Source organism: Medicago sativa, chromosome 7, assembly GCF_051527215.1.
Source record: "Medicago sativa cultivar Bolivia chromosome 7, Bolivia_mono, whole genome shotgun sequence".
Taxonomy (NCBI): Eukaryota; Viridiplantae; Streptophyta; class Magnoliopsida; order Fabales; family Fabaceae; genus Medicago; species Medicago sativa.
The window spans coordinates 103,348,890-103,491,981 of record NC_140755.1 but is presented as its reverse complement, the minus strand read 5'-3'; the positions used below and the strand labels follow the sequence as shown (position 1 = coordinate 103,491,981).

The 143,092-nt window shown below is 33.4% G+C and overlaps 12 protein-coding genes, 3 long non-coding RNA genes, 2 other non-coding genes and 1 pseudogene across 22 annotated transcripts; 13 read left to right on the top strand and 5 right to left on the bottom strand.

Moving 5' to 3' along the window:
* Positions 1–4,715: 4,715 nt before the first annotated feature.
* LOC146911596 (uncharacterized) lies at positions 4,716–6,357 on the bottom strand. Of its 2 annotated transcripts, XR_015020488.1 has the most exons (4): positions 5,814–6,357; positions 5,515–5,670; positions 5,301–5,400; positions 4,716–4,981 (listed from the first exon to the last, which is right to left on the bottom strand). It is a non-coding gene; the product is annotated as an uncharacterized LOC146911596 (long non-coding RNA). The 2 variants fall into 2 exon arrangements; XR_015020486.1 differs by having other exon boundaries at positions 5,515–6,357.
* A 1,040-nt stretch (positions 6,358–7,397) lies between these two features.
* ILA (putative protein kinase regulator ILITHYIA) lies at positions 7,398–38,091 on the top strand. The gene is made up of 60 exons (XM_085730226.1): positions 7,398–7,739; positions 8,346–8,725; positions 8,850–8,981; positions 9,077–9,458; positions 9,549–9,695; positions 11,184–11,368; positions 11,466–11,592; positions 11,700–11,773; positions 11,851–11,927; positions 12,022–12,058; positions 12,132–12,298; positions 13,356–13,539; positions 15,270–15,347; positions 15,841–15,960; positions 16,089–16,148; positions 17,089–17,214; positions 17,292–17,391; positions 17,489–17,658; positions 17,864–18,166; positions 18,243–18,359; positions 18,447–18,548; positions 18,647–18,796; positions 19,368–19,532; positions 19,600–19,776; positions 21,465–21,587; positions 21,756–21,836; positions 21,962–22,078; positions 22,657–22,829; positions 23,011–23,088; positions 23,184–23,331; positions 24,539–24,661; positions 24,748–24,804; positions 24,879–24,989; positions 25,064–25,255; positions 25,336–25,509; positions 26,622–26,732; positions 26,827–26,896; positions 27,000–27,078; positions 27,308–27,410; positions 27,485–27,655; positions 27,749–27,871; positions 27,953–28,066; positions 28,175–28,281; positions 28,367–28,418; positions 28,509–28,615; positions 28,721–28,780; positions 28,863–28,977; positions 29,121–29,231; positions 29,350–29,487; positions 29,570–29,692; positions 29,810–29,881; positions 31,519–31,631; positions 32,468–32,626; positions 33,106–33,202; positions 33,298–33,480; positions 33,993–34,187; positions 34,261–34,440; positions 34,522–34,654; positions 35,255–35,333; positions 37,757–38,091. Exons 1-60 carry the CDS (start codon positions 7,616–7,618, stop codon positions 37,797–37,799), a joined length of 7,899 nt encoding a protein of 2,632 aa, XP_085586352.1. The 5' UTR covers positions 7,398–7,615; the 3' UTR covers positions 37,800–38,091.
* Positions 38,092–39,906: 1,815 nt separating this feature from the next.
* Positions 39,907–43,412, top strand: LOC146911594 (protein neprosin-like). Its single transcript, XM_085725856.1, has 7 exons — positions 39,907–40,330; positions 40,498–40,584; positions 41,107–41,382; positions 41,706–41,876; positions 42,290–42,343; positions 42,505–42,651; positions 42,772–43,412. Exons 1-7 carry the CDS (start codon positions 40,121–40,123, stop codon positions 43,147–43,149), a joined length of 1,323 nt encoding a protein of 440 aa, XP_085581982.1. The 5' UTR covers positions 39,907–40,120; the 3' UTR covers positions 43,150–43,412.
* Positions 43,413–47,656: 4,244 nt separating this feature from the next.
* On the top strand, positions 47,657–50,795 carry LOC146911593 (uncharacterized). The gene is made up of 5 exons (XR_015018724.1): positions 47,657–47,952; positions 48,098–48,246; positions 48,664–48,846; positions 50,122–50,230; positions 50,433–50,795. It is a non-coding gene; the product is annotated as an uncharacterized LOC146911593 (long non-coding RNA).
* Positions 50,796–59,165: 8,370 nt separating this feature from the next.
* On the top strand, positions 59,166–66,479 carry LOC146911592 (cellulose synthase-like protein D3). Its single transcript, XM_085725855.1, has 3 exons — positions 59,166–59,882; positions 60,326–61,130; positions 61,548–66,479. Exons 1-3 carry the CDS (start codon positions 59,197–59,199, stop codon positions 63,294–63,296), a joined length of 3,240 nt encoding a protein of 1,079 aa, XP_085581981.1. The 5' UTR covers positions 59,166–59,196; the 3' UTR covers positions 63,297–66,479.
* Positions 66,480–75,017: 8,538 nt separating this feature from the next.
* On the bottom strand, positions 75,018–78,420 carry ATWHY2 (WHIRLY 2). Its single transcript, XM_085725854.1, has 8 exons — positions 78,310–78,420; positions 78,151–78,221; positions 77,971–78,068; positions 77,613–77,705; positions 76,769–76,863; positions 76,522–76,589; positions 76,325–76,413; positions 75,018–75,463 (listed from the first exon to the last, which is right to left on the bottom strand). Exons 1-8 carry the CDS (start codon positions 78,345–78,347, stop codon positions 75,347–75,349), a joined length of 669 nt encoding a protein of 222 aa, XP_085581980.1. The 5' UTR covers positions 78,348–78,420; the 3' UTR covers positions 75,018–75,346.
* Positions 78,421–80,298: 1,878 nt separating this feature from the next.
* Positions 80,299–84,424, top strand: LOC146911590 (c-Myc-binding protein). Of its 4 annotated transcripts, none has more exons than XM_085725852.1 (6): positions 80,299–80,315; positions 81,552–81,713; positions 81,804–81,876; positions 81,983–82,031; positions 82,109–82,232; positions 83,603–84,005. In XM_085725852.1, exons 2-6 carry the CDS (start codon positions 81,696–81,698, stop codon positions 83,690–83,692), a joined length of 354 nt encoding a protein of 117 aa, XP_085581978.1. In that variant the 5' UTR covers positions 80,299–80,315; positions 81,552–81,695; the 3' UTR covers positions 83,693–84,005. The 4 variants fall into 4 exon arrangements, with proteins under 4 accessions (XP_085581978.1, XP_085581979.1, XP_085581977.1 ...); XM_085725853.1 differs by lacking the exon at positions 80,299–80,315 and adding an exon at positions 84,047–84,424 and having other exon boundaries at positions 81,501–81,713; positions 83,603–83,694; XM_085725849.1 differs by lacking the exon at positions 80,299–80,315 and adding an exon at positions 84,047–84,175 and having other exon boundaries at positions 81,509–81,713; positions 81,804–81,879; positions 83,603–83,694.
* A 750-nt stretch (positions 84,425–85,174) lies between these two features.
* Positions 85,175–85,255, bottom strand: TRNAL-AAG (transfer RNA leucine (anticodon AAG)). Its single transcript has one exon. It is a non-coding gene; the product is annotated as a tRNA-Leu (tRNA).
* Positions 85,256–90,388: 5,133 nt separating this feature from the next.
* On the top strand, positions 90,389–94,596 carry LOC146911588 (AT-hook motif nuclear-localized protein 14-like). The gene is made up of 6 exons (XM_085725848.1): positions 90,389–90,809; positions 91,012–91,064; positions 92,243–92,374; positions 93,224–93,376; positions 93,802–94,093; positions 94,182–94,596. Exons 1-6 carry the CDS (start codon positions 90,422–90,424, stop codon positions 94,244–94,246), a joined length of 1,083 nt encoding a protein of 360 aa, XP_085581974.1. The 5' UTR covers positions 90,389–90,421; the 3' UTR covers positions 94,247–94,596.
* Positions 94,597–100,161: 5,565 nt separating this feature from the next.
* LOC146911587 (protein EIN4-like) lies at positions 100,162–103,956 on the top strand. The gene is made up of 2 exons (XM_085730220.1): positions 100,162–102,383; positions 103,184–103,956. Exons 1-2 carry the CDS (start codon positions 100,614–100,616, stop codon positions 103,709–103,711), a joined length of 2,298 nt encoding a protein of 765 aa, XP_085586346.1. The 5' UTR covers positions 100,162–100,613; the 3' UTR covers positions 103,712–103,956.
* An 866-nt stretch (positions 103,957–104,822) lies between these two features.
* LOC146911586 (equilibrative nucleotide transporter 1-like) lies at positions 104,823–106,544 on the bottom strand. The gene is made up of 2 exons (XM_085730223.1): positions 106,004–106,544; positions 104,823–105,760 (listed from the first exon to the last, which is right to left on the bottom strand). The coding sequence occupies exons 1-2, from the start codon at positions 106,521–106,523 to the stop codon at positions 105,033–105,035; spliced, it is 1,248 nt and encodes a 415-aa protein (XP_085586349.1). The 5' UTR covers positions 106,524–106,544; the 3' UTR covers positions 104,823–105,032.
* Positions 106,545–108,892: 2,348 nt separating this feature from the next.
* Positions 108,893–113,651, top strand: LOC146911584 (peptidyl-prolyl cis-trans isomerase CYP19-3-like). Its single transcript, XM_085730225.1, has 2 exons — positions 108,893–108,919; positions 112,940–113,651. Exon 2 carries the CDS (start codon positions 112,969–112,971, stop codon positions 113,485–113,487), a length of 519 nt encoding a protein of 172 aa, XP_085586351.1. The 5' UTR covers positions 108,893–108,919; positions 112,940–112,968; the 3' UTR covers positions 113,488–113,651.
* LOC146911585 (uncharacterized) lies at positions 109,644–112,813 on the bottom strand. Its single transcript, XM_085730222.1, has 3 exons — positions 112,391–112,813; positions 110,471–111,995; positions 109,644–110,375 (listed from the first exon to the last, which is right to left on the bottom strand). The coding sequence occupies exons 2-3, from the start codon at positions 111,991–111,993 to the stop codon at positions 109,790–109,792; spliced, it is 2,109 nt and encodes a 702-aa protein (XP_085586348.1). The 5' UTR covers positions 111,994–111,995; positions 112,391–112,813; the 3' UTR covers positions 109,644–109,789.
* A 132-nt stretch (positions 113,652–113,783) lies between the features above and the next one.
* On the top strand, positions 113,784–113,909 carry LOC146911583 (small nucleolar RNA U19). The gene has a single exon (XR_015020743.1). It is a non-coding gene; the product is annotated as a small nucleolar RNA U19 (small nucleolar RNA).
* A 1,251-nt stretch (positions 113,910–115,160) lies between these two features.
* On the top strand, positions 115,161–116,280 carry LOC146911582 (acidic endochitinase-like). The gene has a single exon (XM_085730224.1). The coding sequence runs from the start codon at positions 115,238–115,240 to the stop codon at positions 116,132–116,134; it is 897 nt and encodes a 298-aa protein (XP_085586350.1). The 5' UTR covers positions 115,161–115,237; the 3' UTR covers positions 116,135–116,280.
* A 689-nt stretch (positions 116,281–116,969) lies between these two features.
* LOC146911580 (MACPF domain-containing protein NSL1-like) lies at positions 116,970–120,605 on the top strand (annotated as a pseudogene). Its single transcript, XR_015020269.1, has 6 exons — positions 116,970–116,999; positions 117,088–117,228; positions 119,205–119,443; positions 119,779–119,976; positions 120,082–120,171; positions 120,278–120,605. The product of XR_015020269.1 is annotated as an MACPF domain-containing protein NSL1-like (transcript).
* LOC146911581 (uncharacterized) lies at positions 117,371–118,329 on the top strand. The gene is made up of 2 exons (XR_015020485.1): positions 117,371–117,474; positions 117,571–118,329. It is a non-coding gene; the product is annotated as an uncharacterized LOC146911581 (long non-coding RNA).
* A 19,597-nt stretch (positions 120,606–140,202) lies between the features above and the next one.
* On the top strand, positions 140,203–142,569 carry LOC146911579 (polyubiquitin). Its single transcript, XM_085730218.1, has 2 exons — positions 140,203–140,282; positions 141,220–142,569. The coding sequence occupies exon 2, from the start codon at positions 141,220–141,222 to the stop codon at positions 142,363–142,365; it is 1,146 nt and encodes a 381-aa protein (XP_085586344.1). The 5' UTR covers positions 140,203–140,282; the 3' UTR covers positions 142,366–142,569.
* The last annotated feature ends 523 nt before the right edge of the window (positions 142,570–143,092 follow it).

Below are 143,092 nucleotides of genomic sequence, written 5' to 3'. Positions count from 1 at the left end.
GAGACGGAAGTTGGGGAGAGGGTGATTGACGTGAATGGGGAGCAAAGAGGGAGAAAAAATTGTTACAAAGGGTGTTCTTGGAGAAAATCTGTTGGGACAGTGTAACAGGGAGAAAAAATTATGAGGGAGGGAGGGATTGAGGTTTGATACTGGTGGTAGGGAGGAGCAGCGGAGGAGAAAGAAACTGATAACTTTAGGGAAACATGTGGTGGAGACGCATGGAGTGGTTGCGAAGGTGGGGGGTGTGGATTCTCGAGTTCGAAAGGTTGGGGGGTGTGTTGGTTTCAAACAAGGATGCAAGTACAACTCGGTTAAAGAGGATTACAATTGGCCACGTAATGGTATGATTGCTACCTTAGTTAATGGGGACCTATTCAATGTATTCAACAATATGTATTGTGGACACATGTTTTTGTGACTTTGTTGTTATTTCTATGAGCAGTGATAAGGTATTTTTACGTTGTACAGGTAAAGAGAATGTGTTGTATGTTTTCAATGAAGTGAAGGATTTTTCAGTACTTTTTTCGAAGCTTGTATAAGTGGAATTCGAATCCACATTATTATGAGAGAGGGGCTTGGCTTTGTTTATATTGCGTACTGTGCATGTTTGGAATGAAAGTTTATTTAAATTGTGTTTTTCAGTTAGCGGGATTTTTTGAAAACAAATTCTTTGAAAAGGGATAAACAAAGGTTAGATTATGCACGCATTTTAATTTCTACAAAATCTTTGGAGGTCATAAATTTGTTTGAAAATGTCATGGTTGATGGGAAGGTCTTTACATTTAATTTTGTTGAAGACTGAGGGTTGGGTCTTGGCAACGATGCTTGCTTGTTAGATGAAAACTTGAATTCAAATTCAGTTAGTTCCAAACAAACACATGTGAATGATGTTTTTGATGAACAACGTGTGAATGATGTTCTTAATGAGCAGCGTGGAGTTAATGTTTTGATTGACAACTTGAATGAAGAGTGGGTTGCCCAAGAAAAGATTGTGAAGGAGATTTATGTTGAAACGTTAAAGAATCAAGTTGATGTTGACGGTAAGTGATAACCAGCAAAATCGTAGGTTATTAGATTGCACTTATCTCCCATAATCTATGAGAAATTAAGTGATTACATGACATGTAGCATCTAATAATAACAATTTAGGAATTTATAGTTTTTAGTATTTTTGAACTAGTACGGCTTGTTGTGGATGTTTTGTGGAATATGTTAAGGATTTGATCTGGAGATTCAAGAAAATACAGTGTGGAAAAAAGTTTGGCGATGTATGTAGATGCAACGTTAGGAAGGATGTTTGGGAATGCATCACTTTGCATTGCCTGTACGGCCGTACAATTGTACAAACTTCTAGGGCCCTTGTTATCATTGCTTAAGGACTAAGTCATGTGAGCTGGAGCCAATGATTGCAGTATGAGGAATAAAAGATACAATATACGATAAGGACACCTCCTATGGGAAATGACCAGATGGTATAACTTGTAGTGGTTGAACTTGTACTACAGAAGGATAACCACATGTTAATGTCAAATGTTCGAAATTTGCTATGTTAAATTGAGCGGCCAAGTTCCAGCTAGGGTTAGCAGCCACTAAAGCGTTGGTTCTTAGTGAATCAGAGAGGATTACTAAGGTGATGCTTATGCTCACCTCTTTCCTCGTTGTAGTGTAATATATTCATACTTGTCTTTATCTAATTAATCTAACTTTTTCATGGTATTATTTATGTTTTCATTCATCTTTATTTTTATGGTTAAGCTCATCACCAGCTACACCCCTTTTATGGGTTAAACAAGATGAAGTTGTGATATTATTTGCTTAAGATTTAAATGTAGGTTTCTTCTAAACAAATTGTTTTAACGCCAAATTATTGAAAGTAAAACTTGATCACTTTTATTTTTATTGACAAAATCCCTGAGACCTGGAGGGGATGGGGACGTGAATGTTTGTTTAATACAAGTTACGTCTCTGAGTACCGAAAGAAAACATGAACAAGAAAGATCTTGAAAACGCTAAGAGATGCGCCAAGATCTATCTAGGATTCTTGTCATAGGCCACGACTCAGCCTCTCACTAGATGTAGAACTACTGATGATCTAACCAGGTAATGCTGCATGTTAAGTATTGTAATTGTACCTCGGAAGGTGTGTATTCACATGCTTGACATAGCGGTTGAGTTGGAAAACTCTCCAAGGTCACCGGGTTGCCAAGAAGCCATAGAAAACTACAACTCTCTATATCGTAGCAAAACTCTGTCATAACAGATTCATTGTTTAAACCACGATTTCACATTTGAGAACCTCTTAGTCATTTTCACTGCTCTCCTCAACTATTACTGTTTTAATATTTACTTTTAGTGTTGTGACACCAAATAATTTATTTTATTTCTCGCAAACAAGTTTACCATTGAAAAGCTACAAGAAGCTATAATGCCCTCAATCCTTGTGTGTTTGATCTTTATATACTATTACTTGAGACAATGTATACTTGCAATAGTAAGACTTGTGAAAATGCTTAGTATTTTCATATCTACCAGTAAGATTAAGGATGTTAATCATGTTGAATCCATTTCCACATTGACGCAGTTATTAATGTTGATCAAAATACGGTAAGCTCCGCTCCAATAAGTACACGTGGTATTGGTGACAACGTGTGTTCAACCAATGAGGTGGAACCATGTTTGGTTCCTTACTCAAGAGGTGGTAATGAAGTTATTTCTCCTTTGGTCTCGACATGTTTTGTGGAGGACCAAACTAGTCACGGTGAACGTCGTGTGAGCTTGTGTCCTCTTACTGACAATAGTCTATAGTTTTCGGACTTTGGAGCTTCAGTAAGTTGCAAGATCTCAATCTCGTTGACGTAAGTGTGGTTTTTTTCTCCAAAGGCGAAGCCTAAGTATTTTGCCTCCACAAGCAAATTAAGGCGTAAATCAAAGAGGAAATCCGGTTGCTTACTTAAGCATTTTGTTCATAGTTTAAAAAAGGTGGCTCATCTCTCAAGGAGGGACATGTTAACGGTTTTAAAAATTTTGACGAAAAATGACATCAACACAAAGGAAACGTCAATCTTCTTATGTTAATAAGGACTGGAACCCGAGTTTTGCACACCCGAGTGTTCATGTGCCATTAATTAGAACAACCTTTATTTTTTTTTAAGGGAGCATGACCTTTATTTTTTTTACACCGACATACATTTCATACATATAAAAAAAATGGTACTCATATGATACTTAATTTGTTTTTGTTGCTTTGATTTTCGTGTTAATACTTTACTAGACCTTGCACCCGTGCTGACGCACGGGCATTTATAGTTTGGATTAAAATTTAGTAGAATATAACACATAATATATGTACATGTTGGTAAAATAGTTGCAAGACAGTCTTATATAGTAACAAAATAAAATTAAGCATAATATGAGAATACAATGAATGAAAATGTTATATAAAGAGTGAATTACAAAATGAGCTCAATGATTCTTATACTGCATAGAAGTTCAAACATTCTGAAATACTTCCTTGGAACAAAAATGTATACAGAACCATACCTTAAATGGTATTAGATATAATAACAGTACATATAGCATAATATGTAACTAATATCTAGCATTTTTCAATATGGAATATGCCTATTAAACTTTAACATGCCAGTAACCTCAAATTCCTTTAACTACACCAACATTATGAGCAGCATGATAAATTGCTTCACATTAAGGATCTAAAATTATTACAAATAGGGGAAGACTTCTTTGTACACCACATTTGGTGTAGTATTGATGCAATTACCATCTTCATCTGGCTCAACACTGTTTTGGTTGAGTCACCACACTCAATCAATCAACCCTGTAATTTGGGAAATCATAAATAAACTTTCAGTATCAGTTGTCAACATTATCTCATAAAACAATTTACCAATAATAAGGTGGTTCAATTTCACCTCCAACGAATCTGCATCAATTTGTGTTAAAGCCACATTATTACAGAAGTTTTCAACCTCTTCATTGATAATCTGCAATGCATATACACATAGTACTGTTTAGTTGGTTATTTCTACCTTAATATAAACCATACCAGACAGGCAGACACTTCATCTGTCAAGTTCAAGATTAACACATATTGCAACGTATAATTATGTGATCAATACCTTAATATTGTCACGCTACATAAACTGTTTGATCAGGTCAGTGTTAGCAGAAGTCCTCTTGACACCATAATCCTCCAGTTATGACGCAAATTTCCATCTGTTATTTCAACCTTGAACAACATCAGTTTTCAAACTAAAACATCAAGATTCGACAGACATCCAAGAGCATTGTTAGTCTGTCATATCCGGGTAAACAATCAGTCATGATGCATAACATTAGATACTCTAATCAATTCTAGAAAAAAAATTATCATCAACTTATAAGTTAACCTGTCCATGTGCATCAGATACTCTAAATATTGTGTTACAGGCTGCATGTGACGATTTTTCACAATGTTCACATACTTTTATAGTGTCATTTGCAGAGCTATATTTGGTTGGATGTTTTAAACCATGTCTTGGAGCAATTGTTTGAAAACATTCATGAGCGAAAGAGGCAAACCTGGAAAATGAAATAACGAAGATATGAAATCTATACTGACCATCATGAATTTCCAGTAAGAATCCTAAAGTTCAATGAAGCATCCTAAATTAATTTTCAACCTTTAAGACATAACGAAATAAAAAAAAAATCTCGTGAGATAATAATAACTATCTATAATATTCAATAAAAGAAATTAATTTTAAAATCGCTAAAAAATCACATAAATACCAACAAAAAAACATATGAGGAAAATGCTATAGTGCAACAAAGTAAACAACCATTGTTCACCTTAGGTTTCTAGTTTCTCCTAGAACATAATCGTCAAGCCTTTGTTGTTTGTTGCAGTAGAAACTCATGCGCCCTTACAACAGTTACATTACCAAAACCAACTTCTTCAATTACATAAACCTTCCTTTATCCCCTTTAAGAACAAATATAGAAAAAATTGATGTTATGAGTGGAAGAAGAAAACAACAACCACCATTGGTAAAAACAAATTAAAGAAAACGAAAACACAACCAACAATGAATTGAATTGGAGAAGAAAATTAGAGGTGGAAAATGATGAGACTCAAAATTCAATCAATTCATAGAAAGGATGTCAAAGATGTCATCACCATCGCCTAAACCTCACATTATTTTGTTCTACGGCTCTAAAAACTTAAACAACAAATAAGAACTTTTTCAGCATATATGATTGGTAAATTAACAACACATGAAATATTGTCGGAAGAGCCTTACTGGCCTTAATATGCTCCATTTGTTACGTTGCAAAAATTTAGAGAGATATGAAGTAATTAGTGAAAGAATGAGCAGCATGAGGAATTGCCTCCAATCAAAGCTGCAAATCAAGAATAATGAAACAAAGCAACAATTACAGTTTCAATCAAATTTTCATGATATATTAATTCTTTTCAAAAACTCAAAAGCAATTTTCAAGGAAATTGATTCATACCGTTTGCCCAAAGAGTATATGTATCAGGTTGGAGTTGCTGTCAAGGATTGAAGTGGAGGCAAAGGGGGTGAAAAGAATGGCAGGTTAGTTTATTAAATTGCATACAGCGCAGTCTCATCCTAGCAGATACTCTCTTTCACTTCGGTCAAACAACACCTAAACAAACAATCAAACTACGAAATCAACATTTATATGAGATTATTTTCCAATGTCAAAACCAAACAAAATTAACGATTGAATTAAGCTCAATCACATAGTGAATAATCTGATATCATAAGAGAAGCAGATCTAAGCATCACCTCAACGTTTGAAATTGAATCGTCGCCGTAATGCTATCTCGAGGCATGGAAGAATTCAGATGCTCCGCGATTACCTCCTCCATTGGAGAAGAACAAACCACATTGACTGCATCTGACTGCAACACATTGACTGCATCTGACTGCAACACTAACGATTGTGACACAACCACGACATTTAAACAAATAATATAGAGACATTTGATAAAATGGGCCGCAGTTTCAAATCCACAATTCCCAACTTCTTAGCACTTAGTTTCTCTGAGTTTCGCCGCAAGGTTCTTTGGAAATAATAATAATAATCAGTAGACTTAAACATGGTCATTAGTGAACCATAAACATTGCCATCAAACCAACTACACAATATACTACCCAGTACCCATAAAACACATAATTCATACACTCTTATAATCACCCAAATTCAACTTAATTTACTTACCCATAAAAAAACACTAAAACACATAATTCAACCAAATTGGAACAGACCCAATCTACTATATTGATAATGATGATTGATTGAATACCTGATCGTTCTCAATTAACTATTTAGTACACCTCCGGTGCTGATAAGGTCGGGACCGTGGTCATCCGTCTCATGTTTGCCGGAACGGAAGAGAAGAAAGGTGATGCTTTTTTAGGGATTTGAATTTGATTTATCGGGAACAAAGTTCAAAGAAATACCTTGTCTCAAGAAAAGGAAAAACGACGGCGGTCTGTTGAGGCTGAGGAGGACGACAATGGGCGGTCGAGTCGACGACGGCGAGGGATGAGAGGAGAAATACGACTGTGAAAGTAGAGAGAAAATCGAAAATGATCAGCGATTGAGAGAGGAGAAGAGCAGAGAGAAAATTGAAAATGAAAGAGAATAGCAGAGGTAGAGGAAGAAGCTTGTTCCGAGAGAGAGAGAAAGAGAGGGAGAGAGAGAAAGTGAAGGCTGTAAATGACATAGGAAATGGAACAACATTTATTATTTGCATTTGAAATTGAACCGATGTTGTGATGTGTGCAAAATTCAAATAAGATCAAAGGCTGATATGATATTAGCGCCCAAAAATAGAGATCCAACGGCCAGAACAGTTTGGAGCCAAAACCATCAAAATTAGGGTTGGCACAATTTGTTAGTAATGTTATTCATATTAGAAATAAGTATGATATATATATATATATTTTATATTTTCTTAGTTGTTTCATATGTTGTTAAAAAAATTGTTGTTCTCTCTCATAGATTCCTGTGAGCTTAGCTCAGTTGATAGGAACATTGCATAATTTATGTAGGGCAGAGGTTCGAACCCCTGACATCTCACTTCTCCATATTTAAAATGTGTGAGCTTCAACCACTAAGTTACTTGACAACAAAAAATTGCTGATCAAATAATAAATACCTCAAAAACACAAATGACATTCCATTTGATATTACAATTTTGATGTCAAAATTTGATTTGTATAAATATCTGAAAAACACAAATGACATTCCATTTGATATCACAATTTTGATGTCAAAATTTGATTTAAGTCATAATAAAATATCTAAAAATAAAATTAATTAAAATAAAAAATAGAAAAACAAAAACATGCCCCCCATGGTTTAATTTTCGTCACGATGAAATCCCGAATTTGATTGGGACAGTCACAGCACAGGATATAGCAGAAAGCCAAAACCCTAGCAAGCCAATCTCAAACCCTGCCGTGCGTGCGTGTATTTGCTGAAGACGAAGCTCGAAGCTATTTATTATATTAATAATTATTAATTATTATTAATCTGATTCTCAGCTCCACAGCTTCGTTCAGATCTCGCCATTTCAACAATGGCGGAATCTCTGCAATCTCTCGTTTCTCTCTCCGAATTGGTTTCTACTTCTTCCACTAACCAACGTCTTCGAATTTTCCAACGCGAAGTTCCTGCGTTCTTGAATTCATCATCCACTTCAGGTCACGATCATACTACCATTTCACTTCCCTCCACTCAATGTTAAATTTTCGATTTAGTTTTCAGATTGCGATTAATTACTTAATTTAATCGCTAATTAGAAAAAATTTCACTGTCTGAACAATGCATATATGCTTTGGTTACTACAGTTAGTGTTTCGATTTATTTTTATTTTTTTTTTATATTAAAGTTTCAGTTCGATTTAGCTATCATATTGCGATTAACCACTCAATTTCATTGCTAATTAGAAAAAAATGCAATGCATCTATGTTTTGGCACTTTACCTAGTGTTTCGTTGCAATGAATTACTCTATTTGATTGCTAGTTAGAAAAAACTGCACTGTCTTAATGCATCTATGTTTTGGTCACTTCACTTGGTGTTTCATTGTTGATGTCGAGTTTGTTATCTGATTGCAATTAATTACTTAATTTGATTGTTAATTAGGAAAAAAATGCTCGCTCTGAATGCATCTATGTTTTGGTTACTTCACTTAGTTCTCGTTTCAATTAAGTTATCAATTTGCAATTAATTACTGCATTTTATTGCTAATTAGAAAAAAATTGCACTGTCTGAATAAAGCGTTTCTGTTTTGTTTTGTTTTTTGTAGATGAAATGTCAACAGAGCTAGCTTTGTTATTGACTGATATAATATTTAGAACGGTTGCGATTTACGATGATCGTAGATCGAGAAAAGCCGTGGATGATGTGATTGTCAAGTCTTTAAGTGGAACGGTTTTCATGAAGACATTTGCAGCAGCACTTGTTCAGAGTATGGAAAAGCAGTTGAAGTCTCAATCTCATGTTGGCTGCTATAGACTTCTCAGTTGGTCTTGTTTGCTTTTGAGCAAAAGCAAGTTTTCCACTGTTTCGAAGAATGCTTTGTGTAGAGTAGCTTCGGGGCAAGCTTCTTTGCTTAATCTTGTTTGGCGAAGATCTTTTCGTGAGAGAAGGGCTTGCAAGAAAAAGATTTTTCATTTATTCAAAGAGGTTTAGTTAAATTCAGCCAAAGTTATTTTTATAACAATAAATTGCTAATGTTGTGTTGGTTATTTAGTTTTATATATTAAAGAAATTATTCTAATTTAAATGTATATGCTTGTTTTGCTTTCAGTTACCGGATATTTATAAAGTCTACGTACAAGAAGTGAAAAATGGCTCAATTCCTTATAAGGATAGTCCAGAATTATTGTTGTTGTTGTTGGAATTTTCAACCAGATCATCATCTTTATTTGGAGAATTCAAGGTGAGTTCGTAGTATTGTAAAACTTTCTGTAATTTTGTTTTCATGGGATTAATTTCCGTCTTCTAGGTTCTAATGCAATTCTCTGCACTTTTCAGTCAGCATTTCTTGATATATATGTTAATGCAATATTGAGTGCAAAAGCAAAGCCAGGAAAGAGTCTCATTGAAGCATTTCATCCACTGTATTTGCAAATGTCACACGAAGATTTTGGAACTATTGTTTTGCCGGCTGCTGTTAAAATGCTTAAGCGCAACCCGGAGATTGTGTTGGAGTCTGTTGGAATTCTTCTGAAGTCGGTTATGCTTGATTTGAGTAAGTATGCTGCAGAAATTCTTTCGGTAGTGCTAGTACAGGCTCGTCATGCTGATGAAGGGAGAAGGGATGTGGCATTAGATATAGTCAAGAATCTGAGCCAAAAATCTAGCAATCCAGATGCATTGGACATAATGTTCAATGCTATCAAATCTGTTATTAAAGGTATGAAGTAACCCTATGCTTGTGTTTTTAACTTGTTGTGATGTTATCTTGGTTCTTGTAATATATTTTGATATGTTTCATTCTAAACAGGTTCAGAAGGAAGGCTGGCTTTTCCATACCAGAGAGTTGGAATGGTGAATGCGATACAAGAATTATCTAATGCACCTGATGGGAAATACCTCATCAATCTGTCTCAAACAATATGTGATTTCCTTTTATCATGCTACAAGGATGATGGTAAGCACGATCATGCACTAATTAATATTTATATTCCTCTTAATTGCTCCATTTTTCTTTTTTTGCCTTTTTAACTCAAAGGACAATGGGACACCCCTGAAAATACGAGCATTCCTCTCCAAACATCTTCACAAAAGATCTTTTAAAGCCACTGACTTCCACATAATCTTGGCATTGAAAATCTTAGAAATATATCATAATAATGTAAGAAACTTTTCTTAGGTGACAGGACCACATTCAATATTCACTAGGACACCCAAACAAATATTCACACGAGTCATGGAAATGCAAAGTTGAATACTTTCTTTTTAGATCTGTATGTATTACACAAAATTAGCCGAAAGAGTTGTTTACGGTCTGGGACTATGCGTCTTATTATTTGCAATGCTGTCAAATGACTATTTTCAAACTGAAGACTTGAGCCTAGAAAGATTATCGTTTGATATTTATCAATGTTCTTGATGTAAATCAATGTACAGATGTGGCAATGTGACAACATCATTGGTCAAAGTTTATTCTTTATGCCCTGTTTGGGAGTTTTGAGGGGAGGGGAGGGCTTGTAAAAAAAGGAAGGAAGAAGTGGAAAGAATGGAGAGTTTTGGGAGGGGAGGGCTTTGGGGGGTTTAATTTTCTTCATAATACAGAACCCCCCCTCCGAATTTGAGGGAACTAAAAAATTGTATTGGAGGAGGAGTTTGGAGGGTTTGGGTAAATTTTCCAAATTCTCTATGTTGTTATAATACTTTCAAAATTAAAAATACATTACTCATAAGTGTTAATTTATCATGCTCTACAAAAATACAATCTCAATTTTTTTGAATGATTTCTCTATTTTTTCCCTCTACTCTCATCCCTCCAAAACCCTCCCCTCCCTTCCCCTCCTAACTCCCAAACAGAGCCTTATGGTCAGCTCTCCGTCTATATGTACCTGTGGTTGGTATTTAGGGTGCATTTGGATATGCTTCGGAAAAACTGCATTTTTATGATATACCTTTTTATTTTAAATTTTTAAACTTCATCTTTTAACACCCGTGAAGACAATAATTGTATTCTTACTGTTTTGTACTCCTTCCGTTTTTTATCTTTTGATGTTTTAGCTCGACACAAGTCTTAAGGAGTAATCAAAGTATAGAAATATTTGTATGTTTTGGACTAAAATGTCCTTATTTATGATTAAATTTACATGTGATAAGCCAAAGGTCACAACTCCTTTAATAGTTTTCTAGTGTGTTTTTCAACAAGGGTAAACTTTGGAAAAAATATTACATATACTAAAACATCAAATATTTTGGAATATAGTTGAAGTCCTAAAACATCAACATAAAAAAAACAGAGGGAGTAATTGTATTCTTTTTGTCAAAAGCTTATTTGATTATCTTCAATATTTTTTAATTGAGAAGAACTTTATATTTGAAATAAATCCAAAACAAACTTGTCCTCATATGGATCATATATTCTGCTGGTTCATGTTCCTCTTTGGATTGGCAGGAAATGAAGAGGTTAAAATTGCGACTTTGTCAGCTATAGCTTCTTGGGCGGTTAAATCTACAAATATTATTCAAGAGAGTTTAGTTTCCTTTTTTGCTTCTGGTCTCAAAGAGAAGGAAATTTTAAGAAGGGGTTTTCTGCGTAGTCTACGTGCTATATGCAAAAATGCAGATGCTGTCTTAAAGGTGCCTTGTCATGTTAATTAATTATTCTTTGCTGTCAATTTATTGCATGTATACCATGTCAACTTCATCCCCTTACATTCCAGCTAAATATTTTCAGATGTCACCATTGCTTGTCCCTCTTGTCCAACTTGTAAAAACTGGCTTTACCAAAGCAGTTCAACGTTTAGATGGCATATATGCATTGTTATTAGTTGGGAAGATAGCTGCTGTTGATATTAAAGCTGGTCAGTATTAGTGCATTCAATGTAATTGAACTTATAGCTGTTGCTTAGTCTTGTTTGATTTCTTTTGCCAAGATTTTCATTTGTTCATTTGTGTTTTATTTCCGTAGAGGAAATATTGGTAAAGGAAAAAATATGGGCTACGATATCACAAAATGAACCTTCACTCATTCCCATTTCCATGGTAATTACTCTACCATATTTTTTATTAGCATTACCTGTGCTATATTCTACATTTCTATAAGTGTGCTCGACATACAGGCATCAAAGCTTGCAGTTGAAGATAGCATTGCATGTATTGATCTTCTTGAAGTGCTTCTTCTCGAACATTTACAGCGGTAAAATTGCGTATATAGTGCCAAAACACCATACCATAATTTATGCCTTATGATTTGTATGTTTGATAATGTTTTGTTCTGTGACTTTGCGCAGTACATTATCCAACTTCTCAGTCACATCGCTCTTTCAGGTAAGTCAATTTGCATTTAATCAGATCCTGTGTTGGTGTCTATATTGACTCAGTTATTGTCAACTTCATGCAGTTAGTGATATTTTTTATATGTCATCCGAGGTGGGATATTCGAAGTATAGCTTGTAATGTTGCTAAGAGGATTATTACTTCTGTCCCACAATTATCTGAAGACATTTTATCTGAATTTTCAAAGTATCTTAATTTGGTTGAAGAGAAAGTTTCAGCTTTAAGAATAAGGTAAATTGCTTATTGTACATAGATCTTAATATTTATCATTTGAATTTGTTTAGGCTTGTTGAAGATAATGAATAAAGACCTTATGATTATGATTGGATATGGTAAATTGGCGATAGTAATGACTGACCCTCATTTATACTAATAACTAAGAAATATAACTGATCCTAAGAGATAATTCAAGACACTCAGATATGAAACTACATTCCCTGATTGGTTTGAGAGAGTTACAGAAGAGTGAGTTAGAGAAGAGACAGTTAAAAGAGAAGTGGTAAAGTCACCCTGACTGGGTTACAAAGAAACAGAGCAGAGAGAAGTAAATAATGTAGGCCCCACCTACTTTTCATTTCTGGCGAGAAAGAGGGAAGAGATGCAAGCTTTTATTTTGCTTTCCAACAATACCCTTTTCTTGTGAGCACATTTTGTGGCTTTGTTTTGAATTTTTTTTCTGGTATTGTTTTGAACTTCCCAGGATATATTACATTTGATTCATGGAAAAAAAAACCGATGAAGCTTGATCGTAATATATTTTGATTTTGAAGAGATCATGATATTATTTTAATTTGATGGGATATTGCATTTTTTTTTTAATATTTTTTTGTTTGAATATTGCACTTTTTTAAGACAACAAGATATAAAGCGGAGACATTTTTAAATATATTATTATTAATTTCAAATCTTAAAATTATTAAATTAAAATATTAATTAAATTCATCAATTAATTTAATTAAAATAAAAAATAAATGATCTACATGCAATACAAATTTGTATACAGCTTTTTAATTTAAGGGTTATAATGTCTATACAAAAATAATTAAGTCACTCTCTTCTCACAACATACTTTTACTTCTCTCTCTCTCTCTCTCTCTCTCTCTCTCTCTCTCTCTCGTACCAACCAATACATCAAATCTACTCCATTTCTTCTTTCTTTCTTCCCACACTCTCTCTTACCTCTTTCTTTCTTTACAACTTCTCCCCAAAGATAAAACTTACAACATTTTAATCTTATTAAACTGACAACATACTTTTGTTTTCTGAGCTTTGATGTTTGAATTTGCAGTGACACTGATATTTCTTTGGACCCTCAAGTTCCATTCATTCCATCCGTTGAGGTTTTGGTGAAGGCTCTACTGATTATGTCACCTGCAGCTATGAAAGTTGCTCCAGATTCATTTGTTAGAATAATACTCTGTTCACATCACCCATGTGTAGTTGGTAGTGCAAAAAGAGATGCAGTGTGGAAGGTACTACTTATGCGTTGTCTTGTTTTGCTACATGATACTCTTTTTTACTTATTGTTCTGTTTCCATTTTCTAATTGAATTCTGATCAACATATGATATCTTCGAGGTCATCTGAAAAGACAAGAAGTCTGATACCTTGTGCATGTAATCTTGTTATAGCCTAATTAATTAGGAATGGGTTGCAGTAGTGTTTAAATCTTTGTATTATTGATTATAGGGTTAAATATGTTTTTAGTCCTTACATTTTGCGTCCCTTTGAAGAATAGTCCCTACATTTCATTAAATATTTTTAAAATCCTCACATTTTATCTCCGTTATCAAAATTAGTCCCTGCTGTTAATTCTCTAATGGAATGCTGATGTGGCAGTTTGTGGGTCCCAATTATTTTAAGGTTAAATATGTTTTTGGTCCCTACATTTTGCGTGACTTTGAAATATAGTCCTTGCATTTCAATAAATGTTTTTAAAATCCCTGCGTGACTTTGAAATATAGTCCTTGCATTTCAATAAATGTTTTTAAAATCCCTAAAATAATAAGGACTATTCTTCAAAGTCACGCAAAATGTAGAGACCAAAAATATATTTAACCCTAAAATAATTGGAACCCACTAACTGCCACATCAACATTCCGTTAAAGAATTAACAGTAAGGACTAATTTTGATAACAGAGATAAAATGTGAGGATTTTAAAAACATTTAATGTAATGTAGGGACTATTCTTCAAAGGGGTGCAAAATGTAAGGACTAAAAACATATTAATATTTCCTACGGCCGGATCATTTTGCTGTTTGCATTATAATATGGATAGTTATTTCCATATTGGTTTCTTAATCTGTTTTTTATCTCTATTTTTTTAGTCTCCGGGTCCATTTTACATTTTACATTTTATCTTTCATAGACCATTCTGCCTTAGTTTTCCGTAACAAAAGAATTGACAAACTTGCTATTTATTTGGGATTTGATCTATCCTATCATTTTGAAGGATGTTTAGGCATTAAGGGGCCACCCACATACTAGTTTCTTCTTATATCAAAATAATAGTAATATTTAACCATTTTAATGTAGATTGAAATTTTACATGTCTGCAGCACACTGTTTTTGATCCAAAAAGAAAACATATCAATAAACAGATAAAAGAAAGTAATATTACAGAGGAAGACAGGGCATGGCCATATTTGGGAAGCCAATTAAGCCAAGGACCTTCACAGACAGCACATCCCCATTAATAAATTTTAGCCCCTCTTTTAGAAAAAGCCCTTTAAGTCTTATGAAAGGAGTTTGTGCCTTAATGGGTGGAAACATGTTTTGTTTTCATATACTAAAAGCAATAAACATTTACTCCAGATGGTGTTAATTGTAGGAAAGTATAAAAGTAAATAAGCAGCCACTACATAGTTAAAGCTGTCAAAAAACACCTCAGGAGAGAGGACTAAGTATGTCTTAACTCTTTAGCCTATCATAAATACCATACTCTGTTTTTTTTTTTTTTTTTTTTTTTTTCTGTATAAAGTATAAATAATTCAACAAGGTATTTTTTTAATTTTTTCGTTCACGTGTCTTGAATGAGTAAACTACTCCAGCTTTTGTTTTGAGATATTGATCATTGTTTTTACACACATGTCTGTGCATGTCTAATAATATACACAGTGAGTAGATCTTTTGTCACCGCCTTTAGCGTCTTGTAACTTAAAGTTTGTTTTTGGTTGGTTGACTTGTTTCATTATTTTTCCAGAGGCTCTGCAAGTGTCTACAAACACATGGCTTTGATGTAATTGATATTGTTGCTGCCAATGTGATAAACTTTGTACAGGTAATGAACTGCAAATCTCTGGTGCATTTGTTTATGTAGATAGAGTAGCTGATTTTTTATTTGAATTTTCTGAAGGGATTATTATATTAAATATCTAAATTTTCTTTTCCCTTGTACTCTGGCAAAGCCTATTAACCTGCTTTAGTTGGTTGCATACTTGCATAAGTACTGCAGCTCATATGATTATTTTTGGTTCGCTTGATTGAATCTGATATGTAATTGCATCATTCAAAATTTCCACCTATTGTTTGGGATGGTACAGTAGTTGCACTATAGAATTGGCTACACACTATTTTTTCATTACGTGCATTTGATAAACTGACATTCTAGCTTATGGAAACTTCATTTTTCTCTCTTTTTTTCGTCTATTTATTTGTCTTGCTGTGTATATTGTTTACTTTTGTCCTTTTGGTTTGATCACATACAACTGTATCTCTTTTGAGAAAGGTTAATTTTGTATTGCTAACTGGTCGGATGGTATGTTGTGTTGCAGGTCTTACTTGGACCAATGGGTTTGAGGAGTGCTAATCCACTAGAACAAGAAGCAGCAATATCATCACTGTCCAACTTGATGTCTATAATCCCTGGTGATACGTATACAGAGTTTGAGAAGGTTGGCATGTTATTCTATATTTTTAGTTTGTTTATTGTTCATTTGGAGACTAAACTTTGAAGCCCGTGATTGATCTGTAAATGTGAATTCTTATCGCTGACTACCATACTGCATATTCCTGATGCCAGCATTTGCTAAATCTTCCCGAGCGGTTTTCTCATAATGCACTTTCAGAGAATGACATCCAGGTAATTCACCTGATGCCTATAGCACAGTCAACTGATATTATAATTGTGAATTTTTTTCTACACTTTGTCTTAGGTTTTAAGCCCTAAGTCAATTCTCAAAACTGACTTGTAAGATAATGCCTTATAACTCTCTGTTTTGGCCTTATCTGTAGCCAATGTAAGACCCAATAGGGTTTTTCTCAGGACACCCCCTCAAGCCGAACACTATAAAACTTGATGTGTAGATAATGTGGTTGGCCCTTAGACGGATTTAAGATAGACTTTAATTAATATACCACCTTAGGTTTTGGGGTATGGTTAAGCTTTATAAGCTCTTTTTAGGCCTTATCTCTAGATAATGTGGAACTTAAGTTTTTCGAATATCTGTGAGTATGACTCTTTTCAATTTCATTTACTCTGTAAGTAATATTTGTGTTTTGAGTGAGAAAGTGAAGCAGAGTAAAAGAAATTTAGAAAACGTAAACAGGGGATAGTTTTTTTCTTTTCTTTGCAATTCAATTTCTGAAATGAACTCAGGATGGGGTTTTGATATTTTTACAGTCAATCAAGAAGCTGAGTTGCAGGATAGTTGTCACTTGTCACTCTGTTGTAACAAACTCTTAACAACAAAAATATTTATCTGATTCTGTTTATGTATACTGTACAATGGGCATATCAATATCTTTTTTTTTTTTTTTTTTGTTTTTTTTTGTGTAAAAGAAATTTAAAAAAAGTAAATGGGGGCATTCTTTATTCTTCGTAATTCTATTTCTGAAATGAACTCAGGAGGGAGTTTTCATATATATATATATATATATATATATATATATATAGTCAACTGAGACTTGTCAGCTGTTGCAGTAACAAAGTCTTAACAACAAACATAGTTACCTGATCTGTTTATGTAGAGTGTACAATGGGCATACCAATATCAGTTTGCTTTTTTATTTGTCACTTGCAGATATTTCATACGCCTGAAGGAATGCTTTCCACCGAGCAAGGCATTTATGTTGCTGAATCTGTTGCTTTTAAGAACACAAAACAAGCAAAGGGCCGATTCCGGATGTATGATGACGAAGATGGCTTGGTACGTTTAATTTTTTCTGTTTTCTCTGCTCCATTCGTCGTGAGTTTTGCATAGTTATGTTCTATTCTTCTGACCAGGATCATGCCCAATCTAATCATTCAATGAAGAGAGATCAACCTAGTAGAGAAGCTGCTGGTGCAGGGAAAAAGGATTTTGGGAAGACAACAAAGAAGGCTGGCAAGTTTTCCACTTCCATTGGCCTGAATTTTGTATTTTTTGAACTTGAAATTTGCATCGCATAGTTTTGATTGACGACTTATTGTGATTCATTTAGACAAAGGGAAGACTGCAAAAGAAGAGGCAAGAGAATTGCTACTTAAGGAGGAGGCTTCCATACGCGATAGAGTCCGTGAAATACAGAAAAATTTGTCTTTGATGCTAAGAACTCTTGGAAATATGGCCATTGCGAACTCAATATTTGCACATAGTAGACTTCCTTCAATGGTATTGGAATGCTTCCTGCTAATATTTGCTGATTTGTTGCCATATATATGTGATGCCTCTTGAACTACTATCCTTCCGAGATTCAAAACTATTGTTGTGTTTTTTTCGTTAAATTTTTAGTGCATTTATTTATTTCCCGATGTATATTAATTTTTATATGAATGTAATAAGTATTAGTATGATTCTGAGTTTAACTATTTGTCAGGTCAAATTTGTTGAACCTTTATTGCGATCTCCTATTGTAAGTGACGAGGCCTTTGAAGCCCTGGTGATGTTATCAAGATGCACGGCTTCTCCTCTATGTGATTGGGCCCTTGACATTTCCACTGCCTTACGTCTAGTTGTGACGGATGAAGTTCATCTTCTCTTGGATCTTGTTCCATCAGTTGCTGAGGAACAGGTCAACCAAAAGCCATCCCATGGCCTTTTCGAGCGAATTATAGATGGCTTATCCACTTCGTGTAAATCAGGAGCACTTCCTGTTGATTCTTTTACTTTTGTATTCCCTGTAAGAAATTATACTTTCAAACACAATTCAATCAATTTAGCAATGCTTCTGTGTTTCTAATTCTGTTTCTGAATAGATAATGGAGAGAATTCTTCTGTGCTCAAAGAAAACCAAATTTCATGATGATGTCCTTCGGTTAATTTACCTACACATGGATGCTCATCTACCACTTCCTAGGGTTCGAATGCTATCGGTAATTTTTCCAACATTGCATGCTTTATTAAGTCATCTGTTTTGTTTTTCCAATTGATTTGCATCGTATTAAAACTATTTTATGTAGGTTCTTTACCACGTCCTTAGTGTTGTTCCAGCTTATAAAGCATCAATAGGACCTGCTCTAAATGAGCTGAGTCTTGGTTTCCAGCCCGATGAAGTTGCTTCTGTACGTATGCTTTACTCTATTTGAATTGCTCTCTCTTTGTCTGAGTAATGTATCTCTGTAAAAATGCTTATATTAGTTCTCAATTTGCGATTTTAAAGGCACTTTATGGGGTTTATGCAAAGGATGTTCACGTGAGAATGGCATGCTTAAATGCTGTCAAGTGTATCCCTGCTGTTTCTAGTCGTTCTCTACCCCAGAATACTGAGGTTGCAACAAGTATTTGGATAGCATTACATGATCCTGAGAAGGTTTGCCCCCCCTTTTTCTCTCGAAATTTACATGGTCCATTCTTGCTCTTTAAATTTTTCATGTCCCCGTGGAATAAACCGAGGCCTTTTGCAAAATGTTTGATATGATGTATTGGCTTATTTAATTATAATTCTATTTCTCTTTTGAGTAGAAGAACAACCTTCTATTATGAAAGTCTTGTATGACAGGGCCAAATATGCGGTCTGAGGCTTATCTAATTCCATTATTCAAAGTTCTTACTTCCTCGTCACATGAAATTTTCTTTTAAGAGTATTTCTCTGTTGTAGTGCATTGATTAATAATTTTGCTTTTACTTTGCAGTTTACAATTATTCTTTCATCTAATTGCTCCGTGTCCCTAACTAAACAAATGCTGTTGCGTACTACAACAGCATTTATGTTGTGCACATGGAGTCTTAGCAGTTAACAATTTTTTCTGTATATATCTCTACAGAAGCTCTTATTTCTTGCACTTGGAGAGTTTGGTTGGATGTTTACTGTATAATTTTCATACAATGCCTTTAATTCCAACTATATTATGACAACTAATTTACTATGTTTGGCATTTCAGTCAGTTGCTGAAGTGGCGGAAGACATATGGGATCATTATGGGTTTGACTTTGGAACAGACTTTTCGGGAATTTTCAAAGCACTTTCTCATGTTAACTACAACGTTCGCTTAGCAGCTGCAGAAGCTTTAGCTGCTGCCTTGGATGAGCACCCAGATTTGATACAAGTATGCTTGCTTATTACTTTCAACCCTTCGTTGGTCATTTTATCTCATAACTACTAATATTTTTCAGGAGTCCCTTTCCACTTTATTTTCACTGTATATTCGTGACATGGGAATTGGAAATGACAATGTTGATGCTGGTTGGCTGGGTAGGCAAGGTGTAGCACTAGCACTACATTCTGCTGCTGATGTGTTGAGAACAAAAGACCTACCTGTTGTAATGACATTTCTAATATCGAGAGCTCTGGTAATTTTTACTTGCATTTTTGAAAAATTTCATCACATTTTTCAAACTGAAACCTACTTTCCTGCTGAGTTGCTGATATTTGGGATCTGTTAAAGTTATATAATTAGGAATACTCATGATTGTAAAATTATGTATATAAATGTGAATGCCATGTTTGATGTTATCATAGAAGACAAAGCTCTAATTCTTATTTATAGTGATACTACACTCGTAATCCTCCTAATCAAGGAGGCATGTAATGCTATATAAAGATGGTTTTAAAACCCAAAATATAAGAAGATAGTCTTTGGTTACTCTAAATTAATTAGGATACAAACAAGATTTTTTAAAGAAAAAGTCAACATGTTCAAACAGAGTCATCACCTTGATGAGGGTAAATATTAGTTTTGTCCAAGTAAAAAATGAAATATTTTTTCAGTGAGATAAATAGGATTCATTATCCTCTTAATATCTTATTGAAGCCATTTTCTGTACATCGTGTATGTTTGAGCTTATGTCAAGTGAATAGCAATATTTTTGGATTGAACTTTCAATTTTTGCTTTACAAGGTTCATTGTATTAATATATTCAAGTGAAGTCAAATCAATGCCTTTTTGAATCTTGCCTGATGATTATTGAAGAAGTCTGACCTTGACTGTTAATAATCTTACTAAAGAAGTGTGGAAATTCCAAATAAAAACGAAAAATAGTTTTGTTGCATCATGATAGAAGATGAGAATCATAAGTGATGAGATTGAGAAAGCTTGAAACAGAAAACAGTTAGAGGAGAGAGAAAGAGTGAGAGAATATCGGAATTGTAATTGAGTTTATTATTGTTCACTGAATCTGAAGTGGCTACAAGTATTTATAGATGCCAAGAGTTATGACAGGTGTAACAATCTAACAGCTGTCGCTAAATCTAATAGAAGCTTGCTAAGCAAGGTTTTAGCTGCCAACTATTACATGCTTAAACTATACTCTTAACACATCACATTTGAGGAACACAAATGCCCCCCATAGCAGTGAAGATTGACAGACCATAAACATAAACAATACTCCCTATATGATAAATGAAAGAAAGAGAATGATATAAATTTATAATTATTAACTATTGGTGTATTCAATCCACTTATATACCATATATACCATATGCCATATGCCATATGCCTATGCCCAAATCCATTAGAATTGAAATATAGTGTACCAAACTCTGATGAGAAAATTGAATTATTAAAAATGATTATAATGCTTGCTACTTTCTATAATGGAAGTATACTACCATAACAAAAGAATCAGCCTAAACTTAAAAGGAAATATGTTAAGGCTCTCTGATCTTCACGGTTATACTTTGTTGATGTAGTGTGTGTCAATTATGCTAATGAACTTTTATCATGTTCTAGAGGTTAATTTTGTAAAGCAAGTATTTATCTGATGAGAAAATTGAATTATTAAAAAGGATTCTAATGCTTGTTACTTTCTATAATGGAAGTATATTACTAATTACCATAACAAAAGAATCTGCTTAAATTTAAAAGTAAATATGTTAAGGCTCTCTGATCTTCACGGTTATGCTTTGTTGATGGTAGTGTTTGTGTCAATTATGCTAATGAACTTTTATCATGTTCCAGAGGGTAATTTTTGTAAAGCAAGTATTTATTCAACATTAAATGGCTAATACCTTTTGACTGTGGGGTTGATTTCATATGCAGGCTGATCTGAATGCTGATGTTAGAGGCAGAATGATTAATTCTGGTATATTGATCATTGATAAAAATGGAAAAGACAATGTCTCGCTGTTATTCCCCATATTTGAGAACTACTTGAACAAAACGGTGAGTTCCATGTCATATTGGAGATACATGATTGTGAATAATCCTCCTGTTGTTTTTCCTTCTCTGTAATCAGACACTTTTTTTTTGAAAAAGCTGTAATCAGACACTTAATTCGTTTATAAGAGTTATAGGTGGTCTTTTGTTAATAGTTTCTCCCAAATTTCTTAGGCACCAGACGAAGAACAGTATGACTTGGTTCGTGAGGGCGTGGTTATCTTCACTGGAGCTCTGGCAAAACACTTGGCAAAGGTTATTACTAATGTTCCACTCTGTTATTACTTATTACTGAAGTCCCATTTTAATGGATTGTTTTTGGGTTTAATAGCAAGTTTAATTTGAACTGTTTTATAATATTTATACTCCTGTTTGAGCAGGATGATCCCAAGGTTCATGCTGTTGTGGACAAATTATTGGATGTTTTGAACACTCCTTCAGAGTCTGTTCAACGGGCCGTCTCTGCGTGTCTATCTCCCCTAATGCAGTCAAAACAGGTATGCAATAGCAGTCTTATTGTGTTATTATTCAATGCATTTACTTCTGTCTCCTTTGGAAGATTATTAGATACATTTTGAAAAGAGCTCCTTTTGCCATTATATAAAAATGTAATTTCCACTTTGCTTAAGCCATAGCAAAAGAGTCTTACAGGAAGATGGATTCCGGTGGGTGAGGGGGATCCAGAGCAACTTGGAGGGCGGGGGAGGGAGGGAGGGAGGGAGGAGGGGGGGATGAAGAGGCGCGCCTTACCCATTTTCTGTTGATTACGTGGATCGTATGTTATACTGCCAGCAATAAGTTTAACGTTAATGGGTCATGATGTTTGGTCTTTTGATACATTTATATACTTGTCAAGCAGTCTTTTGCTGAAAGTTATACTTGAACAAGTTGGCAGATTCTTGCAGTATCCATCTCCTTGTTGATAGCAATTTCATTTTGTCAAGAGTTTAAGTTTGTTGGTTATTCAGTGCACACCATTATCAACATAATTACATACTTAACATATGATTAAATTTGCCATATGTTTACTGAATTGTAATGTTTCGTTATTTGATTTGATATCTTCTACCATTAGGATGAAGCAGAAACTCTTGTTACAAGATTGTTGGATCAGATGATGAAAAGTGAAAAATACGGAGAGCGCCGCGGGGCTGCTTTTGGACTCGCAGGAGTGGTTAAAGGATTTGGCCTTTCTTGCTTGAAAAAGTATAAGATTGTGATTATTCTTCAAGAGTGTCTTGCTGAAAGGTTGGAGTGTTCTTTATTATACTTTTTTCTGTATTTTTAAACGAGCAACGATTTTCAAAATTCCCAGCATTGTATGGAATTTTAAGAAAAGATGCAGTTTGTGTTTTTTTAGATTCTTGACCATTGATGTATAAGAAAAGGGAATATACCTGCCTTATATTCTGTTATTTTCAAACTACAGGAACTCTGCAAAATCTCGTGAAGGAGCCTTACTTGGATTTGAGTGTCTTTGTGAGACGCTTGGAAAACTATTTGAACCGTATGTTGACAAATTTTTGACCCATAAGTTATTGATTTTTGAATGTAGTTTTTTTTTTTATACCTTTATATTCTTCTCACCATGATTGTGTTCAGGTACGTGATTCAGATGTTACCACTGCTTTTGGTTTCTTTCTCTGATCAAGTAGCTGCAGTTCGAGAAGCAGCTGAATGTGCTGCCCGTGCAATGATGTCTCAACTTAGTGCTCAAGGAGTCAAGCTTGTTCTTCCATCTCTTTTGAAGGTGATTGACATTGCTTATCATTATGAATGGCATTTTGTGTGAAATTCTAGGTTGTCAATAGTGCATTATGCGCCAGAATCACGCCAGTGCAGCATGGTACAGTAGCTGGTTGCCAACAGACCTGCTTTAGTGTAGGGTTTCAAAACCACAAGAAAAACCTTAAAATAGAGATTTTCAGGGTCATTTTTCTGTACTTTGCGCTATAAATTCATATTCTTACCTTTCCATCTCTTTTCCTCCACTCGAGAGCAGAACATGGGTGAAGACCTTCTGAGCAGCTTCCATCAACTGCCGCCGCCGACCCGGATGCCGTCGACCCTTACTGCCACATATATATTCTCCTAGCAACACACTTTCTGTGCGACCCAATATGTGTTTCTACCTTGTTTCTATGTTTTCCTGTTTTTTGCAAACTGAACAGGGAAAGTCGGATGTAGGATGCGTTTTTTGATTTTCCTCTTTTTTTGCTAATAGAGCAGAGTAGGCTCTGTTTTTTGTGTTCATTCCTCTGTTCAGCCATGGAAACTTCATCTGAGTCTTGACTTTGTTGATCTTTGAATCCCTATTGACTAGAACTTTAATTTGTGCTGTAATGTTTAGTTACTTTAAGTCTTGGAGGCGTAAACTTGTTCGTTTCGTTGACTTCTGTTGGTATTTACATGCATGTTTTGCTGAAGACTTGTGAATATTATTTTTTTTTTTGTTGCCAATTATGAATATTTCATGAATTTTGGGTTATTTGGTCAATTTTACGATCACCATTGTTGACAGCGTCAATCATGTAATCTGTCCAAAAACTATTCAAATAGCAACCATCCTAGCACATGCTATCTCCCTGGTATCCCAGTTTTGCGGTCAGATTCGCTTAACCTCTATCTGGAATCAACAAAATTGATACTGACATGCTCAAACTGCATCAACATATTTTGAAAAATTAGTTGTCATTATGTGCTTTCATAAATACTTGTACTGTAATATTAGTTAGTTATACCCAATGATTTTTTACGTAATAAAGTAGATATTCTGTAAATTGAGAAAATATTGTTAAAATTATAAAGTTATTGATTAAAAAATACCTCAAAATTTATAAGGTTTTATCGTCCCAACATTATTAAGTTATAAAGGTTTTACTATGTCTTTTGTGTGACATTTACTGTGCTTGTATTGCAAAGAACTATTCTGTAGTTAATTTAATCTTTTTGCTCAGGGTCTTGAAGATAAAGCTTGGAGAACAAAACAAAGTAGCGTACAATTACTTGGCGCTATGGCTTACTGTGCTCCTCAACAGTTGTCTCAGTGCCTCCCTAAGATTGTACCAAAATTGACCGAGGTATTAGATTAAACAATCACATTATGACAAGTATGTTTCTTGTACTTTATTGGTTGCATTACCTAAATCCATCTCTTTATTTGAAGGTTTTGACTGATTCCCACCCTAAAGTCCAGTCAGCTGGGCAAACGGCCCTTCAACAGGTTAGCCTTGGGTATTATCTTCTGCTTCAACTATTTTTGCATTTTATTTATATTTTTATATTTTCTTTTTTCAGGTTGGAAGTGTGATAAAGAATCCAGAAATAGCTGCTCTTGTCCCTACACTACTCAAGGGACTTAGTGATCCTAATGAGCATACAAAATATTCCCTTGATATTCTTCTCCAAGTAGGTTTATGGCATGTACTTTGGTGATTTAAATTTTAGATTTTCTTGCTGTTAATCTGATCTGTTGGTTGCAGACAACCTTTGTTAATTCGATTGATGCCCCGTCACTTGCATTGTTGGTACCAATAGTACACAGAGGACTGAGGGTGCGGAGTGCTGACACTAAGAAGAGAGCATCGCAAATAGTTGGAAACATGTGTTCCTTGGTTACAGAGCCTAAGGATATGATTCCGTACATAGGATTGTTGCTCCCTGAAGTAAAAAAGGTACTTTCTCATGATAGATTTTGCAGTAGCTGTATTGGCCCTGACCCTTTGTTCATTTCATGTTTATATCATGAGATCAGGTTCTTGTGGATCCTATCCCAGAAGTTCGGTCAGTTGCTGCTAGAGCCATTGGATCCCTTATAGGAGGAATGGGCGAAGAAAATTTCCCTGATCTTGTCCCATGGTTGTTTGAAACTCTTAAGTCTGATAATAGTAATGTTGAACGCTCTGGAGCAGCTCAAGGCCTGAGTGAGGTCAGTCTCTCCCCCTCCCTTATTTGGTTATATTTTTTAAGCAACTTAGACCTTTATATAGTTATCCTTGGCTTCTATCATGAACCAATTCTTCCAAAGACTTGAGCTGTTTGCTAAAAATACATCAGTTGTTTTATTTCACATTTCTGACTCGCCCCTTAACTTGAGTATCCCTATGGCTTGAAAAATGAATAATGCACAAGCAGCCCCACTTGTGCTAATATTTAGCTTGTTGTTGAAGGAATGGGATGGCAAGGATTAAACTCTAGTCTAGATCACTTGGACAAAGTTGCTTTGATATCATGTTATGAATGATCTACTATTTCATAAATTTTAGTTCTTGGGTAAATAAAGACATGGGTAAATTTTTTAATACGTTTCTAACAGCTTCTGGTTTGGTATGGCAAGTTGTGTTTTATTTGTTTGGTTGGTGAGAAGCCTCTAGGGACAACCGACATAATTGAATAAATACATGTCAAGAGGGTTGAGATATTAAAACAAAATTTGTATGACAAATCCGCATATATTTTTATGGCTGAACTGAAGTTTGATGTTGACGTGGATCTTCGAAGCTATGATCAAATTGGTGGAAAAGAATGGAATGGTGCTAGGTTCAATTGTTTGGATTATTCAAAATAAGATGAATTGGAATGAAACCTGATTAAATGTTCATTTCAGTCTGTCCAAGAAGTTTTTTTCCCTTTACCTTCTCTTGGGTTATATGGGATGGAACTGAACCTTCCTTCATTTAATCATAAAACTATTCAAACAATGATTGGAAGTTTCATTGAATTCCTCTATCCCATTTCGCTCATCATCATATATCCAAATTTCGCTTCATAAGCACTCTGTTATATCGATGTTGGTAGAGGTCTTACTGTCAAAGACTAACATCTAAAATTATATGTACTTTGATTAATGAAAAGAAATAATGTGGATGTTATGTGAGTTAGATACTTGAGTAGAACCAGACTCGACTATTTATCAAATATTAGTTGTGGTCCGAATTTACTATAACAATACTCTTTGAGGATGTAATTTCACCTTGTTTAATTTAACCTTTTTTTTGAACAAACCTTGTTTAATTTAACCTATTTGATGTACTCCTTCAGGTCTTAGCTGCACTTGGGGTTGAGTTCTTTGAGCATGTGTTCCCAGACATTATTCGAAACTGCTCCCATCAAAAAGCATCTGTTCGAGATGGATACTTGACACTGTTTAAGGTGAAACAATTGAAGTGGATTTTTGTTCTCATTTAGAGTTTTGGAAGATTATTTTTACAGAAGTTTATTTAATCAGTTTTCCCAAATATTATAGTATTTGCCAAGGTCATTAGGAGTCCAGTTCCAAAAATATCTTCCCCAGGTGCTGCCTGCTATCTTAGATGGTATGATACCTTTCTATTTTGGGGCCTGGCAATGTGCTTTTATTTCTGTCCATGGTCTGTTATCTCTAAACTTTTTCGCGTGCCTTGTTTTTAATCTTTTTAGGTCTCGCTGATGAGAATGAATCTGTCCGTGATGCTGCTCTAGGGGCTGGCCATGTCTTGGTCGAACATTATGCAACAACGTATGATTTATCTTTGTTTTTATGCATCACATTGTCTATACTTCTTATTGATCTTGATTTTCTCAAAATGTGTTTGTCTGAAGTTAAATGACAAAATGTGTCTGTGTGAAGTTAAATGATAATGAACCATTGAATTATTCATGTTAGAGCTGTTGCTCTTTTTGCTGTTTCTTGGATTATATTAATGATGAATGCCTTGCCATTAATTTTTTCTATTAAACTTTCACAGGTCTCTGCCTCTTCTCCTACCAGCTGTTGAGGATGGCATAATTAATGATAGTTGGCGTATTCGACAGAGCTCCGTGGAGCTGTTGGGTGACCTATTATTCAAAGTATGCAGTGGTCCTATTACATCAATTCAATTACCTAACTTGATTTGATTTATGAGCCTATTTTTTCCTTTCAGGTTGCTGGAACTTCTGGCAAAGCTTTACTTGAAGGGGGAAGTGACGATGAAGGTTCTAGTACTGAGGCTCACGGACGTGCCATCATTGAGGTTCTGGGCCGTGAAAAGCGTAATGAAATACTTGCTGCATTGTATATGGTTCGAGCAGATGTTAGCTTGTCAGTACGGCAGGTAATGATTTATCTACTCATCACTTTTTTCAGGGTTCGTTATTATTTGGGAATATAAATCTCGACTGTCAAAACTGAATGCTTCTTTTCTCAGGCTGCTTTACACGTGTGGAAAACTATTGTGGCAAATACTCCAAAGACTCTTAGGGAAATTATGCCAGTTTTGATGGATACTTTAATTGCATCCCTTGCATCAGCATCATCTGAAAGGCGGCAGGTATGCATTTGAATCTGTTTCAACTTATGTTCAGTCGCAACTTTTAGAAATTACATGTCCCTATTGCTGATTTTCATGTAGGTTGCTGGACGATCACTGGGCGAGCTTGTGGGAAAGCTTGGTGAACGCGTGCTACCCTTGATAATCCCAATTTTATCTCAGGGTCTGAGTGACCCTGACAGCAGCAGAAGACAGGTAAGAATTGTTTATGGTTTTCAAATGAATAAAAAATATTCAATGAACATGTCAAAAAGCCAATAGCTCATGTTATTTGATACAATTATAATTTGCATTGCTTGAAAGGGTGTATGTTCTGGTCTGAGTGAAGTGATGGCAAGCGCTGGTAAGAGTCAGTTGATGACCTTCATGACTGATCTCATCCCTACTATTCGGACTGCCCTTTGTGATAGGTTTGTGTATTTTAACGAGTTTACTAATTTCTGAATTTTTTAGATTGCATGCCATTATCTTATATTTAGATGGATATGTTCACAGTGAGCCTGCAGTTCGTGAATCAGCGGGCCTAGCCTTCAGCACTCTATACAAGGTTGTCCTTTTCTTCAAGCTTATGCTAGTGGGATCTGAGATTAAACCCAAGTGTTTTACTATACCTAATCCCTGAAAAATTGCAATGCAGAGTGCTGGAATGCAAGCTATCGACGAGATTGTCCCGACTCTTCTACATGCATTGGAGGATGATAAAACATCTGACACTGCACTTGACGGCCTTAAACAAATTCTGAGGTAACATGTGTGGTGCTATCACTGTTATAGGCTGGTGAATAGTGAATCTATTGTTTCTTCCAACTACTTGTCAATTGACTGAACCGTTTCATTTTCTTTTTATAGTGTAAGAACAAGTGCAGTCTTGCCTCACATTCTACCCAAGCTTGTTCATCCTCCATTATCGTACGTGTCTTTATGGTTTTTTTATTTGTTCTGGATATTTATCATCTGCATCTTAACTAAAAATTTGTTGGTACATGGTCAGTGCCTTCAATGCACATGCTCTGGGGGCTTTAGCAGAGGTTGCTGGGCCTGGTCTTGACTTTCATCTTGGTACTGTGCTTCCTCCTTTGCTATCAGCAATGAGTGATGTTGACCAGGTATAAAGTACACACATAATTTGAAGATAATAGGTTTTTATCTTGTTTGCAATTTTTACTTGACTACATCATGAGCTTTTGTTCTATTGAATGTAGAAGAGTACTATTACTTAATCCTCTTTTGTTGATTGTTGAATTTCTAGGAGGTTCAAACTTCTGCTAAGAAGGCTGCTGAAACAGTAGTCTTGGTTATTGATGAAGAAGGTGTTGAGCCACTCATATCAGAGCTTGTGAAAGGTGTTAGTGATAGCCAGGTACCTGTCTTGTAATAAAGTTAAATCTGTCTTTTAATAAGTAAAACCATTGAAACTTAATGCACCGCAGTACTTAGTCCTCCATTTTTTTTTTTTTTTTGACAATTTATGTGAACAGGCTGCTATCAGAAGATCCAGTTCATATCTTATAGGATATTTCTTCAAAAATAGCAAGTTATATCTGGTTGATGAAGCTCCAAACATGATATCTACCCTAATTGTCTTGTTGAGCGATCCTGATTCATCTACTGTTACTGTAAGCTGAATTAGTTGTTGATATTTTACTTACATACCCTGTTGAGATTGAGTATATTTTTTATAAATTTAATTTTCTCAAGGTTGCTTGGGAAGCTTTGTCAAGGGTCATTATGTCGGTACCCAAGGAGGTACTCCCTTCTTATATAAAACTAGTTCGCGATGCTGTATCCTCTTCCCGAGACAAGGAACGAAGGAAGAAGAAGGTAGAGCTGTAATTTTGAAAATTATTCTTTATTGTGGCGTTCGTATATTGTCTTTAAAGTTCCTAATGACTACTTTGATTGTTATTAATGCTTATGTTTTGTGTAACTGCTTTGCAGGGAGGACCAGTTCTCATACCTGGATTTTGTCTTCCTAAATCACTGCAGCCCATATTGCCAATTTTTCTCCAAGTATGCTTTTTATTTTCATTGAAATTTCTGAATTTTTGTTTTGTATTAGCCTTTTGTGTTTTGTACTCTAGTTACTTGGTGATATGTACCAACAAGAGAATAAAAAATGAACTGTGTATATTAATGGAAAAGAAGTTCTGATCTGAATCATACACTTTACAGCGATTACAATGAAGAAAATTTACGAAACCAAATGAAAGGAACCAACACAATTTTAAGTGTGACTTGTCTGTGCCATATCCCCACGTTCCCAATTCCAGCCAAAACTTCTCTCTCTCCTCCGTCATGTTCAAGACATTCTCTCTCTTTCTCTCTCCCCTAATTTTTATCTGGTGCAACACAGCTTTTAAGATAACGATGCGAGTGGCACCTATTCAGTCTCCTCTTGTATACTCCCTCCGTCCCTTCTTATAGGACCTTCCAACAAAAATCACTGGTATTAAGAAAAGTTGCCGGAGTAGTAAATTTGTCACAAATGTGTGAATATTACTAATTTACCCTTTGCATATAGATATATTCAATGTTAACTTTTCATATTCCAAGATAAATTTGTAGTATTAATAAGGGATATATTTGAAAAAGAGAAATACTAACCTGTTTCCTTAAGGCACATGTTAACGATTCAAAAGTAGGAATATTGCTTTAATCAACGCATTTGAATTTATTTATTTTTTTACTTTTGATTAATTGAATGCACAGTTTAAGAGAATGTTTCTACTTTTGGGTTTCTTATCATGTGCCCTTAGGGCACAATTTAGCATGACCCTTTGAAAAAAGAATAATAAGTGCATCTAGAAATTTGTAGAGGGTCTTATATTTAGGGACAACGATTTTTGTAATAGATCCTATAATTAGGGACTGAGGGAGTTCTTGGTAAACTTGGGGTTCATGGTCTGTATCAACTCCCTTTCCTTTTCATAACTCACAGTATCTCCGTGCTGAGGAAGTCTGGAAACTGCTATTGAAACACAGCCATTAGTTGCTAGAATTCTGACTCTTCCAATTTGTCCTTTTTTTTTTTTTTTTACTTTTTGTTTCAACCTGTTACTGCTGTCGTGTTATTCTTTATCCCGCCACGTTTTTAGTTTTTTCCGGTGAGATTCATGATGAAAACACCGCCATTTGAGTCACTGTGCACCAATCTACCTAGTCCCAAAATCTTCCGCCAAGATCAGGAGTCACATGCTCTGTCTATATTCGCTGATTTAAAATCACAGCCTCCTCCGCGTGTGGCGGTGCGTGCTACCTCCTCTTCTTCCACAGGCGTCAACTCTCCTCTCATTTCTGTTGCTGAAGAGAACATCCTCTGGAGTGAATTCGTTTCTTCCTCTGCAACAGTTGTCTGAGCCGAGTGATCTCATTTAGCTGCAATTGACTCGATGTTCATAGCTCCTGAACACCATGTCCCAAATTAAAATTTCTCCGCTCCAAGCCTTGATCTAACCTTTCTATTAAAACCTTTTCACAGGTTTCTCATCAAGTTCAATAAATTATTTTTGCATTGCTTTGATGAAATTTATTCCCCAAGAGGCTTTCGATGGATATTAGCATTGCTGTCTTAACGCTCCTTTGAGTGATATACTTGTTGTTTGAAGATTATACATAAAACTCATTTAGTTAAAACTTCATGCTATCAGGGTCTCATAAGTGGGTCTGCCGAATTGAGAGAGCAGGCAGCATTGGGACTCGGTGAACTGATAGAGGTGGCCGGTGAACAATCGCTCAAGGAGGTTGTGATCCCAATAACAGGGTATGTGGTGGTAAAAAAATGTTAATGTAGATTATACATTTCAATCTCTATATTTTCACTATGCATGCTTCAGATGATGTCATTTTGTGTGAAGATTATTTTATGGAAAACTTTTATTTTGAGAAAATAATCATTTTTAGGTTAAACATGCTTAAGTTTTTGAAAATATTCAAAATATAATATCTGATCATAATGAGAAGCTAAAGTAAATAATTGATTGCAATGGGTGTGGTACTGTGGTAGATGAAAGAAAAATTTAAAGGTTAAACATGCCTAAGTTTTTGAAAATATTCAAAATATAAAATCTGATCAAAATGAGAAGCTAAAGTATAAATAATTTGATTGTAATGGGTGTCGTACTGTGGTAGATGAAAGAAAAATTTAAAGATGACTTATGATTGCGAACAAATGTGAACTACCTTCTTCTTTACACAAAAATCTCTAAAAAACAAAATGTGACATGAAAAATGATTTGATTTTGATATTTTCTATGTTTAGAATTTTCTCTTTGATAGAAGGGGCCTAATCAACCAAAATCTTCATAGAGTCAAATATTTTATAGTTGTAAAAAATGTCAAATTATTTTTGTTCCTATTAGTAACAACTTAAGCTGTTACAGTTCTTGTTTTTATATGGTAACTGCAACTTTGACTAGTAGATGAAGAGTTTGATCTTGCTCATCCATTCTTATTATTGTGCGTAATATCACCTCAAGGCACCAGGCGTAGCTGGCACTCCATGATTCATGGCCAAATGAGATGCAAGTTGTTATTTACTATATCTGGGATGTTTGATTTTTTTATACATTCTGACTTTGCCAACCATGTATGTCACAGGCCTCTCATTCGCATAATAGGTGACCGTTTCCCATGGCAAGTAAAAAGTGCAATTTTGTCTACTCTGACTATCATGATCAGAAAGGGTGGCATCTCTCTGAAACCTTTTCTTCCTCAACTACAAACAACCTTTGTCAAGTGTCTACAGGATAATACAAGGTTCGTATGAAATAATAATTGACTCTTCCCCTTCATCTATTGTCAGTCTACCATTTGTTTTACACTAATATTTAGAATAAGTTACAACAGAGGCCCTTCAATTTTGACTTATGTAGGTTACACTAATATCACTGTACTAACATAGCTTTAACTAACTAGTGCAGTACAATATAACTGACTAGACCTAGCAAAAGGGGCAAATGACCCTTGAGTGAGGAAAGTAAAGGAAAATTAATAATTGAAATCCAACATTAACAACACCATAAGGGAGAAAAAAAATCAGATCCAAGTGAATTATTAGTGGCTTAGCCATCTATTATATAACTGCATCACTATTTTAGTTGGTCTTGTTCAATTTACTTGGTTGACTTTTTGTGTCAAAGTTTAGATTTTATTTTCTGTAGCTGAGGAGGATACACTCTGCAAACGATTATTGTATGTACTTTTATTGTTGCTTATTAGGTATTATGTTACTGCAGAACTATTCGTTCTGGTGCTGCCGTGGCCCTTGGGATGCTCAGTGGGCTCAATACCAGGGTTGACCCTTTAGTTAGTGATTTGCTTTCCAGTCTGCAGGTAATTTTATTACTATTATTCTAGTTTACCCTTGCTATTATTCTGACTTAAGCTAATGCAATATTGCAAAACTGTTGGATTTTGAAATGTTTTAGGGATCTGATGGTGGTGTCCGTGAAGCTATTTTGAGTGCTTTGAAAGGTGTATTGAAGCATGCCGGGAAGAATGTGAGCTCTGCTGTTAGAAGTCGTATTTACAGTGTCCTGAAGGATTTAATTCATCATGATGACGATCGAGTTCGAGTGTATGCTGCCAGCATATTGGGTGTCTTGACACAGGTTTGTATATTGTTGAAGAGAACTGCATACTTGAGCGAGAAAAAATATAGACTTAAATTTACACAAAGCAAATTAAGCAAACAATTTGCAAATAGCAATCCATAGTCAGATAGCCACCGAAGTATTAATACAAAGAACCAAGTTTGCCTTGCAAGATATTCTCTGAACAGAAACCTTTAGCTATTATAAATGACATGTAATCATAAAAAAAGTCTATAACATCCTGACAGACTGAAGAAGGTTTTAGAACAGCTAAGCAAATACATGCTACAGTTCTTTCTGTAGCTTTATATATTTCATTTCTTAATCTTATTTATGTATTTGCATGATCATTTGTAACTCTTAAACTTTGTTTTGATAGATACAATTTTACTGTACATGCATTGATAATTGTTTCTTGATTATGTCATTACAATTGCTATCATTCTATGTATTCGTCATAGTTACTTAACTTTGCTTCATTGATGGATTTGTTATTGTTTTTGTCTGATTTCCCTGTAATCTAACTGCAGTACCTCGAAGCTGTTCAATTCACAGAGTTGATTCAGGAAGTTACTAGTTTAGCTAATTCACCAAACTGGCCTCCTAGGCATGGCTCCATCCTTACAATCTCTTCCTTGCTCTATCGCAATCCAGCTCCAATTTTTTCATCGTCGTTGTTCCAAACTGTTGTCGATTGCCTTAGAGATGCATTGAAGGACGAGAAGGTTTGTAAACCTTGAACTATTATCTTATTATATTATACTATTTTCTAATTTCTTTTAATTTTCTGTATAACAGTTCCCTCTTCGTGAAAGTTCGACCAAGGCATTGGGAAGGCTGCTACTTTATAGAGCTCAAGAGGATCCTTCTGACACAGTGCTTTACAAAGATGTTCTTTCATTGTTAGTTACATCCACACGTGACGAATCCAGTGAAGTTAGGAGAAGAGCATTATCTGCTATAAAGGCTGTTGCCAAAGTATGAACTTGAACAATCTTGCCTTCTGTAGAATAATATTGTTACAATTTTATATTCTGATTAATTAATGAAACATTGCAGGCAAACCCTTCAGCCATAATGTCACATGGCACGGTTATTGGCCCTGCATTAGCAGAATGTTTAAAAGATGCAAATACCCCAGTTAGACTTGCTGCAGAACGATGTGCTATACATGCCTTCCAACTAACAAAGGGTACATTTACTTGCATATGAAATCATAAATATGTCTACTCTTGAAATCATAAACATAAATAAGGAATCTGAATCTAATCAAACAGTTTTTTTTTTCCCACATGACACTACTAGTAATGTGCTCCACCATAATGTAGTTCTCATATCAAGTTTGAATAACTCTAGTTTTTTGAATCAATATCCCCTGGTTAGTTTGTTCATGTTTGGGTCATGCTAACTTGTGCCTTCCCTAAAGGCTAAAGTGAAGAAACTAAAAAAGTAATAAAAGTCAATTTTGTATTGAAAAGATAAAATTTTAAATTTTTAAGATAGTAAATGCATCATTTCCAAGGAAAAGCTTCTATGTTTAGTTTCTAAACTTTTGCCTCAAGGGCACAAGTTAGGATTTCCCTTTTTTCCCCCCACATTTCTTATATGCTTTTTTTTGCCCCATCCTAGGCCTACTGAACCAACATAGCTCAGCTTTTTTTTTCCTTTCTTTTTCAGAGAATTCTTGTCCTTGCATGTATAAAAATATCCACCAATTTATCAATACCTTAGAAACTAATAATTGGAATCCATATATGCTTCTTACACTCTTGTATTGTTTTGGGTTTTCCAGGTTCTGAAAATGTTCAAGCAGTACAGAAGTATATTACTGGCTTGGATGCTAGACGTCTATCAAAGTTTCCTGAATTTAGGTACTTACATTATTAAATATGCATTTTCATAAATAATCACTTTAGGAGAAAGATCTAATTTATTTTGTAAGAATCAGGGAGGAGGAATATTATTAATTTAGTGGGAGGTACTACGTCATATATTCCTCAGTGGGATTCGAACTGTCCCTCTGGACTACAAAGCTAGGCAGTCACACAGCTGCACTAACACCGACATGATATATTTCAGGGTGAAATTAAAATGATAGCATACAAATATATGCTCACCACTTGAAAACAAGTCGAATAAATTCTTTAAGAATAATGCTTGATGCATTTCAGTCTATTAATATATTGGCAATGGCTAGGCAATTAGAGTTGTCTATTATGGGTTGTCTTTCCTTGCTTTCAAACAGTTTAACATAGATCCAACCCATGGGCTGTGGATTGGAGAAAACCCAATCCTGTGAGCCCTGGTGAAGTTGGTCAACATGCTCTTTTTTTATCAACCCCACCTAATGGTTTTTTTTCCTCCCCCCATGAATTTACTTTTCAAATTATGCCCAAATTAATAATACCGGAAACTAGTCCCTTTTTCAAACCACCCAAATTAATGATCATGACAACACAATTTTTCAACCACAATCTGTAAAATAGGCTGAATTTATGTACTGTTTGGATGGTCGGAAAAGGAAACTAAGAAGAAAGTAAGTTTCTCTGCTGCTTGAATGGAAAGCAAAGTGAGAGGAAAGAAATGTTTGTTTTAAAACTTTCTATATACCCTTTATATCTTGGAGTTAGGATAGACATAGGTGAAACTCTCTGTGCGTTGTTTTTCCTGTTCTCTAATCACAATGGGAACATGGATAATGTATATGGTAATACTAATAGAACCCATATAAATTCAAATTTAACTGTAAAATTCAATCCAGTTGATATGTTAAAATTGGTTCATAGATTTTTGTCTTGGGCTTAACTCAATTCCACAAAACAGGTTTGTAAGGTGAGGGTATCCTCCTACATATAAACTCTCTTAGGTAATCTCAGTGTGCAACTCTCAAAATCGGTCAACAGTACTAACAGCACCTGTAGAACAACACCCAAGTTTTGTCTTTTCATCTAAGGCTTAATTACACTTTTGGCCCTAAGCATTGCAATTGTGTGATATATTTCCACCCTTTATAATTTGGTAGTTTAAAACGCTAATTAGGGATTTCATTTGCTCTCACTTGTACTGGTTGATTTTTGACATTTTTTAGTTTTAATCTCAAAGAAAAGTCACACTGGCTATGAGTGTTGGATGCCACGCCAATAAATGATGTCACCTCAGCAAAATTTAGGAGTAAATTGAGAGGGGGACTACAAAATTACAAAGGGGGAAAACACGAGGGGCCAAATTCGCTCCAAAAAAAGTGGGGGTGAAAATCACACAATCGCGATACTTTAGGGGTCAAAAGTGTAATCAATCCTTCATCAATTGGTGGGCACTGGTAGATGTATAAATTTGTTATCTTCGCAAAATTTCCTCTTTCCTCCAATTCTTTTCTCAAATGAGGGAGAAATATTTATGAAAGTCCTAGCATTTTCCCAGCTGTCTCTGTTTTCTCTTCCCAATCAAACCAGAGAGTGGCATAATCACCTCATTTTCTCTCCATTAACTTCCCTCCTTCCATTTTTTCTTAAAAAAAAAAAAGGCTTGGTTTGTCAGACTGAACCCTGTACCCTGACATTAACCCATTCAGACTTAGTTTGGGTAGGTCCATCTAATGGGTTGAACCATTGTTTGCAGCACCAATGGCAATTATGTTTCATCAGTTTACAAAAGCCACATAAAAAACGCATCCTAGTGCGAAAAAAGTTCCCACCATTGCATAGTCTAGATAAGATTGTGACCATCTACTTGGGCCAAGACTCATGCCGAAATGACATGTGTCAAACAACCTCATTTTTGGTAGTTTCCCTATGTGGTTTCCCTTCTCCGGTCTCCTATTTTATCTGTAACACTCTTTATCTTCATTTTGTCGTGATAGTCATATGACCTAAGGAGGTCATTTCGATTCTCAATTTAGATCTTTTATTTGATCTTTTATAAATGATATGCTCATATTTAATTTTATGGAAGAAATACAATAAATACATGATGCATGAATACTTCACATTTTTTTAATGGTCAAAACATAACAAATACTTTTAACATTTTTCTTTTAAGATATGTTTAAATGTGGTTATATAAGAGAAAGATATGCAAAATTGGATAGGGTTTAGGGTTATATTTGAAACTGCAATGGTAAAATATGAAAAGATGAAAAGTATGGAGTTCTTTTTACTAGCTTAGATTATCATAGTTGAGTTATGAAGAAAATTTTGAAAAAATTTAATTACTCATTATCATTATGACTGAAATTCTGTTCGATATCTGAAATTATTAATGAATTTCTCCCATGGTTATATTTCCTGCAATGCAGTGATGACAGTGGAGACAGTGACGAAGATATGTCAACTAGCTAAGATGTTTGCTTTTCATTTCACATTAAAGGGTGGATACAGAATATCCATCGATAACCAAAATGTGTAATGGCACCACATTAAAGTAAAAGATATAGATAGGTATACGCAATGTGAGGTTTCTACCCAATTTTTTCGGCCTGGGTATTTGATTGTGTCAATATAATTGTAAATTATGTGGCAAATTGTCTGTAACTATATTGTTTTTAATACCAATTCAATTTTGGTGGTAATATGTATTTTTTCTGTAATGTATTTGTGTTCATTAGTCAATCGGGAGGCCTTCTTCTACAAATGTTTTTCCATAATTGCTGGTTATATTTCTGATGGCCGTTTATTCAATAGACTGTTTATTCACTCTATGCAGCAATATAATTATTGCATTTTCAGTTGTGGTAATTCCTCCATCCCTAATTATAAGTCTCTTTTAAGGAAATTTTGTCACTAAATATAGGCCTATGCTTATTACTAGTTGCGTTTATTTTTTCCCCCTAACATACCCCTTATAATTTTATTTTATTTTATTTTATCTTGGAATTTGAAAAGCTAAAGTTACCCTAATATGCAAAGGGTCTTTGTGGAAGATCAACATATAACATTAACACATTAAATTCACTAAAATTCTTAATATATGTGGAAAGAATTAAGAATGCTTATAATAAGGGACAAAGGAATTATTTATTTATATCTGACAAAAATGCAAATTTCATTCAATTAAAAGGCCTTTTACTCTAAATAAGATTGTAGTTATAATGGAATTGTTCCTATTTAAATCAAAACAAGCACTTTTTTTTTTCTTTCTAAATAATATATTGGTCCTAAATAAATTTGCATTTTGTGACGTTAAATTGTGTTATTTGTATTTTGCGGTTTTTACCTCAATTTTACTAGCAAGATTAAATTGTGTTGGATTTTAATCGCTCGGGGTTGCCTCATTATTTGCTTATAGGGTCCATTGGGATTGAACTTATTTTGAGTTTATACAAAACAATTTATGCAAATAAATAAGCTTTTATTTATTATTCATAAGCTTGTTAAAGTAGTTTATGAAAAACAACTAATGAAGTGAAAATTTATGAATTAATATAAAAAATTATTTACATTTCTTCTTTCAATTTTATAATATATCTTATGCCATTAATGGATGATAATTTTATAAAAATGACTTATAAGTTATCTTTTCCATAAAACAATAATTACACTTCTTAGTTTGTGTGAAATGATCAAAATATTACATAATTTAAGATGAAAGGAATAAATAAAAATAATTTGTCTTGGAAGTATAATTCAAACACTTGACAAAGTAAAACTTCATAATTTTTTATTTGCATGTTACTTATTTTAATTTCCTAATTTCGTAAGGACACTTGTTTATACAATAAATTATACCCCCTTCAGTGTCATTTATAAACAATTTTTTACTTTTTAGATCACATACATCATTTGTTCAGTAAATCTAAAAAGTGAAAAATTGTTTATAATTGAGATCGAAGGGAGTTCCCTTAAGAAAACCAAAACAATGCCGAATGTATTATACTTATAGTAAATGAATCAAGGGTAATTTTTTTTTTTTATGCTTGTCTAAATTTATCATCATTTTTAATATGTGTGTCAAAATTTAAAGAACTAAATATTAGGGATGGAGAGAGTACTAGTTTGGATAAAGGAAAGAGGCTGGAAATAAATTACTACTAGAAGGGTAGAGATCAGTTTGGATGGAAATATTAATGGCAATGTGTATGGTGGCAGATGCACATTGAAGGAGTGCAATAAAAAGGGGATTGTTTTCAGTTGGGTAGGTTTGAGTTTTTATAATGCTTTCATTATGTTTCAACATTGATGCCAGCCATGCCAACCGCAAATTTCTCTTTTCTTCCCATCTCCTTAACGTTTGTGCAACCTTGAACAGCTAGCATCATAAAATCAATGTGTTTATAGCTCATTCATCATATATGTACCATTATTACTACTATCATATACATGAATAAAATGCAATCATAACATGATAGTCCAAGAGGGTCTCTCTTAGCTAAAAATTTAATTAACCTCACCCACCATCCTTTCCTCACCATTAATACAATATTTAAGACAGGATAAGAAAGAGAAATAGAAAGAGAAGGTTTTTTACCTTCCTATTTTCTTCCTCTCAAGAAAAGTCGTTTTTCAATTTCCCTTTTCATTGTTTGGTTTATTTGTTTGGGTATATGGTAAAATGGAAATGTCCATGAAAGTTAGATTTACTTTGTGCTGATTGCATTACTAGTATTGGTTTTGTAGCTCTTTTTTTTACCTATTTCTTCTCTCTTGGCGTTGAAAGAGAAATTATGGACACTATTATTGTTGAGAGGAAGAAAAGAATTTCCACTCCTCATCTTCTTCTTGCTTTCTTGTTCACCTTCCTTTTACAAACAATTATTAGAGTTGAATGCATCAACCTAAACTACACGAAGTATAGGCAAGTTAGTAGTTTGAGACTTGAAAGGATTCAGAGGCACTTGAACAAGATTAACAAGCCCCCTGTCCTAACTATAGAGGTAATATTATTACCAATTAATTCTTATAAAAATTATTATTACTATTAATTCATAATATTAAATTTGTGTGTGCGCTAAGCCTAGCTATATATATATATTGTTGTTTTTCCTTTATTCTTATATGTTCATTATAATTAAATACTTGCTATTGAATCTTGTTACTTCAGAGTCAAGATGGTGATCTCATAGATTGTGTTCACAAAAGAAAGCAACCAGCCTTAGATCACCCCTTTTTAAAGAATCACAAAATCCAGGTACATATTTCATCACACATATATGGTTATTCTACTTTTCTTCTTAAAGTTGATCTACATTTTAATTCCATTTTGTACTAGCGTTTCATGGCATTCCTTAATATTATAAATTTGTCCCCTCTAAAATGAGTAGTTAGTGTTAATCAAAAAAGATTTATATTTAATTTATTATTTTGCTATGCATGTGAAAATAAGTTTAATCACTAACTTGTTCCTTTTTTTTTTTTTTTGCTGTTGGTTTTTGGACTCCTTTGTAATGAGTTGAAGTAGTCCTTATACTGCGTCATATAACATGACATTATTTTCCAAAATAATGTCACTAACTTGTTTTCAACAGATAATATTGCGTATCTCACTTTTTGATGAATTATATACTATGAAATATACATTTAAATACCAAAGCAAAACGTTTTCTATTCATTTGTATTTATTTCTTGGTTTGAAAGGAAAGGGTGTTGAATCCAATTAACTTACTCCTAGGGTTGATTAGTTTTTGTTTTAATATTATAAATTTTTTAACAGAAAAGGCCAACGACGATGCCAAAGGGAATGGATATGAATATTAATGAAGAGTCTAGAGGAGATGAGAGAAGTGGTAAGAGTGGTGTGGCATGGCAAATGTGGCACCAAAATGGGACACGTTGTCCAAAGGGAACTGTACCGATACGGCGGAGCACGGTGCATGATGTGTTGAGAGCTAAATCTTTGTATGAATATGGGAAGAAACAACGACGGTCACCACTTTTATTCCGTCGCAACGAGCCCCCTGAAGTTGTTAATAACGGCGAAGGCCATGAGGTGTGTATTATTATTAATCACTAGAGTAAATTATTTCATTGTTTTGAAAACTCATATTGCTATCTTTGCTCTAAATTTTTTTTAAGGCAATGGTCTCTATTTTTGGTCTTTGAATAGCTACTTAACTACTATCCATTTATGTTGGTCCTATGTCCCTAACTGTCCATATCGCATTTATAAATATAAATTGGTAGTAATTCTTTTCGTTTGGATAATATATTATTAATTCAACGAAGATTCTTAATGTGTAAATATTGTTTAAATAATTGAGAGGAAAATAATTAAGGAACTAATTTGCTTGAGTGGTGCATATATACATGTAGCATGCGATTGCGTTCACAAAATCAGGGGAAGAGGTGTATGGGGCAAAAGCAACAATAAATGTGTGGGATCCAACGGTGGAAGTAGTCAATGAATTTAGTCTTTCTCAAATTTGGATTCTTTCTGGATCTTTTGGTGGCTCTGATCTTAATAGCATTGAAGCTGGTTGGCAGGTATTTTATTCTAAACTCCAATCTTCAATTTCAGATTATAGTCTCACTACCAAAAAAAAGATTATAGTCTAACATTTGTTTAAAATATAAATTAATCGACATTGTGTTAAAACTGATTGTAAATTATTATATTTATTTTATCCTTTAAAATATATCTCTAATTACTATGAAGTGTTTTTTTAATAGAGACATCATATGCAAAAAGAATTTTTTGGAAACTTTCATACACAATGACACATAATATACTATTTTTTAGTATTTGTAGAAAATGTAAAAAGAATTTTTAATATCTGACCAAGTTCAGAAGAAACATTACTCAAGGAAGAAAACAAATAAATAAATTTACAAAAAAAAAAAAAAACTAATCATGTGTATAAATAGTTTCTGAAGCTTTTGATAATTGCACTAGTTAGGTCAGTCCGGAGCTTTATGGTGACAGCAGACCCAGATTATTCACTTACTGGACGGTTAGCATTTCATCATCTTTTTCTCAGTTTTTTTTCATTGCATTTGATTTTTTATTTGTTTGGTTGGGTTTATTTCTTCATTTAATTTGATCTCTCATAAATATTCTCTAATGCACTCGTTCATAAAATTCTTGTTGATTAAACAATTTATAAGCACGCAGAGTGACACATATCAAGCAACTGGATGCTACAACCTTCTTTGTGCTGGTTTTGTGCAAACAAATAGCAAGATAGCCATTGGAGCTTCCATTTCTCCTCTCTCTTCTTATAATGCCAAGCAATTTGACATCACCATACTCATCTGGAAGGTTTATTTCTTATACATACAATTTTACTATATACAATAAAGTTTATTTTTTATACATTCTCATTGTAAAAAGATTATGTAGTATACATTGTCTAATAATTGTCAATTACTTATTGATTAGGATCCACAACTTGGGAACTGGTGGATGAGATTTGGTGACGGCACATTGATAGGGTACTGGCCAGTGGAGTTATTCACACACTTAGCCGATCGTGCCACCATGGTGCAATGGGGTGGCGAGGTGGTGAACACTCGCGCCAATGGCCAACACACCTCCACTCAAATGGGTTCCGGCCACTTTGCTGAAGATGGCTTTGGAAAAGCAAGCTACTTCAGGAACCTTGAGATTGTAGACACCGACAACAGTCTCACCTCCGCGACCAACATCTTAACCTTAGCCCAGAACAAAAACTGTTACAATATCAAGAGCTCCTACAACAACAAATGGGGCACATACTTTTACTATGGTGGCCCTGGCAACAATCCACAATGCTCGTGATCATCACTATTTCTTTCATTCCAGTTAGTACTTATGTAGTATAATTCTAAAATTAGCTAGTTAATTCACGTCCAAGTCATCTTAGCTTCATGTTACATATTCTTTACTTGTACGTAAATATAAAATTGTTGTTGAGCCATTTCCATTCTTGTTTCTGCCACTTCCGTCCTTCTTGTTTGTTGATTGAATGCATAAAACATGATTGGAAATGGTAACATTTGAATGACTTTAATATATCAAATGCCAAGCTGAAATTTCCCCAATTTTTTTTTTTTTTGTCAATATATTGTTTTCCCCCTACCTTTTTTCTAGTATAAGTAGTGAAGACTGTAAAGTACACTTTTCAAAATAAAAATTAAGTACAAATTGTTTTCCCCCAAATATTTTTTAACTGTTCATTTTCATTCATGAGTTCTTTATAAGAAAAATGCTAAAGCAGCGGTAAAAAATGTTAATTGAAAATGTGTAACTTTTGTAAAAAAAAAACAATGCATTTCATTCAATAAATTACATTAATTTTGACCGAGACAGTATTCCTCTATTGATTTAAGAAATTAAGAGGATCGTAAACCCGTTTAAACACTGATAAACTAATGATTTGTGCAATTGTTATTTTTGCTCCAAATAATAATAGTATAAGAGATTCTAATCAGCCAGCTGATTGTTCCACCAAGACCTCGTCATAGCAAATTTAAAAAATGGATCGGATTGATTGTTATATACGATTCAAAATGACCTATAAGGAATTACACATGGCATAACATAATTGGTTGAGAATAATGGACATGTGGCTAGTGATCCAATAATTAAGGAAGTTTATTTGTGCATAAATAGGGAAAGGATGATTAACATTGGGTATGAAAAGAAAAATGATGAAAGTCTCTCCTCTCTCCCTTTGGTACTCTTTAGTAGAGTAATTTCTTCTATCTTTGCCTTTATCCTTTATGTACTAAGAACATCAATTTTAATTGAGTTCTAGTCTATCAATTTTACTCTTCATTCAATAATCAATTCACAATTATCAATTTTATTACACTCTCAATTTTGAGAACATTACATTGATCCAGTACATAATACTTCTATTAAACCTCAAATTTTGGAAAACTTTAGCTTGTACTCCAAAAATTACACTCATAGCTCTATATTTTGTATGAATTATCCATTTAATACATTCTAAATTTTTCATTTTTTTCTCAAAACTCAATTTTAAGTAGCAAAAAAGTAGTAAGTTTTTTTTTCAAAAACCGAAAAACTTTAACGCGAGTTTTCCTGAATGCCATTTTTACCGAAAAACTTTGATTAATTTTGTTGGTCTGTTGATGAAATATGGATAATCATTTAGTGTTTGTGATTCTACGGGTTAGCCATGTTCCAAATACTATGAAAAAACACCAATAATCTTCCGAAAAACTTGTCTTAAGTTTGTTGGAACAATTTACTACATGTTAGTCATAGACAAGCTATTAACTCGTGGATTGTACTTTATTTATGAGTTCGATGAATATAATATTTGCAGGTTAACAAACTTGCCAATTTATGAATTTTATTATTTCAATGTTTAATATATATTGACAACTCCTTATTCTCCAATAACCATCTAAATATTGGACAAAAATTAGTTATCATACCAAGACAACGATAAATTAAATTTTTGGTATATATTAAGAAGACACTTATTGTTTGACAATATACAAATGAGATATTTAACAACATTAAACTTATATAACAAAAATACAAAAGGGAATAAAATACATTAGAAACACGGAAAATAAAAGAAAACAAGTTTGTTCCATGGTCAAAATTAAAATTATATGTTAGATACATGTATTGTATATGCTCCTGTGTGTGAAGATCGTGATATTTTTCCCCAAGGTCATGGTCAACCATGTATACCTGTAAATATTTACATGTAAATCAGGAAATATGGCATACGATACACAGCAACACTATATATTTTAGTGAAATGGATACATTTCTAAGAAGAAATAAAGGCCTATATGGTTTTCGTTTCTATTTTCTACTTCCATCTCATGTTTTCCGAAAAAATAAAAACATTTAACCAAGATAATTTTTTCTTGTAAATGAAATCCAAAATCACAAATGAAAATAAAAATATTTCCAATGTTTAAACTTCATAGTAGATAATTGCAGAAAAGTTATGATACATTACATACATTATTTGCATTGTGACCTAAACCCATTAGAACATTTTCAGGCATTATATCACGATGTAGAAAACCCCCCAAGAGAGCATATACTCCACTATATATGTTTATCTAGGTAAAGTGGCAAATCAGAAAGAAAGAAAAAAAAACACTTCAACTTCATGTTAAAAATATGGTTTTCTTGAAATTAAAACTATCCGCCCTCCGGTCACTAATATAAGCAAAAATCTACATTTTAGGTTCATTCATTTAATGATGTATGTGGTCTATAATAAAGACTATGTACATCATTAAATGAATGAATCTAAAATGTAGATTTTTGCTTATAATAGTGATCGGAGGGTGTACTTACTAGTTGATTAGAAAGCATCAACATTGATTTTAACAAAAAAATTAAGTTGGAAATTTAAACAAATCATCGAAACTTGGTCCAAGAGGTCAATAACCATGAGGCACCCTAAACTCCAAACCACTTCATATAAGGTATCTCAGCTTCAAAGTTCAAACAAAAATTGACACATAAATATGATCAATGTTGTCAATTGTAGAAGGTATGTCAGCTTCAAAGTTCAAACAAAAATTTGATTAATCGGTTAAGAAGGGACAAATATGAAGATCCTTAAACTATTATGAATTTGAATGAACCACTATTTTCTACAATTGATAACATTGATCTGATTAACTTGTTAATTTTTGTTTGAAGTTGACATACCTTATATGAAGTGGTCTCGAGTCGAGAGTGACTACACAATCATGGCTATTGATCTCATGAACCAAGTCTTGACGACTTGTTTAACTTTTTCAATAAAAAATTTCGGTTAAAAACAGTGTTGATGCTTGCTAAACAACTAGTAATTATAGTTTCATTATCAAGAAAACCATATTTTTAACAAGAAGTTTAAAGTGTTTTTCTAATTTGTCTTCGATATGGTTACCACATTACCTAATAAACATTGTGGAGTATATGCACTCTCGCGGTCTTTTACATCGTGATATAAAGCCCCAAAATATTCTAATGGATTTTGAAGATTTTCCGCATTAGTTTTAAGCATGTATCTGCTAGTGAGTTTAAACATTTGCGATAATTTTATTTTCATTTGTGATTTTTGATTTCATTTACAGAAATGTTTTTGATTTTATTTACAAAATAATTGTCACTTAGTAAAATGTTTTTATTTTTACCAGAAAACAAAAAATGGAAATAGAAAATAGAAACAGAAACCATGTAGACCTTTATTTCTTCTAGAACATTGTATCATGTTCACTAAAAAAGTTTAGGGTTTTCAAAACCAGGTTGCTATTGGGTTGGAAAGGAGTATATTATTGATGTTAAATTTAATTTGTCTTATGTATTGTTTAAGTTTAGTGTCTATATCCCCTAAAAAAAATTGTCCTTATACAATTTTTAGTCTTTTAACATCTATAAAACATGTTTAGTTAATTCTTATCTTTTGTAAAAAAAACTTCTAGACTCAATTTAATCTCTAAAAAAAAAATCACATCTTATATTCGAAAAAAAAAAGTAAGTTGGGACAATTCTATCTTTATCTCATCCTCCTTTAAAAAAAACTGGAGGTATCAAATTGACTGTTTTTAATTATTTCAAAGATAAAATTGTCCATTTTTTAATTACTAGCAAGCAGAGACATAATTGTCTCTTTCTAATTATTGTCAAGGTCAATTTATTTTTTCAAAAACTTAAATAAGTATTCACTGAAAAATATTAAACTAATATAAACTACCGAGAAATCATGTGTGTTTATTTATTATTGATAAAATGAGTATTTGTTATCAATAAAAAAACGAACATGTTGATAGTTTACAAAGTATTACTTGAGTTTTCTTTCATTTGATCCTGGTTGAATACTAAAGGCATGTGATGTGACCACATAAATGTCACTTTAAAGTAAATGGATGTCACCTAGAAGTAAATGTCTAACTTAAGAGTCAAAGAGAATATAAAGAAAAAAAAAAGTATTATGAAAATGGGATGAAATACAATTTTGGGCTTTTATAGCGCCACTTTAATAGCGCTTTCGCTAAAATGCTATTAAAAAGGCAACATACAGAACAATGATAGCGTTTCTCGTCGAGTGCTATAAATAGGCTACTCAGAATTTGGGTTAGATAGCGCTTTTTCAAAAACGCTATTGTTCAGCTTTCCTTCGTTAGCGCTTCTAAAGAAACGCTATTATTCAGCTTTCCTTCATTAGCGCTTCTAAAGAAACGCTATTATTCAGCTTTCCTTCATTAGCGCTTTGGCAAAAATGCTATTATAGGCCATTTAACCAATAAAAAAAATATTTTTTTTTTTGTCTTCTCTCAGCAAAACCCCACTCACAAACATTACATAGATCTATCTCTTCTCTCTCCGTCTGAGTCACTCACCATTGAACTAACCATACCCATGGAACCTTCTCTGAACCCACCACCGTTAAACCCAGCTCCGTCTCACACACCTCCGTCAAACTCACCATCCATCTCACCATCATCTCTTTGTATAGCCCATCGATGGAATCCTTCAAATCCATTTAACGCCTCGTATCTCCGTCTCTTCGATCCGGTCGAACTCTTCGAACCCATCTCTATCTCGTCGAACTGTCCTTAAAATCTATTGAAACCCTAAGATTGGTTGAAAGTAAGAAATCGATTAAACCCAAATGTGTTCAATTTCTGGGCTCGTATATATAATTTCCATCTCTTCGTTATAATTTTTTTTAAAGATCTATTCCTTATATTTGAAATTTGTTCTTATTAACTGGTTTGTTCAATTTCTGAATCAGGTTGGGGCTTTTATTGATTCTGCACTCTACCATCCAATATGGTTACTTCAATAATCTTCACGGCCATTTTCACCCAACACAGCTACTTCATTTTCTTTCCCTCTCCCTCTTTCTGCGTGTCTTCAAGAATTTCTAAATTCAAGTTATATGTAAGTTCTCATCCACTTCTCTTTGCTTTTCATTACTTCAATTGTTATGGGTACATATTCATTTTTCATTGAGTCTGGTTTGAGTTATTTTTTATTTTTAAGACTCAATTGTTAGGTTTTTGCCTTATCTTTTAATGGTTATTGAATATGTCAAAATTAATCTTTCATGAATATCATTATTATCTGTCGTAGATTGGATTTGTGTCTCAAACTATTGGATATTCATTCTTGTTTAAAAGCTTGCAGCTGAGTTCATTCTTTTGTTATTGTTAGATTAATTGCCAAGATGGATTCTCTCATGTGAATGTTAATTCTAATTGTGATGTGTTGCTTTTCTGGAAACTAGGCCAATTTCAATGCCTCATTAGAACTTTACAAGTTTGTTAATCATCATTATTTATTGACATATGTTTGTAGGCATTGTTTTTGTAACATGATGCTTATTTCATCTTATGGACCTTACAAATTTTGCCTCTTTAATTGGTGAAGTTGCCGGTGCTAGTGTGATTTTTTGGTTGGTAGCTTCACAAATTTAGCCTAATTCTTGCTTTTCAACTCTTCATATTCTTTGTGGAGAGAAGGATTTGTTCAGCACTTCAGGTATATAACTTCACCTCTTGTTCTAAATTCTTTAAATTTGAATGGCTTATTTCTTCATCAAAACTAACAATGCTTCGTAAAGTGAAATGCTTATTTTGCTGCTGTGTGTTTTGGCCTATAAAGCATGGACACCTCTAGGATTAGGCGTGTCGTGGTGTCCGACACGCGTTGGTGTCCGACACTCCTATGACACCCGTACGACACGTGTCGAACCGGTGTCCTAAATAATTGTTTTTTTACATTAGCGGTGTCGACGTGTCCGTGTCAGTGTCGTGTCAGGTGTCCGTGTCAGAGTCCATGCTTATTTGGTTTTGGCAAGACAAGGGCTAACTGTGTATTGCTTTGTTTACACTATAATTCTTGTTTTTTGCGTTTTCATTGTTCTGTTTTCCTTTATAATATGAACTTTATTTGTTTTGTTGTACTATTGTTATTGTTATAATAATACATGGATTACTAGATCTTAGGGCATGTGGAAAATGACTGTAGTAGGTTAGTACCATTATAATATTATTGGTGTGTAGAGATAGAGTATAGTATAAGAAATAAACGTTAACTTTTAGAGGTGGAGTTTGGATTCTAGTGCGTAGTAGTTTTTTCTAAATAGCTTATTAGTAGTGTGCTACAACATTGTGCTTGTAATGTGTCTTTGACTATGATTTTCTAATGATAGAACAAGGCAAAGGCACTCTTACTATTGTCTAGTATAATAGAACAAAGTTTCTAGTTATTATACGTACTATGATGATATGATTAGATAACATAGATTGTTGATATATAGTTAATTATCTTTGAACTCTATCTTCCATGTTGTTATGGAGTTTGTTTGTTTTAAATTTTCAATGCAAATAAAAAAAGACAAGGATGATTGTGTGGCATTCATCTAGATGAGCAGAATATTGTTATGGCTATAAATTTTTCCAAGTATGCCAAGAAGAAAGAAATGACTCAATTCCTTTTAATTTAAAGTAAAAAGTTTATCGAGTGAGTGGAATTATGAAAGGTAAAGGTATATGTTGAACTTTCTTAATCAAAGCTATTTTTCTGTTTGTTCAAAAGAATTTAAAAGACAAGTGCACAGATTCACTTTAGGCACTAATATTTCACATAAGAATTTATAGATTTTCTTGTTTTTGTGTGCTTTCATGTTTGTTACCATTGATTGATACTCATGCATATATATTTTTCCAGCTGCATTCTTCTTTTTGTCCCAGATTTGAATGTATGTTACTTGTGGTTATAGGGGAATAATGTGTATTGTTTCATCATTTGCAGAGCAGCAAATTGGTCGCAAAAAAGATCACCTTGAATCGGTTCATCGGTCAATGTTTGACTTATCCCACCCTTCTGTTCAATCGCGCTTTTGGTGAATGTATTTTTAAAGGTATACACTCTTGATTCTCTTTCGGTCATTAATTAACAAAATACAACTAATGGTTTTGTTGTGTTCCTCATGGTTTTCTATTTACTCACTTGTTATCATCATCTTCACTTGTGAAAGAAATTACCTTCCTGAGACTCATCCTCTTCTCTTCTGTTATGCTGATTATTGTGACACTGAAATATTTGAAAATTCTCTTCTACAGGCTGCTGCCTTGTTACTATTCAACACTGCGGATAAGCTTAGTTATTCAAAGATTATGACTCAGCTGAATATGACAATTGAAGACCTAGTTAGATTGCTTCATTCTCTATCTTGCGCAAAATATAAGATACTTGCTAAGGAGCCTAACCTAGTTAGATTGCTTCATTCTCTATCTTGCGCAAAATTGAAGACCTAGTTCAATTCCAAATTTACTGATAAAATGAGAAGGATAAAGGTTTGTATAGTTTGCTTTTAGGAGCTTTTTTTTATTGGCAATTGTGGATTGACTAGTATTATGACATTCATAATTAAGTTTATGATCAATTTGTAATGAGATTATCATGAATGTAATTTGCTATACTCATATTTCAGTATCTTATTATAGAATTTTTGGTTACAGATTTTTTTTTTTTTTAAAAAAAACGCAACTTTTATTAGCGCTTTCAGTAAAACGCTAAGAAACCCCTATTTGAGTAGAAAGGTTACGATAGCGCTTCTCAGAAAATGCTAAGAAACAGCTGTTAGAAAAACTACTTCAATAGCACTAGAATAAGGCTATATTAGCGCTTTTCTGAAAGCGCTATTGACGTATTGCTATTTAATAGCGTTTGGAAAGCGTTATTATAGGCTCCTGACCTATTATAGCGGGGGCTTTCTTAGCGCTTGAGAAGCGCTATTAAGAGCCAAAATGAGTGCTATTAAAGGGGGTATTTTGTAGTAGTAAAAGGAATGTATGTGAAAAGGGAACATAAGAACCTCTGATATATATCACATAAGTTAATCATTGCAACAAACTGAAGTTTATGTTCATATTTATTTAACACTTTGTTTTAGTTGTGTATTTCTCTTTCTATCATAATATAAATCAGTCGCATATATCACATGTATACATACATCCACATAAATGGTTTGCTCCAAAGTTAGAAATGGTTTCGTTAGAAATGGTTTCATTTGCAAAACATCCGAATTATTTACGTGATTATCAAGTACTTACAATAATACATAAACTTTTTTTTGAAAGAATAATACATATACTTGTTTTTCTTATTATTGTTAAAATGAACTGTCAAAAACCTGCAAAAACTTAAAACTGCACACAAAGATATGCAGCAAAAGCTTGCAAAATCTGTGATAGGTATGTTTGTTTACAACACAAAGAATGATGGAATTGCAGACACACTCAAAGAAAAAAGCTAAGGACGCTGCTATTGTTAGTGGCTGAACTGTCAAGATGTTTGAAAAAGATCCTGACTCTAATTATTTGAAGCGGCGAGAAACATATGTTTGGATGCATAGTTAGTTAAAAGAATAAATAAGTTATTTTGTTTGTTAATGTTAGAAAGATAAAAAAAAAAAAAAAAAAGTAAGAAATAGTTAAGGGTACAATAATCTAGATAGACCCAGTACTATTTTCATATCGTGTTTGTTACATTTTTTTAATGGATCATTGGTAATGTAGATAAACCTATAATATGGGACAATTTTTTTATCAAAGTAAATAATAATCTATACTATAAAGAAAACTACCCCTTTCAGCACTTTTGGACTGGATTTATCTTTCCAAAAATGCCCTCAATTTTCAATACAAACACATGTAAAAAAATATATAAGAATAAATTTAAATATTAAAAAAAATGTAACAGACACGATATGAATATATATATATATATATATATATATATATATATATCCTTTTTTTTTCTTTATCATTTAAAGAGTGTAAAAAACTAAATGAGTATATTTTTATATTTAATTTTTATTATCCCAATTATACCTTTAAACAACTTTTTCTACAATAAAGATTGTTGTTGGTGTTATTGAAATAGATAATCATGTTTAATTTGGTTTGTTATATCTAGAAAGCAACAAACTTTTATATTTTTAGTTTTAATCAAAATCAAAATTTCATAAAAAAAACATAATTCATAATAAAAAGAGCGAAAAGATGGCTCGTGAGTGCCCGTTTTTTCGCTAGTTTGGAATTGAGGGAGTGATAAAATAATTACCCAATATTATTCAAAGAAAAATAATTAGTTAGCCAATTTCATGACATAATGATAGTTTTTTTTACTAATATTGTGTATACATAATAATAACAAATGTCCTACCATGTGCATTAGTTTTTTTTAAGCAAAAGGGAATTTGTTTCTTGACAACATGAAAACTGCAACGATCAAACCATTATAAAATAAAATCATATATGACCAAAATTAAAAATCAAAAAATAGAAAAACATGATCCATCATATATGTGTAAAAACAATCAGATCAAATCAACAACAACTACATACACTATCTGAAAGAAAAAAAAAACTGATTGATAGAAAAATATTTGATGATTGATAGAAAAATATTTGATGATCCAACGAGTTTCTTTAACCAGGAAATACACTCGAAAAAGATGAAGAGGAGAGATGATCCCCTTGTACTCAATCACTCGAGTGTAATTAACTTGAGAAAAAATACGTTGAATGCAGCAGTGAAAGGAAAACGGTGAGCCATGGAATGAAAGCAAGCGGTGAATGCAATAATGTATCAAAGGTTTTCCGGTGAGAAAATTGTAAGAACTTGTCACCATTAGTGTACCCTTGTACACTACAATGGAAGATCACCCCATCCCTCCAGGGTTATACTTGTATATTTTCACCATTATTGTACCCTTGTACACTACTATGGAAGATCCCCATCCCTCCAGGCTTGTAGTTGTATTTTGCATAAGGACTAGAAGTTGAATCGATTTCAATGAAGAGAATGTTTTTCATTTCTATTTTATGTTTTTCTGATTTTTATTTAGTTTATTGTAGTTCCTGCCAACTAGTATTCAATAGAGCAATAGAGTTGTGATTGCAAAGGTACCATCTTTTCAAGGTATCGTCTTTTATTTTCGATTTTGTAATATAAATAAATTTCTACGTATACTTGTATTTAAGTCATTGTTTGTGCAAATGGAGTTTCTTTTCAAGGTACCATCTTGAAAAGAGTTTCATTTGCAAGACTCCATTTAAACAATAATAAGAACCTTGTTGGATGTGTGCAAGCAATGATCCCTCTCCATTTGCAAATGAAACAGTGACTTAAATTGTAATTCTCTTACTGATTTTGTAATATGTGTGTAAGCTTGCTCTATTGTACCTCCAATAATACATATACCTGTTCTTACTATTATTAAAGATATTTTTTTTTTGTTTTCAGAAAAATGGACTACAATTTCAAGGTCAAAAACTTGCAGGAACTAAAAAACGCACACAGAGAAATGCAGTAGAAACCTGCAGGATCTGTGATGGGTTTGTTTTTTGTTTCCAACACAAAGAATGATGGAATTGCAAAGGCACTCGAGAGATTTATTTTTAAGAAAACACACACAAAGAAATGCAGTAGAAACCTGCAGGATCTCAGGCACTCGAGAGATTTGTTTTTTTAAAAAAGAGGATGATGTTTCTTTATCAATGTCTTTATCAATGTAAAGTTTGTTGTTTAATGTTTATGAGGTTGAAATTGGAAGTTTAAATTTTAAGATCTTTAAACTTACAAATGTAAAGTTTGTTGCTTTGGTATGCTTAATTTTTTTTTCAACAATCATAAGAGTTACTATATTTCACCGTCTCCTTTCTAAATTAAATATATCAATTAGCCTAATATGATAATTTATTCAAATAATAAAGTTTGTAAAATATAAAGTTAAAAAAGTTAAGATAACTCATTAACATAACAATGATAAACAAATAGTGGTAGCAGCTAAAACAGAGCATAACCATCTAAATATTGGACAAACTTAGTTATCATACCAAAACAATAATAAATTAAGTTTTTGGTATATAAAGTATCAAACTAATAAGGCACTTATTTTTTGTAAAAGTAAAAAAATTATTTATATTTGTATTATTTCAATATTATTTTGTTATTTTAAGATCTCTAGCAATTGCTAAATAATGTCTATATTAAATATTATTTTCAACACGCACGCACGCGCACACACTCTCACACATTATTTTGTTATTTTAAGATCTATAATAATTGGTAAATAATGTCTATATTAAATATTATTTTCAACACGCACGCACGCACACGCACACACTTGTATGTGTGTGTGTGTGTTAAAATGGTCACGCACTAACAGCAGTTGATTATAGCAAAAGAGGATATAGTTTTCCAATGTGACAAGACGAACTAAACTGGACAAACTATTTTATTTATTGTGGGGAGTCATGTTGGATTTTTATCAATCCATAGTTGATATAAAAGTAGTTTTTGCTATAATAGTAATTATTTTATTTTATTTTAACAAGTGATTGTTTATAAAGAACTCCAATTAGACCATACATATTTATATTTTTTTTATTTGGTACTAGTTTTTATTCAAAATTAATATTTTTTGAAAAGACAATTCAAAATTAATATTAATTTAACTATTTTTTATTCAAATGCATAAAAAATATTTGTTGTTAAAGTTGTAAAAAAAATTATTATAATAAATTTTTCAACGGAACACAAATAATACATAACAATAAACAAAAATTACAATTTAACTGGAATACAAAAATTAATGAAATAAAAAAATAAATTTAATTCTTGTGATTGTTTTTATCAATGTTAGAGATATTTTTTAGGTTGATTCTATAGTTTTTTTTTTGGGATGGTTCTCACACTAAGTTTTAGTTAATTATTTATCATATCATGTCATGGCTTACTACAATACAAGTGTTTTTTTTCAAATATTTGTGATAAGATCGATAGAGTCACAAAGAGCTTTATTTGGGGTGGCACAGGGAGTAATAGAAAGTGGAATAGAGTTAAGTGGTCTACTGCTACTTCCCCTAAGAAATTTGGAGGCCTCGCTATTATGGAAGCTAGATTATCTAATGTTGCTCTTCTTGGGAAGTTAGTTTGGAACCTTCTTTATGATCCTCAGAAACTTTGGGTGAGGGTTTTATCTCACAAGTACATCAAAGGTGGTGACATTTGGAACATTAAAGCTAAAGGAAACATTTCTCTAATTTGGAGAAGTATATTAAAGGCATTGGAAACCTTGAGACAAGGCTTCCAATTCCGCATTGGTGACGGATCCTCCTCATTCTGGTATGATAACTGGACGGGGCTAGGAGCGCTTTGTCACTTGGTTGATTTTGTTAACATTTCGGATACTCAATTACAACTTAAGGATGTTAGCTTTAATGGATCATGGGATTGGAATAAACTGATGACAATGGTTCCAAACGAGCTCAGCACGACTGTTGATCAGTTCCCCCCTCCTTTGGCTTTTGATGATGATATTCAGGATATAGATGGGTTTGGGGAGCGTCTCAAACAGGAAGGCATTCTTGTTCTACAGCATATAGTTGGCTTTTATCTCGTTATAGAGAGTTGAATGATAATGAAAGTTGGGATTGGATATGGAAATTGTCAATTCCGGCCAAGGTGCAACATTTCATGTGGCTTTGCATGCACAATGCAATCCCAACTAACAAGCTTCGACATCACTGCAACTTGGCAACTTCTTTGATTTGCCAGCGATGTGGAAAATACGATGAAGATGTACTTCACTGCCTTAGGGATTGTGCTCCATCGAAGGAAGTTTGGCAGCTAATATCTAGTTTTAATCATCAATATTTGTTCAGCTTCACATCCTAGAAAACATGGTTACAAACTATGTCTAAAGGAGCGTTTGGTAACATGTTTGCAATAACTATTTGGTGGATCTGGCGCTTCAGGAATAATCATATTCTTGGCGACAAACAATGGAAAACCCAAAATGTCATTCATTTTATAAACATTATGTGTACCGACCTAACTTCTATCAGTATTCACTCCTCTGAGCACCACACTAATCGTCACATGTCCAGATGGATGTGTTAAGTTGAATATTGATGGAAGTTGTGGTGCTTCTGGTTATATCGGTTCTGGAGGTTTACCTCGTGATAACAAGGGAAATTGGATAGCTGGATTCTCTTCTAATGATGGGCAAGGGGATGCGCTTTTTGCTGAGTCAGCAACTCTATTCAACGAGTTATTTGCGAAACAGATTCTTTAGAAGTCTTCCGTCTTCTTCAAGATCCAGATCACTCTCATATGCATGTGTACGCCTCTTTGTTGGTGAAGATTTTTAGGTTAAAGGAGCATATTCGTAACATTTCTTTCCAACATGTGCTTCGAGAGGGCAATCATTGCGCAGATTTTTTGGCCAAACTCGGGCGCTCTTCAAGATTAGGTGTGACTTTTTGGCATGCTCCCCCATCGGAGTTGAAGTCAGTCTTGAGGCTTGATGCCCCCGGCTGAGCCCTGTTTTTAGGGGTTTTTTCTCTTTTTTCTTTTTCTTTTGTCACTTTACCAAAAAAACAATACAAGTGTTTTTTTAGCAAACCAACACAAGTTTTTTATAGTCGACATTATTTATAAAAAAATTTGAGTGTAATACATCGTCTAAAATTGCTATGCCGTAACATATGGTTGAGAACTTTATTTCCAAAAATAAACTTTATTTCCAAATAAAAGTACCAGAACTTAACTCTACAATTGTAATTATCTGTTGATTTTTTTTTTTTTTGACAAGAACTATCTGTTGATTGTGGTGAAAACTTTTTTTTTTTTTTTTGACGTGGTGAAAATTTTTTTGGTATCAAAATTAGTGTTTTTCATAATAGCGACGGTCCTTCTTTATTGTTTAAAAATCATTTAAAGTAAGTAAATCTCTCTGAATAAATAAAAAATCATTAATTTTTAACACAAAAAAATTTATTATATTAATGCACAGTAAATATTCGTATATTTACACCAATATTTTCGTGTATAGATTTCGTATAATTAAAAATCATAAATGTTCATATATTTACACCGTGTATAGATTAATTACACAGTAAATGTTCGTATATTCCTTAAAAATAAGTAAATGTTCTTATATTACACCGTGTAGTGTAGTTTGGCTGTCGAATTAAAATGTACATTAATTTAGTCTTAAAAAATGGAAACAAATTTGATACATTAATTATTTTATTTTGAGAAAAAAGTGTGAGAGGCATTAATTAATTTACTCGTTTGAGACCAGACCACTTCTTATAAATCATTGTTCTTGTTCAACATTTCGTTGCTTTCATTTTCAACTCACTCTCTTCTTCAACTTATATCTCACTTATCATACTCTGGTAAGCTTCTTTACCAACTCATTTTTCAGCTTAACCTTTTCTCTTAATCATGCATTACGTATTAACTTTTACGTATTAACTTTTTGTGATTGTAGTTGATGGCTTTCTTGCATGTGGTTTTATTTTTTTGTGCAAGCTTGTTTCTTGCATATGATTGATTGTTTAATTGCCGATAATCACGTTGAGAAAAAGTTTTTTTTTTTTTCGTGTGATTTTAGATTTTGAAGCAATTTAGTCAAGTCAAAAGGGTTTCACTTTTTCAACTGAAGTGTTTTTTTATTGTTTAGATAATATGTATTTTATTTTCTATAGTTTCGTTGTTTTTTCTTTGTTATTTCAACAAAGCTGATGCAATTTTTTTGGTTTGTAAATTCTTCAAAACTTTACTTAGATCCAAGGTTGGCATGAGGGTGGGCGAGAGGGGGCGGTGGTGTAGATCACCATTTTTTTAGAGCACTAAAATTATTATTTTTACTTAGTAGTCAGTACTATATATATATATATATATATATATATATATATATATATATATATATATATATCTTTGTAATTCACTCTGATTTATTCTATTGAAAATATAATATATTTTTAAAGAACTTTGATTATAAATGAATATTTTTCAACAAAAAATGCAAGAATTGAAATAATTAAAATCCGGTTAGATTTTTATTTTCGATAATGGAATTTTTTTACCGAATTTTAGATGTTTACAATTGATTTTTTTTTAGGGGAGAATTTTACCGACTTGAATGACGTGTGTTTGTATGTTTTGGAATAATGCCCTTGAATATTTATCTCTTATTATAGTACTCTTGAGGTATTGATTTGTAACTTTATATTCCCTTTTGAACTTTTGTTGTAGTCTATGTTGCATAGTTATGGTTATTTTACTCTTTTAGAATTTAGAAGTACTCATTCTTTAGAGGTTGTAGTTTTTAACTTCGGCTTAAGTGTGCTTTTCATCTCTAACTTTTTCAGTTTTGCAAAAGTGATAAATGTAGTCTCTTGTATTTAACCTTTTTTTTTTTTTTTATAAAAGTGGTTTTTTTTAATTTTTTATTTTATTTTGATCAAGTCAATACATATGTAAGGATGTTACGTGTGTAAATTTTAAATTAGCTAATAATAAAAAAGCCACTTATATAATTTTTGAATTAGAATCCAAAAGGAACTGGCACGTGATGTTCTAATAAACAAGCCACCAATTTCATGCATCTTCATGCAGCCAACAGAGAACAATTTTCCAAAATCTTTTTATCTACCACCACCTCTATTCTCTTCTCCCCATCTTCTGCAAATCTTCATCACCATCCAAGACTAAAAAAATAACATTGCCAACAGCTTCATTAATCTTTGATTACTCATCCTAATGTTCATAAACTTAACATTTACAGGTTCCTTAACAATATTCCTCAACATTTAAGAATCAGACTAGTTACAACTGTCAACTGAGGTGACATTGGAAGGCGGTGTTGGTGGCTGGTGTTTAGGTGGTCAAAAGTACAGTTAAACGTTTAACTTTATGTAAATGTTTGTTCCTGAGACACACGGGGCTTAAAGTTAATTACGATGTTTAACTGAATTTCTGAATTGCAAGATATTTATTTAGGATCAATCTTTGACCTCAGATATGAAGCCGAAATCATTACAAATGAGCAGATTGTCTTTGTCGGCAAATGCATCTGAAGCACAGAAGAAAGTTGAGGAGCACTATATTTCCAGTTCCATATTTACTGGAGGATTTAACTGCGTAACAAGTGCACATACTCTAATGGATAAAGTTACAGAATCTGAAGTAAATCATCCACAGATGGCTGGTGCAAAAGGGTCTAAATGTGCTATTCCTGGCTGTGATTCTAAGGTGATGAGTGATGAACGTGGTGACAACATTCTTCCCTGTGAGTGTGATTATAAGATATGTAGAGATTGCTATTTGGATTCAGTGAAAGTTAAAGATGGAATGTGCCCAGGATGCAAAGAGCCATATAAGAACACAGAACTTGATCAAGTGGCTGTGGATAATGAAGCGCCACTTCCTCCATCAAATGGGGGGTCTAAAATGGAGAGGAGAGTGTCCTTGAAGTCGAAAAAGTATGCCTCGATGAGAAGAAGCCAAACTGGAGACTTTGATCACAATCGATGGTTGTTTGAAACAAAGGGAACATATGGTTTTGGTAATGCAATATGGCCAAAGGAAGGGGATTTGGGAAATGGAAAAGATGGTCATGTTTCTGAGCCAACTGAATTGATGAGCCGACAATGGAGGCCGCTAACAAGGAAGATCAAGATACCTGCTGCTGTTCTCAGCCCATATCGGTACCAAGCCTTGCTTCTTTTCTTTTTATGTTTCTTTTTCTAGTGCTCAAAATCGTGTATTTCCCCTTTATTCAGAATGACCATTTTGGCTTCACTATATTTGACCAACTTGAATGCAATTGATGGATATAAGTTTTTCTCTCCTCTCTCACGTTTTTTTAATTGCTTTTGTAATAATATATTAAATGTAATAGAAGAATGGAAATTGGATTAAAGTTTTAGGGCTGATTTTGGAGAAGCAATCTTGTTTGCATCTGTTTATTAGATCTTGCTTGTGATTGTGAAGTCTTCAATAGAACTATCAAATTTACCATATTATATCAGCTTGCTTTATGTACTGCTTTTAATTCTAATAAAGTTCAACAATGCAATTAGTCATTGACTTGAAATTTGAATGCCACATGTGTGTTCTGTCTTGACAATTACCTTTCTTTCTGTTACAGTTTCATCATTTTTGTTCGTCTGTTTGCCCTTGTACTGTTCCTGCGTTGGAGGGTCACACACAAAAATACTGATGCAGTCTGGCTATGGGGCATGTCTATAGTTTGTGAATCATGGTTTGCTTTCTCTTGGCTTCTTGATCAACTGCCCAAGCTGTGCCCGGTAAATCGTTCTGCAGACCTTAACGTTCTGAAGGAAAAGTTTGAGTCACCAAGTCCTAACAATCCTACAGGAAAATCTGATCTTCCAGGCATAGATGTCTTTGTCTCAACTGCTGATCCTGAGAAAGAACCACCACTTGTCACAGCAAACACCATCTTGTCGATCTTAGCTGCTGACTATCCAGTTGAGAAGCTTTCTTGCTATGTTTCTGATGATGGGGGTGCACTTTTAACTTTTGAGGCAATGGCTGAAGCTGCTACCTTTGCTAGTAATTGGGTTCCATTTTGCCGCAAACATGATATAGAACCTAGGAATCCTGAATCATATTTCAACTTAAAGGGAGATCCTTACAAAAACAAAGTGAAACCGGATTTTGTGAAGGATCGTAGAAGGCTGAAGCGTGAGTATGATGAGTTCAAGGTCAGAATCAATGGTTTGCCCGACTCTATCCGTCACAGGTCAGATGCTTTTCACGCAAGTGAGGAAAACAAGACTATGAATCAGAGACAAAATAAGGGAGATGAACCTGCTGAGCCTATAAAGGTTCAAAAAGCAACATGGATGGCTGATGGATCTCATTGGCCAGGGACTTGGTTGAACACTTCCACTGAGCACTCAAAGGGTGACCATTCCGGCATAATTCAGGTACTAATTAAGCTTTTGAAATTGCTGCTGCAATCTATGCTATTATAAAAAATTGCAGTCGGAGTATTAGTAATATAAATCAACATGATATTTTTTTTCCTTTCCATTTTCTCACGTTCATTTCTGTCCAATTCTATGTGAAGTGAAAGAGTTTTTATGTATAAACTCTTTTATTGCCGGTGTATTCTTTTGTTCCAGACTTGTTATATTCTTTGGTCCATTGAATCTGTTAAATGCGGCTTATACAATCCATTGTGGTCGCAGTTGCAAAGACATGAATATTAAAACATTGATGTCACAGCCTAGATTGCGGTTGCAAACTCTTTAAAAAGAAATGCTAAGTAGGTCCTAGAAGTTAGGTTTAATCTTTGGGAGATGAGAATGAATAACTGATGTCTGATGAATGATATTTTGCAGGTGCTGTTGAAACCTCCAAGTGACGAACCTCTTATTGGAAATAGTGATGATGCAAAGCTTATTGACATGACCGATGTTGATATCCGTCTTCCCCTTCTTGTCTATGTTTCTAGAGAGAAACGTCGAGGTTACGATCACAACAAAAAAGCTGGGGCAATGAATGCATTGGTCAGAGCCTCAGCTGTCATGTCCAACGGTCCTTTTATACTCAATCTCGACTGTGATCACTATATTTACAACTCCAAAGCAATGAGGGAAGGTATGTGCTTTATGATGGATCGTGGTGGTGATCGCCTCTGCTATGTCCAATTCCCCCAGAGGTTTGAGGGTATTGATCCCTCTGATAGATATGCTAATCACAACACTGTCTTCTTTGATGTTAACATGAGAGCCCTTGATGGACTTCAAGGCCCGTTCTATGTAGGAACCGGCTGTCTGTTTAGAAGGTTTGCTCTTTATGGTTTTGACCCTCCACGCGCCAAAGAAGAGCACGCATCTTTCTGTAGTTGTTGCTTTGAGCGTTATAAGAAGCATGTCAACACCTCAGAAGAGAACCAGGCACTAAGGATGGGTGACTCTGATGATGAAGAGATGAATCTTTCACAATTCTCCAAGAAATTTGGTAACTCAAATATCCTTGTTGACTCAATTCCAGTGGCACAGTTCCAAGGTAGGCCGCTTGCCGATCATCCTTCTGTGAAAAATGGACGCCCTCCTGGTGCTCTCACCATACCTCGTGAGCTGCTTGATGCATCAACTGTGGCAGAAGCCATCAGTGTGATTTCATGCTGGTATGAGGACAAGACGGAGTGGGGACAGCGTGTTGGATGGATATATGGATCAGTTACTGAGGATGTGGTCACTGGTTATAGAATGCATAATAGAGGATGGAAGTCAGTTTACTGTGTAACTAAACTAGACGCCTTCCGCGGAACTGCTCCCATCAATCTCACTGATAGGTTGCATCAGGTTCTTAGATGGGCTACCGGCTCAGTTGAAATATTCTTCTCTAAAAACAATGCAATTATGGCCTCCCGAAGAATCAAATTTCTTCAGAGGATAGCATACCTTAATGTTGGAATCTATCCATTCACTTCGGTTTTTCTTATTGTCTATTGCTTCTTGCCTGCACTCTCCCTCTTCTCTGGACAGTTCATTGTCCAAACACTCAATGTCAATTTTTTGGTTTACCTCTTGGCTATTACTGTGACTTTGTGCATTCTTGCTATGCTTGAAATTAAGTGGTCAGGAATTGAGCTGGAAGAATGGTGGAGAAATGAGCAATTTTGGTTGATTGGAGGGACTAGTGCACATCTAGCTGCCGTGCTTCAAGGTTTACTCAAAGTCGTTGCAGGCATTGAAATCTCATTCACCTTGACTTCAAAATCTGGTGGTGATGATGTTTACGACGAGTTTGCTGATCTATATATTGTCAAATGGTCATCCCTTATGATACTGCCAATTGTAATCATGATGGTGAACATACTAGGAATAGCTGTTGGAGTTAGCAGAACCATATATAGTACCATACCACAGTGGAGCCGTTTACTAGGCGGTGTTTTCTTCAGTTTCTGGGTCTTGGCTCATCTCTATCCTTTTGCAAAAGGTTTGATGGGAAGAAGAGGGAGGACACCCACCATTGTTTTTGTATGGTCGGGTCTAATAGCAATCATTATATCACTCCTCTGGGTGGGTATCAATCCACAAGCCAGTAAAGACCAAATAGGCGGTTCATTCAAGTTCCCATGATGGTAGCTCGTTCTTTTATTCCAGAAAGTTGTTTTTAGTAATGAGAAATGTTTAATGGTGATATACCGTCCAAGAAATATTTACTTGCTGACACAAGTTTTATTGTTTAGTGATCATTTATTTTATTTTATTTTAATATTTTGTTATATGATTGTATCTATTCTCGAATTCCCTATATTAGTCTTTTAGACTATGTTTGGATTGGTTTAAAAGTAATGCGTTTAATTGTATCTGTATCTGTGACTGTGATGGAAAGGAATGAAATAACATTCCATTGTTTGAATTTTAAAATAATGGATGGAATGGGATGAAACATTATACCATCTTCTCCATAGTCTTTCCCATTCTCCTTCCCATAATCACTCTATGGAATAGTGGAAACAAAGCAGAAAGAAAGAAATTGAAGGGAAATAGTTTCTAAATAGAAAAGTAGCATACCATCTATGATAGCAGGCAGCACAGAAAGAGTATCCATCCCGAACAGATGCTGTTTGATGGGAACAATTTCGAAGTGCAGCTAAGACCTGAAGTTTGTTCAGGTGATAGAGCGACGCTACATTACATCAAATAGGTTAAATTAAACAAGATAAAATTACCTCCTCATAGAGCGACGCTACATTAAATTCTGATCGCAGCGAATATGTGATAAGTAGTCAAGTCTGGTTCAACTAAAGTATCTAATAAGTCACATAACAACTTCATAATTTTGTTTCATTAATCAAAGTACATACAATTTTAGATGCTAGTCTTTCATATAATGACCACCACAGATAGTACATGCATATGCTGCAGTAATGATCGACGTAAATCACGACGAGATTGATGCTTCAAAATCCCTTGATGTTGATATCAGTGCTCGGAATCTGAGTATTTCATACACGAAACAGATGGCGGCGACACCGTACACCACTGATGAGTTGATAAGTTGAGAAGCTTGGTCCGATGCTTTTCCAGTTGTAGATGCTTCTAATTTGAGTGGTGATCAAGCGTTTGAACAATTAATTGCAGATTATGTTGAGCCTAACATGTCCCAAGGTTCTCTTCATTCCGTCGTTGAACTCGATGGTTGTGGCAAGACGAAGGAAACCTTCAATGTTGTTGACAAGCAACATCACTCTTCAGTAGGGACAGACCCAAGGGTTTCCAAATTTGCTATTGCGCTTACCCAGCCTGGGATTTCTCTATCATATCCACCAGACATAGTTTTCGTTCCGTAGCCGCCACTTGAACCACCTTGGCTTCATCAATCAGCGTACCCAGGACCACTCGACTTACAACAAACAAGTCACTTCCCTGTTGTGTCTACAAAATTGGTTGCTCAGGTTCTCAAAGAGCCTATGCGATTTGATGCGATTCAGCTGGGGTCTTCCGCACCCTATGATCCAGGCCCACTAGAGTCACCCTTTCTCATGATTATGGAAATTCTACCCAATTTTTGGTTGTACTGTGACTGCTCATAGCAATTTCATAAGTGAAATGTGTTTCCGTATATCACCCTCTTGTTCCTTTCCATTCCCAACTATCATTGGCTCTCATAATTGGATTTTCAATAATCAACATTATGAGATTCTACAGCGCCCATTACATGTTTGATGAAATGACTCTTAGTGGCATTTGTTATTTTTCACTTATAAATGGGTCCTTGCATTTCAAACAATGGGATCCGGGAACAAATAAGGCACGAGGGAGTGGTCTTCCTATCACAATTTCAATTGTTCGTTTGGACAACAAGACAATTATTGAGACTGTGGGTGAATGGATTCATGTGCCTTGTGATCTTTTCTATGTTTGTTTCTGTGAAAACTGGTATAAATGCCTTGCAATTCTCATATCACATTTCTAAACATTCCAGCTTATGTTAGGCGTTTAATAGAGCTATTGTATGTTGATGAATATCCTAATTATGTGGCACTTAAGTATGATGCAGCGCTTTTTAAATCAACATTGAGTTCTTGTAAAGATGATTGTTTGAGAAAGTGGTTCTGCCTTGTGCTTTTCTGTGAAAATAGTATTTCTAGATGCTTTCACTTAGATCAGATTGGACATTTCCAACACTTTAAGAGAGTCAAAAGTGGTTATGTTTCTTATATGATGGTATCTATTTGTGGTGGTGAAGATGGCTTGAACTTGCATCCTAGCCTACCTCTTGGTTGGTCAGATTTTACAACACTATATGCCAAGGAAAAAGGAATTATGTGTGGCTTTAAATTGAATTTTATTGTCCCTGCTCATTGCTTGATTTCCTTTGGTTTGCCTGCACAATTAAAAATTGATGGAGTTGCAACAATTGGTATTTGTTCAGCAAGGAAGGGAGAAGTTCCTTAACTTTGAAGTGACTGATACACAAGAGTATGTGGTGGTTATTTGTTTCAATGGTACTCAATTATTGTTTATCATCCTTTATGCTTGCTTGAATACACAAAATATGGCAATCAATTTAATTGAGATGCTAAATTTTTTAATGCAAGTTCATAGCAGTAGCAATACTTTTGCCAAGCTTTCTATGTTGTCCAATAGTTTATGGTTGCTTAGGATGTGCTACAGGTCTTCTTATTCTCCACAACATCATATGTTACAACTTGATTTTACTGTGTTGGTGGAAGAAATTGAATCATGTGCCATGTTCTGCTATGGGTTTGCTATCATTTTCAATATTCACAAAATGATATCTACAAGCTTGACTTCAGAAAACATGCAGATGTCAATGGAAGGAAAACACTTTATAAAATTTGATTATGTTGGCACTGGATATTTTTTCCCTCACAAGAAGACTTTACAATTCCAACAATGGGATCCAGGTGGATGTTTCTTATGTTTTGTACAGGTTCAGTTGATTTGGAAGCTAGTTGGGTCGATACTATAAGATTGTCTTGGCTTCAAGCCTTCAGCATTGAGGTCAAGGTTGATTTTAATGGGGGGAGTAATGTTATGATCCAAATATCACATGGGACATGTGTCACTTGATCCAATAATTAAGGGAATGAAAAATGATGAAAGTCTCTCCTCTCTCCCTTTGGTACTCTCTTTGAGAGTAATGGCTTAAGTCTTTGGACTAAGTCTTCTTCTATCTTTTCTTTAATGTTTCTATGTAACTAGAACATCAATTTTAATTGAGTTCTAATCTATCAATTTTACCTTTCATTTAACAGTCAATTCACAATTATCATTTTATTCCATTATCAATTTTAGAAACCATTACACCTTAATTACTTGAAATGCTTTGCTTGCAAGTTCAAATCATCAACACCGAAGGTTACAAATTGTTACAAGGTATTAAATAATATGATCGGACGTGATAATAATCAATATCATTTAGAGGTATTTTGGAATTCATTTTGATAGTTGAATTTACGATTGATTCATTTTAGAGTGAATACCTATTTTATGCTATGAGAATGATCGTGAGATCCAATTTAATCCTTGAGAACTCCTCAAAAAAATTTAATCCTTGAGAAAAATAAAGACAGTTTTTCGTCCATGAAAAAAAAAAACCGAAACAACATAGTTTTTACCTTTTCTACATTTGTTAGGTTAGGTTGATGAAGAAAATATGGAGGAAAAAGGGTGAAAAGAAGATAAAAATGAATAGAAAATAAAACAGTCTAGTTTTGTATGAAAAAAAATGATAATTAAGAGCTAACCGTTATCTTAAGTCTTAACAGAGATTAGCCGTGTTAGCATTAGAGGGTGTGGTTTATATCAATTGGATCTAATCCAACCTTATGGATATTATTATTATTGCTTCTTATCACTCAGTAGACATTATCACACATAAGACTGAGTTAATAGTTAACTAGGATTGTCAAAAAAAGTTATTTACTTAACTAGGATTGTAAAATTGATACACTTATTCATTTATTTTATTTTTAAAGAAAGAATTATTCATTTCTTTATTTACTTAATCTTACACCACACTTGTTTTAAAATTGAGGAAGTAAGTAACAAATATTAACTCACTAACCTTTCTATTTTTGTTGGATTTGGATAGGGATATAAATGGATATTCGCAGATAGTCTAATATACGTGTCCGTTCCATTGGATAAATATGAAATCCGTACTCTATCTATATCCGCGCGGATATCCGTTTAGCGGGTAATCCACATATTTTTAAGTATCCATAGGTTTATACAGATATCCATGGATAACATTTATACAAAAAATTGTCAATATTTTTTTGCTAAAATTTAAAAATAAAAGTTCATCACATGCATTTTCCTTTTTTTTAGCAAAACATAATATACTTACATTACAACAACAACAACAAAGATCCTTGACTCAACAAAAACATAAATAAAGGTCAAAGGTATTAAAGTTTTTTGCTTAAGAAGTTGAAAGATATTAAGGTTATTTATGTATTCACTAAGTTTAATAACATGTATGGATATCTGCGGGTGTAGATACCATTAAATCCACATTTGTATCTATTAATTAACGGGTAGTTAAAATATCCATTTATTTTATCCATGGATATCCATTAAGATATCCGCTCCGTGTCCATGACGGATTTTATCCGCGGATATCCACAGATGCAGAATTTTTTGTCATCCCTAGAATTGGAAGATCTTGTCTGCCCTGAATTATTCCAGCAGCTTTCCATTAGCACCAATGATGTCGTCAGGAATAAGATTGTTAGAAGATTTGTTTGACATTAGTACCAATAAGATTCCAGCAGCTTTCCATTAGTACGAATGATTGTGACCTTCAAAATTTAGTTTTTATTAAATTTTTACTCCGTTCGTTTTAAAATAAATGTGTTTAAGATTTTTATGCGCATATCAAGAAATACAATGATTAAAAAAAAAGAACATTCATTTTATCAAATTATCCCTATTAATTATTGAAAAATAAAATAAAAATAATGTTTTAAGACTAGTGTATTCAGGGATACTATTGGAAAAATAAAGGCCAAGTTGTCTGCACTTCTGGATGAGGAATTGATGGAACTTCATGATCTTTCTGTGACTTTGCACTCTATGGCACGGGTTCAAAATAGTATTAATTGGCAAAACTCTCGGCTGACTTGGTTAAAGGATGGAGACGCAAATTCGAAATTTTTTCATGGTGTTATGTCAGGTCGTCGTCGCCATAATTCCATTAATATGGTGTCGGTCGACGGATTAATGGTGGAAGGAGTTCACAATGTTCGGTCTGCCGTCTTTAATCATTTTTCAACTCACTTTAAATCTTTTGGAGCTGTTCGGCCAAACATTGGAGGACTTCAGTTTCGAAAATTATCTGGTGCGGACGCGGGAGCTTTAACGAAACCGTTTTCTCAGGATGAGGTGAAACAAGCCATTTGGGATTGTGATAGTTTCAAAAGCCCGGGACCGGATGGCATTAGTTTTGGTTTTATCAAAGAATTTTGGGAGTTACTTAAGGACGATTTCATGCGATTTCTGGTGGAGTTTCATCGCAATGGGAAACTGACAAAGGGCATCAATTCTACTTTTATCGCTTTGATACCAAAAGTGACTAGTCCTCAACGGCTGAATGATTATCGGCCCATTTCGTTAGTCGGTTGTTTGTACAAGGTGCTCGCGAAGGTTCTAGCTAACAGACTACGACAAGTTGTCGGCAGTGTTGTTTCTGACTCTCAATCAGCTTTTATTAAAGGGAAACAAATTTTGGACGGTATCTTGATTGCCAATGAAGCAGTAGATGAGGCAAAGCGCATGCACAAGGAATTACTTTTGTTCAAGGTTGATTTTGAAAAGGCCTACGACTCCGTCGATTTAAAGTATCTTGATACCGTGATGGCTAATATGAATTTTCCAACTATTTGGCGCAAATGGATAAATGAATGTGTGGGTACGGCTACGGCTTCGGTCTTTGTTAATGGGTGTCCAACTGATGAATTTCCTATTGAAAGGGGCCTTCGTCAAGGGGATCCTCTCTCACCTTCTTGTTCTTGTTAGCGGCTGAAGGTTTTAATGTTTTAATGTCTGCGGCGGTGGGGGCGCACCTTTTCAAGGGCTATGGGGTTGGTCCGGTTAATGAAGTTAGGCTGACTCATTTACAATTTGCGGATGACACTTTGATTATCGGTGAGAAGAGTTGGTTAAATGTGCGTAGTATGCGAGCAATGTTACTTTTGTTTGAGGAAATTTCAGGGTTAAAGGTGAATTTTCATAAGAGTATGCTGACAGGTGTTAATATTTCCGATTCTTGGTTGACGGAGGCGGCTTCGGTTTTTAATTGTCGGCGTGGGAATATCCCGTTTGTTTATTTTGGGCTCCCTATTGGTGGTGATTCTACAAAGTTGTCCTTTTGGAAACCTGTTGTCGATCGTATTGTTACTCGTCTGTCGTCGTGGAACAATAAGTTCCTTTCCTTTGGTGGCCGTCTGATTCTCCTCAAGGTTGTCCTGTCCTCTCTTCCGGTTTACTTTCTTTCCTTTTTCAAAGCCCCTACAGGTATAATTTCTTCTATTGAATCTATTTTTAAAAATTTCTTTTGGGGGGGGTGGTGAGAATTATAGGAAAATAGCCTGGATCAATTGGGAGTCTATATGTACTCCAAAGGAGGATGGTGATTTGGGGGTTAGAAGGATGGGGGCTTTTAATTTTTCTTTGATGGGAAAATGGTGTTGGAGGATGTTGACTGATAAGGAGGGGTTATGGTATAAAGTTTTGAAAGCTCGATATGGGGAGGAGGAGGGGCGGTTGAAGGATGGGGGGAGGCGGTGTTCGGTTTGGTGTGCAGGGTCCGTGAGGGAGTAGGTGAGGGTGTTGGTAGGTGGTTTGAGGATAATGTTAGGCGGGTGGTGGGGGACGGTAAGGATACTTTATTCTGGCATGACACTTGTGTTGGAACAAAATGTGTTTAACAATGAACCTCAAAGAGTTTTGATGATAACAAGGTATTAAAAATTGTAAATTGGACTAGCTAATATTTGTTCAAAGTGCACAGGACCATAGTTAAAGTTACATCATTAATTGGTTCTGAATGAGCAAATAAAGAGCAAATGGAAATGAAGCTTAGACGATTCTGAAGGCAATACGCTCCTGAAAGTGGAAAGCGCTCCTGAAGTCAAGCTGCTCCTGAAGAGAGTAAAACGCGCTCCTGAAGAATAGTGCTCCTGAAGACAAGAGGTCCAGAAGCCACATTATCAGAAGCTGCATCATCAGAAGCAGAAGAAGCTGCATCATCAGAAGCTGCCTCATCAGAAGTCATTTCACCAGAAGCTGAAGATCAACTGGATTTGCAGAAGATTCAAAGATTGAAGAATCTACATTGCAAAAGCTGTCTATTGGATTCGAAAACACAGCAGAAAATTAGTGGAACATTGCAACGGTCATTTCAAAGGTGTTTGAAGGCATGTGCTTGCAATTTGGACGAAAGCGTTGACATTGTACTTTGTACGAATTGTACAACCACGTTCTCCACTACTCTGTTTTGTGTCCACGCTACAAGACAAGAAAACAGCTTCAGAATACGGCTTCGCCTGCAAAGATGTTCCTTTGGATAAGGAATGGATTTCAAATTTGTTCTTCATAGGACAACAACCAAATCAGGCAAAATATCATTGGTGAAAGATCAAGCTTCAACAACGACTCTTTGGTGTGCTGGCAATTTCACAACGTCTCTTTCACACCTCTATATAAAGGAGTAAAGACCTAGAGATTTGGTAATGCAAGAACGCTGAACGAAAGACTCACAACATTTTTACAAGTGCCAAACCTCTGCTGAAATTGTTCTGCATTCACTTAGAATTTCTGTGTCTCAAAGTCATATCTTAGAAATTCTTAAGTCCATTGAGTCTGTATCTGATTTATATTGTGAGCACCTCTGATTGTATATCAAGTGTTCAACCTTAAACAATTTTCTGTGTAATTTTGTTTAGTTAGGAAGTCTCTTACAGTTGTGCTTGAGCAGGAAGTCTCTTGATTGTGTTCTTGAGCAAAGGAAGTCTCTAGCTTGTGTGCTTGAGCAAAGGAAGTCTCTTGCTTGTGTGCTTGAGCAATTGTAATCAGATATTACTCTTAGTGAAATCTCCTTGGAAGTGCAAGGGGGACTGGACTACTTCCGGATTGTGGAAGGAACCAGTATAATTGCTTTGTGTCGTTCTTCTTCACTCTCTCTGTTTTATTCCGCTGCATTTAGATTCTGACCATCACTTCAGAAGCTGTCTCACTTAGCTTCTGATCAGTGTGTTCAGTTTTAGGAGAATTGAAGAATTTTTCAAAACACAATTCAACCCCCCTTCTTGTGTTTTTCTCACCTTCAACTTGGGTGGGGGACATTTCTTTTAAATAAAAATTCCCTCGCCTATTTGACTTGTCTGTGTATAAAGAGAGTACGGTGGAAGAGATGGCTAGGTTAGGTTGGTATGTTTGGGGAAGGGCGTGGGAGTGGAGACGCCGTCTGTTGGCGTGGGAGGAGGAGAGTGTGGGGGAGCTCATTGTTATGTTACATAATTTTATTAGATATTTTGATTTGTATTCATGTTGTGATTTTAATATTGTTTTGTTTTCTTTTTTTAATATTGTTTTGTTAGTTTGCACATCCAAGGTTCCATGAAAATCAGAATGATATTATGGATCTTGAAGTATTCTCTCACAACGAGGTAAAAGTTATTGAATTTGGAGGATGTGTTGGCAATTGGATTGAAATTGAGTTTGTTATGAATGTTATAAAATATGCACACAAACTTGAGAAAATAGTTATGAGTCCCTATTGGAGAGATTATGACTCGAATTGGAAGTTTGATCCGGTGTGATTTCAAAGTAGACGTGAAAAGATGAGTGAAAAGCTTCAAGTTGAAGGAGTAGGTCGAGAAAAAGTTGTGCTAAGATTGTATAATTCAATGTGTTTTATGTGCCAGTTGATAGAATTATATTAGCATTGCTCATAGCTTTGCTACTTTTAAGCAGTAGGGGAACCAAAAATATTCATTCGTGGAGGCACACCAATAAGTACTATATTTTTCCTACAAAAATTCATATAGTATTTTAACCTGGGTTTTTTTTAGAATAAATGATGAGATTATGAACTCATTAAGTACGTAAAAAGAGACGTACAAATATTATCCTCAAATATTTTGGCCTTCCTATTTTTGTTGAAATTATGATGATTAAATGATATTTTTTGTGATCATCAATTTATTTTAGTTAAAATGTTGGTAACATATACAAGTATGGTATTAAGGTTGCTATTCACACGAGTATAAGTTCATGTATAAATTATTTTCCAAACTATAGATATGGAGACAAATATTATATCACTCTACCGATATTTGTACATCCTATGCCAGCATGATAATATGTGTTACTACCTTTTTCCAAATAGATATGGAGACGTTAATAATTTTTTACGAGACTTGTGTTTTTGGTTACACGAAAAACGTGATTTTGAGGTACTAAAATATAATAAGGATACTAAAATAACAACTTAAATTTGAATTGCAACATTTTAACTAATACCCTAATCAAATTTTCTTTTTAATAAGTACTCTAATCAATTTGGATCCTAAAGTATAAGGATTATTTTAAAAGTAACTGTTTTTCTTTAGAAAAAAGAACTTTATTCTTTAGTATAAGATAAGATAGTAAATTTGGGGTTAAATGGGCCAATAATATATAATACGATTATATATGTATATACTATTGTCCCTGTCGTCTCTTGCAGTCTACAATGTCTCTAACTGAGCTGAAAACAGTGGAAAGTGGAAACAAAGCTTGTAACAAAAATGGCAAAGGGATTGCAACAACATCAAACAAAATGCATAGTGATTAAAACAATTGAGACTACATTGGACAGTGGAAACAAAGCTCAAAGTAGAGTTTGTAGTAATTACCTTGAACAGAAGAGAGTAATGGGAATGAAGATATTACAACAACCAAATATTGCTGCTTATTATTTATACAGGTATTGCATCTCATTGTTTCAACTGCAGCAACTACAACTACAAAGAAAGAAAGTGAAAGGAAATAGTTTCTAAAGGCATCATAATATCTCATTGTTTGTTTTGTTTTTCTTTTCATTTCTCTTTCAATTTCTACTTAATTGTTGTATCATAGTTGTTTTTGCAGAACAATGGAATACAACTACAAAGTGAAAAGCCTCAAGGAGCTCAAGGCTGCCAATAACGACATGCAGCAAAGGCCTTCAGGTTCTACAATGTGTTTGTATATACACAATGTTAATGAACGTGTTAAGGAGACATTTTAAAAACAAGCCAATAAAACTGCTACGGCTAATGGTTATTCACTAACTCTACTGGACAAAGATCCCGACACCAATTGATTAAAGCAGCAAGGAGGAGTGAGCAGGTCAAAGGATTGTGTTATGTATCATTTTGATAAGAGGGGTACGTATTACTGTTTGTGGAGTTCTAATTAGGAGGGTGTGTGTTGGTAGAATGAAATAAAGAAAGTGTAAGGTTATATATAAGAAGGGTGTGTGTAAGGTTATTTATTAAGTTTCTAATATCAATCAAAATTCCTTTGACCAACATGTTAGTGTTTTATTTACTATTTTTTGTTAAAGTTCCTTCTCACTGTTAAAAAATTTCTACTTAGTGGAAGTTGGAAAACAAGGACCAAATGAGAATGCAGACTTGCCCTTTTAAACAGAATAAACAGAAAATAATATGATCTGAAGTTCATCCTGAAAGTTCATAGTTGGAACTTGGAAGAAATAAACATATCAATTAAATCAATGTGAGCATAAAAATGCAGCAAAATTGGTACGGAATGAATACCTTTAGCAGAATAGTTATTCATGGACTTCCACTTTCTTAGACTACATAACTGATTCCTGTAACTAATTAATTGGAAGTGTGAACCAGCATGCCTTTTTAACTAGAGGATCAAGGTTTTGAGAGTTAGCAGAATTGAGGCTTAATTGAATCTAGCAAGGATAACTAAATTGTCACTAATTGAAGGCTTAATTGACAAGCTCTTCCTTACTTGCCAGCGTAAGTACTACAGCATGAGGAGCACTAAACTATCACTAATTAACTTTCAAATGGTATAAATTCCTAAAAAGAAGCATTACTGCAGCATAAGCACCATATGTTTATACAGATGGAGGTGGAGGTTATTTTATTAAAGACTAACACCTAAAATTTTATGTACTTTGATTAATGAAACGAAATTGTGAAGTAATGTGAGATAGATAATTTAGTAGAACAAGACTTGACTTGACTATTCATCACATATTAGATGTGATACTGATCAAAGTTTAATGTAGCATCACTCTTCGAGGATGTAATTTTTACCTTTTAAAAAAACCTAACAATCAAATTAGAGATAAAGTCACTCCTAAACATATGAGTGCTTGAGCATTTCATCGATAGAAATCATAAAAAAAAAAAAAAAAAAAAAAAAAAAATCTTTAGTTTTGGTCTTAATCCAAGACCAAATGAGAAATTTTACCGTATCTAAAAATGAACTAATGGCTAATCTTGATTACCAAACACCTCATCGTGGTCAACTCTTAAATGATCAGACCATTACTTCAATTAGCTGACTCAGTTCCAACAAAAACCCTCCATCGTCAAAATGTCATTTTGATTTAGCTCAACTTTTATTTTAGTGAGTAATGTTATACAAACACTAATTTCAAGATATAAGAATCCCCAAAGTCCCTAATTTTTTCAAAAATCCAAACATTTGGTAAACCAACTTTCAAAATAGATGGCTTAAAAAGGAAAAAAAAAAAAAAACTTTCAAAATAGATACGTGTCTTTACTTTAGTATGCAACAAGAGGCACTTAGTTGGATGGAGATCGAAATATTATAGAATTTCATTTGGATCTAATCCACCCCTATGAATATCTCAAATCTCAATAGACAGTGTCACACATACGGGTGCATCATTCTTACAACCTGAAGTAAACAAAAGCAGAAAAAGAATAAACAAGGAAACATCAAAATATTCTGAAACAACGTCAGACATTTCATAATTCATCCTTCTCATGCTTCCTTCTTAAATATTACAATTTACAAGTTATCTTCCACATACCATCCTAGTCTTTGGATTGATAATACACAAAATGGAATTGACAGCACAAAGAAGGATCCATTTCATATTTTCCAACAGTAACTCACTTTTCCCACTCCAAGTCTAAAATTTGTGAGTTCATCTTTGGTTGAAAGCTGACTGTCCCACTGGACTGCTGATTAGTTAGACGATCCCAACCCATAATGTGTGGCAACGCAAACTGTATCAAAAAACAAATTGACTAACTCTAAACGAGCAAAAATATATTAAAAGCACAAGTATGATTGGGTCCAGAATCAGATAAAATAGGTGGTGGGGCAAATAACTTGATTCAAGCTCAAAAACCAGCGAAGTTAAAAAACCAGGGAATAACAGACCAACGCATTCAAAAATTGCAGTTAACTAGGTTGCACATTATCAAAACAACAAGTTGACATTAACAACAACAATAATAGCCTGAAACTTCATATACGCGAGTTAATCATAGGAAACAAAACAAAGAAACATAGAATTAACTATATTCCAATCATTACCTGAAAACAAAACAATAGTCGGCCAACTTGACCAGACATGGCATACCAGTTCCGGAATGACAATAAAAGTGTAAACTGAAATATACTGTGCACTATGAAAACAGCTTAAAAATGTTGAATCAAGTTTGGTGACATTTTTGTAATGTGTAATGTATCAACCAATGTTGCATGACAAGTCCTGCGTTGCTAAATGGTACACTAGGCACTTAAAATGAAAATATAATTATTTCCTCCCTACCAATGCTAGAAAGAACAATGATAATAAAAGAAAGTTTGGTGACATTTTTGTAATGTGTAATGTATCAACCAATGTTGCATGACAAGTCCTGCGTTGCTAAATGGTACGTACACTAGGCACTTAAAATGAAAATATAATTATTTCCTCCCTACCAATGCTAGAAAGAACAATGATAATAAAAGAAAATAGATAGCCACTTCATTGTTATTTAAGACATGAAAAGCAGAAACTAGGACCATATAACTTGTGAAAGGTGTAACGTAATGACATAATGGGATTCTATGAGAAACTAAGCAGAAAAGAGGCATACACTGCAAGCGGTCTTCATCACAGCAAACTCAGCAGTTGTAACAGGAACACTAAAATTCTCTTTGGTATTTAACACGGAGTTAACAACAGCTGTCAAAGAGGGAGACAAAATCATAAGGAATATAGTATTATATTGTGCACTGTAACCCAAATACCCAATGTATTAAAAGGTGAACAAACTAACAAAACAAGCCTTACACAGAGAGACAAAGTAGCCATTGCTATGAGGCTTAATTGACAAACTCTTCCTTACTTGACCAGCATTACTGCAGCATAAGAATTACTAAACTGTCACTAATTAACTTTCAAATGGTATAAATTCAACAAACAAAAAAACTAATGGATATGTTACTGCTACATGTGATTCTAATCAATCCTATATAGTTCTCTCATGAGATAATTAATTGGCCATCAATTACTAACCCTAGAGAATCGTGAAATATACCTTGATTTCATTGAGGGGTCATGAAAGAATTCACATGAATCTTGGGGACCAATGGCTATCAAAGAACCGACTTCAGTAGCTGATAGGGCAAATCTCTACAAAAATTAATTGTTATCAGAGAAATAGAGAGAATTGAATATCAAAGATTTTATGTCTCATATTTTGTTTCCTCCTACAAGTATCAAGTAGAACTTCCGAAACAATGTATTAGGCCAAGTTGACAATATGTTATTCTCTATTACAAAATAAGAAAGGAAAATAAAAGTTGAAAACATGAAGCGGTCTATATATTTCCTGACCACGCAAGCAAGCTTGCTGGGCTAATCCCGAGACAATAAAATGCTCTTAAGAGTTTAAAGAGACATGAGGGGAGAAAAGATCTGTTGACTATGGTTCATATTCGCTAATAAGTGAGTAGAAACTCAAGCGCAGCATAGCAGAGCGAACTGAGTTGAACGCTCAAACACGAGTGTATCGTAGCAGAGCGAGTGGGCGCAATGAGTGTAGTATTGCCTGCTACAACTGTAGTATTTAAACAAAGCTTTGTACTCTGTACACAATTGACAGAACTCTCATGGTACCTAAACGAGCATAGCATAGTCCACTACTTTGTAAACTTGTAATCTAGACCATAGTATTTAAACAATGTTTTGTATTCTGTTACGCACAGCATTTGCATAATAGAAAACTATGTCTTCCACAATAGACGTAAACACAATTGACCGAACTTCATGATCAATCTTCGTGTTCTTGTACATTTATTTATTTGTTTACTTTAGAGTCAGATTTGCTATTCTAACAAGATCATAAGAAAGAAGAAAGAATAAAAGGAAAAAGAAATTACTTGTCTCTTCTCCCAGTCATATTTGCGCTCCCCAATAGCAGGCATGAAACTCATCATTATGGAACCGCGACGATCAACAACAAGAGCCCCAGACTGTAACAAATGGAAATGATAAACATGAAGTTCAGATTAGTTAGACCATGTTTGGATAAACAACTTATCATATAAGCGCTTAAGAATAAGCTATTTGTATAAGCGGATTATGAACATTTCATAAGTTCTACCAATGAGTTTCACGAGCGCTTATTAACGTTATGTATGTCAGTAGATAAACTCAAATAAACAAATCCAAACAAACCCTAAAAACCAACCACCGTAAAAAGGAATGTATTTAAATGATTAGGAAAAAGAAACATACATCCAACTTAGTAAAAGTAGGAAGACAAGGACTGAGTGAGAATGCAGCTTTGCCCTTGTAAACAGAATAAGGAGCAAATATACGATCTGAAGTATATCCTGAAAGTGAAGCATATAATATTAACCAATCAATGTAAGCATAAAAATGCATCATAATAAAAAAGAATGAATGAATGAATACCTTTAGCAGAATAGTTGTTATTTGTGGCAGTAGAGAAATCCCTAGCGGAAAGAACTTCCAATAGATGATTCCTGTTTCACAATAATAATAACAGTAATTTTAATTTTATGTATATAACAGAGAAATTGAAAGAATGAAAGAGATTGTAGGAGGGAGTACCTGGAAGATGAAGGAAGCAAGCGAGAGAACTTCAACATTTTTTGAAACGATTTTCTCTTTTCTCTCACTCTCTCGCTATTAATGAATGAAAAATTGGGGTTTATCAGTGTTCAATTCAAAATGTCGAGGCGTCGTTTTATTAAACGCCGTTGTCGTTTACTGTGAAACGACCAAACCATCATAGGCTGGCCCACTTCCGGCCCAAGCCTCGGTAATTTTTTAGTTTAGCCCAACTTATATCAATTTTCACAGATTTTTAGTATAGACTAAGATTTAATTTGACAAACGTAATAATCAATGAAAGCCAATGTTTCTTGAGGAATATGTCTAGATTTATTTTGAGGAAATTATAACATACTATTTTACATGGTGAGTGGAGAAGATGTATGGTTAAAGATTAATAACTCTCAATCTTTTTGCAATATATTTCAATTTGGTATTAGGTTAAGAGTTAATTGAATAAAGGATGGGTACATATGGAGTGTATTTGAGAGTGTAACCATAGTATTTTTTCTTGAGTGATCTTGTTGTGGGTTGAGAGAAAGAGAGAGAGTAAAAATCAGGATTTACTCTTTGTTGAGCTCTTTAAATTATTATTTTTTTAACTGTTTTATATCTCTTGCAAAGATTCATTGGAAGTGGATTGGAGAGTTGCTCTCTCCAGTATATGTAGGTCAATCTAAGTTGAATTGGGTAAATAATATTGGCGTGATAGTTTCTATACTTTCTTTATCTTGTTCTTTAGATTGAATGTTTCATAGTGCATTACAATTAGAGATTTGTTCTTGGTTGTTGTAGTTGTTGTTTAGGATATTTAGTTTGTATAGTTATTGTTATTTGTTTCGCATTCTTGTTGAAACCATCAACAAGTGGTAGGGGTTTGTGGGAAGGGAACAAATCTTTTAAGTGAGTGTCGTGGGTAATAAATGAGATACTGAGATTTTTTTTTTTTAATAACAATTTTGGATTGTGGAAAGTGAAGATGGAAACAATCTAATTCAACAATAATGTGTAGATGCTTTGAATGGTGAAGCTTCAATGCCTAACAATCTAACCAAATCATAGAAGACTAAGATGATAATTAAAGCAGGTGGTTCCATTATCTTGTGCTCAAAAATTAATTGTTGAGGGTAGCCATAGGGAAAAGATTGCAACGAAGATGTGGACCAAGCTAAAATCATTGTATATGACCAAGTCATTGGTTATGTCTGAAACAACAACTAAATTCATTCAGGATGGCAGTGTTAAATTCATGGTGGACCAGGTGAGAAAATTCAAAAAAATCATTGACGATTTACAAAATATTGAAGTGGAGCTTGACGGTTAGTTCTTTTAAGTAGAGGCATTATCACCTTAGAGAAGGTCCAATTGGCGATTAGGACGAATGAGCTAACCATTCTTAAGGGCTCAGAGGTGGAAGATAGTGGTGAATACTTAAGTATCTCAAGAGGAAGAGGTAGGAGTAAAAGAAACAAGGAAAGATCAAACTCAAGAGGGAACGACAAACACATGATATCACGTTTGTTATCATGTTTGTTATTTTATGCACATCAAACACATGATATGCTAACTGGTATTCTGTCTCTATCATATCTTATCCTTATCCTGTTTTATATTCTATCTTGTCTCTATCATACCTTGCGCATCAAACAGACTCTTAATGTTCAAGGTATATGTATCATTTGTATTAAGATGTTTGACACCTTTGAGTTCCTTTTACAAGATGAGAGGTATAAGTCACATTTGTTCCTTCAACGAGTGGAATCATGAATCTATTTTGTGTTGGCATCAAGTGTCAAGTAGTGGATTTGTCACAAGGGTTAGTTGGTTGTGGGGTTATGCTCCTAGTATTATGACTAGAGAGAAAATGAATGAATCTCTTGTTTTTCATTAGATTGAAATGGATCAATACAAAGATATTTATACAAGTAGTGAGTTGTATGCTAATTATTGTAAACTAACAACTAGAGGATCACTACTCTAATGCCTAGCCTTCCTCATGCTTGGTTGGGTTTTTTTTTAATTTTTTTTTCCATTTCTATATATATATATATATATATATATATATATATATATATATATATATATATATATATATATATATATATATATGGGATTTGCTACAATAGACCCACTCATTTTTATGAAGGTCTATTTTAGCAAGCAACACCTTTTCACTTGGACACAAATGCCCATGTTTTTGTTTTTTGAGAAAGTTAATACTAAAGGATACAAATGTAATTTCCATTAAAATGTTAGATTTTCTTTTTATTTTTACGAGATCTATACATGTCCACCATTCCCTTTCTTCCTTCTCTTTTGCTATTGCCGCTCACCATGTTCTATGAATTGGTGATGTGTTTCTACTCTGCTTTGCTTCCATTCACTTGAAATCATATGCAAGAATTCTTTTACTGAAGAAGAGGTATTACATTGTGTATCATTGAATTAGATTTTAGCCTTATAAAAAAACAAAAAAGGACGTGATGGGTAAAAGAAAACAACAACAACTCCAGAAGTTTGTTTTAAGATTCAACACATGATTGTCGATACAATTCAATTGAATTAAAATTCAATAAAACAATTATACAACCTCATTTTTCAACACTATATTGGTAGAGGATTGCAAGTGCCACGTGAACAAAAATCTAAACTTCAACAAGAAAGAAAACAAAGGAATGAAAATGCTATCGACCTCAATTTTTTACTCAGCAATAATCAAACTTTTAGGAATAAGAGTAAAAATCCCTCAGGATAGATATTTGTGATATTGAATCATTGTCATTTCCTGGAATTAACGGTGGCTCATTTTTTCTCTGTTTAACCAAAAACATGTTTGGTGAAAAGAAATTGATGCAGGTAACAATTATGTAAATTCAAGAGATTGATGATGAATCATAAACTCAGGTAAAATGGTGAGAGAAGAAGCAAAAGAGAAGGAAGAAAGAGAATAGTGGACCTGCGTAGATCTCGTAAAAATAAAAAGAAAATCTAACATTTTAATGGAAATTACATTTGTACCCTTTAGTATTAACTTTCTCAAAAAACAAAAACATGGGCATTTGTGTCCAAGTGAAAAGGTGTTGCTTGCTAAAATAGACCTTCATGAAAATGAGTGGGTCTATTGTAGCAAACCCATATATATATATATATATATATATATATATATATATTTACTGAAATCAATTTTCAATTTCTTGTCTCCTAGTGAAAATGAATAATAAAAATGGTTGCTTTGGCAGTGTACAACTCAACTCAACTCAACAGCCGTGGAGATAGACAGATCACAGCTGACAGACAGTGAGTGAGTACTACTAAATCAACTAAGTTCCAACCAAGCAAGCAAGGCAAAGCAAACAAGACATAATAATAATAATAATAATAATATGATGCGATACAAAGAGGTTATCTTCTCTTCTCTTCTCTTCTCTTTTCTTCTACTTCCAGCTAATAATGATGATGATGATGATGAATCTTTCTCACTTAATTGACAGGAAAAGGAAGCGAAGAAGGAAGCATTTAGAAAATATCTTGAATCAAGTGGAGCTGTTGACGCTCTCACCAAAGGTGGTAATATATGTTTCTACTTTACTTTTTATTCTTTCTTTCTTTCTTTCTTTGTTGGAATCAATTAATCCAACCATTGTTTGTTTTGTTACTGTTGTTGTTGCAGTTCTTGTTTCTTTATATGAACAAAACGACAAACCTTCTTCTGCTCTTGAGTATGTTCCTTTCTTCCCCCTTCTTTGATTTGAATTTGAGCATTGTAAGATGACGAGGTTGTTGGTTGGCTGGGCAGGTTCATTCAACAGAAACTAAGCTGTCCTTCCATCTCTGAATATGAAAAATTGCAAGCTCAATTCTCTGATCTACAAATCAGATATAATGACCTCCTCACTGCACACCACAACACTTGCAAAGAGGTAGCTACTGTTTTTTTTTTTTTTTTTTAGGATTCAGGATGTTCTGGGGTTGTGAAATGCAGTCTGTGATACAAACTGATGCGGCATATACCATAACTTTTTATTTCCATCGACTTTGAAGTTTGTCAAATTTATAGGCCAAAATAACTTTTATACCTAAAGTAAACACTAATTTCAACTTTGATAATAAATTTAGTCACTTGGATAAGCTAGTTTAGTTCTTAGAATTTGTGGTTAGATCAAACAAAGATCTACCGGGCTCTGATACCATCTTAGAATTCATGGTTGGGCCTAACGCAACCCCACAAAACCGGTTTGCGAGGTGAGGACTGCCCCCACCCATAAACACTTGTTTAAGCTATCTCTCATCTAATGCAGGACTCTTTAACATTAGTCTTTAATATTTTGTTCATATGAAATTAATCATGTAGTAATATATTATATGAATGGTGTTGATTTTAGTCCTTGTGACTGGTACTATTTCCAACAGTGGTTACAGGATTAAAACAAAAGTAATAAGAACCAAAAGTAAATGTCATGTTTCTACTTTCAAGAATCACAAGTATAACCAAAACAAATTCTTTTGTAAGGACTAAACTAGAAAAGATTTATATTAGACGGATAAAAAGTTATTCGAGTCAAAATAATAGGAAATAGTTATGGGTGTTGTGTATGCAACTATACTGCTGCTCATTATGTGCTGGGGTTGTGAAAGCCGTGATATTTGGATTTACTATCGCAGCAGAAATAAATATGCTCACTCTGTAAACATTGTGATATAAAATGTGGGATCATTGATTAGCGACTAGAATCTGGACTTCAAGTGTTTGTTATATTGAGTTAATGTCTTGTGTAGTTAGCAAACTCGGCTATGTTTAAAAAAGATCGTGTATGAACCTTGACATTGTTCTTTACAATTAACTATAAGTACAGAAAGGAATGAAGTTGTGGACTGACAAGTGACAGAAGAAGAGAATAAAAGAAGACATCAGCCAATCGTTATCCCTGATTGTGCTTGATAATTGTAATAAGATTATTACATCCAAAGATTATGTGCTTCCATAAAAAAAATCACATAGCTTATCAAATCAACATTTATATGGATTGGAAAAGTGTATCAGGTTAATTATCATCTGTTGCCATACATACCTCTGGAATGAACACAGATGGTTCTCCATAATCTTATCTGTCATCTGATATTCTGATGTATTCTTGAAACATGCTGAATATCTAACTTGTGTGATATGGTAAAATTGTCGGCTGACACATGCATTCATGATTTCTCTTAAGCTAGTTGCTTTTATTTCTTGCTTGACTGATCATAAGGTTTATAAAATCACTAATTCACTACGTTCTATACTGCTTGACAGTTGGAAGAAATGAAAAGCTCCCATGCCTTGGCAATGGTATCTACTAAGGAAACAACTGATCATGAATCACCAAATAAAGATGATTCTTGAAGGTTACGTTACATTACTGGAGTATCTAACTGGTTTTCAACTTTTCTGTTGCTTTTTTGTCATTGAGTCGTTATATGTTAATGTTGGTTTGTTCATTGTTTCTTGTCTCTGCTCCGTTATAACTTGTAATCACCTTCCCCCTACCTCACCAATATTATCTCTTTCTTTTGCTTGAATTCTGATTTATATCTGTAAAATGGTATTGATTTCTTATCAAGTTATCATTATATCTCAAAAAAAAACTAACACAATACCAGTTGCTTATTAGATTACAATTAATTGTGGTGGAATGGATTTTCGATGATTATTCGAACCTATTTGCATGTACTAGTTTTCTTGAATTTGTTAATGCAGAAATGAGGAAGAGGAAAATGTGAAGCTCCAGTATATGCGATCCTATCTTACATACAAAGTGCTAACTCTGTAACTATGGTGGAATTTTTAATAATGTCACGGACCAAAATGGCACAGTTGAACTGTCGATAATCAAGAGCGGCAATACCAATTCTGGGTAACAACTGAGTCAGATATCCGTAACCGTAAGTATGGTGGAAGCACTGCATTAATGCTTCGCTTCTGGTGGAGTTGAATTGTCTCTATGTTTGAAATGAAATTGAAAACTTATATTATCACATTCCATTGAAAGGTTTGTTGTAAGTAAACAACATGAGAGGGAATGAATCTGGTTTCTATATGAAATATAAATAAATTGGCAGATTGCTTTTTCTTCCAGTAGTGGTGAGAGTATGTTAAGCACTAATGTTAACCAGCTAATGCAACAGCGTTTAAGTTATTTAAAAAGTCTCTTAACTTTTTCGACCAAAAAAAAAAAAGTCTAACTTTAGATGTTATGTTACACTACACGGCAACAATAATCATCATTGCGTCAAAAAAAAAAACAGCAGCAACGGCAAAGATTTGTTATATAAAGTTTAAAATTATAATTTTTAGACCTATTTAAAATTTAGTTATAAAATAGGTTTTTAATTATACTTTTTTTGTGTGTGTGCCTAAATTAGGAAATTTAGAAAATTAGACAGTCTTGAAACTAAAATGAACAATATCATCATTTTTGAGAGGATGAACGATATCTTCATATTCACAGTCATTCCGAGTTAACAATACAAATGCTGGAAAAGAAAAACATTCAAATACATCCATCATGTTTGAATTTTTATGCTTATTTGTTAACTGTACATTTAAAAGCTGAAGTTGAGATAGAATTATCATGTTCATGTTGGGTTTGAAGTTTGCCAAGTGGTTAACTGTACATTTAAAAGCTGAAGTTGAGATAGAATTATCATGTTCATATCATGTAAATTTTCGGTAAGTTTGAAGTTTGCCAAGTGAATTTAGAGCAAATTTTCGGTAAGTAAGTGGTCTTTGTTAGACATATGTTTGAGAATATGTTTGAGAAAAATTGCTCAAGTAAGTAAGTGGTCTTTGTTAGACATATGTTTGAGAAAAATTGCTCAAAAGAAATGTTGAGACTGGGATTTGAACCCACGCCCTTTCGGACCAGAACCTTAATCTGGCGCCTTAGACCAACTCGGCCATCTCAACAATGTTATGACAGTTTCACGCCTAAAATTATTTACACAGTTTGTTTAATTAATATGTGCAGTAAAATGTTTCCTTCGTGATGATACCCTAAAGAGAAGTTAATAGCATACGGATTCTCAAGCAAGTTTAGGCCACTCAAATTCTTGTAAATGGTCAATCTTAGACCATCTTCTTTGAGTCTCATTTTTTGTGAGAATTCTGTAGATTTTATCCTGCCTCGTTTATATGGTTAGCTTTGTTATTTCCATAGAAGATATTTTTGGTCAAATTATATAGATAAATGCAGAAATAAGATGGATAAAGAAATGTTGTATAGTCGGTGTTCGATGTTCACAAGGAATCTGAGCCAAAGCCAACAAGAATGATAGTAAGTGGACCAAGTGAGTGAGAAGGCAGGCTCTTATCTGTTTGGAATAGAAGTACTAGTATCTTTGGTTGTCAGTGTCTCACTGTCCGTGTCACCACCACTCACTACCCACGAATTGGTTGTCTTCCACACAAATATCCACGTACTTACCACCCATCACCCATAGATATATGCTTCACTATTTCTTGTCCCTCTCTTAACTCTCTTATCTCTTTTTAATTAACTTTGTATACTTTGATGAAGAAAAAAAGGTACGAGAGATTGAGATAGAAGTGAGAATGAGAGAAATTGGAAAGAGAGAATCCAAGTCTGGTATAATTAGGAAAATTAAGAAAATTAATGTTGTATTAAAAATTTAAAAAAAAAAAATCATTCATTTTAGGACAAATATTTTATGCAAATATGTCACTAATTTAGCAACGAAAAAATATTACTATATGTATATACTACTCCGTTTTGTCAAAAAATAAAAGTACTATATACTACTCCGTTCAAAATACCGTTTTGTCAAAAAATAAAAGTACTCCCTCCGTCCCAATTTATTTGACCCCTTGGCTTATTTCACACAGATTAAGAAAAATGTATAAATAAAGGGGAAAGTGGAATATATTGTATTGGAAATGATAAAAGTAGTATTATTTAGTGTTATATTGTATTGGGAATGATGAAAGTTGTATTGAAAATTGAAATGACTCAGTTATTTTGGGACACTTTTTTTTAGAAAATGGATCAGATATTCCGGGACGGAGGGAGTACTATATACTACTCCGTTCAAAATACTAACGAATAGGAAAAATTATACATGGAGTCTTTTTATGTGTAATCCTTTTTTTTTTAATTAATTTTTAAGCTTTGCTCCCTCTGATCACTACTATAATCAAAAATCAATTTTTTAGGTTCATTCATTGAATTATGTATTTGGTCAATAATATAGACTAAATACATCATTTAATGAATGAACTTAAAAAGTTGATTTTTACATATAGGGTTTTGCTAACCATTGCCCTTAGGGCAATGGTTAAGGAATCAAAAAAGAAAATAATTGTGAAATTTCATGTAGAAAAAGTTGTTTTTTACTATTTCAATAAGTTGAATGCACAATTTCCAAGATAAAGTTACTACTTTAAGTTTCTTATCAAGTGCCCTTAAGGCACTTGTTAGCATTTCCCTTACATATAATAGTGACCGGAATGAGTGTGTTTTAGGAATCGATCTTTATATTTAAGATTTATGTTTTAGGATTCGGTCTTTCATATTACAACAACATCAGTCTTTAAGTTATGGTCAAGTTGCATTGTCGTTTTTATGTTATATTTTGTGATTGGTACAAATAATCATTTATATCCCCCGCTTCTAAATATAAACATTTATTTGACTAAAACTTTGTTCTTGAATATAAGTTTTTTTTTTCAAATTAGTAGATACATTTATTGTTTCTTTTTCAAATAAACCATTAATTAATACTACTAGGTGTCTTGAAAATAAACCATTTATTGTTTCTTGGAAAATTTTGATTTTCATATTTGGAGAGATGAGTGGATGACTACTTATGTTTGTTGGAGAGATGAGTAGATGACTATTTATTTTTGTAAATTTAAGAATCCTTTTGACTGAAAATAGAGAAAATCTTGTGTGGTCCTGGTCCACACAAGTTCTCTTTGGTCACACAAAGAGAAAAAAGAGAAGAGAGAGAAGAGAGAAGAGAGAGAAAATGGAGAAGAGAGAAGAGAATAGAGAGAAGGAAAAAACTTGTGTGTGTGACCAAACCAAAATTCTTTGGTCCTGGTCCACACAAGTGTTTCTCCTGAAAATATTGCTTCGAAAAATTCAAAGAAGTGCAGGGAGAAAAAGACACGGAATGAATCTTAGATGTCCATGTGAATTTTCTAAATTATAAAACGTCACTTGTGTTTTTACTCCTTCCGTTTCAAAATACATGTTCAAGTCAACCACTTCACATATGTCAATGCACAATTTTGACCGTTAATATCTTTAATTATCTAAAGTAAAAAAATTATAAAAATTTAATATTTTGAAAATATTTGTCGAGACAAATCTAACAACATCTTACATGCTAATATTTGTATTTATACATAAGTTAAAAAGTATGGTCAAAGTAAGTCAAGCGAATAGTATACATTGAAAAAATTGGACATGTATTTTGAAATGGAGGGAGTATAATAAAAAATGTTACTCCTATATATGATCAATTTTAAAAAATTTAAAAATTAATTGATCAATTGGAAAAAGTTGACAAATTTTTTGTTTTAAAGAGGCTAGAATGGAATATATTACCACAACAATAGAGTCATCCAACACAAGAATTGTCTTGAAAGATTTTCCTTTTGTTGACAAAAGTGCCTAGGAAGACTTAAAAGCACCAAAATACAATGTTGAATGAAAATAAAACAATACTCATGCAACATGGGAAAGAGAGAAAGGCTGAGTTACAACCCTAAGACTAAGAAAAGGGTTTTGCCTTCAAAAATTATAGTCGAAATCGAATAAAATATATTTCAATTTAAACCATCATTATGCAAGAAACTTAGTCTTTTCCTCTTAAGAATTAATAAGCTCTTCTTTATGCTGAAAGATGTGTTTGTTTCTCTCGTTTCCGATAACCCAAACAACTGCAACTAACACATCTTTCAGCATAAAGAAGAGCTTATTAATTCTTCAGAGGAAAAGACTAAGTTTCTTGCATATTGATGGTTTAAATCGAAATACTCCCTCCGGTCCTATTTACAAGAGAAAGTTGACTTTTTAGATACATTGAATAATTTATGTATCTAGTCAAGAATCTAAACCAAATACAGAAATTATTTAATGTATCTAAAAAATTAATTGTCTCTTGTAAATAGGACCGGAGGGAGTATATTTTATTCGATGTGTTATCAGAAAAGATGTGTTTGGGTTATGCTGAAAGATGTGTTAGTTGCAATTAATATGAAATTAAAGACTAAGTTTCTTGCGTTGAATGCTAAATAAAAATTGTTAGAGAAACCACCTATGCCACTAAAACTGAATTAGATGATCTATTAAGTTGTGTGGAACAGCTGAAAAAATCCATAGCCATTCGCAAATCAGATACCAAATATTTCTGTAAAAAGCACAGTGACAAATAAATGATTCACACTTTCGATGAAAACCGCAACCTCCCGTACATTGTTGATCATTAAAGGGAAGTACCTGCCGCCGCGCTAAAATGTCTCTATTAGGAACTCGATAAGAAGCAAACGTCACGCGAACAAAGATACCTTTAACCGAACAACCTTTTAACCAAGATATTACTGAAATTACAGTGACCATTATCATTTAAGTCATGGTTATTTGCATCACTCCAAATCTGATAGGCGTTGCTCATCATATATATATTAGAAGAATGGAGCTTCCATATCCAACTATCCTCCTTAGTACTTTGTAAAGCAACATAATATAAAGGTTCCACACACTCCCTCCCTAAATCTTCCTCCCAAACAAACAACCTACGACTCCACTTTCAAACTTTTTCATTAACTTCCCACCCTAAACTGAACATACCAGCTAGCAACAGAAACCAATTTGTTCTCTGCCAACTCATATAATTTATTAGGGAAATGTTAACTTGTGCTCTCAAGGCACAAGTTAATGAGTCAAATGTAGAAACTTTTTATTGGAATTCGTGTATTGCATTTAATTTGTTGACTTTTAATTAGTTGAATGCACAAATATTAATGGAATATTTCTATTTTTGGATTGCTTAACATGTGCCCTTAGGGCACAAGTTAACATGACCCAATTTATTAAACATGGTTGTGAAAGGAACACCTTCAACGCAATGATCCTTAAAAAAAAAGTATAAGACCTACCACCCTAGCAACATTGTTTATCAACCAACCCTTGTCCAACATCCCAACACCCTTGATAATTTTATTAAATTGTTGCCACCAAACCGCAACCTACCCTTCCTCCCCATACCTAGCAGATAGCACCCGATGCCAAAAACCCTCCCTCTCCTCCAACTCTATCCAATACCATTTAGCAAGTAAAGCTGTGTTAAACTCCTTCAACCTCTAAACCCCCAAACCATCATCTTCATTTTTCAAACAAATAGTATCATATGTATTCCAAGTAGTTTTCCTATGACACCCCCCCCCCCCCCCCCCCCCCATAAAAAAATGCATTAAAAACACATTCAAGAATATAAATGGTACATAATGGAGCCTTGAAGAAAGAAAATAGGTCGAAATGAAGGACAAGACATATTTCAAAAGCACAAGTCGACTTCCTATAGATATACTGCGACTCTTCCATGTAGACAAGCTGTAAAACACTAAAAGAGAAATGATTTAAGTGAGATCATTTAATTTTTTTTTCTCTTTTAATTTTTTTCATTTGTGAATATGGGCTCAAATAAATTTGATTTGGAGATATATCTAAGTTGGAATTTCTTTATTAATACGAGATAATTTTGTAAAATGACTAATTATTTCTCTTTTTAATACAAACAAAATAAACTACATTTGTGAAAATATCAAAACTACTAATTATTTATTTGAAGAATTAATAGATTGTGGGGAATAGGGGTAGTGAAAAGGTAGGTCAAGATGGGAGACTAAAACAAAAAACACGAATCACAGTATTGAGACTTGTGAGGAGCCCATCCAAGCTACACTTCTTACAAGATAATATAGCAATAAATAAAGTTGTTTTCTTTCATTATTATTCATTATTATTATTACAAAAAATAATTTATATTTAAAATAAAAAATAAAAAAAATTGCAGCGTCAGCCGTGGCAGCACAAATCAAGTCAAAAAAATGGACTCCAATGACAACCAATTAAGCTCTTTCTTCCACCACCACAACCACCAACAACAACAACACCAGCAACAGCAACAAAACTCCACCACCGTATCCACAACCACCACCACCACCGCATCTCCGACGAACGGTCTTTTACCAAACACGGATGGGTCCCACATACTTTACCCTCATTCAGTGGCTTCTTCTGCTGTTTCTTCTCAGCTTGAACCAGCTAAGAGGAAGAGAGGTAGACCTAGAAAATATGGTACTCCTGAACAAGCCCTAGCTGCTAAAAAAGCTTCTACGTCGTCGTTTTCTCCCACTCTTGATAACAACAAGAATACTCACTCTTTCTCTCCTTCTCCTTCTTTCACCTCTAAGAAATCTCATTCTCTCTCTCTAGGTTTGATTCTTTCTCTAATTTCTAGGGTTTCTTTTTTTGTGCTTCTCTTAATCATGAATTGATTTGGCGCTTTTTTGTTATGTTATGAATTTTGTTGATTTATGCTTTTGAAACTATTTTATTGATTATCATAATTCAAGGTATCAACTATTAAGTGCTTAATTTTATTTAGTTTGATGGTTATGGTAATGGGGTGATGCAGGCAATGCAGGACAAGGTTTCAGTGCACATGTCATTGCTGTTGCTGCTGGTGAGGTATGCTTTATTATTATTATTCACTCACTTTCAATATTGATTCTTCATTTTGAATTTCTGCACCACCTGGTAAGTACAGTGACGCGGGTTCACATTCAGACTCAATTAGAGTCTTGATTGCTCAAGTTAATGTATTTGGGTTTGGGCCATTTTGTTTAAGATTATTAAAAAAAAAAAGTCATTTTAGTTTTTTTTTTTTTTTTTTTTTTTTTTGAGGGAAAAAGTCATTTTAGTTATGTTTGTGTGAAGTTTCTTTTTCAATTCGTTTTGATATAAATAATTTAGAGTATTTTTTATAGAGATCTTTAAGAAAAGTATCTTATTTTGTGCTTGTTTATTATTTATTATAAAAGGAGGTTTTGAATTTCCCTCTATGGGTTTTCTTCCAAAGCTAATCAAAATAGCTTTTCATTTTTAGCATAAAAATCATTCTTTAAACAAAATGATTTTTTTTTTTTACGCACATACATAACTAAAACATAAAAAATGATTTTTTAACAAACTTAAACAAACGGGTCTTGTATCTACCAAACACACTGACAATTCATTGAAAAACAAATATAATTTTTCTTCCCTTGATTAGATTTGGAGAAATAATCAATTATTGGTTCCTCTTATTTACTACGTATATCCTTAGCCACCACGGTTGTTTTGGCACTTATTAGTCCTAGACGAGATATCAGGTTTGGAGGATTGATTGCCGATATGCTCAGCCATTTCTCATTGAGACAATAGCATTTTTCATATGGATTTCAATATTTTTAAGATGCTAATTTCTTGGTATATTATGTCCTTAGTGAAAATAAGTTGATGGACAGAGATTTGATAAATAAATTGATCCAAGAATAATGCTTTTAGGGGACACTCTAGTAACATCTGGTCTCTTGCTGAAGTTCACCTATAACAGCATCACTCAAAAATAAATTTGTTTACATCTTTACAAATAACAATTTATTTAAGCAAAATATGCTTGTAGGTGTTTTTCTGATGTTAGTCCCTTTCTCTTTAAGTTCGCCACCAGCCAAGATGTTTTAGGATCTTAATTGTCTTCTTCAGTCATTGTGAATTTTCCTGCATCAACGGTGTTTGACTATATCATGTTTGCCATTTATCCAATTTGGTTTTCATCTTTTTCTGTATGTCTTGCTTCTATAATTATTTGAGTATGCATTCAATAGGATGTTGGGCAGAAAATTATGCAATTTATGCAACAAAATAGGGGTGAGATATGCATTATGTCTGCATCTGGTTCCATCTCTAATGCCTCTCTCCGTCAACCAGCATCTTCAGGAGGCAACATTATGTATGAGGTGAAATATTAATAGCTGTTTTTTATCATTTTTTTTATATATATATTTTTTTTATGTAATACTATGATCCCTATTCTTCAAACAATCTTCAAAAGGAAACGGAACTGTTGAAACTTGCAGCATATGGTTAAAAAATTGTTGAGTGTTATCATAACCAAGGCTCATATTCCTATTTATATTACTTTGAATTTTATCATTTTTATTTAATAATTTTCTCTTGTCGTAGAATCAGGTGATTAATCTTTTCTACTTGTGTTAAAGAAACCAAGGTTTATCTTTACATTTTACCCATGGTGTTCCAAAAAAGGCACTTGTGCATCCACATGTTGATTGAATATGCTAATAAAAAAATATTAGTATGTAAATGTTAATATAAAAAATACTATTAGCAATACATGATTGTCCCCGTCCATATTTTTTTATTTTTCTCTTATCTTATGTTCTCTTCATCTCTTTGATTTTATACATGCACGCATCTGTGTGCTTATGGCTAGTTTGTACGCACAACAGTTACTACTTACTAACCAAAAAAACTTTTTGTGGTCAAATCTGGATGTGGATGTTGGAGGTTCAAACAAAATAGTCTCATCCCACTTCTTATAAGAATATTTCTACCTTCAAGAGGACAGATAGGACGAACGTTTATGAAAATTGTGTCTATATTAGATTGGCAACTTAATGTTAGTGCGTAGCAGTGGTAATAATGGCTTATGGGTTAGTCTACTATTTAATAAAAACACTGTACTGCGGACAATAGTAGTTGATCTTTTTAATTTTTTAGGTGTATGATTTGGTCATGTGCTCATATTGTAGTTCTCATGTTTTAATTCTTTAATGCTTTGATATCAGGGTCGGTTTGATATCATTTCGCTTACTGGTTCCTATGTCCGTAATGAAACCGGAGGGCGAAGTGGTGGTCTTAGCGTATGCTTGTCTAATTCTGATGGACAAATCATAGGTGGTGGTGTTGGTGGGCCCCTTAAAGCTGCTGGTCCAGTTCAGGTAATCTTAGAAGGAACTGCAAATGAATTTGTAGGTTGGAAATATGAACCGCTGTCTTGCATTTGTTTTACCTTGTGAATATTGAGCGGTTCTCTACGTTGCATTTCCTGTTTCTTTTGTAGTTTCTGTTATAGCCTTTTTCTGGCAGAACAAAAAATATAATTCTGCACTTAATACAAAATCAACTTCTGCCAAAAAAGGGGGAAATGAGGTGGGCATCTAGAGTTGTGAGTAACTATGTAGTGAAATCAGTGGAATGAAAAGCAGGGATACATGTAGACTTTATATTGTTATAAATATAGATATTTCGGCAAAATCACTATTTTATTTTCCACCTTCCTGCTTTCACACCTACCAAGCACCACCTGATAATGAATTACATTCACACCAAGAAGTTATTTTTGATAAATAGTTAATCCCTACAGGTCATTGTCGGTACATTTTTTATGGACAACAAGAAGGACACTAGTGCTGGTGGAAAAGGTGATCCCTCTGCTGGTAAGTTGCCATCACCAGTTGGCGAGCCAGCATCAAGTTTAGGTTTCCACCAAACAGTCGACTCTTCCAGCGGGAATCCAATCCGAGGAAATGATGAACATCAAGCTATGGGTGGAAGCCATTACATGATTCAACAACTTGGTTTGCACGTGACACCTCCCAGGTCTACAGAGTGGGGGAGTCATCCAGATTCAAGACATGCTGGTTATGACCTGTCAGGTATGAAGTCCAGTGATTTTGGTATACCATCCTCCACTGATTTTCTTATGGTATAAATGAGACTAAAGCGAAGTTCTCAATATTGCAGGAAGAACAGGTCATGGGTCTCACCAGTCTCCCGAGAATGGAGGCTATGACCAAATTCCTGATTGAGAATTTGAGATGGCTTGTGGGTTCGATGGCACCAATGTCTGGTTAACAGTTGTATGATATCCACTACATACCAGCAGTCTTTGTCACGAGGTGCCATTTATAGTATGCGCCATCCGTTAAGGTCGTGGCTTCTGACTTCTGAGAATTTATACGCATGTTTGTCCTTGAAAAATATTGTTTTGCCTCATTTACTTGTGATGTATTTAAAAATTAGAATGGCTGGCTAATACTAATGCCTCTTCATTTTTGTGGGTCTGTAGTTTACCTATACCATGATAAATAAGGTAGGTATATTTACATATATATGCTTCCTAGCTTAGTTTGTGGGCTATATTTCCCTTCCGTTTCAAGGTGCTTGCTCCATTCTTTTTCATATTTTTTATTTATTTATTTTGGAAATTTAGGGTTTTCTTTTACATCCTGGTGGCGAAATGATAGAAGTAGTTGGTTAATGTTAGATTGTCTAAGGGTCTGTATGATTGGAGGGAATATTTTAAAATATGTTTGTCTGGTTCAATTGTTAGAATTGGATGAGAGTGGAAGGAAATGGAGCAAAATACTCTCAAGACCACGTTTTGCTCCCCCATATTGGGGAAACTTGGAGGAGAGGGAAGATAGACTGTTAAAATTTTAGTTACATCGATAAAATTATCCTAGTTAAAATCCAAATTTGTCTTTATTAAAATATAACATTGCACTTGGTATTCCCACCCCTAAATGTAGTACGCCCCAACCTGGATTTCCATATGTGCTGTCAGTTTTGCAGCTGGTTCTCGGCTTCGCGCCATTTCACGTTGGTTCTCATCAAATTGGTTCAATAATTAATTTGAATGTCCATTATTTAGGTGTTCTCCTCGTCTTATTTGGATAAAGATTATATTCTGAACATAGATGATATGAGAAAGGAATGTGTTGACAGTGTTGTACATGGGATATTTGGTTCTCTCACATCATTGGATGTTTTCATGTTTTACCTGTTTTCAAGTTTCCGAGTATTTTGTTAAAACTTGTGTTGGATTAATCAGTCTTTATATAGCCTCTTATTGAAGACTTATGTCTTGTTAGTAATTTTGGGTTCAAAACATGAACCATAAACATCACGAGGCATGAACCAAATAGATCCAACCTAATTGTCTACGAAAGCAGAGGTATCAGGTATGGGGTATGAAACTAAAAAATAAAGCTGGTGTGGAGACTTCATATGTAAGTTTAAGCAAGAAAAGGCTAATGTATAAATAAATTAATTTATTTATATACTTAAAGTTCGTAGTTGTTTGAAGGGCAGTGTGTGTGCATGTCAGTTATTACAAACGGACATTCTCATTGATTAAACCCGAATGAGGAGAACAATATCAATTGCAGTGGAAAAAGGATATGATGGTTCACATTAGCAAGGAGACTAATTCAAAAACGGTCACTGTCATTTGTATTTTGCAAGCTGTGGAAGCAAAAATCTAAGTCAACACCTGATATATGGATATTTAATATGTTATTCGTTTGCGTTGCTGCTTAAAATAATGTCCACATGACATTGGTGATGTGTAATTCTGTCCAATCAACGGAAAACATACCAATTCGAAAATATGAAATAAGTGGAGGATGAACTGTTTTTTTTTTTTTTTTGGAATGAGGCATATACCAGTTTAGGGCTGGACAGATTGGGCCGACCCGCCCAAAACCGGCCGGCCCGTGATGACAATAAGGCAAACGGGCGGGTAGAAACGGGTTAGGCGGTTGGGCGGGTTAAGGGAAACAGTTTATATTGGATAAGAGTGGACGGCATCGGGGGGGTGTGGATAGCACCACCAGTAACCGAACCCGAACCGAATACACAGCTGGTTCAATTTCCTTAAGCCCAACAGATTTTCCCAGCCCAACCCAACCCAACATAAAACATACACCATATAAATACTCAAATTTCTCTGAAACCCTAGAATTAGCATATCTGCAGACTGCCGTTTCATCCTTTCACTGATAACTCTCCCTCAAATCTTCTTCATTCATAGTTCATCCCTTCCTCTGACTATTTTTTTTTCTAAAGAACTCCCTTCTCTCTCACGAATAGGGGTTATATATGTGCTTGCCAGAGATCTTTTCACTCCATACAAAGATTGTTCCTCATATTCTTTACCACCATATTTGAGTTTGCTTGTGTTTGATTTTTTGAGTTTTTTTTTTGCCTAAAGTTCTGAATTTGTTGGATGTTTTTGACAATTTTGTGTTAAATCTTGCTCGATTAATTTGTTTTAATCATCCCCGACGAAACCGGCCGAAACCGTGTGACCAAACCGATAAACCGAAATCTCGGTAAACCGAAGCTGAAACGGACGAAGATGGGGGTTGTAGTGTCACCCGCGGGTTACGGCGGAATGAGTTTTTGGCCCCGAAAACCGGCCGAAACCGTCCGCTGTCCACCCCAGTTTCTAAATATAGATATGTATGTTTTATGTAAAAAATGTAAATACACGTTGAGACATTTTCAAAAATAATTTAATAAAATAATAATGCGACGACATTCAATCTTTTGAATGAGTGTTGGTATACAATATAGCATTGTTGTACTCTTCGGTTAACTAGTTACACTTGCAAGAACATTATGGTGTGTTTGAAGGCATTGTTTAATGTGCATAAATAAATTGATATTACACCTTGCACAAATTTATTTTCCACTATTTGGCTCATTAGTTTTCTTCGTATTTTATTTAAGTTAATGAGATCTATTGATCAAATAGTAAAAATACCTTATACATTTATTTAAGTTAATGAGATCTATTGATCAAATTGTTAAAATACCTTATACTTCATCCGATCACATTTATAAATAAAAAAAATACTTTTTACGTTCATTGAATACATAAAATACATAGTATTTGGTCTATATATAGACAAAATACATTAGATATCAAATAAATCTAAAAATTATTATTTTATTTATAAATGTGACCATAGGGAGTATATAGGAAGAAGATATATGTCTCTTGTATATCATAGACTTGTATGGAAAAGATAAGATTGATATTTATACATGTCATTACAAACAAGTTGGTTTAACTATATTTTTTTGGAGTGGAAGGGAGAATAGGAATCCAAAACATGTCATTGGTCATATCAACATTCAACATTCAGCAGCACGTTAGGGAACTGCACATTTTTGTGCGTAGCAAGACAGCATATATACAAAACAGAAAAAATCAAGCATTTCTTGATAAGCCATCAACATTAATGAACCAAAATAAAAGAGATATTTTTTGTCTGTTTGGAATTTGGGGGAATGAAGATGATTATTATATTTATTAATATTTAAAAGAAGATCCATGTTGATTTAAAGAATGCACCAATATGTCCTCGTGAGCTTAGCTCAGTTGGTTGAACAATGCATAAAAATATGCAAGGTCCGGGGTTCAAACCCCGACCACTACAAGACCACTACAAAAAAAAAAAAGAATGCACCAATATTAAATCCTCGTCATTTATGGTCTTATCTAATTTAGAGATTAATTTTTATAATTACGTACATACGGACGAAACCCAATTCACACCAAAAAACACAGTCGATGCTTGTTTTGTTTGAACGTTAAACATAACAATAACATCATGAATGACATAATCTAAGAATGAACTGATCTTAGACAGGAATAAACAATTATACGAGGATACTCCTCCGTCCCTCAATAGATGACCTGTTTGACAATATATATTATTGACTTGACGTATTTTGACCATATTTTTCTACTAATTCATAAAGATTAATAATATCATGTAAGATGTTGTTGGATTCGTCTCGATGAATATTTTTAAAATATTAAATTTTCATAATTTTTTTTAGTCAACTATATCATCTATTGAGGGACAGAAGGAATATATCATAGGCTGAACTTAATATTATACTTAGGGTTAATATGTCTTTACCCCCCTGTAATATAGGCGAGTTCTGGTTTTCCCCCCTGTAAAAAAGATTCTTTCGATTCCAACCCTGTAATATAAAGATTCCGTCGAAAACCCCCCTGAGCACATTTGAGACCCCCCCAGCTGATGACGTGGCGTGACGTGGCGCGCTGAGTCACCTTTTCTGCTGACGTGGCGTGCTGACTGTATAATTAATTTTATTTTTTATTTTTTTTATAGGGTACACGTGGCATTTGTCATTTTTTTATGTCTTTACCCCCTGTAATTTAGGCGAGTTCCAGTTTTCCCCCTGTAAAAATTTTAAAAATAAAAAATAAAATCTGGAAAATTTAAAAAAATAATTATTTTTTAAAAAAATGCTGAAAAATTAATAAAAATTGAAAATAATGAAAAAAATAAAAAAAATTAAAAAAATTAAAAGTCTGGAAAAAAAAATTCACATGACATGTGTGTATATACATACCACATCATTAAATCAGATTATTTTTTCGAAAAATAAAATAAGTTCGGATTTAAAAAATTGTAAAAAAGTTCAGATTTTTTTTGAAATTTAGAAGATATTTAAAAATACTGAAATTTAATTTTCAAAATAAAAAAGTTTAGATTTTTTTTGCGAAATAAAAAAACTGGAAAATATTTTAAATTTTAAAAATCTGGATATATTTTTTTTTAAAATCCGATTACAATATGAAAATTAAATTTAAAAAATCATATAATCTGAAGAAAAAAATTGATTTTAGTTTAATTAAAAATTTAGAAAAAAAACTGAGAAGCTTGAATTACATAGGAATATTTTTGTAAAAAGAATTATTAATGCGTGTAAAATTTTAAAAAGTGTCCGCTTACACTCAGGTTCATCGAGCTCGAAAGAGCTTTATGCTTGCTGCTTGAGCAGGGAGTTGTTGGCACTTGGGTTTGTTATTGTGTTGGCAGTCAATCCATTCGCTAAAATTAAATCCTAATTGTTTTTGACAAATGTTCACTGTTCATATTTTTTTTTGTAATCTGGTTTCGTTCCCGTACGCGGGTTCGCTATGTTATGCTCATGATTAGTGAATTTTTGTTAGGATATTTTAGGACTGTTTCGCTTGGTCTGATTTATAATGATGTATGCCCGTTTTGGGTTTTAAAAAGTGTTTCGCTTAATTTTTTTTTTAAAAAGTGTCTTATTTAAGAGACATTAAAATTTAAAAAGTGAGTACCTCAAGTTGCTCTTTCAATGTCTTTTGAGCTTCGCAAAAAAATCTAAACTTTTTTATTTTGAAAATTAAATTCCAGTATTTTTAAATATCTTCTAAATTCCAAAAAAAATCCGAACTTTTTTATAATTTTTAAAATTTCAAAAAAAATCTATTTTTTCATTTTATTAATTTTTTAAATGTTTTTGGAATTTTTTCATTATTTTCAATTTTTATTAATTTTCCAGAATTTTTTAAAAAAATAATTATTTTTTTAAATTTTCCAGATTTTATTTTTTATTTTTAAAATTTTTACAGGGGGTAAAACTGGAACTCGCCTAAATTACAGGGGGGTAAAGACATAAAAAAAATTACAAATGCCACGTGTACCCTATAAAAAAATAAAAAATAAAATTAATTATACAGTCAGCAAGCCACGTCAGCAGACAAGGGTGACTCAGCGCGCCACGTCACGCCACGTCATCAGCTGGGGGGTCTCAAATGTGCGCAGGGGGGTTTTCGACGGAATCTTTATATTACAGGGTTGGAATCGAAAGAATCTTTTTTACAGGAGGGAAAACCGGAACTCGCCTATATTACAGGGGGTAAAGACATATTAACCCTTATACTTAAGTAGCAAATGATACTAGTAATTTATTGAGTTGATAAAAAGGGTTGATGGGGATGCTATATTTATTAATTCACTATTAGAAGGAGTGTGTCTAGGTTCGGTTCATAGAAAGATTTGTGGGCCCCACCCACAACCCCTGTCTTTGTCTTCCTTCCTCTCTCCCTTTCCCTTCCTATTACTCCCTCTTCTATTCAAAGTTCAAACTTAGATTTTTTTTTTCCTTTCTCTTTTCTACCGAATTGATCTCTTTATTCTAACTCTTATTTTATTAATTTAATCACATTCAAATTCATCAAAACTCTCAAAATCATTGAATGCCGTGTCTTTGAAGAAACTAATTAGCCATTGAAATTTGTACACACGTTTTATGCTTCGTCACTCTCTCTTTTTTGCTTCTTTTTCTTGTTCATTTTGTATCATAATTACCACAAATTAGTTTCATTATTTTCTTCAATTTGATCTTCAATTTACCTAATCTTGGTAGTTAAGTTGGTAGTTTAGATCTAAATGAGCTATGGAAGATCATAAGTCACCATCTATGTTGTTTGTTAGGTTTAGCTTTTTCCTTTTGGGAACTGTATTAGTAATAAAAATCATAACTTTGACCACTGGTTTTGAAAATTACCATTGATTATTTCTTGTTTATGTTGCAATGGAAAAAGGGTTTTCTTCTTCTTCTTCTTTGTTGTTATTGCTGTTGTTGATGATTAGTTCTCTTGTGATATCTGTTTATGGGATTGATGGTGAATATGTACATTGCAACTGTGATGATGATGATGATGGAATTTGGAGTGTACAAAGTATTTTGGTTTGTCAAAAAGTCAGTGACTTTTTCATTGCTATTGCATATTTTTCCATACCCCTTGAGCTACTTTACTTTGTTAGCTACTCCAATGTTCCATTTAAATTGGTATTCCTTCAATTTGTTGCTTTCATAGTTCTATGTGGTTTGACCCATTTACTCAATGCCTATACTTACTATGGCCCTCATTCCTTTCAATTGTTTCTATCTCTCACTGTTGCTAAATTCCTCACTGCCCTTGTTTCATGTGCCACTGCAATTACTTTCCCCACCTTGATTCCTCTTCTTTTGAAAATCAAGGTGAGGGAGTTTTTCTTGAAGCAGAATGTGTTGGAATTGGGGCAAGAGGTTGGGATTATGAAGAAACAGAAGGAGGCTAGTTGGCATGTTAGGATGTTGACCCGCGAGATTAGGAAGTCTTTGGATAAGCATACAATTTTGTATACCACACTTGTTGAGCTTTCCAAAGCCTTGGAGTTGCATAATTGTGCGGTTTGGATGCCTGATGAGGATAGAAGGGTGATGCATTTGACTCATGAGTTGAAGCCGAATCCGGCGAAGAGTTTTCATAGCTCTATTTCTGTAAATGATTTGGATGTGTTAGAGATAAGAAAGAGCAAGGGGGTGTCGATTTTGAGGCCTGATTCTGCACTCGGAGCTGCGAGTAGTGGTGAATCTGGGGACTCCGGTGCTGTAGCAGCCATTCGTATGCCGATACTTCATGTTTCAAATTTTAAAGGAGGGACACCGGAGTTTGTTGAGACATCTTATGCTATACTAGTTTTGGTTCTTCCGAAATCGAACTCAAGGCTTTGGACCCACCATGAGATGGAGATAGTGGAGGTAGTTGCTGACCAGGTTGCTGTGGCCTTGTCTCATGCATCTGTTCTTGAAGAGTCTCAGCTAATGAGACAGAAACTTAAAGAGCAAAACCGGGCGTTGCAACAGGCACAAAAGCATGCAATGATGGCCAGCCAGGCAAGGAGCTCATTTGAGAAAGTGATGAGCCATGGAATGAGGAGACCTTTGCATTCAATCCTGGGTTTGCTTTCAATGTTTCAAGAGGATAATATAAGATCTGAACAAAAGATTGTTGTTGACACAATATTGAAAGTTAGCAATTCGCTCTCGCGTTTGATAAATGATGTAATGGAAATTTCAGCCAACGACAAAGGAAGTTTCCAGTTAGAGTTGAAACATTTCCATCTACATTCCACGATGAGGGAAGCTTCTTGCATTGCCAAGTGTTTGTGTGTGTATAAAGGCTTTGGTCTTGAAATTGACGTGCAGAGATCCTTGCCTGATATGGTAATAGGTGATGAGGCAAGGTCTTTTCAATTAATTTTGCATATGATCGGCTATTTATTGAACTTATATGATAGAGGGACTCTCATTTTTCGAGTTTCTTTTGAAAGTGATACCGCAGATAAGGATGATAGAAGTTCTGGAATATTAAGATCAAGCATGCAAAATGATAATGTGTATATAAAGTTTAATTTCCAGATAACTGGTACTAGTTCCCATTCAGATGGACCAATTTTAAATAGTGCTAGTAGGATGCACCACAACAATGAACCTAAGGAGGGCCTAAGCTTCAGCATTTGCAAAACACTGGTGCAGGTAATCATTCTCTTTTTCAAATTTATATGGATAGTTCCTTTGTTTAAGTTTTTGTTGATAAGCACCTCTCCCCACCTTTGACAAAGTATGAGCTGCTTCGTTAATTAATTATGTAAATTGTTGTCAGTTTACTATAAACATTTGAACTACATTTTACGCACAGAGGATGACTCTTGGTTTGACAAAATTTCCGGTAGCCTCAATTATCTGAATAAGTGAATGTTCCTGTGCGTATCTGTTTATGATGTTGGAAATGTGTAATGAAACTATCAATAAAATTAGTTTGTGGTGGTATAATCGTTGTGTCAGATTTTTAGGAATACCAATAAATTTAAAAAGCCCCCTATTTAGTGTAGATGCAACTAATTGCATGCAGGGTGTTTCTTAAAACCAGTATTATTTATAGTGTGGTTTCTTGGATCCTCATTCTTAGTATCTATTCATCACAAATCGGAGAGTATTAGTAGATTAACCTAAATGAAGAATGAAATAGCGGAAGGGACTGACTGAGAATGTTATCTGCTTTATTCATCTGTAAGATCAGTGAGTTTTACAATTTCAACTTGAAAAAGACTCAGCCTGTGCTTGGTCTAGCGGTAGTTTGAATGCAGCTGCACGTTTAGTGAGAAGGGCACTGGGACACGAGAAGTCAAGTTTGCTGAGAGTTGCCTCTGTATTAAGTTTCTACTCCACTTTTTTCCACTTTTTACCTTTTGAATATTCTGTGTCCTATAACATATGCTTGATTCACCATTGTGTGATTGTTTTGTAACTCTGACCATACAATATTTAATGTACAGATGATGGAAGGTAATATCTGGATATCACCAAACTCTCTGGGTTTGGCACAAGGGATGACACTTCTTCTCAAGTTTCAATCAGGATCATCGCATGGAAGATTCGTTCTTGCTAACAAAGATTTTTCAAACCAACAGTTTAGAGGTCTTAACGTTATTTTAGCCGATGATGATAATGTAAACAGGACTGTAACTAAGAAGCTGCTTGAGAAGCTGGGTTGTCAAGTAACCGCTGTTTCATCGGGTTTTGATTGTTTGGCTGCTATAACTGCCTCCAGTATACCATTCAAAATCATCCTTTTGGATCTTCAAATGCCTGAAATGGATGGTTTTGAAGTTGCAAGGAAGATTCGGAAGTTCCAAAGCCGAAATTGGCCTTTGATTATTGCTCTTACAGCAAGTGCAGAAGAACGCATAAAGGAGAGATGCCTACAGGTGGGAATGAATGGATTGATTCGAAAACCTATCCTCCTTCATGAGATAGCTAACGAACTTAGAACAGTCCTGCTACGTGCAGGTGAAAAGTTCTAAAAATAATTTTAAGTTTCTCAAATTTCTTAGGTTCCTCAAAATTCGTTACTTCAATACTGTTGAAGAGAACCTGGGATTTCTAACATACTGAATATACTAGGTTCAGTTAGCTAACCATTTTTCTGTTTGATCATTTTGCCGCATTATGAATCAGGGCTCTCTCCAAAGAGTACGGAGATGCTTACCACTGTCGAACAAAGAAAGATGAAAACAAGATTATGATAATGCATATAATTTTTCTTGCAGATATTTGTGGTATCTTTTAAAAATATACTAAAACCATGAACTAACGGATTTTTTCTAGCTTATATTTTCTCAATTTTGAAGATAGAGTTGTGAAAATAGTGCACACATCACCTACATTAGACAGTGAGTACTGTTTGATTAATTGACTGTCTTTAAGCTCATTCTAAATGTTGATTCTGCAAGTCTGAAACCTTGAGGCAATGTTTCCCAAAATGTTGTTGACGAGGTATTATTCAGAATTTTAAGAAGCTTTTCATTTTGAGACGGGTTTAGCTTTAGATTGGAGAACGTAATGACCTCATTCTTAAAAAAATAAACTAGTACAATTATGATGATCTGATGCTGTAACTCTTTTACTTTTTGAAGCATATAAAAACTTCTTTAAACTCTTTTGACATACCCTCTCTTATACACACGACACATTTAACTTGATACATAAGTTAAATGTGTCATAAACGGCAAAGGAGAGAACTGTGATCGTTTTGCATGTTAAACGTGTCATTTTACTTATTATGCCTTGCTCCATTTTGACTTGCTACACATGACTCATTTTCTGAATCTGTCCATTACAGACCCATAAGCAGTAGACCTAGCATATTGCAAGCCCGAAGGAAAACTTGCTTTTCCTCATTCTCTATTATAGAATATTTCCCAAACGTTATTATTTGATCACACGGATTTTTTCCAAAACTTGCATGAGGTTCCCTTTTTAGTCAATGGCATCTCGAGTAGCTAAATAATTTTAAGGAATGTATATCTAGTAGACATAACAATACAAACTTAAACCTTCCAAGCAGATCTTACTTTCCTAGGCTTTACATTATATTTGGACATCTATTAGCAAAGCATGAATGGAACAATGATAAAGGGACCAACATGGTGCTTGTAAAAGTGATTATACAGTTACAAAAAGAAAAATGTATATTCCTTCTTATACATTTTAACAGTAAGCTTACAAAGTTTACACGTGTCCGGGAAACAAATTAACGAAACCAATCCCAGTTTTGACTTCTAGTTGAGTGAAGCCACAATATATGCAGGTTTTGGAGTCGATAGATATATACAGATTTCCTGGTCAGATGACCCAAAACCAAGCTATAATAGAGCCAGCAGCCAGACCAATAACTAAGAAGAACACACTCACAATCCCCGCAGTCTCTGCATGCTGCAACTTCACGGTTTTAGGAGCTAAAATCATCAATACACTGGTAAGGTATCCATTTGTAAGCCCTAAGAGACACGTTAATAGTGTCACAGGAATCTCTGTCTGGAAGAATTTCGGACCGTGCAAGCATCCTAAGAAGAGAGGGAAAAACAACAGTCTTGCTATGCAACAACCGATTGCAATTTTTGCATTCTCTAGAAGGTATACTGCAGTGAGGCTTTTGCCAACAAGGTCAAACACATTAAAGCAAGTAATAAGGAGAATTGGATACCAATCTTTAAGAAGCTGAGAGTGGACATCTTCTGTAATGTAACCAGGAAATATTGCAAGCGTCACAACATAAATGAGCATGATGCCGAGCCCATACCACTTGATTGTTCCTAAGGTATCCCATACAGTTGATCTCCAGACAGATACTGTCAAAGGACCATTGTCGTCTTCAACGGCGGCCGCCTGAATCTTAAGTTCATTATAGTACTTTATAATGGGAAGTTTGTGAGCTAGATTGTATAAAACCATGCATATGAACATAATCACAATTGATACAGCAAAGTAGAGATTAGCACTCTTTTGCAGGCCAGAGGCATCTTGCGTGTAAACAGCTTTTGTAAATATCCTTAGGAAAGAAACAAGCACCCCTGAAATGAAAAACCATTTACCTTTCCAAAGTTCAAGAAACAAGCAATATATAAAGTATCAACAATTCCTTACACATTATTTTCCATTCAAACCCAAATCCAGCATACAAAAAACTATTTGCTCAAGAAAAAAAATAAAAAAATAAAACATGATATGAGAATGGGTTCTGTGTCACACATGTTTAACACAACTTCAACCAAAAGTAGGGAAAGAAAAAAAAAAAGAAGAAGGAAAATAGATACCAGAAGCAGCACCCCCAGCAATGACCGCCTGCGTGTACCTCTCCGGCAACTCACCAGCGGAGCCAAGAATAGATCCCTGCACCAAAGCATTAGCCACACCTGAAATCCCAACAGCCCCAGCAGTGACGTAAAACCCGTTATACAACCCGACTCGACCCTTAACATACACGACATCAAGCAAGGGAACTATGAGGAGGGAAACAACAAACAGTGCTAATCCAACGTTGATCCTCACGTGGGAATGAGATTTGTGTCGGTTGAGGATGATGATGATGAGGAAGAGAGTAACAAGACTAACAAGCGTGCAAAGTAGAGCAAAGATACGGTCAACGCTTGCATCGGGGTAAAGGTAAGAGAAGTAATCAACGGCTGTGATGAATGCGTTCCATGGGAACAAATAGCCGATGCCAAGTGTGAAGTAGATTATATATGCTAAGTGCCATTTGTCTTCTGCTACTTTCTTTGTCGTCCTTGAACATGAAGGTAGAAGAAGAACAATGGTGGATTCTGTTTGTGACATTGTTGTTGTTATTGTCAAATTGTACCAAGTTTTCCACTTGCCCCATAAAATAACGGGCCACGTTAACTTGTGCCATTAAGGCACATGGTAAGCAACCTAAATAGAGCAATTTTATATTTGAAAACACAATATAAACAACTTTTAGGCTATGTTTGGATTGGTGGTATGAGATGGAATGGGATGGAATGGAATGGAATAACTTAATGTTCCATTGTTTGGATTGTCATTAAAAGGATGGAATGGAATGGAACCCAATGGTGTCCATTCCATCATATTCCATTACTTACTTACATTTTGGTTCCCCTCCAATTTGGGTGGAATGGAATGGAATCACTTATTATTTTATTTGTCCAATGATTAAATTACAAATACAACCTCATCTTCATTATATTTCTTCTTCTCCCAGCCTTACTCTGTTTTTTTCTTCGATTCTTCAACGTAATTGAACACACGTTAATTAGAATATATAGCTTCCATTATCAAAATTGAACACTAGGAACACTTGCAATTTTCAACAAAAAAACAAAATTGAACACTGACGTTAATTAGAATATATGGCTTCCATTATCATACCAAAAAAAAAAAGGTTCAATTTAGAGAAATATTTATTTTTTTAGTTCTACTTATTGAAAAGGTATCAAATTTATATCAGAAATAACTTTCGTTCTTTTATTCAAAAAATAAATAAAAACGTTTTATTTCTAAAATATATTCATATTATGAAATCCATTTTAATATATAGTACAGTAAATATTCAACATATTAGAAAGAATTTTTTTTAATAGAAGAATATACTTTAACCAAGGGTAAAAATGGAATAAAAATGTTATAATTTATTCCATTCCGTCAACTTTCCAAACATTGGAATGGAAAATTTATTCCGCTCCATCATAGAATACCCAAACTGTGGAATGGACTCTTTGTTCCATTCCATTCCGCTCCGCTCCATTCCGTTCCATTCCATTCCGCTCCGCTCCGTTATGTTCCATCAATCCAAACAGAGCCTTAAGATGCAATCAAAATTTGATTTGTGATTCACGTCAAACACGATATAATGAGTATCTTAACATGTGCCTTGAGGGCATAAATTAACATTAGCCTAAAATAAAATGGGTCTTCCATGAATTAAATATGTTTGGGGAATTAGTCACTTTAGTCCCTGAATAGGAAATGAGTCGTCACTTTAGTCCCTGAATGTAGATAAATTGCAAAATAGTCCCTGAATGTAGACTCTATTAGTCAATTTAGTCCCTGAATGCAGACTCTGTTAGTCAATTTAGTCCCTGAATGTGGACTTTGTTAGTCGCTTTAGTCCCTGAAATTGACTAAGAAAGTCTACATTCAAGACTGTTTTGCAATTTCTCTGCATTCAAGGACTAAAGTGACTACTTCTTTTCTGTTCAAGGACTAAAGTGACTAATTCCCCAAATATGTTTTGTTTCTTTCTCTTTTGAAAAGAAAGTAATTGAGTTGTACAAAATTTATCATAAAAAAATGATTGTACAAATATAATTTTTTTTTTGTACATTTAATTTTCATCACATCTCATTTAAAATCTATTTATATATATTATTCAAAATTTTGAATTTTTTCGCAATACATTATTCTTTCAAAAGAAATGTTTAATACATTATAAAATTATTTTTTGTATAAGTTTATTTTATTTTTATCTACGAATCAATTAAATATGAATTTTTATGTTTTTTATGTTCAAAAATTCATATTTAATTCATGTTTTGTTAATTTTTTTTTTAAATTCTTATGATATTCTAACATTTCTGCAAAATCTCTTTCAAAAATTTAAAAGATATATACATAGAGGAATAATCTTAATAAAATGGTGACTAGCAACAAAAAAAAAAAAAACGTCCTCGTGATGACGTGAGCAATCATATTCATTTGTTGTTTAATAAAATTGGCCTCAAAGTTAGAATATAAAGACAAAATAGTCGTGATACTAGAAATAGTAGCACTAGACTTGGAGATGCCTCTAGAGCGGAACAAGTGAGAGTATTAGTATGGGTGTGTCACGGAGTTGGGCAATAGCAGATATTTTTTTTGGATATTGGGCTTAAAAAGATGGTGGTTGAAATGGGTGTTTCTCTTTATGCCTCCTCAATGTCTCTAAGGCTCCCTGAATACACATATGGTAGTCATCTACGAGATGTATATTTATTTGAAAAATGTACATCCGGTAGATAACTACCAGATGTGAATTTAGGGGGGGCGTTAGAGATATTTGGGGCCTAAAGAGAAATGTTTGATTGAAATGGATTAACACATGGGTCTGGAGTTAGAAGCCCAACCCACAGAAACCCTAAACCCTAATTTCTGGTCTATTTATGCCACTAGCGCACCACTCTGATTTCATGCGCCATCCTCTTCTTCAAGCTTAGGTATTCACTCATCTCCTACTACTATCTCTCCTTAAAAGTTCAGTTCATTTACTCTCTAATTGTTTTAACACTGCACATTCGAAGACTATCGTGCTCTTTACAATAGCCTGTTAGTTCAAAGCATGTGCCAGATCAAACATCATTTTCTGTAGAATCCGATCTCTCTGTTTTCACATCCTAGTGATTTATTACAGAATGATGAACATTTTGTTTTTCTAATTCCAATCAATTTTTGTGTTATTGGTATTATATTTATTTATCCTAATTTTTATTTTAGGGTTTTAGGAATCCAATCGCATCGTTGTTAATAAATTTATTTACTATTATCTGATCTGTGCTTAGAACGGTCTTGTGCTGATTAGTTCATACATCAGTGCAGAACATAAACCTAAGCTACACCAGTTGTTGCCACCGTGATTTTTTTGTTTGTTCACATAATTTATATTTGAACAAAGCTTCTGTATGGTGGCATACATTGTTTTTCGTTTTAGATCTAATTCTCAATCATTTTAAAACCCCGTTTTAGGCTTTTCATTTGTAAATGTTTTGATCTCAATCCATCAATATATAGATAGATATATTTGCAATTTTGGGCTGTATATGCTTATATATACATAGACATGTATGCTATGAAGCACAGACTCTGACACGGACACCGCGACACGACACGACACGGACACCGCGACACCGCTAACTTAAAAAACACAAGACACCGACACCGCTAGGTATATTTATTTTAATATAATTATAATTAAATAAAACAAAATATTCCTCAAAAAAAAAATATTCCAAACAAAATATGTCTTTCATCTAAAGTAAAGTAACCATTCTACTATTAAAAAGCACCGATAATTAAACAAATTAAGATATTTAGCCATCTAATTTGTCATCATCATTGATAAAGGCATCCTCTAGATCAGGTTCATCTAAAGATAAATTAGCAACTTCAAGAATTCCGGAATCGTCAAGTGACCCAAAATTATCTCCAGCAATATCCCACATTTTAGTTTCTTCTTCTTGGTACTGTGGACTATTCCTTGAAAGAAGACGAAGGTTGCTATGAACAAATACTAAATCCTCTGCTCTCTGAGGTGTCATCTTGTTTCTCTTTAGAGAATGTATGAAAGAATATGTACTCCAATTCCTCTCACTGCATGAAGATGAACAAGGTTGCGCAAGCAACTTAAGGGCAACCTTTTGAAGTATTGGAGCATTAACACCATGAACTAGCCACCAAGCTTTTGGTTCCATCTTCCCCCTATCAGTCAAAGCATCAACGTCAGCAAAATCTTCTCTTCCATCTGAGAAATTGGCAAACTCCATATTCACCGCCCTCCTTTCATCGGCATCAGGAAATAGCTTTTTGATGCATTTTTTTCTTTCAGCAGTGAGCTCTCTATCTGCATGTGGAAGTTCTCGACGAGGATCTTCACTTAGCCATTCATGACTATAATAACTACAATTTAAAAAAAAAAAAATACACATGATTATAAATATTTGTCATCTTAAAACAAATATAAACAAAAAACAATTGAGTTAATATTAAATAACCTTGGATTTAAGGAATGAGCTAAACAATGAAGAGGTGTGCTACTCTTTGTCCAACGAGCAATTAATATTGAGTGCACAACTTCATGAAAGGCCGATGGTTGTTCAACATCTGCCTTTCCTTCATATGCGTATATAGCCTTCCTCACATCTTCAATCATTGTGTCCCACATTTCATACACTAGGTGGAGACTTGAAGCTTCTGTATCGGTTCTTCTTAGCACATGATAGATAGGACCAGTGAAAGAAAGAATATAATCAACCTTATCCCACCAATTATCATCTAACAAAGTGTCCTTCACAAATTTAGCCTTTTGAACATCATCTTCCTTGTAAGAAGACCATTGCTCACTAATCACCATATTTTGAAGACCTTTTTTCAATAGCCTAAACCTTTTAAGCATTACAATAGCAGTGGCAAATCTTGTTGAAGCAATAGAAAGAAACTTTAACGAGCTGAATGAAATGAACATTGATAATCTCATGGAGTGACACATCACAAAGTTTTTTATAAAAGTTGCATCCTCTACAATTTTGGTGATCCAAGAACATTCATTGTAGACAACACTGTTTCTTTCTGTATCCTTAGCAGCACATATGTTCTTCAGTGCAAGATTTAAGGTATGGACAACACACGGAGTCCAGAAGATTGAAGGAAATTCAGCCTCAATTATTAAACCAGCCGCCCTACAAACTGCTGCATTATCTGTCACTATTTGCACAACATTTGAAGGTCCAACCTCCATGATGACATCCCTCATTTGTTTGGCAATAAAATCTTTATCTTTTATCTCATTTGAACAGTCTACTGCCTTTAAAAACATAGGCCCACTCTCTGTGACAGCCATGAAATTAATAAGAGGTCTTCTTTGTGGGTCACTCCATCCATCACTAACAATTGTCACACCCTTTTGGCTCCATGTATTTTTAATTGGCTCTAACAAATTCTCCACATGTTTCCTCTCATTTTGAAGTAATGTTGTTCTTAATTTATTATAACCAGGAGGAACGTAACCAGGAATATTATTATTAGCAGCATAGGAAAATGCCCTCCTAAAGTGTGGATTTCTTGCTAAATTAAATGGTAGACCAGCAGAGTAAAACATCCTAGCAATTTCATAATCTAGCGTATCTCTAGCTTGCATATTAAAGGAACCATCTATTGTTGATGTCTTTCTCTTTTTTGAACCAACACCTTCATTGGAAACGGGAGGCAAAGAAACTGACTTTCCTTTTGACTTATCCTCCTTAGATCTAGCCTCATTGTCTATCTTTTTCAATTCTGAAATCTTGGCAGGTGTTATTTTCGTACAAGGCCTAACTCCCTTTCCCGAAATCTTCAACAAATGTGCCCTCACTCTAGTATATGAACCATTATAAACTATGTCACAAAAATGACATTTTAACTCAAAATTGCCACCTCCCGTGCCACCTACACTTTTTATCTTTGTAACATGCTTCCATAAAGGCCTTGTTTCATCATGTTTTTCGTTGGCTTCACTAGGACTAGGATTAGAAGTACTCATCTCTACACACAAATTTATTACAATATATCAAAATACTATTAAATTATTAATTAGCTATTTTAAAAGAAATAGTAGCCACTAAAATCCAAACTCCACCACTTAAAGTTAAAGTTGCTTTCTTTCTTGTACTATCTGTCTATCTCTACCTACCAAGTTCAAGTATTATAATAATGCAAGTAGCCTACTACTAGTTAGTCAGTGGTCACGTGGTGTAAGATACTAAGAAGATATAATATATATAATAATAACAATAGTACAACAAAAGCAAGCTGTAAACATTACTAAACATATTATATACAGAACAAAGAAAAATTGAAAAAGCAAAAGAAATAAGAAAATAGCATAAAGAAATAACAAGTCAAAATAGAAGGTTAAAGAAGGTCGATTCATATTATACCTGCAAAGAGATAAAGTTCAGAGGTGAGTGACTCGGTGCTGTAACTCTTGTTGCTGTCCAGATCCAGATCCAGAAAAAAGCTCTATGGGAGGCAGAGTGGAAACTGGAAAACTATCGTGCTTGTTATTCTAGGGTTTTCTTTCTTTGGGCTTTCAAAAGTTCTGCTGTGTTGAAGCCCATAAACTTCTGCTGTTTTTTTTTTTTTTTTTTGGGGTTAAATCGCGTTTTGTTTCTGAGAGCCGTGTCCCAAACCGTGTCTGTGCTGTGTCCAAGCCGTGTCTGGCTGTTTTTTTTTCTTTTTTTTTTTCGGGACACCGCAACCTGCATCTGACACGTGTCGTACCGGTGTCTGACGCGTGTCCGACACCGACGCGTGTCCGACACCGGGACACGGCCACCAACAGCAGTGTCCGTGCATCAGAGCATGTATGTGAATAAGTGTAAGTTTAACTAAGATATGTCTATGATACAAGGTTTTTAAGCATACATTTGTCTTGTTATGTTTATGATAATGATTATGATAATTCACTTTTTTTTTTTCCTCTTTAGGAACTTGATATTTGGGTAAATTTGTAACCATGTCAAATCCAAAGGTTTTCTTTGATATTCTAATTGGAAGAATGAAAGCTGGAAAGATAGTAATGGAGCTGTTTGCTGATGCTACCCCAAAAACAGCTGAAAATTTTAGGGCACTCTGCACAGGAGAAAGGGGTATTGGGCAATGCGGTAAACCTTTACACTATAAAGGTTCTGGTTTTCATCGTATTATTCCAGAGTTTATGTGTCAAGGAGGAGATTTTACCAAAGGGAATGGTACTGGAGGAGAGTCTATATATGGGTCTAAATTCGCTGACGAGAATTTCAAGCTGAAGCATACTGGACCTGGTATTCTTTCCATGGCAAATTCTGGACCCAATACTAATGGTTCTCAGTTTTTCATTTGTACCTCAAAGACTCAATGGCTTGATGGAAAGCATGTTGTATTTGGAAAAGTGGTCGAAGGATACGATGTAGTTCAGGCCATGGAGAAGGTTGGTTCACAAAATGGTAGGACATCAGAACAGGTTGTCATCGAAGATTGTGGACAAATTAGTTGAATAAGTATATCTGCTGAGAAATAAATTGAGTCAAGGATGTTGCATCGAGGTTTTCTGACTTTTTTCCTGTATACCATATTCGATGTAATCCTCTTGAAATCATTATAGCAGTTATTTACTTACTACTACTTTGATGAATAAGTATGTCTGAATGATTTTTCATAGCTGCTTATGGGTTCAGAAACATGTTTTTTTGTTTATAAATTGTAATACACAAGTCTTTATCATCTCTTAACTTGAGAATTATTTGTAAATTATGCCCCTTTGAGTAGTCCTATGAAAATAGCAAATTTCATATGTGACTTAGTTAGGGGGCAAATATTAATAGAAATCTAATGTTAATTAGGATTTTTTGAAAGATAGGCATATTGAATGGACATCTGCTTTTATTATCAGCTGTCCTCAAGCTGCCTTTCACATTTGTCAGTATTTTTACACACACAATCACAATCCATAACTTCCAATTTGTCAACATTGCAAACTCACCTCCAGTGCAAACCACCACCATTAGAGTCCTAGCTTTTTCTTTCATTTGATTGTCTTCAACTAAGCGTTAGAAATCACAAGGTTGTTATCCATATATTAACATTTGTATTCCTAAATAATTAAGGTGAATTTGGGATACCCAAAATCATCAATATCTGTCATTTTGATTGTCACCCTCTTTGTGTAACCATTATAAAACTTCCCAAAGGTACATTCCACATATCAACAACTCTTTGGGTTTTGTTTTGATCTCTTTCAAAGAAAGAAATCCATAACAACAAAACAATCATAAAGATAGAATATGTGAACATGACTCCCTAATTACAATATGAATATGTGAACATAGCTTTTCTCTACACTTTTGGAATCAACAAAACAATCAGAATGGTAGAGTTCCAAGAATGTGAACATCAACAAAACAATCATCCTTTACAGATGGAATCAAAGAATCATCTCTATTACAAACTGTTTTTTTTTTTTTTTTTGTTGGTCTTTTGAAGGGATCTCAATTACAAACTGGTTAGCAAATTTATCCATGAGATGAAGCATTCCAATTTCCATATCACCATCTAATTAAAAATGCATGCCTGAAAATTAAAATATGTATCGTTGCCTATCCAACTCGGTCTGAGCAAATGATATTTTAGGATTCAAATCCTAAAGTCGAGGTGTTACACAAATAGTTGCACTTATGGAAACATTGCATATAACCTCCATATGGTAAAGTGCTGCTATTGTTAATGCTCACAAATTGAATGAGTTTTAAAAACTCATTAATATTGAAATTTTTTATAATAAAAAATTTACTCTGGATTTTCCCCGTTAAAAGTCAAGTTAGACTGTCCATATTAGATATGGTCCATTTAAATCACCAAATTGAATATTGTCAAAAAATATTGCTGATTGTAATAATCTACGTCGCCATGGATTTATGTGACCTCCCAATGGCGTACGTTGTAAAGACTAGCAAGAGACAATACTCCTAAAGTAAACGAGACAATACAAGATTCAAGATTCAACTTGGTTTGTTTAAGTCCAAGACTATCATGTGAAGCCAAAGATGAGCAATATTACCATACTTATTAATTAGATACATAACTTAACTGTTGAGGCACGCCTATCATCATATGGGTAAGTAAAACATGATTAATCGTCAAAGCAAATGAGCAACATCTACCTATAAAAGTCTTTCATAAGAGTATTCCACAACCAAAACGAGCCATTAATATTCAAAAGTGAGCGAGTGCAAAGAAAACTGCATAAAATGATAAGTTATAAGCTAGGGACTTTGATAATATCTTCACTAGTGATTTTGATCCTAGCAAGAGGATCAAATGGTGGAGGAATTTCCATATACTGGGGTCAAAATGGAAATGAGGGAACCTTGGCTGAAACTTGTGCCACAGGAAACTATGAATATGTGAACATAGCTTTTCTCTACACTTTTGGCAATGGTAGAGTTCCAAGAATGGACCTTGCTGGTCATTGTGATGCATATAGTAATGGATGCACCAAAATAAGTACTGACATAAAGTCATGTCAATCCAAAGGAATTAAAGTGATTCTTTCAATTGGAGGTGGTGCTGGAAGCTACTCACTTGCATCTTCAGAGGATGCTAGAATTGTTGCCACTTACCTTTGGAACAACTTCTTGGGTGGACACTCATCTACACGTCCACTTGGTGATGCTGTTTTGGATGGCATTGATTTTGACATTGAAGGAGGAACAAACCAACATTGGGATGATCTTGCAAAGTACCTTTCAGGTTATAGCAAAAAGGGAAAGAAGGTTTACTTAACCGCTGCTCCTCAGTGTCCTTTTCCTGATGCTATGCTTGGAGAGGCCCTTAAGACAGGTCTTTTTGACTATGTTTGGGTTCAATTTTACAACAATCCACCTTGTCAATATTCTTCTGCAGATATTGGCAATCTTGAAAATGCATGGAAAGAATGGATTAATGATATTCCAGCAACAAAGATTTTCTTAGGATTACCAGCATCTCCACAGGCTGCAGGAAGTGGTTTTGTTTCTGTCGCTGACTTAACATCAAAAGTACTTCCTATTATTAAAGGTAGCACAAAATATGGAGGTGTCATGTTGTGGTCCAAGTACTATGATGATCAAACTGGATACAGTTCTTCCATCAAAAGTCACATCTAGAATTAATCTTAGTATTTTGGGCTGTATTGACTTCATGTCTTCATGATGTGCTTCTGTATGTTTGTATGTATTTATTACTGTGCATATACTACTTGTTTGTTTGAAAAATTTGTTGTTGTTAACTTGGCATACCACTATTAAGATAGAAAAATATCTGTTTACATAATTCTTGTTGACATGTCTCAAAATCTCATACAAATGGAGGGATGTAGCACTCATGTACTTGTAGCACTCAGATGTTGTAGCAGCTGATAGTTTGTTACAGGTTGTTAATTTCTGTTACAACGGTTGGTGGTGGCCAAAACTGGTATAACATAATTTTGTTTCTACTGGTGTATTGTACGCAGCCTTACCCTGTTTTACACAAGAGGCTGTTTCCAGGACTTGAACCTGTGACCTTTCAGTCATATGACAACAACTTTACCAGTTGCGCCAAGGTTACCACTCATGTGAACTCTCAACTTGTTGAAAGAAAGTTAAAGAGATTGAGAGATCAAAGGATTGTGGGAAAATAGAGTGGTGAAAAGCTTAAGCTTGATGATTCTTGTTGTTGTGGCTTAACAATGGTATTGCAAGGGGCCAAGGAAAACCACTATGACATTTGATCTTGTATTGTTTTTCATTTCATCATAGTGAAATTGCTATGTGATCTCTCTATTGCTATGTTCCTCATCATAGTACTAAAACCTTCAAGACCGAACCACTATAATTGTTGGTGTTATCTTCTTTGTTCTCTCTTCTTTATTGTAGTTGGTTTTACTGGTTTACTTTTTCTGATTTTGTTTGGTTAGTTATTTGAGTTCTTAAGTATTCGCCAATGATAAGAGCGAAATAAATGAGACCTAATGTTCATATATCGTATGAGGTGTTATAATCATTCTATCTCTATATTTAATACCTAATGATACAATTTATGCAATGATATAAGATTTTCTGCTTGCAAGTCAAGGTAGATCCATATTGACAATAGTAGTTCAAACACAAGGGACCTTGTTTTTCCTTCTGGTGTTGTTGTCCCTGATGTTCCCTTATCTATTAAGTCTGATAAAGGTGACTATTCTAGGTTTCGATCCGATGTCCTCACTTTTAATCAGGTCATTGCAATCACAACCTTACTTCTGCTTTAATTTCTTATGATTATCTGTGTAACATCGACACTTCAGATTGAAGACGTGTCCAATGACCAATTATATTCAATAGTTTCATTTTTATTAATTATTACCGGTGTCTGGTGTCATGCTTGTTCTCCTTTTTCAACTAGTTGATTGAATCCATGTTCAGCACAAATATGTAACACAAAAGTTATTAACTAGTGGCAGATGGAGTAGTTGATATATTGAGTAAGTTGGATTAGCCTAACTGTGTTTTATCAATAGTATTATATGATTTTCTAGTTGCGGAAAATATTTTACAAGATTGTTTTTTGATTTTGACAGTTGATTCATTAGATACGATTCATCGTGGTATTATGATGTTGTTAGCAAGGTTTCAAAAAACGGAACGTTACCGGGATTGCGGCCGTTACAAATCGGTATCGGCAGTCACCGTGACCGTTTTCGGACCTTTTCACATTGAGAACAAAAATCACAGCAAAATCGCCGCTACGGCCGTTACGGAACGCCGTTACGCACTCCGTTACAGACTTGAAAATTCAGTAATTTGAACAGGATAAAAGGAATCGAATCTCATATTAAAAGAAAGTACAAGAATACAAGAACAGGAGAAGAGGGAATCTGAATATCGAGGGAGTGGGAAGAAGGAACGAGATCGTGAAAGGAAAAGAGAAAGAGATCGATTGGGAAGAAATAAAAGGAGGAGAAATGATAGGTTTGATGCACGGTGTAAGAGAAGATGTTGGAGAGGATACTTCAGAAGAGAGTATTAATGATGAAGAAGATGATGATGATGAAGACGGTGGTGGTGTTGGAGGAGGAAACAGTGGTGGTGATGGTGGTAGTGGTTGCCGTTTCTTTGTTCATTCTCTGTGATGAGAAGTGAAAGGGAAAAAAGTACAAACGGAAAGAGTGGTTGCCGAGTCTTTGTTCATTCATATTATTTACTCTTCTCTCGTAGTATTTTTATTTTTTTTGAGTGGATAAGGTTTGTTATCACTTGGTTACCATAGACACACGTATGCAGCTTCACTCTTCATTCAATAATAATAAATTAATAATAATAATTAATAATTACTTTTAGATGGTTTATTTGTTTATTCATATATTTATTTATTAAACTAAAAAAAAAATGTGCATTCATCTCTTATTTAAGTTCAAGGTAATTTTAAATTGACATTCTTAATTTGAGTATTTAGGTAACAAATATTAGATGAAATTTTAGAGAAAAAATTGGGACTTTGATGTTAGATTAAAACCTTGAACTTTGTTGTATATGTTGTTAGTGATTAAAAGAAAAATAAAATGATAGAGGAGTTAGATTAGAGTATTTTTAGTATGGTTCCTGTAACTTTTTTAAATTTTTTTATTTTTTAGAAAGCTATTTTGATGAAGCAGCCCATTAATATAATTTTTTTTAACCCATTAACATGAAGTTTTATTTTTATTTATTTTAGAAACCTTTATTTTATTTTTAAAAATATATTATATGATAATATAAATAGTTTTAATACGTTTTGTGAAACGTTTTGATAAATTCACACCGCGAAGACCGTTATTTGTATCGCAGCGTCCGTTACAGCCGAAACTGCGACAATCTTAACGCGACCGCGACCGTTATTTAGAACCTTGGTTGTTAGATCCATCTAGTACATAGTATTACCATAATTGAATTCTGATCACTAATTTCCGCTTGAAATTTTTTGTTGCAATTCTTGCCCTGCACAGGTTGAGTGATGTTTCTTTGTTTGCACTTGAATTTTGTTACTGAAATTCCTTTTTAACCAATTGACTTTTGAAGACAAATAATGTATTACCTGTTGATTTACCTTTTTTTTTTTTTTTTTTTTTTTTTAATTCCCATTTATGGTAGATGTTTTCTTTTTGGGAAATTTTAGGGGTGATGGGATATGGCAAAATGATGAAATCTGAATTTCATTGGAATTGGACTTTTGCAGATGTCTGAGCATTTCAATGGACAACTATCTTTGTCGGGAAAGATTCCATCCGGCCAATTCAACAGCATGTTCGACATGAAAAAATGTTGGTCCAGGGATGCAGCTTCCACTAAAAGCCTTGCTTTTGATGGATGGTTCATAACATTGTATACCGTTGAATTAGATAGAACTAACATTTCCCCTTCTGAAACTGTGAAAAAAGACGTGCCTTGTTCGTGGAACCCTGCTGCTCTTGCCGAGTAAGTATCATTGTTATTCGTCATCCTCTTCTAGTTAATAGTCGTCATAAAATATTACAGAACTTCGACTTTTAATTTTTATGAACAATAATAATCACTTTGATTACTGACCCCTTGCTCTACAGTTGCTAAAACTATAAGAATTTATTTGGTGCTAAAATGCATGATTTCTAGATTTTCCCCTAAATAGCAGTAACATTCAACTTTTATTTCATTTTTTTCTTGTTTGAAAAGCCTTACTTAGATCTTTATTTCTTTGATAAGAATAAAATTCTGCTATATGTTGATTGGACCGAGTTAATAGTGTTTTAAACTAAATAAACATGGTTTTTCAGGTTCATTGAAAAGTATGGTACACACGTAGTTGTTGGGGTGAAGATTGGAGGTAAAGATGTATCAAGCAGTCAAAAAATTCAGATATTCCGCCGATTGAACTGCAGAAATTGCTTAAGCAATTAGCCGACGAGAGGTTTTCTGCGGATTCAAATCAAAGTTCTAATGTCAATCCTGTGGCTATATCAGGAAAATTAAAGGTAAAAATAAACATGCTCGTCTTTCTAGTACATGAAGATAAAAATATGGAAATGGAAATCTTAATTTTTTAACTTGTGTAAATATATCTTTGATCATGTTTGTAGGATGATCATGCGAAGCTTAGGGGACTGCACAAGAACAAATCTCTGTCCCTCGTTGGCAGGCCAGTTGTCAAAAGTCACTCCAAGAATGATGTTAGTATATTTTCTTCTTTCTTTTTTGTTTTTATGTTTTTACAATTTTATACTTTATCCTGTGCACTTATAACATATACTTGAACTTATAAGAATTTCTTTTCAGGATATAGTAAGCATTTCTGTTCGAAGGGGAGGTATTGATGTATGTCAACCTTATAACCAGTGGCTGTCAACCATATCACAGTCTCCTAATGTCATATCAATGTCTTTGGTGCCCATTACTTCATTACTGAATTCTGTCCCAGGAAATGAATTTTTAAGTCATGCGGTGAATTTGTATCTTAGATGTGAGTAGACACCACCTGCAATAGAGGAACATCATCAATTTCTGGAGTTTCAGTTGCCACGACAATGGGCACCGATGTATGGTGATATGCCTCTTGTCTTTGACCATAGGTATAAAAGGAATGCATCTCCGTCACTTCAGTTCACTCTCATGGGACCAAAATTTTATGTTAATACTGTGAACGTAATTCCTTCTTCCAAGTTCCATAGTTTTTAGTAGTTTTATTTGGAAACTTTTATGGCAAGAATGTAAGGAACTTGATTCAAATCTCTATCTCTATTATATATAAATGCCTTATTTTTTTTCAAAAGTACACGTGTCACCTTCTAATTCTAAGGGACATTAATTGTTTCACCATGCCATAAAAATGTACACAAATATTATGCAAGGCAATCCTTATTTATTCATTTCTTTAATTGTTTTTTTTAAAGATATTTATTTCTTTAATTGTTGTTTCTAGATTTGGGTGATGTTGCAAGTGAATAATGTCCATATAGAACGGCAATATGATTTTTGTTTTGATTTACATAAAAAACTATATGTGATGGCACATTTATATTTTCAATATTTTAGCATAACTATTCTTTCTTTCCTCGATAATTTTACATAGTATGTTAACCAATTTTTTTTTTGGTTACGTCGTCACCTTTTATTATTTAAACCAATTATAATATCACATGTGTCATCTTTATATAATATAAATGTCTTCTTCAAAATTTAAAGTACACCTAACATGTTTATTTGCTAAACGACATTAATTGCTTTCAAGGAAATTTACATGTAGTTACTGATATAAGAAAGTGTTTTTTTTTTTTTGGTGGTGATATAAGAAAAGGTTTAGTTGCGCATAAAAAACATTGATAAGCAAAACGTTTTTATTTATATATTAAGAAATGTTTAATTGGGCTGAAAAGTCAATGGTTAAGTTCACACACACATATATAGCAAAAAACATGTGAGATGAGAATGGATCTATACATTAATCAGGCACATTCTTTTTTTTTTCTTTATTTTACACATATTTAATAAATCAGTGCCACAAATTTTGGATCTATACATAGTAGTGAGATGGTTGAATTTTTTTCCTATAAATAACCATTATACTTTCACCTGTTCTCGCATCATTTCGACATTCAATCAAAGAATTATAATTCTATCATAATTTTCAGTTTTTCATGTTTTTTTTCTTCTTTAGTTTTTCATGTTTTCAGCTAATTTCTCTGTTTTCATATTTTTTTCAGGTCAAGGAATTGTTCTCATTTTTTTAATGACTCCAAAACCCAAATCTGATTTAATTGTTGAGATTAATCCTATGAGAGAAGCTTGGAGTTTGATTGTTTGTATTGTTCCCATTTGGTTTTTTCGTGATGTATTAAATTGCAAGCTTCCATTCTCACTAGACATGGTGATGAATCAGGGTCGGACCTTGGGGAGTGCAAGAAGCGCTACCGAGCCTCTATGTACTTTGTAATAATTTTTTATTCTGATTTTTATTATTTTAGTTAGTTTGTAATTATCAATAATATATATTTATATATATATATATATATATATATATATATATATATATATATATATATATATATATTAGACTGTGATTTGTATATTTTTACATTATAGGTTGATTAATCATTGAAGACATTTCATTTTCCTATACTAATGATTGAAATTTATAGATATTATTTTATATAATTTGATAGGTTTCTAAAGTGATGAATTATAATTTCAAGTTTATTATATTATCATTTATGTATGTAGCGAATGAGATATTGATGAAAATTGGAAAACATCTATTATATAAAATGATGAATAATGAAAATTGGAAAACACGCCTCTAAATGCCAAGTTACTTTATTTATTATATATCATATCTTTTTAATAAAAGCCCCCAACACCAAGCTAATATTTTGACCGCGAATCTGATTTCTCTTTATACCATTCCTTCACATTTTTTTTTTTGAAGGAATACCATTCCTTCACATCTCTCCCTTCTTAATGCTTCTTATTTTGAACATGTTCTTCAAATTTTCTTTCTTATAGCGATTTATTTGATGTATAACCATCATTTATCTCATTTTTAAAAAAATTGATTTCAATTTGGGTTTTCTACTTTTAATTATATTCATTTTAGAATGCTTCTACAAGAGCTCGAATGTGATAGGAAATGAACCTCGAGAAAAACAGAAAGGTTTAAACGTGTTATTCATTTGACGCTTTAAAGTTTTTCTTCTTTTCAAAGAAGCAACAAACTGTTTTAGGTTTATAGAAATTAAAGAATATTGTGTGATATGATTGTTATTAATGATTATATCAAAATCCAACAAAGAATTTATTGGCTGAGAATTTTTTTCTATTATTTAAAAATGTCATAAATTTATTCTTTTAAAATGAAAAAGAACATTGCATTATTTTTATAAAAAAAAAATTAGGTAAGTGAAAAATATTATTAATAGGGTGACATATATATTTTCAGATGAAATTTAAACTCTGTCTATTGGGATGTCAAACTCTTACCATTGAATTGCCACATCATGGATGCATATTTCACTATGTAGGTGCATGTAAGCGAAAAAAAATTGTTTTGAAAAAAAAGAGCAATTATGAAGAGAAAAAAAAAACAAGTTATGCATTTTAGCATATTCTTCAATTATATTTTCAATGTGGGTTTTCTGCTTTGCAATTATTCAATTGAAATAACAAAAAAGTCAGTCCAACATCCTTCTGAAAAGGGCTATAATTTCTTTATATATTTTTTTTAAGTAAACTAGGAAAAAGGAAATGCATCGAGAGGAAACAATCACATCCCATTATGTTGGCATCTCGCGAAACCTCCATCCTTTATATATAGGAGTTTAACTCAGTTGGTAAGGACACTGCATAATATATGCAAGATCCGGGGTTTGAATCCTGGACACGACAAAAAAAATAGTGTATATATTGATTGAATATAAATTATTTCAAATAATTTGTATATTGATAAAGCCAACCAACGTCTCACAAAAAAAAAAAGAGTCCACCAACATTTCAAATCAATTCAATTTAAAGATGTTTTTAATAACTTATTTAAAGCTAAAATGTTACCTTTTTTTGTACAGTTTTTTTTTTAAGTCGTACAAAAAAATATAGAATGTTACAATGCAATGAATATTGATCATTCTAAATTAACGGATCTACATAAATGCATTAATGTGAATATTATAAGTTACTGTATAACACACTATCATTTACATGGAAATTAATTATATGTGTTTTAATTCAAATAAATGACTCCTTCGGAAGAAAAAAAATTCAAATAAATGACAAATGTTCAGCCTACATAAAGAAAAGCTTAAAAAAAAGTTGACGACTCACCCCTCTTTTCACTCAACCACAAAGTTGTTGATTCAACTTTGTTGCCATCATGATAATTTCTTTAGTGAATGATATGCAAATAATTTTTTAAATACTCTTTGAATCATGAGAGATGTCCTGTGATCCAGACGAGTCTTCGAAGTCCAACTCACATAAAAAAAATAGAAAAAACTGTTTTATTTAAATTGTCAATTTCAAATTTCTATGGTGGTCATTGAAAAGCCTCGATTAGTTTTTTCAAACTGAGAAGACTAAATTTTGGAAAATTCTAAAAGAAAAAATATTATTGAAGAACATGAGAATATCATATAATTATATAAATTTAATACCCAAGTCCACCCTATAATACTCAAGTTCTAACAACTTATCGCATAGATTTAATCACGGAACCTAGAAAATATTTTTAAGCATAGCGAGGTAGAGACTAACTTTTCTAATTTATTTTTTGGAACTAAAAATTGCTTTTAGTTTTCTTAGCAACTAAATTGGATCTCAATTTTTATACGAAACTAAATTTTGTTTTCACTCAAAATTCAATTGAGTCATCATTCACTATGTTAACCTATAAATGTGCGATATCATATTTCTAATCAAACATTTTTTTTTTCAAAAATATATAATACCAATTAACAGCTCATTATTGTATTTATAGCAATAGCAATGACAATCAAACAGTTTCAACGCAAAGATGTATATGACAACATGTATTTCAAAGTAAATAAGGATGCGAACTTTCTTTTGTAAAAAAAAAAAACACACACACACACATATGTGGACATTCTTGCTTTTTAAATTTGAAACCTTGACCATTATTTCCTTTATTTGCATTCCCACATATTTCATCTATTGTAGATCAAAATTTGTACATTTTTTTTGTTGTGTACGTATGTAACTCATTTACTAAAGACAAAAAGTGGAGGAATTTGAAACAATATAATCATGCATTTTGTCAGCTCATCATAACACATTGACGTTTTTCCATGGTTTGATCCCACCAAAGACCAAAAGTGAAAGAATTTAAAATAATTGAAATAATTTTTTTATTTAATATAAAAAAAACCAAGAAAATGACTTACCAATATTTATATGTTTTTAAAATGTCTAATAAGCATATATTTTAAAATGTCTAATAAGCATATATTTTGTAAACTCATCATAACTCATGTGCATTTTCCATTGTCACATCCACAAAAGAGCAGATTTGAAGGAATTTGAAATAATAGAGGTTGAATACAAAAATAGAAGGAAAGCTAATGACATTCAAAAATAAAGTTTTATGAAAAAAGGGTAATTAAGTAAATATTCTCTTTAAATATGAAGATTTTTTGTTTTAGTCCCTAGAAATAAAATCACATTTTTTAATCATTTTAACATTTTCTTTTGAAGTTTTTATGGAAAAAATTGTTGACAAATTTTTTTACAGGACTAAAAATGGTGATGAAATTTTTTACAAGGACCGAAAAGTGTTATTTATTTTTGTAGGAATTAAAAATGACAATTTAGTTAATTAACTTTACAAAAAATAGCAAATGACTAGGGGTGTTCGCGGTTCGGTTTGGATCGGTTTTTAGGTAAAAAAATCAACCGATCCAAAATAAAAATCACGTGCGGTTCGGTTCGATTTGGATGATTATGTTAAAAAAATCCGAACCGATCCGATCCAAATATATGCGGTTTAATTTGGATCAATTTTTGGATATCCAAAGTGCAACATGCAATTTTTTTATTAATATTTTTTTTAAGAGGCTTTTTATTAATATTATTATTACTCATACACAGTAAAATAATAGGTTTGATACAAAATATGACATAAATTTATTTAAAAAGTTAACATTACACAATGAAAATGATTGATTATATTTGAAATAGATGAAGTAGTAATAATATAGATTAAATTAATGTTATATATAAGATTAAATACCAATAAGAAATATATTAATGCAATATATAATACTAATAAAATAATAAATAAGTATAAAAATTTATTTTTGCGGTTCCGTTTGGTTCGGTTCAGTTTTGAAAAGGCAATCTGAAATCCGATCCGATCATAGCGGTTTTTTCAAAACAACATCCAAACACATCCAAAAATATTCGGTTTTTTGCGGTTTTCGGTTTTTTTTAATTGGTTTGCGGTTTTATTTTGGATCGGTTTGGATTTGAACACCCCTATAAATGACATCCAAACACCAACGAAATAGTTCATCATAATGTTGAGTGTACAAAGGAAGCCTACATTTGGTTGGAACATCATATTAAGTTAAGAGGGATCACACAAGTGAGACTTACACCAGATCTTCACTTAAAATGTCTACTAAGTATGTACTTTGTCAACTCAGCATAATTGTGTGTACCATTTTATAATCTAAAATAATAAAGGTTGACTAAAAATATAGCATCAAACCGAATAACATCCAAAATGTTGTGAATTCCAGTGGAGCATAAGCTGAGTTGGTCAATCACATTAGGTTAAGAGAACCCATAAAAGTGAGACTAACATCACACGTTCATCCAAAACCTTAAGACATTATGTATTTGAGTCATCTCACTTATATTTTTCTCACCACCTACTCACTCATACATGGCAAATTAACTTCTCTCTTAAATGCGAGACTCTCTACATTGTAATCTGGTAACATAACTAAATAAAGTTATATTGAGGCACAATACGGTAAAAAAAGATAGATTGGTGTTGGTTTCATGAAGTGATGTTTATGTTCCTCTCTTTCATGAGTATAAAGAAAATAAACCAGAAAAATAAATAAGATGAAAAAGAAATTTTAACATGAGAGAAATAGTAAGGAAAAAAAATAAGGAGTGTGTGCTTTGACCGTGAGAGTATATGGAATAATGATTGTTGTTGGTAATTTTGCGGGTTTGTTGAAAAATTTGGAGATTTTGAGGTAATTATTATACCACACATTAGACTCAATTAAATAATCGCAACACCAATTTAAAAATTCTAATAAGCATATATTTTGTTAACTAAGCAAAACATATAGGCATTTTTTCATTATAAAATTCTACCAAAGATCAAAAGTGAAGAAATTTGAAATGAGGGAGGTTGAATAAAAAAAAGCATGAAAATAAATGATAACCAATAACTAAAATTTAAGATAAAAAATTTAAATAAATGAGATCTATAAGCTAACAAAACAATTTATCTTAGTTTTGGGACTTTCAAGGGATCCTACCTTGAGTTTTATCGCCACATTAGACTAAGAGACAACACACAAGTGAGATTGATATCATATATTCACCCAAAACCTTAAGCCAATAGGTATATGGGTCATCCCTCATATATGTTGTTCAGAATCTACCCGTCCATCTAATATAAAATTTTAACTCATATTTAACACATTAACACCTCTTATTAAAGTTTGCAACCCTCTCTGTGTTCATAATTAGGTGACATAGTCAAATAAGGTCCATGGAAGATGTAATATGTTTAAAAAAATTTGTTGGTGATGGTTTCATTGAAAGAGGTTTATGTGCATTTCTTACATGAGAAAGGGGAAAGGAAATTAGAAGCGAAAAAAAAAATTACCAAAAGAGAATTTGAACATGAGAGAAGCTAAGGGAAAAAAATAAGCAGTATGTGTTTTATTTGTGAGAGTATAGGAAATAGTATGAGTAGTCGATAAATCTATGAGTTTGCTGAAGGAGTTGAAGATTTTTAGATAATTATTTTACAAAAAAATTGATTCAATTTAAAAAACCCACATAACTATAAATATCTAATAAACATTTATTTATCAACCTGATATAACAAATCTTCGATTTTCCATAATCATTTGCCATTATCAACCAAAAGAAAATAATTTGAAATAATAGAGGTTAAATGAAAAAATTCACAAGAAAGAGAATAACATCCAAAAACTAAATTTTAAAATTGAACTATTAAAGACTTAATTGCAGTTTTAGACTCCTATTTTTAGTAACTCGCGAAATTGGTCCGTTTATTTTAAAATTACTCAGTTTGGCCTCTTTCTTATATCATTGTATAAAATCCAATGACATTATTGTTGTGCAAAGAACAGGTCGAGTGATCTATTTGTTATAGGGACTAATATGTTATACGGAGTAATATTTTAATACCTTTTTGACAATATTTTGGTCTCATATACCTTCAGGTGCTGGTTTTGTGCTTCAAGTGATGTGGTATCATTCATATGTACACAGACTGACTTTAATGGAATTTCTATGGCATTCAAATATCATTGACCAATTGCAATAGGTGCAATGCATTCTCTCCGGCTCCAAAATTAACACTGTCTGATACAGTAAGGTGTTTATCTGCTGAAACTTAGGTTTTTCTATTATCTGATAGAGCAGCTCCAATATTCACATACTCAGTTTAATTTTATTTATAATGTCAGTATCCTTCTGATCTTTCTCATTTTTCCTAATGTAAGCTGTAGCTCTTTCAGTGACCATGTTATCGGCTATATGTTATCCTTCATTCTTGATACAATATGCTATATACAATCCATCTTTTTTTTCTTGGTTCTTTGGAGCGCCTATGTCTATGTGCATGCACATGATAGTTTTGTAGTCTCTTTATATTCTGTTGTGTTTTTGGTGATGGGTTATATTATAATATCCTTAGTTAAAAAATACGATAGATAGCTGGTGTCTTTGTCGCTGTTTGTTATGCTTATTTCTTACACAATTGAATATTACAAATTCGTGTTAATTGTTGTATAGATGAAGCAAGTGTATGCTAACATTAACTTTGTATATATAAGGGTATCCGCTATATAAATCATGGAATTTGAAGGGAAACTATATATAAGGGCATCTGGTAGAGACGATTTGTTAGATAGGGACAATTAATTGTATATGTAGTGGTTGGCCTCGAAACTGCAACACCCCCGATTATATGCAGAACATCAAAAAAAAAAAACTCATGTCTCCGCGATCAATTTTAGCCATCCGAGAAAAATATTCCAACGTTAAATACTAATATTTCGACTGTACATCCGTTAAATCATTCCTGTTTAACGATAGGAGATTCCAATTAATTATATACACGTTGATATTGGTATATAATATGCAATAGAAAATACGATAACGATGCGTTCTAATGATATATTGTGTATAAAATATTCAATTTGCCGATTAATTAGACTTTATAAAATAAAAAAGTAGTCGTAATTCTAGCCCGTGCCTGACACGGGTTTCCAAACTAGTTATATATATTTGCACTATTTTATTTTGATAGTACACATGGCATCCTTATATTGAAAGGTGCATTTAATGTTTTGTGTAATTGGTACATATTATGTGATTTGTGCAAGACTTATGTAATTAACATGATTATTCAAGTTGACTAAAAGGCTTATAATGACAAAAAAATAAATGGAATATTTTATTCAAATTATTTTTGCTATTTAATGTGTTACTAATTTCATTAGTAAATTAATGGCATAATTGATGTGACTTACTTGCTTCTTTTTTCTTATAAATATTGTTTGTCCGTCTCAAACATCTTCACATCATTTAGAATTCATACTAAAATTTTAAAATTATTCTCAAAATCTCTCTTTTATTTTATTGAAACACTTTTCTTCTTAACATATTTTTTTCATCACTCTAATTTCAAAAATTGATTCAATTTATGATATTACTCCACTACAAGTTGTATATATCCATGTATTTTGTTCAAATTCACATATTCATCCTATGATACCCTCGAGTTTTAACGGCTTATGACAAGATATGTACCAATTACATGTTGGTACATAATTCTTAATTATCATCCAATCAAATTGTAATCAACACATCATCATATTAAGTTAGCCAGGCTTGAGTTTTTTTCCTATATATAGTCAATTTGTCTTTCATAATTTGTATATGCATCTTCCTTTCATACAAATTGTTTATAATATCATTTATTTGAAATGCAAATATTTCTACCTCCTGACCAATTCAATTTTATTGATTTCATTATTATCAAATTGATTTAGGCACCTTTTTTTTCCTTCCGAATTTTGATTCCCTTTTATAGGTTTAGCTGTCGGCTCTGTTAATTTTAGGGTTTTCATCCCCATATATATTTACACCTTTTGAAAAAGTTTGCTTCACGTTTTAATGAATTTCATTATTTTTCTATTAATTTGAAGCGACGTAATTGAAAGACGTTTTGAATCAGATTTCTTCATTCCAAAACTATTTTTTTTGCCACTATTAATAATTAGAGATATGTGAAAGGCATGTCAATGTTTTGTTCTTCCAACGTTGAAGTTGTGCATATAAAAGAGAATTCTTCCTTAAAAAAAACAGAGAATTCTCAAGTATTTTTGGGTAACATATTAGTTGATAGTTCTCAAGATATTATATTTTTATCTTACATTTTTGTGGTGCAAACTATTCATGTATGTTGTAGAACAAGACCGACCCCTGCGAAAATGTAGAAAATTTATTTTAGTTATTTTTTTTTCAATGAATTTTATCTAAACCTCACTATTTTCTTTATTATTTTCATTTGCTCCTATTCAAAAGAACTGATTTAATTTATTAAGTTTTTTCGTTTCTATTGTCAATCACTCATTTTCACTAAACATGGCGTTGATATATATTATTTGACATAAATTATTTTAACATCAAATCTCATCCATTCATTTCATTTGATAAATTAGTTCACATGCATCAAATACTCTTTATCACCTAATCAAGCATTCCATTTTTATCTCCCCATATTTATTTATTTCTGCCATCAACACATACTCAAACTTCTTTGTTAATTTTTTTACAAATTGCATGATAAAACACATACTTATGGTTGTTTGAGTCACTCATCAACATCGATAATATTTATTTGCCTTTATTTCATACCCATATTTTTTTATTTATTTTAAAATTATATTAAAAAAAAAGACAACAATCTCAGCTAAACTATCAATATCTCTATCTGTATCCTTATCTACATCTACAATCTACATCTACATCTACAATATAAACAAGTGAAACCATTTTCATTCAAAAGTACATGTGGCATGTTATAGTCTCATTCTAATTAATGTCAGGCTAATTAATGCTAGAAAAATTCAAATTTCCATTACATGGTATATGCTTAGCACCTGGTATTTCAGTCTCAACGCATACTTCCATATACTGTCTCTATTTTAAGAAATCATTCGATTTATTATTATGATCAAAATGATATCTAGAAATTTAATTGCCTGATATCAAATCAAACAAGAAACTGCCCATAAAAAAAATCAAAGAAGAAACTATCAACTGCCAATTAATAAAATTAAATTCAAATTATTCAACACTTATAACAGTCCTAAAAAAGAATGTTGACAATTGGTCTAATTCAAGACTATCGTTGAATTGTTTCTCACCTATTAAAATCAAATTAAAACCAAAATAAAATAGTGAAAGGTAATGATTCTTTTTGTCACAAAAAGTAAATAAAATAGCTCAGATCTTTATCTCCCATCCTATTCTCATCACTATTACTATTTTTCAAAAATGGTTTTGAGAACGGTAAGAAAATCAAGAACACCTTTAGTTCCTACAATTTCATCAAATTTTATTGTTGATTGCATCAGACCGTTCCCCTTCATCATGGTTTGAGACCATGGTTTAGGATTTTATTGCTAATAGTTGGATTTTGAGCTGTACAGGAGAAAATAAGAGGGAGAATGTTAGTTATCAAATAATTTGTTGAGAAATTGATTTTGAAGCTGAAGAAAGGCATAAACGAAGGGATCTTGAATCTTCTCTCATGATTTATATTTTGTTCCAATTCTCTCGTGATTTATATTTTGTTCCAAATAATTGTCTACTATATATCATTTTTGAAAATGCTTCATTTGAGACATTATTTTCATCATATAACGAAATGATCTTATTCATTAAATTTCTTATGCTATTAATGTAACATATTTATTTTCCCATATATTTGTTTGCGGATGACCATATTGCTACTCAATGTTCCTCAAATTTACAAAGAACTTATCAGATTTATAACTAAAGTATATCTCAGTTTAATCGACTTTAATTCCTTCCAGTTTGGTTGTGTTTCTTCTAATTGGGAGGAAACTCAACATTATTGAAATTTCTTTTATCGGTTTTGTTTACAATGTGTTCATTATTTTGCAGAGACCTTTATAATATTGAGAACAAAGTAGTTTCCTATCTATATATTCAGTTCAAGGTCGCGCATCCTATATTAACTGTCAGGGCCAAACTTTAGTTTTTTTGGTAATTTGTCATTTACTCATTTTATACCACGAATCATATGTAATAAGTGTGTATTTTAGTCTTTTTAAGGTTTTTGTTTATTTTTCTTCTTTGTGTTGTTTAGATTAGTGTTACATTATAAGAATTTTGAATTAGGGTTTCATTTTTCTTTGTTGCAGCTTCTCTTCTGGATTCTTAAGTTTCTTTTTTGACATATTCTAGATTCTTACGTTGCAAAAGTTTTTCTGAATTTTAGTACTATGATTATTTCTGAATTTTGCTAAAAAAAAATCTAAATTTTTATTGCAACTTTATTTCTGAATTATGTGTTCTCACGGAATTTCATATATTTTATTTTCAGTATTAAATAAATACAAACATTTGAAGAAAAAAAAAATTCCTCTTTTATTTTTTTGAGGGAATTCCTTTTTTATTTAAATGCAGTTTTGGTCGAACCAAACCGTACACCATCGATTCAGTTTGGTTCGTTTTCACTTTTAAAAAATGATAAAACCCAAACCTCATTTGACTTTGAAGAGCATGTAAATGGTAATTTAAAAAAATCATTATAACAATCAATATTTTGAATAAAACACGTTTACTCAATAATATAAGTATTGTACTACCTCTCATACAAACAAAGTTGTAAAGAGTGTATATACACATTAATCAAAATATATCTATTTTAAAAGGAGCACTAGCCAACAAATGTGTATTTTTTTATGTTAATTTTAAACCGAACCTCCACTAGATAGAACTAGAAAATTAGGTGTAGAACATATACAGTGGCTAGACCTATGGGTTTTTAGATGCAATATTGCACATGTTAAAGCAACTGAAAGTAATAACTTCTTATTGAAAACAACTATTATTTATTAAAAAACTACACATTTAATATAAAATGCACACCAATTATTTATTACTAAGACCCATTTAATATTTTCTGAAGTGTTGAGTTTGAGAGATTTTTTATTTTTTTAGTTAAATGGGGTTCAATTATGAACCAGCTGCATCACTTTATAAATGCATAAATAAAAGGAAACAAGAACAAAAGGAGTTGGGGGATGGACCAAAACCTTCTCAATAAAGCTAAGAAAAAGTTGAGGGGCAAACACCAAACCAAGAAAAAAGTAAATAACAAGAAAATAAAAAGTAAAGAAAACCAAAAGAAAAATAAAAGGAACGAACTAAGAGAAAGTCCTTGAGTTATTCTGGTAACATATATACTCCTAGAGTTTGAAAGATTAAATCTTATTAAGTATTAATTATAAGAGCAAGTGACATGTACATAGAGACTCATTTAAGCAACCAAAAGGAGAGGTCCATTGTGGATGCTCTAACAATCGATTAACATATTGATGAAAATTTTTGGTCGAAAATAATACAAAATAAATGCTTGCTGAAATTATCAATTTTTAAATATTATTGTTATTATTATTATATTATTATTAATAATAATAAATATTGATTTTTAATGTTTATTAGATATACTAATTAAATGTATCAATTAAGTTTGGTAACTAATTTTATATTTGATATTTTTTTCGAGTTATCATGAAATTGGTATAAAGCTTACATCACCGCTTAGCAGTGACTAATCTTAGTTGGAAAACCTGTGGGATACATAAGACGAGTTCTCTCATCTCAGCCGAATATTTTCCATACACATGAGGCAGAAATTGAACTGCTATCCACATACTTACGAGGCTCTAATCTATTATCAATTTGACCATTTTTTCCTAGGGTCATAGCTTACATGTTAATTCCAGGTGTTCGTACAACCGGTTCATCCTTCAATATTCCATTGAAAATCAATGAAGCATTGATACATGGATTTGAAAAGAAAATACGAGACCTTAAAATTGATATGAAGGCAGCAGAGAGAATCAAACACGAGACCTTAAAAGTAGTCCCAGGCCAAAACAAGTGGGTTAGATCAAACTTATTCATTGTGTTCCCTTATTGACTTTGTTTATCCAAATAATTTGGAAAATATATAGATCTCCAAAAAAATCAAGAGCGAGGGATACTTGCTCAAACTTTGGACCCATTTGAGCACTTTAACAATATTATTCTATCGTTGTTTCCAGAAAACGAGAAGGAAAATATTAGCTTTGATTTGGTTTGTCAGTCTGACCAAAATAAAAAGCTACAAAGCAAATGGTATTCAATTGAGTTCTTGAATGATATTAACAGTTGCATATTTCAAACCACAAATTAAGATTTAAAGTTGGATGTCCAATAATATTGATGAGGAACATATACCAAGGTATTGTGTTTCAAAATGAGAAACCCCACATCTTCATCCAAAACCTTAAGACAATATGCATATTACTCATTTCATTTATATGTTCATAAATATCAAATCTTGCTGGCAATATAGAATTTTTACTCACACATGACAAATTAGCATTTCTCCCTTAAACGTGAGACTCTCTATGTTATGATATGATGAAATAGTCAAATAAGGCCAGAGGCACAACATGGTAAAAAAGGTGGCTTGGTGGTGGTTTCATAGAGATGTGTTTTTTTTCTCATTTATTTTATGAGAAGAGAGAAATTAAATTAGAAAAATTATTCGAACTAGAAAGAAATGACAAGGAAAACGAGTGAGTTGTGGGTAGTTTTATGAGTTTGTTGAAGGAGTTGGATATTACTGAGTAATTATTCTACCAAAAATATTAGACTCATTAAAAATGTCACATCAATTTAAAATGTACAATAAAGTATTTTTCAACTCAGCATAACACATAAACGTTTTTCCTTTGTCATATCCCACTAAAGACTGAAAGTGAAGGAACTTAAAATAATAGAGGTTAAATAAAAAAAAAAGTTATCACCTTGACAAATAAAAATTGCATGAAAGCGAACGACTTCCAAAATATAATATTTAACATAAAAAAAATTAAATTAAACAAATGACATTCAAAAGCTAACAAAACAAATCATCATAATTTCAGGACTGCAAGTGTAACCTACATTGGGTTGTATCTTTGCATTAGGCTAAAAGAAACTAGACAAATGATATCGACACCACAATTTCTCCCAAATTATTTAGGCACACGTTTGTGAGTCATCTCACTTATATCTTATTCAATATCTACTATTCCTTTCATTGTAGAACTTTAACTCTTATTTTACACGATAACATATCTCCTTCAAGTGTGACATTCTCTGTGTCCGTAATTACGTGACATAGCCAAATAAGGTCAAACCGATGTACAACATGATCAAAAAGGTAGATTAATGGTAATTTACTAAAAGTGTGTTTTTGTTCCTTTATTTCATGAGAAGAGATCAAAGAAATTAGAAGATGAAAAATAAATTTGAGATTGAGAGAACTGAAACCGGTTAAAAAAAATAAGAATTGTGTATTTTGTCCATGAGGTTATAAAGAACGAAGTAAGTTGCAAGTGATTTTATGAAATTGTTGAAGGAGTTGAAGATTTTTGTGTAATTAATTTACCAAAAAGTTAGATTGCGTTAAAAAAACTAATTTACCAAAAAGTTAGATTCGGGTAAAAAAACGCAACAACATATAAAGAATTTACTAAGCACATATTTTGTTAACTCAGCATAACACTTAAGTGTTTATCTATGGTTAAATTCCACCAAAGATCAAAGGATAAGGAATTTAATATCTTAGAGATTGATTAAAAAATATTGCATGAAAGTGAACAACACCCAAAAACATAAATTTGATATAAAAATTAAATAATTGGCATCCTAAAACTAACGAAACCGTTTATCGTAATGTTGAGAGTTCTAAGGGTGTCTACAGTAGGTTGGACTATCACATTAGGCTAAGTGAAACCACACAATTGTGATTGACATCACATCATTATCCAAAACCTTAAGGCATTAGGTGTATTGGTCACTTATATGTTTCTCAACGTCGACTTTGGTATCCAATAATGTGGAACTTTAAGTCACAATTTACACATGAACATATATCTCTAAAGTGTGAGACTCAATGCGTTTGTAATTTGTTGATAGTCAAATAAGGTTAGGCGAAGGCACAACATGGTTAAAAAAATGGATTAATGGTGTTTTTGCGGAGGGAAGTTTGTGTTCCCATCTTTCATGAAATGAGAGAAATAAATTTAGCAACAATAAAATTAAATTAGAATATGAAAAGAAATTTGAACATGAAAGAAATGATAAGGGAAAAAAATAGTGTGTGTTTTGTCCTTGGAAGTATCGGAAATATAGCGAGTTACTGACAATTTTATGGGTCAGTTAAAAAGTGTTGGAAATTTAAGAGTAAATATTTCACCAAAAAATAGACTCGGTTAAAAAAACGCCACATCTTTATAAAATGTTTAATAATCATGTACTTTTTCAATTCAGCATAACACATTTGTATTTTTCCATTCGCATTTCGTTCACCCAAAGACCAAATATGGAGGTATTTGATATAATATTGATTGGATAAAAAAATTGAATGAAAGCAAATGACATCCAAAAACTTATACTTGATATAAAAAGTTAAACAAATGAAATTCAAAAACTAAAAAAAAAAAAATTAATGTTTAGAGTTCTGAGGGAGTCTACAATGGGTTGGACCATCACATTTGACTATGAGAAACTCCACAAGTGATATTGACAGCATCTTCGCGTAAAATCTGAAGACATTAGGTATATTGTTCTTCTCGCTTATACGTTACTCAATGTATATTATTGCACACAAGTTTAACCCACTATAATATTTAGAGTTCTGAGGGAGTCTACAATGGGTTGGACCATCACATTTGACTATGATAAACTCCACAAGTGAGATTGACATCACATCTTTGCGTAAAATCTTAAGACATTAGGTATATTGTTCTTCTTGCTTATATGTTACTCAATGTATATTATTGCACACAAGTTTAACTCACATATGAAACATAAACATCTCTCCCTTAAGTGTGAGACTATTATATATGTGATCTGGTGAGATATCACATAAGGTCAGAGACACGACATGGTAAAAAAAAAAGTGGGTTGGCGGCAGTTGCATAGAGGGGTGTTTGTTTCTTTCTTTCATGAGAAGAGATAAAGTAAATTATAAAAGAAAAGAAGATTAAAAATGAATTTGAACTTGATAGAAATGAAAAGAGAAAAAAAAATAAGGAGTGTGCATTTTATTCGTGAGAGCATTGGAAACATAATGAATTGCTGGTGATTTTATGGATTTCTTGAAGAAGTTGAATATTACTGGGCAATTATGCTACCAAAATATTAGATTTATTGAAAATATGTACATCTATTTAAAATGTCTAACGAATATGTATTTTGTCAACTCATCATACATATACATTTTTCCATTGCAAGATCCCATGAAATACCATAAGTGAAGGAATTTGAAATGACAAAGGTTATTTTTTTTTGTGCATGAAAGCTAATCACATTCAAAAACTAAAATTTAAGATGAAAAATTAAACAAATGACACTAAAAAAATAACGAAACAAATCATCACGTTAGGCTAGGATCCTACAATGGATTGTATTATCACATTAAGCTAAGATCAATGACAGAAGTGAGATTCACATTCTATCTTCTTTCAAAGTCTTAAGGCATTATGTATATGAGTCATTTCACTTATATGTTTCTCACATCTACTCTTGCATACAATACGAGATTTTAACTCACACTTGAGACATTAACATCTCTCCATTAAGTGTTAGGATCTTTGTGTCTGTAGTCCACCACCAAGAACAACTCTCGATCCCCCACAACGTCGAACCCGGATGTGATACCACCGTTGGGCTTTCTGTGGGAGCCTACGTTGATGTAGATAGACAATTTAAGAGAAACCACACAAGTGATAATGATACAACCAAAACTCCATCTAAAATTTTAAGTAACACCTGATACATCACAATATTCCCTCCATCAAATATAACGACATTCTAGCCCATGCTTGGCACGGGTGTCCATGCTAGTATATAAAAATTGCATTCCTTATTTAAATGTAAGATTTTAGCATGAAGAACATAATTAATGTAGGAATTAATTAGCACCGTAAAACTTATATTTGACATTTTTTCAATAAGCAGGTTGACTCGGGAAATCGGCTAGTAACAGGTATTCGCTTATATTTGGAAGGCAAGAAAAACAACCACCTATCAATCCATCTTCAGCATCTTTCAGAGGTTCCAGGTGTCCTAGAAATTTCAGAAGATCACAGTTATGATCCTATTGACGAACCAGATGACCGAGGCTACTACGAACCAGTGAAGTGGAGCATGTTTTCTCATGTCTACCCAGCACCTGTACAATGTATACAATAGCTCCAGAATGGACGAGTCTACATCTATTGTGACAAAGGCTTGGTTTGAGGTTAAGTTAATGGGAATGAAGAAAGTTCTTTTCTTAAGTCTTGGATACTCAACCGTAGCATCTGTGAAAATTCACAGATCAGAATGGGATGGACCTTCAACCTCATCTAGAAAATCAGGATTTTTTTTCAGCATTGATGAGTGCAAACCACAATGCAGCAAAAATGAAATTTTACTTTAAAATATAGCTGTAGAAGAAGTTGATTGATATTTGAGAGTAATTGTTGGGACAAGAGGTTTGACAAACATTTTGTTAGTGCATTTCATTCACTTTGGAACTACTCATTGGAATATAAACAAGTTACTCTCAGAGGAAGAGACAGTGATTTTAGGCCATTTTGCTTGAATGCTCAGCTCATAACATTTAGCTGTGTAAAGATATCCTTTTCAAGTTTCTCAATTATTACTCCTGTCTAATGCTTAAAACCTGACCACAAGCAAATCATCTTTCTGTTTTTTGTTTTGACAGAGCAAATTATCTTTCGGTAATACAAAGTTTATATTAATATTGATTAATACACAAAGTAGTAAAACCTCCCAATAGTGCATACTGTATACATACATCAGAAAACTTACAATGTTATTTCTCTGACTAACAAAAAAAAAAAGGGTAAATGGTGAGAATAGAAACATTTTAGAATTTTTTATTAAGTGGTGTTGTTACATTGATGATCGGTTCATTTGATTGATTAAATATTTTTTTTAGGGGTTGATTGATCAATATTGGTTAAATAATATCTTAGCGGGTACTACAGTGTCCATCTTATGATCAATGAATATTAGATTAGTGTGCTTGAATAATACAGTCCATAGTCATGATAAATGTGCTTATGCATATGATCAATGAATATTTTTTTTAGGGGTTGATTGATCAATATTGAAGTTGATTGATCAATGAATATTAGATTAGTGTGCTTGATTAAATATTTTTTTTAGGGGTTGATTGATCAATATTCATGATAAATGAAACCATTGTAACTATTCACGGATGGAAGGGTACACTAAAATAGAATCATTTTAACCTTATACAAAAAGGTTGACCTCCTCTCCACTTTCTCAGTAGATATATGACGATAATCTAGTGGATATTTGACATTAAAATTTTACAACAGTTAAGATGGTTTACAAAGATTAAATATGTCGTTAATTACATTCTCTATGATGATTAAGTATAATATAACAAAATACCACAACTCCATTAGTGATCCAATACACCCTCCTAAATATACAAATTGAGCAAGAAATTTTGAATGTAGAAAACGAAAAAGCTCCTACAAGAGCAAACCCTGACTGCCTTCTGGGAGCACATGCCTCCAATCGAGGAGGAAGTCCTGATCATAATTTATATTTAGATATAAACACTTAAAAGCCATGATTAATATTGTTTAGATAATAATTAACGAGTTCTTAAAAAAAAATTAACGAGTTGTAATACCTTCTTAAATTTATTAATCATTTACCAAACACAATTAATCACATGTAATATATAGCACTAGAGATTTTTCTTTTCTATTTCTCATAATTTTATCTTATCAGTACATCTAAGCAAATACCAAAATTATTTTTCTTTCTAAAAACGTATGAAAAAGGAAAAAAAAAAAAAAAACTTAGCAAGTAAAGAAAAGAAGAAGGATCCAGAGAAGGTGCACAACAAAATAAGCGAACTGATTCCAGACGTGTTTGGAAGGGAATGCATTATCACCTCATCTGTTGCCGAAAACGACTTTGATACCAAACATAGCCGTGTCAAATTGAATAGCCCAAAAATACCAGACCACGTGTCACGATATAATTGGCAGATCTTGCGTTGACTTAATGCAATCTCAAATAATATAATTTTTTCACTATAAAAAGCGAAAACCCTAACCCATTAAATTAATTTTCACAATTTCACATATTGTAGCTTTCGCTTCGTTGCAGAGAAAAGAAAAAGAAAACCCTAACGCACATAATCAAGGTATTCTATTATTCTATTCCTCTTCTCTTTCGGATTAAGATTTCGATTATTAGGGTTTTGTGTTATCTCAATTAGTTTATCGTTGGATCATAATTGATTTTTATTTAGTTCTTTAGATTTCAATTTTTAGGGTTTTGTATTCTCTTTAAATTGATTATTGGATATGTCTGCTTTGATTTTTGATCTAATCGTTTACGTGATATTACTCTGTTAATAATCCAATCTTTGGGAAAATTTTCTTGATTAATTGGCCAATTTGTTTCAATTTGAATGATCGTAGAGGACGTTCATGTTTGTTTTAAGGGTTGTATAGGTAATGTATTGAATGATTATGAAAAATTCTGTAATTAGATTGGTACTGGGATAATTGACAATTCTTTTCTGAACTTGAAAGTTTTTAATAGTTTTATATCTCTAGTTTTCCTGGACTTTTGTTCTGTATATATGTAATTTAGTGTTATAACCCAATTTATTTATTGATTGGTTGGTAGAATTTGATGAAGTTTCTAAGATGTTTCCTGTTAATAGAAGTGATCACATTGGTTAATCTTATGCTTCAGTCTTTTGTTACATGTACTCTTTTCTACTTTGTAATGACCATTATGAAGCATTGTGTATGGATTCGTTTCGTAAATAGAAGTGATTATATTGGCTGATCTTTTGCTATTCGGAAATGGAAACAATTATAAAAGCATCAAATCTCTACTTTTGTCTGGGTTTGTGTTCTTTATATTTGTTATTTAGTGTTGTTACCCAATTTATTTATTGGTTGTTTGTGGCAATTTGATGATGAAGTTTTCAAATGTATCCTGAAAATGCAAGTGGTTTTATTGACGATCTTTTGCTCTCATTCCTTTGTTACACATAGTCGTAACTTTGTAGTGACATTATAAAGTATTGGTGATTGATTCGTTTGTTTCTGTTTATGATAATGTAGATGCAAATCTTTGTGAAGACTCTCACAGGAAAGACAATCACCCTTGAGGTGGAGAGCTCCGATACAATTGACAATGTTAAGGCCAAGATTCAAGACAAGGAAGGGATCCCTCCAGACCAGCAGCGTCTAATTTTTGCCGGCAAGCAGCTGGAAGACGGGCGTACCCTTGCAGATTACAACATCCAAAAGGAGTCCACACTCCACTTGGTGCTCCGTCTTCGTGGTGGGATGCAAATCTTTGTGAAGACTCTCACAGGAAAGACAATTACTCTTGAGGTGGAGAGCTCCGATACAATCGACAACGTCAAGGCCAAGATTCAAGACAAGGAAGGGATCCCACCTGACCAGCAGAGGCTCATCTTTGCTGGAAAACAGCTTGAAGATGGCAGAACATTGGCCGATTATAACATCCAGAAAGAGTCAACTCTTCATCTCGTTTTGCGACTTCGTGGTGGTATGCAGATTTTTGTAAAAACCCTTACAGGAAAGACAATTACTTTGGAGGTAGAGAGCTCGGACACGATTGACAATGTAAAGGCTAAGATTCAGGACAAGGAGGGCATTCCCCCAGACCAGCAGAGGCTCATTTTTGCTGGAAAGCAGCTTGAAGATGGCAGAACTCTTGCTGATTACAACATCCAGAAAGAGTCAACTCTTCACCTTGTCTTGCGTCTTCGTGGTGGTATGCAAATTTTTGTGAAGACCCTTACAGGAAAGACAATTACTTTGGAGGTAGAGAGCTCCGACACTATTGATAATGTGAAGGCCAAGATACAGGACAAGGAGGGTATCCCCCCAGACCAGCAAAGGTTGATTTTTGCTGGAAAGCAGCTTGAAGATGGCCGGACTTTGGCAGATTACAACATTCAGAAAGAGTCTACCCTTCATCTTGTCCTTCGTTTGAGGGGAGGTATGCAGATCTTTGTGAAGACGTTGACCGGAAAGACTATTACTTTGGAGGTAGAAAGTTCAGACACAATCGATAACGTGAAGGCTAAAATACAGGACAAGGAGGGAATCCCACCAGATCAGCAGAGGTTGATCTTTGCTGGGAAGCAATTGGAGGATGGAAGGACCCTTGCTGACTACAACATTCAGAAGGAGTCTACTCTTCACCTTGTTTTGCGCCTTCGTGGTGGGTTTTAAGAATGTGAATGTTGCCCAGCTCTCTTATCATGTGTTGAACTTCTACAGTTGTTAGTTTTTATGTTTTAGAACTTGTGCTGGGTCCGTAATTGCCCTGGAAAACTATCGTTTTATTTCTTGTGTATGATTCTGTTCTAGTTTTTACTTGATGGATGTGAACTATTTGCTTTCGTAGCAGCTTTTAAGTGCTCTCAAGTTGTTTTATCTGATACTCTAAAAATTACCCGCTGATTCATTACTACTCTGCTTTGAGTTAAGTAGAAGTTTTACTTGTTTCAGGTAGGAGATATATGTGTTACACTTGTGTAGTAGTTTGGTCTGGTGGTTTTAACTGATAGACATTTGAATATGAAATTCCACCTTAATAAGGTAACATGTTTCTTAACTGATAGACATTTGAATATGAAATTCCACCTTAATAAGGTAACATGTTTCTTAATAGAAAAAGCGAAAACTCAAGACAGGGTTAACTTCAATAGTAAAAAGACAGGCTTAAACCTGATATATTACCCCGGTTGGAAGGATGATCATGCCAAGCTGTAATGATTGGTACACTTTCTGGTTGTCATAGCATAGCACATATAATCCATTCAACAGATTTAATTTTGAAGTCCTAAATCATCAAAATCGTAATACCGTGAATAATGGGTAGGACGCAAAAGTTTAGAGTTCACGAACTGATTGTTGTGCGTCTTCTTTTACTAGATACACATGAAGTTTGATAAAA

Bases quoted from the DNA above. Each gene is read 5' to 3' on its own strand.
- LOC146911592 (XM_085725855.1), top strand. From the start codon at position 59,197: ATGAAGCCGAAATCATTACAAATGAGCAGATTGTCTTTGTCGGCAAAT. The intron at 59,883-60,325 runs GTACCAAGCCTT...TTTCTGTTACAG, and splicing joins GCTGTTCTCAGCCCATATCG to TTTCATCATTTTTGTTCGTC. The intron at 61,131-61,547 runs GTACTAATTAAG...GATATTTTGCAG, and splicing joins ACCATTCCGGCATAATTCAG to GTGCTGTTGAAACCTCCAAG.
- LOC146911582 (XM_085730224.1), top strand. From the start codon at position 115,238: ATGATAAGTTATAAGCTAGGGACTTTGATAATATCTTCACTAGTGATT.
- LOC146911585 (XM_085730222.1), bottom strand. From the start codon at position 111,993: ATGAGTACTTCTAATCCTAGTCCTAGTGAAGCCAACGAAAAACATGAT. The intron at 110,376-110,470 runs GTTATTTAATAT...TTTAAATTGTAG, and splicing joins GCTCATTCCTTAAATCCAAG to TTATTATAGTCATGAATGGC.
- LOC146911584 (XM_085730225.1), top strand. From the start codon at position 112,969: ATGTCAAATCCAAAGGTTTTCTTTGATATTCTAATTGGAAGAATGAAA.
- LOC146911590 (XM_085725849.1), top strand. The intron at 81,880-81,982 runs GTAATATATGTT...TTGTTGTTGCAG, and splicing joins TGACGCTCTCACCAAAGGTG to TTCTTGTTTCTTTATATGAA. The intron at 82,032-82,108 runs GTATGTTCCTTT...TTGGCTGGGCAG, and splicing joins AAACCTTCTTCTGCTCTTGA to GTTCATTCAACAGAAACTAA.
- LOC146911587 (XM_085730220.1), top strand. From the start codon at position 100,614: ATGGAAAAAGGGTTTTCTTCTTCTTCTTCTTTGTTGTTATTGCTGTTG. The intron at 102,384-103,183 runs GTAATCATTCTC...TTTAATGTACAG, and splicing joins TTTGCAAAACACTGGTGCAG to ATGATGGAAGGTAATATCTG.
- LOC146911579 (XM_085730218.1), top strand. From the start codon at position 141,220: ATGCAAATCTTTGTGAAGACTCTCACAGGAAAGACAATCACCCTTGAG.
- LOC146911594 (XM_085725856.1), top strand. From the start codon at position 40,121: ATGGACACTATTATTGTTGAGAGGAAGAAAAGAATTTCCACTCCTCAT. The intron at 40,331-40,497 runs GTAATATTATTA...TTGTTACTTCAG, and splicing joins CCCCTGTCCTAACTATAGAG to AGTCAAGATGGTGATCTCAT. The intron at 41,383-41,705 runs GTGTGTATTATT...ATATACATGTAG, and splicing joins ATAACGGCGAAGGCCATGAG to CATGCGATTGCGTTCACAAA.
- LOC146911588 (XM_085725848.1), top strand. From the start codon at position 90,422: ATGGACTCCAATGACAACCAATTAAGCTCTTTCTTCCACCACCACAAC. The intron at 91,065-92,242 runs GTATGCTTTATT...TGCATTCAATAG, and splicing joins TTGCTGTTGCTGCTGGTGAG to GATGTTGGGCAGAAAATTAT. The intron at 92,375-93,223 runs GTGAAATATTAA...CTTTGATATCAG, and splicing joins GAGGCAACATTATGTATGAG to GGTCGGTTTGATATCATTTC.
- ATWHY2 (XM_085725854.1), bottom strand. From the start codon at position 78,347: ATGTTGAAGTTCTCTCGCTTGCTTCCTTCATCTTCCAG. The intron at 78,069-78,150 runs GTATTCATTCAT...CTTCACTTTCAG, and splicing joins TAACAACTATTCTGCTAAAG to GATATACTTCAGATCGTATA. The intron at 76,864-77,612 runs GTAATTTCTTTT...TAATTTTTGTAG, and splicing joins ATGACTGGGAGAAGAGACAA to AGATTTGCCCTATCAGCTAC.
- LOC146911586 (XM_085730223.1), bottom strand. From the start codon at position 106,523: ATGTCACAAACAGAATCCACCATTGTTCTTCTTCTACCTTCATGTTCA. The intron at 105,761-106,003 runs GTATCTATTTTC...TTTTCATTTCAG, and splicing joins TGCTGGGGGTGCTGCTTCTG to GGGTGCTTGTTTCTTTCCTA.
- ILA (XM_085730226.1), top strand. From the start codon at position 7,616: ATGGCGGAATCTCTGCAATCTCTCGTTTCTCTCTCCGAATTGGTTTCT. The intron at 11,928-12,021 runs GTAAAATTGCGT...GACTTTGCGCAG, and splicing joins CTTCTCGAACATTTACAGCG to TACATTATCCAACTTCTCAG. The intron at 28,978-29,120 runs GTATAAAGTACA...TTGAATTTCTAG, and splicing joins CAATGAGTGATGTTGACCAG to GAGGTTCAAACTTCTGCTAA.